Source organism: Notechis scutatus, chromosome Z, assembly GCF_049901735.1.
Source record: "Notechis scutatus isolate UNSWTSFEM ecotype Mainland chromosome Z, rNotScu1.2, whole genome shotgun sequence".
Taxonomy (NCBI): Eukaryota; Metazoa; Chordata; class Lepidosauria; order Squamata; family Elapidae; genus Notechis; species Notechis scutatus.
The window spans coordinates 48,375,383-48,490,859 of record NC_142025.1 but is presented as its reverse complement, the minus strand read 5'-3'; the positions used below and the strand labels follow the sequence as shown (position 1 = coordinate 48,490,859).

The following is a 115,477-nucleotide window of genomic DNA, read 5'->3' as shown; positions in this document are numbered from 1 at the left end:
TCACAAAACATGGACAGCCAGAAAGATGTGACTATACAAACAAGGTAGGGTAAACATGCAGGACATGTCTTCTGAAGTTCTTTCTAACCCCTTTGCCAACAAAATCTCTCTCTGTGTGTGTGTGTGTGTGTGTGTGTGTGTGAACTGGGAAGTCTGGAGTGAGTTGCACATACCCTGCTCTGGGTCACATAACTGGAAAAAAGGAAGCTGAGAATGGAGAGGTTGCCAATATTCTGCCCATAACTCCCTTTCTTCCATGGGAATACATGTCCAGGATTATTATTTTTCTCCAGTCCTGCCATGATGGTTGAGCTCATTTTCAAATTCAGGCCTTCTATAAACAGCTTCTTTGCCCATAAAACTGCTCCTGTTCTATAATGTTTTCATAGCCTGGTGATGCCCAGGGAATCATGAGCCTCTACATAAATGTTCCATTGGGCTGGAAAGAATACAAAACAAAAATCACCTTGACCATCCCAGAGTAAGGAAGTAAGCTCAGAAGCAAAGAATTTCTAAAGCATAGGCTTTTTTCTTTTTAAAAACTTGTTTTATGAATTGGAAGATGAGAAATCAGTACAGCATTGCTTTGTATATTTCAATTAATTCGATAATTTGAATAATCAAAAAACAAGTTGATGTTTCTGACATTAATAAAGTGCTGATTTTGTAACTTTGTTTTTTGTAATGTAGACTTTCCTCGATCCATCAGGATTTGTGCTAGTTATAAATAATGTTAATACCATAGGTACAGGCCATGACATACTAGGGACGTGGTGGCTCAGTGGCTAAAATGCTGAGTTTGTTGATCAGAAAGGTCAGCAGTTTGGTGGTTCAAATCCCTAGCACCCCATAACGGAGTGAACTCCTGTTACTTGTCCCAGCTTCTGCCAACCTAGCAGTTCGAAAGTATGTAAAAATGCAAGTAGAAAAATAGGGACCACTTTTGGTGGGAAGGTAACAGTGTTCCGTGCGCCTTCAGCATTTAGTCATGCTGGCCACATGACCACGGAGACGTCTTCGGACAGCACTGGCTCTTTGGCTTTGTAACGGAGATGAGCACTGCCTCCTAGAGCCGGAAATGACTAGCACGTATGTGCAAAAGGGAACCTGTGTAGGGGAACCTTTACATGACCTTAAGGCCATGACTGCTTATGTCCTTTTAGAGGTTTTGCTCAGATCTCCTATGTGTGACTAGATTCTGATGCAGATGTCAAAGTCTCCATACAGATTCTTAGCAGTGAAGATCTAAAGCTTAGCACCAAGTCGGCTAAGTAACCTTTCATATGTTAAATTTATGTTTTACTGACAAAGAAATAGAGACTTCTATAGATCTATTTCAAGCTATTTAGCTCTTATCAGCTAGCCATACACTTATGGACTTCGAACTCAGGCTGCTTACCTATTAGGTAGATGTATTAACCTCTAAACCATGGGTTCTTCATACTTTGTTGGCTATATATATTGTTTTTCTCTCTCCAGTGGGACCAGTCTATCAGGGCTGCCCAACTAACCTGGTCTGCCCAATTAAGGGAGGGAGCGTACTGCTTCCATTTTCACCTTTCAGCCCCAATCCAGGGCCTTCACAGGCAAACTATTTTTGTGTTAAATTTATGTTTTACCAACAAAGAAATAAAGGGAGACTACTCTGCCATGAAAGCGACTGCCAATGAAGGCCCCTGGATTGGGGCTGAAAGGCGAAAATGGAAGCAGTACGCTCCCTCCCTTAATTGGGTAGATCAGGTTGCCCTGATAGACCAGTCCCACTGGAGAAAAGATGCTTCCTTTTATATGTTATACTACTGCAATACTATAATGGTGCTGGCATGTCACTTTGGTGTCCTGAGAAATGAAGAAAAGCAATATTTTTTTGATTAAGAGAAACAGATGCCTTTAGAAGTATTTTTTGTGGACAAAATATAATTAATATGATAATCACAATAACATAAGCATTTAGACTTATACACCACTTCATAGTGCTTTACAGCCTCCTCTAAGCAGTTTACAGAGTCAGCCTATTGCCCCCAACAATCTGAGTCTTTATTTTACCCACCTCGGAAGGATGGAAGGCTGAGTCAACCTTGAGCCTGGTGGGATTCGATCTGTCAAATTGTAGGCAGCGGGCTGCAGAAGTAGCTTTCAGTACTGCACTCTAACCACTCCACCACAGGGGCTCAATATCATATTATATAATATCATATAATATGGTAATTCTCCTAATGATTTATCCTGATGATGGAACTTTGCCATTGTTTCTTCAAATACTGTATCAATGTAATGGATTAAGGATGTAAATAATGTAATCCACCACTAGATGTTGCTGTTACAAACATAAACCAAGACAGGCATGTTAACCAAGGATCAGGGGAAAGCATTTTATTTATTGTATTTGTTTAAGAGCTTTTCAAATAAATCCTCCTGGACAGTTCAATCAAAGTATTGTAATAACACCTTAATAAAGTTTCAGTAAAACCCTGAATAAATCAGTGCAGCATAACACCAAACAATAACTTGCCTGGATCAATGGTCCTAACAAATGGGAAAGCTGTTAATGGCACAGTTTTCATTGCTTTCAATGGATTTGTTCCAGATCAGTATCTTAGGATGCTCACATCCATGCCTGGGGAATGGTAAATGGCAGCCCAATTAGAAATGATCACTAGCTTTCTTAGAATGCAACTCTAAATCAATCCCTTATGGCTAGGATTATCATAGGGTAAATTAGAAGATGCTTGTGCCAAGAAGGTAAGATGTTTGGATAATCCAATTGATAACATTGCTGCAGAGGGAGCAACTTAACCCTCTCTTTCCCTTTCTGAGGCAAAATTGCCCCAGCAACCTTGGAAAAGGTTTATGTAGGAAGCCCTGGAAAGAAGAAAGGAGAGAAGGAAGGAGAGAAGGAAGGATTGATTCAAAGCCAGCTGGAGGGTGGATGGATAACCACAGGACTTCTATTTGCTTTTATAAAAGATTTAAAATCAGTGGTGGGATTCTACCTGGTCATCTCAGTTCTATAGAACCAGTTGTTATGATTCTGCACAGTTTGGAGAACTGGCAAATTGTGCCACTGGCTGGCCCTGCCCTGTCCCGCCCACTCACTCCTTACCTGGCATGCGTGCCATCCAACTTGCCTGTGTTGTGCCTTCGCCTAATTTTTGGTAAGTTGCTATTTTTTCCTCTTTTTTCCCCCCAACCATCAGCTGTTCTGACTATCAGCTGTGCCGTGAGATTTAGATTAGCTTGAAAGCAGGAAATCGTTGGATTTCTTGCTTTCTAGCTAATCTAACAGCAGAGCTGAACCTTCCTAGCTTCTATTTTTCAATGCAGATTCAGGTAGCAGATTGCAGAAAGATAGATCTCTGAGTGAATCTGTGATTCTGTGACCAACTCAATCTGCCTGCCTGCTTTGTCTGATTTTGCTCTTTTTTAAATAAAAAATTCAATATTTACATAAATATTTACAATATTTACATACAAGCACGCCCAGACAGTCACTTGACCACCAAGCCACACCCACAAATTAGGCCATGCCCACAGAACCGGTTGTTAAGAAATTTGAATCCCACCCTTTTTAAAACTTACTGTCAAAATGGCGGCCGACGGGCTGAATGTGTCACATGCAGGCCATGCCCACCTCAGCTTCGTAAATGGGAAAAACGTCACAAAACATCATGTGATGGAAATGTGACGCCGCAAGTTTGACACCTGTAGTTTAAAGGTTTCCACTCTCCAGTTATAACTGACACAAGGGGGCGGTGGTCATCTCTGAATCTCAGCCAGGACAGCCTGTGTTGTCTGAGAGATTTTCCATCATCATGTAGCCAGTATGAAAATATGGAATGCAGTAACCTTCCTACCAAAGTGGTACCTCTATATCTACCAGTATTTGCATGCTTTTGAACTGCTAGATTGGCAGGAGTGGGTAATGAGAGCTCACCCCATCATGTGGTACTTGGACTATCGTCTTTCCAGGTGATAACCCAGCATCTTAACCCTGGGCCGTTGTGCCATGGTTCTATATATTTTTATAGTGGTCCTTAAAGGTTTTCAGTGAGGATGTGGTGGTTTTGTAAAAAATAAGTTTGAGAATCATTAATTAATCCAAAACTTAGAGCAGGGGTGGCAAGACTTAAGACTTACGGACTTCAACTCTCAGAATTCCCCAACCAGAATTGATTCAAAGGAACAAGGCATCTAATGCTGATATACCCAAAATAAAGGTCAACATTACTGGACATAAATAATTACCAATAAATATAAATACTTTCACTAGTATGGTTGTTATCCCTATACTACTAAATGTCTTGTCTCTAATTTTTGTTTTCTGGAGATAAAACATAATTTCTACTGCTATGGCTAACCTTTTTTTAAAAATTGTTCTTTTAACTTCTTTTTAGAAATATTCAAAGTATAATTGTGCACTAAGTGGAACTAATTTAATGAACTCCCACCCTTCTGTTCCTATGATCTATAAATAATATTTAGTCTTGAGATAATGTTAACTGCAGTATTTCAAGAAATTCTTCAAAAAATTATTTAAGATACTTAGACAAGCGACACCTCTTTATTCATTTGTACTTTAAATTGAAGGAATTACCTTATACATAATCATGCCATTATATATTTTTTATAAGTCCTTACACCACAGATGGCTTCCTTTTCTGTCCTTCCAATTACCATTTTATTGCCTCCTAGTGAATTAGTCATGAATATTCAATTTTCCTTTTTTATGGATTATTTTAAATTACCAGGCAGAAATACTTCGTATGTCATATTACATTTGGAGCAATAAGCTTGTTGACCATGGTTACTTTAATTACCCTCAAGGTATCCTTCCAATAACATTTTTTTAACTGGCTGTTTCTCAGCACTTTTTTGATATCTTTCTTATTTATTTAGTTATTTGTTTGCCATCCATCTCATCACAAGATGACTCTGGGTAGCTTATAACATTAAAAGCAATAAAACCATAAAATATAAATATTTCTAATAACTAATATTTCTCCATGCCTGGCCTGGAAAGATTTTCATAAAGGATGTATCTTTCTAAGAGACATAAAAATTACACTTGGGCTCGATGCTTTCTGGGTTGTTTTTAATACAAGAGAGACTTCTACATGCTTTTAAAGAATCGGCATTGATGAAATAAAATAAATTGGCATTCCAAGCAATGACTGGAACAAGATACCAAAAGTGTGAAGAAGAAGGAAATATTCCAAATAAAGAAAAGTATGAAGAAATGAAGAAGCTGATTTGTTACTCCAACTGAAACCTTCCTTAACCATATCTACCAGATATTCTAGTTATGGATGATGCAACAATGGACTATGTGAGACAAAAGTTCCTAGTGTTAGAACACTAATTCCAGAGGTGGTATTCAGCAGGTTCTGACCAGTTCTGGAGAACCAGTAGTGGAAATTTTGAGTAGTTCGAAGAACTGGCAAATATCACCTTTGACTGGAGATTTCACAGTATCCTTCCCCTGCTATGCCCACCAAGCCACGCCCACAGAACCGGTAGTAAAAAAAATTGAATCCCACCACTGACTAATTTTCTAATTTTCTTTATGGTGGAGATGAATGCAGGGGAGGCAGGATTTTCTTTTAGTGCAATGTTTTGTTGGAATTTTGGGAGTTGAGTCTATCAGTTGCCAGGGTTGAAAAACACTGATTTAATGTATTCCCTAATGTAATTCCGACACACTTGGTAATATAAATGGTAATGTAATTCCCACACACTTATGCATAATGTATGTGTAAAATCCTGACATCTTCCTCTTGGAAAAGGGCTTCTGGAGATTGTGTTGTATTCATACCATAGTGGTTTGTCACAAGCAAAACATGACCTTTCCTCCCACTGAAACAGATATTAATTCTGCAGCTGCAGTCTGAAATGTGTCACAAGGCCCAATCATGTAAAATTGTGTGAGGTAGGGTTGCCATAGCAAAAAAAAAATCTTGGAAAGTTGTACTAAAGAAGGGAATTTCACAACATTGAAGGAGCACAAGCCCTTTGCTCAGCATAGCACTAACACCAAACTTGAACTATGATATCATTATGGATAAGGAGTGTAACTTTTATTCATGCACATACAATTAAAGGACTGATTTTTAAAATTAAGTCAAGCGCTACTGCATTTCACCTCTCATTTAGCTTTTTAAATGTTTATTTCAGCTTTTTGTGGAACATTTTTTCCCCAGTGGTCTGTGGTTTTGTCTATCAAACATCCTTTGATGACAGGCTCAAGAATACCTTTCTCCAGAGGAGAAGTATTTATAAGTGAATATTGCATAAGGTGGGTTGAATCAGATGGCTAGCTTTTGGCATTTGCAACAGGAAAAGTACTTTGCTTGTGATGCTTCTAGGCTCATATTCTGTATCAGTTCATGGTTTGTTAACAAGCCATAATGGGCTGTATTCATTCACAATAAAAGCTGGAAGAAAAACCAGAGATTGACTCCTTTTCTGATTTACACCACTTTAAATCAATATATATCTTGCATGCTTTTGGTATAGTTGACCCAGCCAACTAATTATATTCCAAAAGCCACAGATAATCAAAAAACATTGCTCAATGAGATTGTGAGTGAGGCCATTGCCTGATTAATTTTCATTTTATTTAGCAGTTTGATCCTTGGCCTACAGGTAGGGGTGGGATTCTACCAGTTCGCACCTATTCGCTAGAACTGGTTGTTAACATCTAAGCAGTTTGGAGAAACAGTTGTTAGAAGAAATTACTGGCCTAATCCTGCAAGGAAGGCAGGAAGGAAACATTCTGGGGTTGCTTACAGAAACTGCCTCTCTGTTAACCCTTATTACATTCTTGGCAGGACTAGACTTCTTGTCTCAGGAACCTCTCTGGAGTTTTTTTCCCCCCTCCTTTGCTGTTACTTTGCTTGTGTGGAGTGACCATTCAAAGTTACAATGGCACTGAAAAAAGTGACTTATGACCATTTTTCACACTTACAACTGTTGCAGCATCCCCACAGTCATGAGAGGCCAGGCGAGGAGATGCATCCCTCGATGTGAGTGATATTGAGTTGGCCACGCCCAGCCAATAACATGACCACCAAGCCACACCCACCAACTAAGCCATGGCCACAGAACTGGTTGTTAAAAAATTTGAATTCTACCCCTGGCTACATGTAGAGAGAAAAAAATTGATTTGAATTTCCAGACCAGGTGACCCAATTATTGCTTTCTAATCCTACTTTACCATATACAATTATTGTGTAGATTTACAAAAGAGCACACACACTGCTCCCACTCCCTTAAATAACTGTACATTAACAAACATTGATTCTGGAGCCAAGACTATGAAGCTTCCCCTCTTTTTTAGATTTCATGTCACAACAAAGCTATCAGAAAGGTGTTTCTTCTGCTTGCCTCTCAGTTGTGGGATTCAAACATTTTTACTACTGGTTCTGTGGGCGTGGTTTGGTGGGCATGGCATGGTAGCCATAGCAGGGGAAGGACACTGCAAAATCCCCGTTCCCTCCCTACCCCACCAACCTGCTTTCCAGTTCCATTCTCCTGTGCAGGGCAACCAAAGAAGATCCAGCCGATCAGCTGGGACTGGGGAGGAAGAGAATAGATGGGGGCAGGGCCAGTCAGAGATGGTATTTGCTAGTTCTCCGAACTACTCAAAATTTCCACTCCCAGTTCTCCAGAACTGGTCAGGACCTGCTGAATATCACCTCTGCTGCCACTTATTCAATGTATGTTTTCATCTTTCCAATGCCACTGTTTCCCAGCAATTACTGCAAAAGCAAGGAAACTAATATTTTCAACTTCTGAATATTTGGCTTGGTTTTTGAAAGTGAATGGCAAATTCCTTCAGGGAATCTTCCTAGTGCCCAAAAGATCTTCAGTCATCAAATTGCCTTCATCAAATAAACATTTCCAGTAATTGAAATTACACTGAAGTTCTTCTGTGATTTTTTTTTAAATGCAATTTACCAAAGCCATAGACTATAGAGTCCTACTTTTACAGATAAATGCTGCACATTAATTTTCTAGCTTGCAGCTTACCTATTTTTTCTACATATAGGAAATAATCAAATTATTTTTTAGTAAGAGAAGCCAATTATGTTCTGCTTAGTTTGAACTGAGGGGAGATTTTGCTCTTCCTTGAAGTTATTTCTTATTTATTAATCAAATATATATAGCTGCTCATCTCACTGATGTGACTATGGGAGGTACATAACAATAAATAAAGAAATCAACAAAGAATATAAAAACAGTGAATAAATATAAAAGACCCTGCTAATAAATATCTTTAAAAAACCAATTCAATCAAAGCGGAGGGAGAGCATCTCCTTGTGAACTAACTTTCCCAAGAAGCAGTGGATTCCGAATGAAAAACATTTATGAGGGACAGGAAGTGCCCGACACTTGTAGCAAATCCTCCAATGTAGCAAATTGGTTGCCCTGCTCTGGGATCAGCTGAGCTATCACTGGACACTTACCCATGACCTTTTGTCCCAGCTTCCTTCAATGAGCTGTCAGGTTTTGTGGAAACGAGTGTCTTCCATGTATGAGCAGTTAATGTTGTTGTAGAAATTGAAGCTGAAGAAAACATTGATATATAGGAAAATTGTTCTGGCCATTGGTGTGGAGATCTTTCTGTCCAGCCTCCAAATTCATGATACCCTACTAAGAAGACAGGGTTACATAATATAAAGAGATATTATCTATTTCTCCATTACGGAACTTACGTAATCAGAGCAGTCAGACAAAGTATTCATTTATTGTACTTACAAGATCACAAGGCTTACAATAGAAAGGATAATTTGTATGTTCAGAAAAAAGTACACCTAAATAATTCCTAGACCTAGAAAAATAGTTAGGGTCTTAAGCCAAAGTGTCACTCTGTTGTATTGCATAAAACATGTCTGATTGTATTTGGTTCACAATCTGGTATAAAGTCATCATTTAGAAACCATAAAGACTCAATTAATATAACACAACGAGTAAAAACCAAATAACCAGTTAAGTTCACTTCACAAATCCAACCAGTCTAGGGTCAATGTTATGCTTTAAAGTCTTGTGTTTGTGTGTATGTGTTTGTCCATTTTCCTATTTTATAATTCACTTTTTATGTGACTCATTTTTAGGGAAGGCAAGCCAGATATAAATTCTTATTTACAAAGAGACAGAGGAGTAGAGCGAAAACAAATAAACAACCCCATTCTAATTCTGTGGTTTATTGAAATAAACTTGACTACAGCCTCTTTCTTGTACGTGCAGTATAATAGTTATTGTGATAGTTCACAATTAATTTATATAAATCAATACCTTAAGATTTGATTACAATAGTCAGAAGGTTACATGGCTTTAAGAGATGGAAAGAGGACAACTTCTCATTTTCCAAGATTTTGTTATGTGTGCAAAGCATGTTAACAAAAGACCTAACAACCACTGCATACAGAAATCTTTTTGTTTCAGTAGAATGAGGTTTGGGGCCATCACTTAATTAAGCCATGCAAATGAGAATCTTCCAGCAGAGCTTAATCAGAGACATTGGTTATAAAAATACAGTACCAGTCTCTTGCCATGGTAAACAATTCATTTGCATGTCTTGATTCAGGTCATACTTAAAGAGAATTTTCTCAAAAACAGTTGGTTTTGGTAACTTTTCAACATAAAAAAACAACTATAATAAATGAAACTTTCTCCCTAAATGGAGGCAATATAAAACATATCTTACCTTGTTTATTCTTCAATTAATTTGTTAAATGTAGGATTACGGTTATTTGACTTGTTTATAAGCAAATGAGAAAATATGCTAACTGTCCCTGTTTCATTTTAATGGTGATCTTTCTAATTGTATGTTTCACCTGGGACATAAAATTTTCATGATCGTATGTGTAGAAAAACAAAACATACAACCTCAACTTAATCTTTATTTCAAACAAAAATATCTGAATCACATACACATTCAAAGAAACAATCTTAAGAAAACATGTTGAATGGTTGCAGTCTAGCTCTTTGGATGAATGCTTAGAGATGCATACATACACATGAAGCTGGGGAAGGCAGAAATTTCTGAGAAGCCACAGAGAATGTATGGAAGAACAAAATTATTTCACCAGCTTGCCTTCTGGCACATGGGTGTTTGGTTACTTGTACACTTATACACACCATGGTGCTTTTTTTCCCTGATGGTACCTATACAATCTTCAAAATTCCATGTTCTCCAACAATCCTAAAATACTTGGGGATCCTTCATTTTAATATGAGTATGCATTCATAATGATCTGAATGTAGGCATAAAATGAATTGATAGATGCAATAAATACCACAAAACTTTTTATTAGCACAAAAATATTTTAGTTCACCAACCAACATTATATCTATAAAAGCAAACATCTTTGGCACTGAGATACTTCATTAAAACAAAGCATCAACAATGTCTTTTGGCTGATGACAAAATATTACCTAAAAACAATAAACCGATACAGAAAGGCAGCAGAGTACAATTCCCAATACATTGCACAAAAAATGAAGGTATTGATACATAAATATAATCAGACACTTAGTAATAATTTCAAATAGATAACAATATTATAGTTGGACTGTACAGTATCAAGTGTTGTGACAAATTTACTGAAAAGAGACTAAAAGAAGAGGAAAATATTACGCAAGCATAAATAGTTTGGGATTCTATCTCCAATAGCTCAATCATTGTAGAAATTCAATAAACCAATAAATACTACAATGAAAAAGTATTTATTTAAAAGTTCAGGAGAAAAGCATAAGCTATCTTTCAATAGACATAAAAACCAAAAGGACATTCCCTGGTTTTATAAGCTGAAGCCATATTGATGTGTTTAATGAATTTTCAAATATAGCATGTTTTTAAGTCCAGTGCAAAATCCTAACATTGTGACAACATGGCACATATGTAGGAATTTCTCACATGGATCTTGTCAGCTACTGAGTTATGTGTCTCCACTTAGATTACATTTCTCTGAAATCAAGAATCAGGAGTGGAGTATAACAACAGTGGCATGTGCTTCAGGACTTCAGTAAGGCATTTGATAAAGTAGACCACAACCTACTTCTTACTAAAATAGAGCAATCTGAGACAGCATCACCACCAGATGGAATCGCATCTGGCTGACCAATCACACTCAATGTGTAGTCCTCAATAGAACTACATCTACATGGAAGGAAGTATTCGGTAGGATACCCAAGGTTCTGTCTTAGGTCCGGTACTCTTCAACATCTTCATAAATGATTTAGATGAGGGAATAAAAGAGAACTATTACAAATTCACAGACAGCACCAAGCTAGGGGTAATAGCCAACACTTTAGAAGTTCCAGAAAGAGTTTGATAGACTTGAACACTGGACCCTATCCAACAAAATGCAATACAGTGGTGAGAAAAGTAAAGTTTTACGCTTAGGAAAGAAAAATCAAATGCAGTTATAGAAAGGATAATATCTGGCTTAATGGTAGTAACTGTGAGTGGGATCTAGGAATCCTGCATCAAAAGAGGAACAGTCTATTCAAAAACACATACAATATTAGTGCTGCTATATCCTGTCTTGGTGAGACTACATGTGGAATACTGCATTCAGTTCTGGTCACCATGACATAAAAAAGCTGTTGAGCCTCTAGAAAAAGTGCAGAACGAAGTTACGAATAGAGGTCTAAAGTCTAAAACGTAAAGTGAATAGTTGCAGCAACTGAGTATGTCTAATGGGACTAATCCTCTCTCCATTAGATTAGACATAATCTAATGGAGGGAGGATTAGTCCCATTTTCAGAAAGAAGGAGTCAACCTATTCTCCAAAGCATCTAAGGGCAAGACAAGAAATAATGGATGGAAACTTATCAAGGAGAGATCCACCTAGAACTAAGGAAAATTTTGCTGAAAATTGAAAACAATTTTCCTTCAGAAATTGTGTGGGCTCCACTATTGGAGGGTTTTAAGAAATTAGACAGCCATTTGTCTGGAATGATATGGGACTTCCAAGGTCCCTTCCAATTCTGTTATTCTGTATTCTGATAGTGGTACCAATTGAGAACATATGTAAAAGGCAGCTGGATCTATGTAGTTTCTACATTTCTGCTGACTATGGAAAATCTGAGAGAGATTTAATTATCAAAACTAGATATGATTTTCACATATAGATTGACCCTGACAGAATTCCATCAGCTTTGTTCACTAAGTGGACAAAATTAAGCAGAATTTCAGTTTCTGAAAGTGCCTATGCTCAGTGGAATATTTGTTCTGACTTTCATCTCTAGAGAAAGTAATCCAAAAAGTTATTTATTTCTCCAATTTTTATAGACAAGTGCCTTATTTGGTTAATGGAATGCCATCAATGGTCTGAAAATGTTGCCCAAGAGGCAAATCCTAATTTTTATTGGAATGCATGATATAACTTGTTCTCCTTTGTTTCATGTTGTTAAGAAAAGAAAATTTAATCAAGACTTGTTAATAATTTAATTCTAATAGTATTTTAATGAAACGCATATTAAGAATTAAATATCAGAGTCCAGATGATTATCTGTAAAACATGCATGAATTAGAAATAGATTATCTGCCAATACAAGAAAAGTATTATGGGTGTGGAAAGCACATTGTCACTAATTCCCTGCAAAACATTTTTTTTCTTTTTCACATTACTCTGACCTCATGAATTCCATTCTTTAGTGTTACACTTAAAAAGTATACTTTCATCTTTTTTTATTTTATCAATATACAGGAATATGTAATTTTTGATATTATGACTGGAGAATGAAACGGATTTTAATTCTTGGAGTATTTGATTGTATAAGGCATGCTGGAATATTTTTTTAAAATCTCTTGCCTGCTCTCAATTACTATTAAGTATAACAGAAGATTCTGTAGAGGAGATGAACAAGACAAATATGCAGAAGATTCAGTACATGTTACCTGCACACTGGTGTGAAGAGATTGCAGAGGGTTTCACTTTTTGGCAATTTAATATTTCATAGAAATAAGTTGGATAATACATTGAGGTTCCACAAGTAACAAAAACAAAAAAGCAATGGCACAAGGCAGAGGAAGGCTTACATTCGGACATAAGTCCATGTATAACTCTTTGCACACTGGAAAAGGTTCAGTAATATTTCAAGATCTTAGACAGACAGTGTCTATCATTTTAGGTTGCATTAAGAAAACAATAAATACATTTATAAGAATAACAACTAAGCATGCAAAAGCTACATAAACACCACTTTCATCCTGAGATTGTGTCTTCTAGTGAATATTCTGAGCTTTGAAAATGTAATCTATGTAAAAAGGTAGATTACAACCATTTATAACGGCACACATTTACTTTTATTTGTATCGCCATACTTAAGTACAAAATGTTTTGTAGGTTATACTTGGAAAAATTAATCACTGATCAAGTCCAACAACAGATTGCAGTACATCTCCGTGTCATGACATTTTACCTTGGGATTCAATAAAGAGAAGGAGGCTGAATATCGATGGAGAAATAATTGTCCAGTGAAAGATAGGGTATCTTAAAATCCCCTTACATATAAAATAAATATAAAAAGTTCAGATCTCCTCCTTGAGAATATCATCAAACATTATTTTATCTGGAAAACTCAATAAAAAGTTATACAGCTTCTCTTTTAGGCTAAAAGTTAATGATTTAAAAAATGCAGAACATCATTCATTCTAAGCCAGCATTTCCCCTAGTATCAAATCTGTGTTTAGAAGTTCATACATAAGCCCATACATTATTGTTTTTTAAAATATCTTTGCATACATCATGAATGTTTTTAGATATATTATTTTGGATATTTTTAATTTACATTCTTGCTGATCTTTGTAGGGAACAAAGTTTGCACTGAATAGAATGATTTTGATCTAGCAAGACTCCATTTATTTCTCTCCCACGTTCCTTCTACAAGGAGGTATCATGTTCACATGGCACATGGCAAAATTAAAATTATAATTTTAGTTAAGGATATGCCCAGAAAAATTCACAGGTAATAACAGTCAGAGGCACTCTAAAGTGGCAAGTCAATTAACATTTCTGGAGCAGTTAAAAGCTTCAGGTTTATGGATGTACAATGATCACGTGGTGGCCCTATTTAACCCTAGGCAGGAGTAAGATCTATTTTTCCCTGGTTTTCAGATGGCAGTAAAAATCGTAAAGCTTCTTTTACAACTTTTATGCATCTCTAACTCCAACTAACAACAAACTATGCAGTCGATCTCAATTGTAGAGGTCTGGTTTTGAAGATAGTATGTGATTATGGGTTACAGATTTTCCTTCCCAGTTATAAGACATGAAGCCATTGCTGCTTAATTAATTACTATATTCTCAAATAAAATAAAGAATTCTTAGTGCTCTGCAAGCCTGGTTATTTGCATGCAAACATTTCATTACCTGCCTAGATAATATCATCAATGGGAGTCACCGATTATTTTATTTAGTTGGCTAATGAAATATCTATAAGAAAACAACCAGATTCAGAGAGCACCAAGTACTTCCCAGTTCAACCCTGAGCTATACATATTCTCTTTTATTGAAAGTAAAAATGGCAAACCTTTGATCCTAATGCTCCCTCTGGTTCTCACCATAATTCTGTGCAGGTGTCCTCATTCAAAAGCCCTTTATGGACAATAATTTTAGAAAATGTCAAGTGGATAAAATAGAATCAGAGAAGGGAATTCTATAAACAAATGGATTGTCACAAAGAAAAAAAAAGAGTTTCAGAAAGACAGAGAGAAAAGAGGTTTTACAACCCAGTTTGAGCTCCAGCATCCAACACTTCTAGCATCACCTATCATCTACTCTTCTCCCCTCTACCAGAATAGGAATGTATGGCCTTCACAGAAGTGTCCTCCATTCTGAAGCAAAAACATGGACTACTCTGTCAAACATTTGCCAAATTGCAACTTGAGGATACCTCTTCCATGGAGCTGGAGAATCTGGTTATACTCTTTAGGCATGGCATGGAAACCTGGCTTTGGAAGTTGGTTGTCATAGTAGTGATGACTTATGGGGATACCTGCTATGCTTTTGGAGAAAGGCCAAAAACCATACAGCTTCACATTCTCACAGAGTTCCACTGCTACACTGGTGATCATGAAGCCAGAAGACAGTCGGTAGGCTTTGACACCCTTAGTTCTCCAGAACTGGGCAAGACTTTTGAGATACCTTGGATAGAAAAATATGGCCTTCTGTTTTGCGCTGAACTCTCTCAGGGTGTGATGTACTTTGAAAGATGCTGCTGTGTTGCTTCTAAAGGAAAAAGCGGGTAGCAAGAGGAAAGCTTCTCCATAACTTGCAATGTTTTCCAGGAAGGTGGCCTTCTGATCATTCAGTTTGTTATATCTGGTCATAAGAGCAAAGACACTGGATGTGGATATGTGCTAAAAATGTAGGGCATATTCCTTAAGTAGCAGTATTTTAACTTTAGACAGGCAGACAGAATGAGCTTACAGTTTATTAACATTTACAAGTATTTAGTTTGTACACAAAGTGAGCCGTTTTTTTAAAAAAAATAACTATGCAGATTTTGTTTCATGGAGAATCTATTCCTCCCTTTCCTTTTGATTCTTTGCCATATGTTCAGTCAATGCATAATATAAAAGAAGCTGCAGCACTGAAGCAAAATCTTAAGGGGCACTGAGAGACAAGAAAGCCTATTGCCACTTTTTAGATAATGGTTTTCATTATTCCAATGCTTTCTTGATCTCAAAGCAATGGAGAAATTTGTGGAAGCAGAAACTATAGGACTCCACGGCTGCATTACTTTTTCAAAGGATGGAAAGGATAAGGATCTCTCTTTGCATTAGCCTGCCTTTTAAGAAGGAATTTGAGACATTAATGAAGCCAATAGAACTGAGAAGTCATGATGGTGTGGATAACACACCAATGAGTTTCTGGATGTTTAGCCTAATAATTAAACACAGATTGCAAATCATACTACAGGTATACTCACTTCTGAGCTATAATGCTTGGGTTAACAGTTACAAGGTTTGTCTTATTGCCAACATCTTGACTGACATTTCCGCTGGTTGGGGGAAGATTACACCTGTAATTTTACAAAAGGTGTTTAGATTCCACTCCTATTCTCCTATTGTAATAGTCAGATTTCTCTCAAGTATTAAAAGATACATTAATTTTACCAAATCAGGCTCTATCTAACCTCTAGCCAGCTGAATTCTGAGAATTGTAGTTTTATTACTTTTATAGCCTCGTCACTGTATCTGAAAGATTGGATTTCTAAGGCTTTTTCTAAATATGCCTTTAAGAAATAATGGAACCTATGTTTTGGCATAAATATATGCTGAAAATGTATCATATACATAATATTTGAAGCTCAAAATTAGGAATCATAACTAACTTACAGCATTCCTTCTTTACAATGGGAGGATATTTATCTAATTATGTAGATGGATTTGTGATACAAATTTATGTATCTTTTAGTTTAGTAGACACAAATTTATATAACTACAAAAAATATGTAACAGCCTTTCCATCTTGTCAGCCTTTCAAAAGGAGAATAGATGGATCAGAGGTAACTCTTCAGATGTGAGGTTGTTCTTAAGTCCAGTTACGTTTGCAACAAGCTACAATAGAAGTACTTCAATAGATCATTTGGGGAAAGAAAACTGGTGAGGTGGAAGTACCGTGCATTTATTTGATTCAGGTTGTCTTCATTTCAATAGAAAATCTCAGAGCTAAGCTCACCTCAACATATGTATGGATCTGATACAGCTGATTTCATTACAGAGCAATAAAAAAACCATACAGGCAAATATAGCAAATATAACTTAACCCTTTGCTTGCTATCCCCACTTAGAACTGACCATACTGTACTTGAACATCTAAATTCCGGCACAATCAGCTGGTATTGAAAGGTGGGGATAAACAATGTTATATTTGCAGTTAACGATCTTTATATTCTTCTACATCAGGGGTGTCAAACTCGCATCATCATGCTGTCATCACATGACATATCACAACCTTTTCTCCTTCATAAACTGGGGGTGGACCGTGGCCAGCGTCAAACATCTGGAGGGCCATGAATTTGACATCCCTGTTCTACAACATGTGCCTTCGTCTTCTAGATGTGTTAGGCTATAATTCCAGCCATCCATAGCCAATATCACCACATTGGGAAAGGCTGGCTGACTCTCTTTCTTATTAATGCAATGATTCTCTTTCTTATTAATGCAATGAGTGGATTATCATACTTAAAATCTCACCTGAACACAAAGTCAGATTTATCAATTTCAGCTCCACAATTGGAACTCTTAAGATTTCCTCCATTTCCAACAACTGCACACTGCTTGAAAGGAAAATCCAGAGGCTGAAACTGAAAACAAGAGACAGTGACAGAGTTGTCAGAGTTTAAAACAGGATGAGCATCCATTTCTTTTAATAAAGTACTTACTGAATGATTGCTAGTAAGTATAAGTCTCCTATCCTTAAACTCCCAGTGTTTTCCAGGGACCAAACAATAATTCTGGATACACATTTCATTAAGCCAATTTTCATTTAATCGTGGTTTGTTGAAATGCTGCTGTGCAAAACCATAAACATGGTCTACAACAGTGGTTCCCAAACTTTTTCAGTCCACCGTCCCCTTGGTGCTACAAACTCATCCTCAGTGACCCCCACCCAAGGGTGGGAATCAAATTTCTGTAGGCGTGGCCTAATTTGAGGGTGTGGCTTGCTGGTCACGTGACTGGGTGGGCATGGCTTGCTGGCTGGGCATGGCTTGCTGGTCACATGAGAGGGTAAGTGTAATCTGGTGGTCATGTGACTGGGTGGGCATGGCCAGGTGACTGGCAAACCAAATACACGTGGTCCTCACTTAATAGCCGGTTGTTTAGCAAGTGTTCTAATTTATGACTGGCCTCCCCAGAGATACTTGACCTGTTTTTGGAGTTTTGACAGCCATGCACACACATACACACACACTCCTTCTAACCCTGCTGAGCAGGTCATTGCACTAGAATCAGCAGCATCTCTGATTAGATTCTAGCAGAGAATAAAATCTAATCAGAGATGCTTTGCTGATTCTTGTTGTTTTATTTGTATCTCATTATTTTATGTTGCTGAATTGCATTGACGCATGTCCCTTCCTGTGCACAACCCAGAAGCTTTTGTGATTCTTTGCAGCAAAAATTACCGACCTCTGGCTTTGCTCGACTTTTCAAACATGCCGACACTGCCGCGTTCTAGGCGCCGGCCCCACAGGTCCACCCCATTGAGCCCACTGCACTGGAGGGACCTGCCCAAGCAAGTCAAGTCAATGAGGTGAGCCTGAGAGAGGGAAAGAGAGAGAAAGGAGAGAGAGAGAGAGAGAGAGAGAGAGAGAAAGAGAGAGAGAGAGAGAGAGAAGGAAGGAAGAAAAGAAAGAGAAAAGGGAAAGAAAAAAAAGGGACAAAGAAAGAGGGGGTGATGGAAGGAAGGGACAGAAAGAAAAAGAAATAAAGAAGGAGGGAGGGAGGGAGGGAGGGAGGAGAAAGATAATGAAATATCTTTTCTAGTCCAATCACCTGCTCCAGCAAGGTTAGAAGGGAGTGTGTGTGTGTGTGTGTGTGTGTGTGTGTGTGTGTGTCTCCTTGTAATTTACCAATACATTTTGGTTTTGCCTTCTTCAGAATTGGCACTGTAATACATTGGGGAAAAGTAATTTTTTAGGGTGTAGATCTGGTCCAATGGATCCTGTTTAAAGCCTCAACAAAATGTGAGAGAGCTTCCTGATAGTCTTGACCATGTTTTGTCCACAAAACCTTTAATTGAAGCCGAAGAGGTTTCAATGTGCTGGCAAAAATGTTTCAATGTGGAAAAGGGCCTCAGTTTAAACTAGGCCTCATTTCAATCTGATGCATCAGGTCTCTCTTTCTCTCTCTCTCTCTCTCTCTCTCTCTCTCTCTCTCCCTCCCTCCCACCCTCCCTCTCTCACTCTCTCTCCTCCCTCCCTTCCTCCCAGACTGGCTTTGCTCTACTTTCCCAATGTGCCTGTGGGGCCAGTGCTTCGAACATGGATGGATGGATGGATGGATAGATAGAGAGACAGACAGACAGACAGAGACAGGTAGGTAAGTAGGTAGATAGATTGGTAGATAGATAGGTAAATAGGCAGGCAGGCAGGCAGACCTTTTGGATGAATGTATGGATAGGTCGGTAGGTAAGTAGATTGGTAGATAGGTAGCTAGGTAGATCTATATTGTTAGATAGGTAAGTAGGTAGACAGACAGACAGAAAGACAGGCAGGTAGGCAAGGAGGGAGGCAGGCAGGCAGGCAGACAGACAGACATTTTGGATGGATGGATAGATAGATAGATAGATAGATAGATAGATAGATAGATAGATAGATAGATAGATAGATAGATAGATAGATAGATAGATAGATCTATATTAGTAGATAGGTAGGTAGGTAGGTAGGTAGACAGAAAGGCAGGCAGGCAGACAGGCAGGCCTTTGGATGGGTGGATGGATGGACGGACGGACAAACAGAAAGAAAGAATGAGACAGCAGTGGCACTTTGAGAAAGTTAGTAGAGCAAAGCCAGAGTGGGAATTGAAGTCCACACAAGTTGCCAAGGTTGAGAAACACGGGCTGAATGTATCAACCCAGCCATTCTGGTTTAGAGTTTAGCATGCTGTTTGATTCTGGCTTGGTCAATGAATAAACCATGGCTAAGATCTTCCTGCTCCTTAATGCAGCTGCCCCCTCTGCCCCTTCTCCAGCCCCCTGCAGCTGACCCTCTGTCCCTTCTCCAGCCCCCTGCAGCTGCCCCCTCTGCCCCTTCTCCAGCCCCCTGCAGCTGGCCCTCTGCCCCTTCTCCAGCCCCTGCAGCTGACCCCTCTGTCCCTTCTCCAGCCCCCTGCAGCTGCCCCCTCTGCCCCTTCTCCAGCCCCCTGCAGCTGGTCCTCTGCCCCTTCTCCAGCCCCCTTGGCATCCAATTTTGCAATGCCAACCTCCCCAGGACAGCGATGCAGCCGACCTCACCCTTTTGCTTCAACCCAAGGTCCACTTTTTTTTTTTTTTTTTTTTTTTTTTTTGCCCTAAATTTATTTATTTATTTATTTATTTATTTATTTGATTTGTCAATTGTTTACAAGATAATAAGTACAAGTGTATACATAGTTGTGAATATATGAAATGGGTACATATAAGAAAAATAAAAGAATAAGAGAAACAATAGGACAGGGACGGTAGGCACGTTGGTGCGCTTTATGCACGCCCCTACAGACCTCTTAGGAAAGGGGTGAGGTCAATAGTGACAGTCTAAGGTTAAAGTTTTTGGGGTTTGGGGAAGAGACTACAGAGTCGGGTAGAGTATTCCAGACATTGACCACTCTATTGCTGAAGTCGTATTTCCTGCAATCAAGTTTGGTGCGGTTTACTTTGAGTTTGTATCTGTTGTGTGCTCTTGTGTTGTTATGGTTAAAGCTGAAGTATTCATTGACAGGTAGGACACTGCAATGTATGATTTTATATACCATGCTTAAGTCGGACCGAAGACGGCGTAATTCGAGGTTTTCTAGTTTTAGAATTTCGAGTCTGGTGGCGTAAGGTATTCTATATAACGGGTAGAAGAGTGGAGAACTCTTCTTGTGAAATACTTCTGGACTTTCTCAATTGTGTTAATATCACATACGTGATAAGGATTCCAGACTGATGAACTGTATTCGAGTATTGGTCTAGCAAATGTTTTGTATGCTCTGGTTAGTAGTGAGATATTACCAGAGAAAAAGCAACGTAGGATTAGGTTAACAACTCTTAATGCTTTTTTTGGCTATGTAGTTGCAGTGAGCTCTAGCACTTAGATCATTAGAGGTGAGTATTCCCAGGTCCTTTACAGAGCTTGGGTCATCAACAAGATCTTGACTATTCAGCTTGTATTTTATTTTCTGATTTTTTTTACCAATATGTAAGACAGAGCATTTATTTGTTGAGATTTGGAGTTGCCATATGTTAGACCATTCAGATACATAGTCTAGATCTTTTGTAGGGTAGTAGTATTGTCTGTGGTATTGAACAGCTTTACATCATCAGCGAAGAGAACGAATTGCTCTTGATATGATCACAAAGGTCGCTTATGTAGATTATGAAGAGAGTTGGTCCTAGAACACTGCCTTGGGAACACCACTATTGACAGGTACTGGATTTGATAGGGCTGCTTCCCAATTTTGACCATTTGTTGTCTGTTTGACAGGAATGCTTCTATCCAGTTATTCAGTTGTCCAGAGATACCATAAGATTTTATTTTTAGGAGTAGTTTGTCGTGGTACCACTGAATCAAAGGCTTTGCAGAAGTCTATGTAGATTGCGCTCATTGCTTTGCCCTGGTCGAGTTGAGTAGTCCATATGTTTTTGCAGTGTAAGAGTTGCAGATTACAGGATAGTTTTTTTCTGAAACCAAATTGTTTATTGGAGAGTAGGTTGTTGGTCTCTAAATGGAGGATGATGGATTGGTTAATAATTGATTCCATGACTTTACAGGTGATGCAGCATAAGGAGATTGGTCTGTAATTTTCAACTAGGCTTGGGTCTCCCTTTTGAAGATGGGAATGACTGTGGCTTGTGACCATAGGTTGGGCAAGGAGCTGGTTCTGAAAGATCTTTCAAAGATTATGCTTAGAGGTTTGGCTATGGCAGCGGATAGTTTTCTTAAGAAGTAGGCACATATTCCATCCGGTCCAATAGATAGAGATGGTTTTAGGTTGCGTAGTGCTTTTTCAACGTTGTCTACTGTAAAATCGATATGTATTAGATCATTATTGTTGTCTGTGGTACGGCTAGAAACATTGGGCATGATCCATTACTGTTTACAAACACTGAGCCGAAGAATGTGTTAAAGATGTTGGCTTTAATGGTGTCGTCGCTGCAGTCTTTACCATCAGGTCCTATCAAGGGAGGGATGGACCTTGAGTCTTTTAGTTTGTTGTTTACAAAATTGTAAAAGCACGGGTGGAATTGGTGCTTAGAAGGTTTTCCTCTTGTTTAATGTGGTAATTGGTGCATTCGGTCTTTATCTGGTGGCATAAATTTTTATATCGGTTTTTGAAATTAGCAACGTGACCAGATTTGTTTTTCCGCCAGAGTGATCTCTTTTTGGATTGAAGTTTCCTTATTGATATGGGTAATCTGCTTTTTGTTTTGTTTTTGGAGTTGTTGTTGGAACATATAGTTTGATGACTCTTTTGACTTCAAGTAAAAATATGTTGTAATGGTCTTCAACAGTATTGCATCCAGTGAATAGAGATTGCCAATCGAGGGATGAGAGATCGTTATCTATAAGATCATAGTTGCCTTTTTGAAGTTACAACTAGGGATGACATCATTGTGGTGATTTTTGTGTGGACGTATGTTGAGGCAAAAGTCAATCATATTGTGATCACTACTGGAAAAGGGTTCTTTGGTTTGTATTCGTAAATTAAATTCAAACTATTGCAGAAGATGAGATCGAGGCAGTTGTTCAGTCTAGTGTTGTTGGTTACTAGTTGTTCAAGACCTAGATTTGTAATAGCATTGAAGAAGGTTGTGTGTATGATTTCAGTTGTACAATTATTTAGGGTCCAGTCAATATGAGGTAGATTGAAATCTCCAAGAAAGATAAAAGGGTATGGGCAGGATGTAGCCCATGTTAGTAGTGTATTTAGCTTGTTTACATGTTCGATGTCATAATCAGGTGCTCTGTAACATAGTAAGAATCGAATTGTGATATTTAAGGATAGTTCACAGATGATGGTTTCAGGAAGGGCAAGCTCCTGGGTAACTTGGATATTTTTTAGATGTAAGGATTTTTATAGAATATAGCAACACCACCTCCTCGACGATTTTCACGATCTGATCGGTAAACATGATAGTCTCTTACTGTGGTAATGGAGTCGGGGAGAGATGCATTGAGCCATGTTTCACAGACAAATATAATGTCGAAGTTAGCCATATTTAAGAGGATGAGAAATTCAGGTATTTTATTCACGAGGCTTCTTGCATTGAGTAGTTTGCATTTAAGTCCGGGAGCAGTTGGGATTGAGGTAGTTGGGGCGTGCGTGCCTAGTCTTGAGTGATCGTGGGTGGTGGGTAGTTTTGGGTGATGGTGGGTGGTGGTAGGTGGTTGAGGTAGGGTAGTGGTTGAGGGTAAAAGTTGGGTATTGGGTTGCGTGTCTTACTTTTGATGCAGTCAGCATGGTAGTCAATGTACAGGTCCTTCTCTCCGTTGTCTAGACGGGTTTTGAGTTCGATGCGGAGTGCACGGGAGCGGGCACGTTGCTGTATGGTTAAGCAAGGGGAAGTACTCTGCAAACGCTCAGAGACTCACAACTTCAGTGAAGCATTCCACCCATCTTTATGCTCCGCCCAGGGGGAGGAAGGCGTGCGGAAGCAGCCCAGACCGGCGGAGGTGGAGGGAACGATTGCTTGGAAACTAAGTAAGCAAGCAAGCAAGCGCAGGGCTCGGTCAGAAGAACCGGGCTGCAGAGGGAGGCTAGGTTCTAGGTCCAAGACGGCCATGAAGAGGCCAACCGAACCGAGCCACGCGCCTTGGAGAGCCGCAGCTGCACCCAGCTGCATCCTGTGCGCAAGCCCGGCTGGCTGGAAAGTCAATGGGCTGTGTAGCCAGCAGTCAGTGAGCCTGCGGGGCCAGCACCTCGAATGCCCCCGCCACCTCTTAGCGCCCCCTGCTGGTCCCCTTACCTCTTACCACCCCCTTAAAGCATTTCACTGCCCCCCACGGGGTGGTACCACCCACTTTGGGAACCACTGGTCTACAACCTATAATAGCAACATTTATATACAAATCAAGCCCATAGTATATAAGATGAAATGTGAATCCAGTCAATGAATGCATACCTTTCTATAGTGTATCTCCATAACTTCTTACCATATTTGCTTTCTAAAATGCTAGAGGTACATAGCAATGACCTTGCATACAATTATGGACCAAAACATGGATCAATTTTACATTTGAGTCTTTGTATTTGGCCTAATCATTTATTTCAAACTGACAAAACTTTCTCATGCAAAAGGCATTCTCCAGTTCTGGTGAGGTGAAATTGGACATCACATCTGACTAGAGCTGAGTTGAATAGAATTTATTTTTTTAATTATTATTGTCAAAACTAAACTCAAAATATATATTTTTCCACCTCTTATTGGTCCTATACTGCTTTGTTTATGATATATTATAAACATCATAGCTATTCTTACCTCTGGCAACATCTGGAATATGTCCTCTGTAATGTGGATGGTTTTTTTATTGTCCACTTCATAAGTCATGTTGCTTCCCAGTGGGGTATTATTTTGAGAAGCAATAAAATTATGCATAGCATCGCAGCATGAAGCAAGCTCTGCCCTGAAGTTCATAATAAAAATGAAAGACCAGTATAATGAGTAGAGATATTAATATGATGATAATCAGCACCAAATACAATAAAATTCTGATTCATATTGTTTATTATTATAAACATGCATTAAATTGGGGGTGTCAAACTCACATCACATTATCATTATGTGATGCATTGCAACTTTTTTTTATTAAAACGGGGGTGAGTGTGACAAGCATGTGAAGCATCCAGCCCCCAGGCCATGAATTTTGACATCCCTGCATTAAATGACCCCCAACAAGACATTCTTGAGATAAGTTGGATTTCAATTCATATAATTTATCAACCAGTTTGGCCAACAAAGGCTAGCTAAGGATTTTAAGAGTTGGAATGCAACATATTTTTGATAACATCATGTTGAAAAAGGGTTCAATAAGATTAATGACCTTAATTTCAAGCAATGAAATACCACAGTTATTTTGTCATTTGTTATTATGTAGGTCTATGTAGTTCTTTTTTTAGGAATGGATCTAGTCCTGATCAAATACCAGGACTACCAGATAATAATGAAAAAATGCTATCGCTGCAGACTTTGTTTTGGAATTCTTCAAAGCATCTGCCTGTCCAGTTAAGGAAAACACATGGCAAAATAAAGTTGATCAGATATAACTAGCACTTAACAGACAACATTAATTTCACACCCCAATTTTTATTAATGTCTATTAACATAAAGAGTATAGTGGATTAATAACTTATTAATAACTTCTGATTTAAAATACAAAGTACTCTTAAGACTCCCGGGCAAAATATCGTTATGTATCTATATTGGTAGCATCTGAGTTTTGCTCAGTGATATTCTTTATTTTTTGGTACTTAGAAGGCTTTTTGTTATTTTCAATATTCAAATACATTCAGCCATGATAGCAGACAGGTCCCAAAATACTTTTAAAAAACCACCTAATTTAATATTATCTATAGCTTTTAGATACATAAAAAAACCTACTTTTTTGCCTATGAGAATAATACTTGATAATATTCTTTAGTAATGTCCCTTCTGTGATGGAATGGATCTAAACTAAGCTTTATAATTATAATGTTATAGTGTTATCCTGCTTAAATTAAGCTCAGGATTTCAATGAATTGTTTCCAGGAAATTATGCATTTCTCCATTACTCTAGTGCAGGGGTGTCAAACTCAATTTCATAGAGGGCCTCATCAGAGTTGTGTTTGACCTCAGGGGGCCGGGGTGGGTGTGGCCAGCTCAATGTCACTCATGTCGGGGCCATCTGTGGCTCCCAAGCTCTGTTTTCAGCTGCAACAGCATCCTGCAACCCTCTGCCAGCAAAAACGGAGCTCGGGACAGCCCTCCTGAGCTGTTTCTACTGGCAGAGGCACCGCAGGCCAGTCCTTCGCCATTTCCAGCACGTCCTCATGGGTCAGATCTGGCCCCCGGGACTTGAGTTTGACATCCCTGCTCTAGTGAAAGGCTTTTAAAGTATAAAGGCACTGGATTGAATAATATTAAACTTAGTTGATCTAATCTGAGTGGATCCTAAGCTTTTGATGAAGCAATCCACTTTGCTGTTATAGGATGTAGAGGTGGAAGGTCTACTCGTACAAAATCCATTCTGAAGTACACACTTTAGTATTTCAGAATTATCCCATGGTAATTATTCCTGAGTAAATTTATATATAGGAATTATTGGTTGTTGCATTTTAACTTCACTGAAACTTCACTGAAAGCCCAAGGGAGCACCTTGTTCCAAAGGACTCGGGTGATGGAAAAGAGCCCAGTTAGCTGGGATTCCTTGATTGACGGTATCTGCAGCATGCTTCCTCTGTAAAATGGGTGGGGCAGGCCTGTCCCATATGGGTGAGATGGTTTTTCTAGTAACCAGGACTCATGTTATGCATGGCTTTATAGATAATAACCAACACCTTGACTGGCAGCCAAAATAGTGGCAGCCAATGCAGCTCATGGAACAGCAGTGAAACATTCTAGGGGCGCCAAAGATTCCTTGCACTGCTAACTATGCACAAGTTGAAATTTCCTAATGGTTTTCAAGGTTAGCCCCATTGCAGTAGTCCAGGCATTAGATGACCAGGGCTTGAATGATTGAGCACGGGACTCCTGGTCCAGAAAGGCCACAATTGGCACACTACTTGAAGTTCTCCTAGCTGCATCTGCTACCTGCTCTTTGAACAGGAATATCCAGGAGAATCTCCAAGTTGCAGGTTGGATCTGAGGAAGTGTCACCCCATCCAGAATTAAAGATGTCAAAGGCCTGGATCTAAGAGTTCCACAGACCTAAAACCATTCAGTCTTGCCAGGGTTCAGCCATAACCTCTGTCCCCCGCCCACGCATCCTCCAGGCACCTCAATAGGATCTTCCCTATCCGACTCCATCACTGTAATCATTGTACAGCAGCAGTTGCTACTTTAAAAAAAATTCTCCAAGGGATGAAACATAAAAAAACCGCACCAAACTTGATTGCAGGAAATACGACTTCAGCAACAGAGTGGTCAATGTTTGGAATACTCTACCTGACTCTGTGGTTTCTTCCCCAAACCCCAAAAACTTTAACCTTAGACTGTCTACTATTGACTTCACCCCTTTCCTAAGAGGTCTGTAGGGGGCGTGCATAAGCGCACCAATGTGCCTACCGTCCCTGTCCTATTGTTTCTTTTTATTTTTCTTATATGTATCCATTTCATGTTTATACTAATACCTGTTGTCTTATAATTGCTTGACAAAGTAAATAAAATAAAAATAAAAATAAAATGGGTGTACAATGTGTTACAAATTAGAAGAGAGATTTTTTATGAAATATTTTAATTCTGTAAGGCTTTACTTACCCTATTATTACCATGAATAGGATAGTTCGGAGGAGCCAATACAGATATGGAAAAATAATGATTTTTAAAAATTCATTGTTAATACTATTTTGTTTGTTTGTTTATTAAAACATTTATACAGTCACCTATATTCTTACCAACTCTGAGTGGCTCCTAATCAAAAGCTAAAATATCACATGAAACCATATTAAACCTATGACACTAAATACACTAAAATATTAAAAATAAAAATTTGGCATCAAGATAAACTGTTCAGTCATTTAATCTTATGCCAGTGCCTTGGGGAAAAAGTCAAATCTTCAAAGGCTTTATGAAAGGCCAATGGGATAGAGGAAGAGGGGGGCAGGGGCTGCCACAGAAGAGACACATTTCCTAGCTCCCCTCAGATGGAAATATTTAGGGAAAAGGAATAGAAGTATATACAGCCCATCTGGCCTGGTAGGATGCGTAGATTTAGAGACATAAAAGTTAATGATTTAGGGAAAGGTAGCCCCACATGTAACCTGGCTGTGTGCCATATAGGGCTTTTCCAGGTGATGACCAACATCTTAAACTGCACTCAGAAAAAAAATGGAAGCCAGTGCAGCTCATTCAACAAAGGTGTCACATGGGCAAATCTAGGGCCCAGTCGGCAAGCTTAGCATCTTAACTGCTGAGCTACTGCTTGGGTGTGCATTGCATTATTTTCATTTTAAATATGCATTTTACAAAGTACGTTTAAATAGAGAGTTGTGTATGCAAGTAGCTGCTTTAGCCAGGATGTGAATATCAGTTAAAATGTCTCTGTGATGGATAATATTCAGAAGCAAAGCTATTCCCAACGCAAGAGAGCATTATTGTAATATAATCAGAAATGGCCCAATGTTTTTTTTAAATGAAAAACTAATACAAAAAGGTTTCAGTTAATTTTATGCTTCGTCTAATGAGGTAAATGCAATCAAGCAGTATCATGTTAATACCATACATCAGTGGGACAAGAGACAACACAAGAATATTTCTTAAATTATTCCTTCCTCATTTCTTAAGATGAATACAATTATGCCAAAATAAATACTGGCAATGTTTTGATTTTAGCACCAGTAATTACACACACTTTCCTCTTTGAGAATCACTAAAAAATATTTGGTCTATACATCACCTTGGTTTAATCACACCTTGGTCTGTGAAATCTTACTATCTAGTGTTTATAAAATGTACATATTTTATGCAAATAGTTTCCTTTGATGTAAAATAAATTAGTAGCACAAAACAAAAATCCCTCTTTCATACAATGGAACATATAAATCCAAAGTTAAATCCAAAACATTTCATTAAAATAAATTCCAACTAATCATACTTATAAACTAAACATCAACCAATCTGTTTAAGTTGGTAGGAAAATCATCATAAAACAGCCCAGGAAGATGTTCATTAACTCTTGAAAAAACATGTATGGATAATGATTGTGTTTTTGTATTTATGTTATTTTATTTGTGTTCTGTTTTCTGTCTCAAGATGCTTAGAATAGCTCTGGAAAAAGGTGGTGCCAAAATCAAATCAGTTTGAGTCAAATCAAATCAGATTAGATCAAATAAAAATTATATAGGGGAATCACAGAACACACACACGTTTCCATATCAAAATATTATCAGAAATATAAAGACTTCCATAAGAGAGGCAACTGAAAATCATAATGACATCCTTCACCTACTAGAACTGAAATTCTGTACTTTTGCACTATTTGAGCACCTAAAATTGTTTTCAACTCACTTTTTGAGTCATAAATATTATTCTCAAGTTACTGTGCCTTAGACTTGCATTACAGCTTATACATGACTTATAGCCATGCAATAGTGGAAAATATTTGTAGCTCGGGTATAGGATGAGAATGGAGGTTCATTCTCTGAGCCTGTGGGTTGCTTTCCAAATGTTTTGTTACCAGGCTAGCTAACATTGTCAGCAAAATTTAGGGAATGTCAGTGTTGGTGTTCTTCTGCTTATACAGAAGAAGTAGATCTTGTGATGGGAGGGTCACATTCAGGTGAAGGTCTAGTAATGGGTCATGTCAGGTGTGGGTCATGTGAGGTGAAGGTCTTGTGATGGTCTTGTGGTGGGTAGATCATGTCAGGTGAGGGTCATCGGGAGGTAAAGTGCTGCTTGGGGGGATTGTGGATGCTGGTTGGTTGTGCAGTTGATTTGAATTCTCAGAGGTTCTTAGGCTGATTGTAGATTGAATTGCTTGTGGAGTGTTAGGCTTCAATGAACTAGCAAGTGCGGCGGGTGGTAGTGTGGCTGATGAATCTTGTATTGCTCCAATCACAATTGGGACTGTTTAGTGTCAGTGTACCTAGAGATTTGGGATCATGGTGATTGACTACCAGCTGGTGTTCATGGATCCTGTTTTTCAGTTGATGTGATGTTTGTCCCACATAGAATTGGTTGCAATTGTTACAGTTGTTTTTGTAAATTACATTGTTTCTTTCATCCTTATCATGTCTGTGATTCTGGATAATTTCTGGTGGAGTATGGCTGTGAATTTGTGGGTATGTGACCTATTGTTATTCCTAGAGGTTGAAATAAATAATTTAATTTACAAAATCAACTGTAACAATTTCAACCAATTCTATGGGGTGGGGTGGGGAACAAACATCACATCAACTGAAAACCAGAATCCATGAACACAAGCTGGCAGTCAATCACCATGATCCCAAATCCTTAATCCCTATTCACACTGACACTGAACAGCATCAATTTGATTGGAGCAATACAAGAGTCATCGGCCACTCTACCACCCACTATGCTCATGAGTTCATGAAAGCCTGTCACTCCACAAACAATTCCATCAACAGACACATTGGCCTATAACCAGCCTACAAGCCCCTGAGAATTCAAATCAACTGCACCACCAACCAGCGACAGTATCAATTTCAGCCCCTTCGACCAGCAATTCACCTCCCAATGACCCTCACCTGACATGATCTCCCCATCACAAGACGCATTGCAAGGACTTCACCTGACGGGACCCACACCTGACCTTCACCTAGTGTGACCCTTCCATTACAGGACCTACTGACAACTCGAACCACTTATAAGCAGAAGAACACCAGCACTGGCATTCCAGAAATTCCACTGTATATGTTACCTCACCTGGTAATGAAATGTTTGGGAACTACCTACAAGCTTGGAGAATGAATCTCTACATCCACTTATAGCCATATAAAATATTTTTTCCGGAGTGTACAACACTTCCGATTGCAGCGCTGCGGCGGGGTGGGGAGAGAAGAGCAAGCTCTGCTCTCTCATCCCCAATCTGCACGTTTGGAGGCCCCGGCGATGAAAGCAAGGAACTCTTAAGATAGAGATCAAAGCCGATTTAGTTGATTAAAGATTGACTGGTGTCTTGGACCTGTTCTGAAAAATTTGGAATTGATTGGACTGATTATCTAGGAATTTGGAGTTTAATCTGATGGATTTGTGACTTGTAAAAGAAGAACAGTGGAAAAAAAAGTAAGAGACAGGACTAAACCCAAGAACGGAAGTGACATTTTGAGATTATACAGAGAGGAGAAGCTGATGTAACAGACTGTGACTAAACAAAACGTGAACGGACAAGGAAAGGAAAGTGATTGAATATTACTGGACTTCTTTTTATAGAATATAATTAATGAAATAACATTTTGATTAAGGTTTGATTGAATTTATTAAGAATTTAAAAAGTTAAATGATATGAAACTGTGAAAACTGGTGAAATACTATTTTGATGATTATTGATTGATTGATTACTAACAACTAATGAAATAAGTAAGGTCATATATATAAGAAGTGGAATATAGAATTGTTTAAAGGAAACTGAACTGTACAGTTAAAGATAAAGAATACAGTTGATATACCATAATATAGTAATAGAAAATAGTTGTATAAGAACAAGTATATTTTAGGATATTATATTACACTCTTTCTCCCTTTTTTCTCTCATTTTGATGTTATCCTTCCTGTCATCCCTTTAGCTCTCTCCCCTCTTTATCTTCTTTAATTTTGGTTATTCAGTTAGTTTCAGATTCTATAAAAGATTGAATAAAATCTGAATAATTTAGAATATCATAAGTGGGAAAAGATATTTATATTCTAAGGGAAACTACTGAATAGAACTAATAACAAAAGAAAAATTAAACAGTGAATGGTAAAGTGGGAAGATATCTACAATAAAGTTAGGAATATGACCAGTACTACAACAGCAAACCTGAAAGGGAAAAAACCGATGTCTGGTTCATCAATGTCTATTGCATCTCCAGCGGGCCAAAAAACAATAGAAGGAATGTTGAATACGGAAAAGATGAGCAACGCGGCCAACATGCAGACGATGCAAGCAACATTAACAGCTATTCAGGAAACGATGCTTAAAATGCAGGAGACAATGGTTAATAACCATACAGATATGAAGACGGAAATGGGAGAAATGAAGGGTAAGATTCAAAATTTAGAGGAGAAGATGGGAACGATCCAACAGACACTGGAGAAGAATGAACAGAGAATAAAGAATATAGAAACTAAAGCTGAACAAACAGATAAGAGATTGGAAGGGATGGATAGGAAAGTAACAGAGATGAACAGAGACTTAGAAGATTCGATCATCCATCTCAGGAAGGTAGTTGTCCCATAAATTAAAAATAGAGAAAGAGAAAAGACTAATTCAGCAAGTCAAGGATGAGGAAGGGACAGTGTATTATCAGATGGAGGAGAAAAAGAGAATTGCGCAAAGATATTTTGGCGAGCTTTATAAGCAAGAAGATATTAGGGAAGAAAACATTAGATACTACTTGGAGGAAATGGTCTGAGCCCAATTTCAGAAGAAAACAGAGAAGTACTTAATAAAGAAGTAACATTAACAGAGTTACAAAAGGTGATACAAAAACAAAAAAAATAATAAAACATCAGGCCCAGATGGTCTACCAGGCGAATTATATAAAAATTTATCTGAAATATTTGAACCAATATTACTGGAACTATATAATGAGGCATTAATGCAAGCTAGACTTCCGAGGTCCTGGTCTGAGGCATACATCTCCTTAATTGCAAAAGATGGCACTGATCAACAACTAATTGCGAACTATAGGCTAATCTGCTAAATACGGATTATAAGATATTTATGACAATATTAGCAGAAAGAATGAAACCAATTTTGAGTGAACTTATACACACAGACCAGAATGGTTTCCTGTCAAATAGACAAATTAAAAACAATATTAGGACAGTACTAAATTTGATTAAATACTATGAAGCTCACCCAGAAAAACAGGCAGCTTTAATTTTTTTAGATGCACAAAAAGCATTCGACAATCTTAATTGGAAATTCATGCTATATCAAATTAAAAAGCTGAATTTTGGCACTAATATAGAAAAAACACTACAAGAAATATACTCAAATCAAAAAGCAAGTGTATTATTAAATGAAGATCGTGCTGAAGATTTTGAAATTGCAAAAGGAGTGAGACAAGGGTGTCCATTATCGCCTCTGTTATTTATCTTGTCTTTAGAAGTGTTGCTAGCTGCAACCAGACAAAATCCAGAGATTTATGGAATTAAGATTAGAAATGAGGAATATAAAGTTCAGGCATTTGCTGATGATTTGGTATATATAGTGGAAGATCCAATGAATTCGGGATCAATATTGTTGCAACAAATAGAAAAATTTGGGAAAGTAGCAGGATTTAAAATAAGTAAAAATAAAACTAAGATGATAGTCAAAAACTGTACAACAAAACAGAAAGTAGAATTAGAAAATACAATAGGACTCCCTCCAACTAGTAAAAAAGGTGAAATACCTGGGAATTTGGATATCACCTAGATGTTCATCATTAAAAGAGGACAATTATGTCAAACTGATTAAGCAAATCAGAAAAAAATTGGAATTATGGGCCAAATTGAAACTGTCTATATTAGGAAGAATAGCAACGTTGAAAATGAATACCTTACCAAAACTAATATATCTATTCCAAATGATTCCAATTAAATTAGGGAAAAATTTTTTTATAGAACTAAATAAAATGACATCCAAGTTTGTCTGGTTGGGCAAGCGGCCACGTATTAAAATGAAACTATTACAAGATAATAGGAGCAGAGGCGGTCTCGGACTACCAGAAAGGGAGCTTTATTATCAGGCAGTGGTGTTGAGTTGGATTAAGGATTGGATTAAATTAAGAGACAAGAGAATCTTAACATTAGAAGGACATGACCTCTTCATAGGTTGGCATGCATTTTTGTGGGAAAATAAAAGTAATATACATACCTATTTCAATCAACACCTAATAAGAGATTCATGGATTACAATTTGGAAAAAAATCAAAGGTAAACACGATACAGAAATCCCACAATGGCTGTCAACCATGGAAGCCATAATACATTCAAATAGATTAGACCTACGGAAAATGGTAAGCTACGAAGAACTATTAGATAGTCAAGGGAAATTAAAATCAAACCAAGAACTGAAAGAAAATGGAATTATAATCGATTGGTGGCCATATTTGCAAATTCAAAATAAATATAAAAAAGACTCAAAAGATTTTGGATTTGACAAAGGGCAGAACCAACTAGATAAAATATTAATGGGACCAGAACAAAAACTTATAACTAAAATATATAAATATTTATTAGATTTTAAAATGGAAGAGGAAATATTTAAAAGTACAATGATTGCATGGGCACAGAATTTTGGATACACTATAGAATTAGAGGAATGGGGAAAAATATGGAATATAAATTATAAATTAATGGTATCTGCTGCATACAAAGAAAACATATATAAAATGTTTTATAGATGGTATTTAGCCCCAACAAGATTGGCAAAAATATGAGTCCTAAATGTTGGAAGTGCAAAAAAGTTAATGGTACATTTTATCACATGTGGTGGATTGTGTCCCAAGGCCAGGACATACTGGATTCAAAATAAAAATTGGTTAAAAGAGATCACTGGCTATCAGATTGAGCTCAGACCAGAATCCTTCCTATTAGGAATCATTAAAGAAAGACTACCGAAAGAAGTAAAATACCTAGTGTTACATATTATAACAGCTGCCAGAATAGCCTTTGTGCAGGTATGGAAAACACCAAATACCCCTAATGAAGAACTAATAATACACAAAGTAACAGAAAGTGCTGAGATGAATATGCTAACAATGAAATTGAAAGAAAAAGACGACTCTGAATTCTTTACAATTTGGAAAATTGGTATAAATGGCTAACAAACAGAACCAAGAAGTGAGACAAAAATGTTAATTGAAATAACCCTTAAGAAAGTAAAATAAAATGTTGTAAACTATATAAAGATATAAGAATAGTAATTATAGCTAAAGATATTATTTAATAGTAGATAAATGCAATATAATGCAATATGATATTTAAATCAAAATCTTGTATAGATGCCAAGAACGTTGTTGATACCATGAAGTTTTACGATGTAAAAAAAAGAAAATTAATAAAAATTATTTATATATATTTTTCAAGTCAGAATCAGAAGCTTCTTGGGTATATTTATGTAGTTTTCTTAACAGCAATATGAAACTGCTTTGCAGCTGCCCTTTTCCAAGGTGTTTTTTATTTTTATTTTTTCTCAATTCCCAGAATTGAATTTTTCCCATTCAAATGCTATCAGGCTTGCTTAGCTTTTGCGGACCAGTCTAATGCTGCTTCTGATTAGATTGTTTTCCTACAAAGCTTTATTTTAAAAATACTTTATGGAGGTATTGAGGGTTAGTGTCTAAATGCAGATCACAAAAAGAGACCGGCTACATAATACAGACTTTCTGAACTGTAAAAATTAACAGTAGCATTCCCCAAAGGATCATGATTGAATTAACATACTTTTAAATACACGGATCATCTGGTTCCTGTTGTATAAATCAAACTCCAGAAACTACCATTGCAATTATGAATCTAGATATAAAGATACTATGATATATTACGCATATCTTTGATATTAACAGCCAAGTATTTAAAGGCAATTGAGAAGAGATAGGTTTTTTTCCCTGCAATTTGTTCCTTGAGGTGTAAACAGATTATTACAAGGCTGTTGGGAATCTATGCCTGAATCTAATGTAAACGTAATGTAAACAAATGTAAAATAGCTATGGATGATTATAATAAATTATAGTTACTTTTTTTGAAATGCTTATGAAATGTATGTATGTATGTATGTACATATGTATGTAATTCATATAGCCACCAATCTCCCAAGCAAATGACTCTAGACAGCATACAACAAAACTAAGCATATATGGAATTTTGATATATATTTATGTATATACAAATATTATGTTTGTATCTTTTAAAAAAAATTTCATTCCTTATAACTTTTTCTGGTATTTATTTTTTGTTTTATATTTAATTAATAAAAACATTTTAACTACCCTGAATGTTTAAAAATATGTGCATTCAAAAGTATATGTAGTATGAAGCTCTGGCTGCCCATATTTCTTGCGAATGAAGGCAAATGTATGTGTTCCAGGATAATATTGCAGGATTCAATCTGAGTTAGTCATTGTGCCCAAGGTTTATTCTTCCAAGGTTTTGGGCTGATGCTGGAAGTTTCCTGATGAGTAATTCCAACATGAGTCTGAAAGCTTGGAAGAATAAAATTTTGGTCCCGGTGACTGATTCATATTGGATCCTGAATCAATGGTGGGATTCTACCAGTTTCCCTACCGGTTGGGTGATAGCACACTTTGTGTGGGCATGCATGTGCATCTAAACCCATGTGTGCACGCACAGCTTTCCAAACACCAGCTGAGGTTCTGCCGCACCAATCAGCTGAGAGGATAAAGAACAGAAAAGCACAGGAATGGGTGGGAGGGCCGATCCTGCACTTTTCTTTCTCCTCTCAGCTGATCATCGGAGCTTTTTCCTAACAGGTAGCAATTTTTGCTACCAGTTCAGGTGAACCGGGTTGAACCGGTAGCATTTCACCACTGTCCTGTATATGCAGGAATTAGCAAGATTGCTAATGACAAAATAGGACATTATGCTTGCATTACATAAGTATTTATCAACCCATTTATTTCCAGTTCCACTTTTCTTGATTTGAGCCTACTATGTATTAAGAAATAGATCTTCCTATTTTGCATATTATTATTAGATTTTTATCCTGCCTTTATTACTTTATACATTACTCAAGGCAGCAAACACAAATAATACTCCTTTTTCGTCCTGTTTTCCCCAAATCAACCACCCTGTAAAGTAGGTTATGCTGATAGAGAATGACTAGCTCAAAGTCATTTAGCTGGCTTTCATGCCTAAGGCAGGTTAAAAGTAGACTTTGGTATGTTTTCATTCTTTCAGTCTTTCTAATATCAATATCTATTTATTTTTCATTGGAGCTTTTTAATAAATCTTATTTCCATTGTTTCAATTTTCTCCTATTTAACAAATATTTAAATCTGATACTAAATATGGTCTGGTAGTTATTAGGAATATGTATTTTCTGATTTGGGCCCATAATGTCAACAGATATAGGCTCATAAAGTGTTCTAGAAAAATATTTTCTTTTGAGGGACAATACAGAATCCCTTAACCAGGTACATTTAAATGTTTCTGGAACTGTGCAGCACATTTCAAATCACCTGTTCCTAAATCAAGTTTTTTTTAGCAATTGTTGTTCCATACACCTATTAACATATCATTCTGCCATAATAGTTTTCCACTTTTATTTCCATTGCAGATTTAGCCTAGAATTACAGCATTTATATTTAGGCCAACAACATAAACAAAAATGTAGGTTAATTATCAGGCTGTGTGTTTCAACTGGGAATTGATTTGTGACTGCAGATGGTGACAGACGTTCTTTCTGCTTCAAACTTTCTATTTAAAATGACCTGTCTTAGTTGGTGATTGATGTTAAGCTCTCTGCACACTAACTATTCCACGGTGTTCATTAATTAAATACTGTTTTTTCTTGAAAGTTATATCTGATGCCAAATCATTGACCACAATCATAGACCACTATATCGGTGTGCATGCATGTGAGTGCACGTGCATGTATAAACAGGTTGCTCAAAAAAATATTTTAGTCCTGATGGTACCCAACACTGATTCTGTACATCTCTGTCATCATATGCCATGCTTTATTTGATTTTTTTGAGGGGGGGAACTATGGTCTATCTATCTCAAGGGAGCCCCTGTGCATGTCAATTATTTTTTATAACTGTTATCCTATGAAGATGGATTACCACTGCATAAGAAGGACATAGACAAAAACATGCAACTAATTCCTTTGGGAGGTCAGTGGAAATCAGAAACTTCTCAATCAATCCCAATTTACCTACAGGGATCGACCTATCTTGTCTCTCATTAAATATTCAGTACACCTTTTTTTAAAGCATACAGTCTGTTTCTTCAACACTCTGAGATTTTCTGGACTCTGAATCCAAACTTCCCATAGGATTGTTTGGTTAGTTTTCATAATATATTTGGCCATTTGCCAGAAAAACACATATGAGCACACAGTATGTATTTGCACTAAAAATTTCCAGGACTGTAGTAAATTTTTTAACAGGAAAAGACTGTTTTCTCATGTTTATAAAAAGATTAGGATATTGCTATTCTTCGTTTGTTCAAAGCAAGATCCCAGTAAAAAATTAATGTGTAGTTTCTGAAAATTATAAAAAGGAAAAGCACTGAGAAAAGACAACTTCATGGAAGCAGATACTTGTAAGATATTTTCTCAAAGAATCATTGACAATTCAGTTGATTACACATGCAGAAATGAAAATACATGTCTATTTTATATTTCAATTCCCCTGTCACTGACAAAAAATAAAAGGCTCAGGTTTGGACTCTTTATATCATGTTTCAATTACAGGAAGTACTGCACAGAATATATTTTTAAATCTGCTTTTTAAATTATTTTCAATTTTGATCTGGACATTGTTTTCAAAATTAGTTACTTGCTAACCTCTTATGAAGAAAAAATTCTTTGTGTTATATATGAGTTATAAAGAAATCAAAAGGGTATATATAGAGGTAGGAATGACTTTAAGTCTTGGCAAGATGATTTGGAATTTGCTTTGTGTCTAAGATGGGACTAGAACTCAAGATCTCCCACTGTTCTAGTCTGCTGCCTTAACCACTACACCAAATTGATCTCATTGTATGCATGCCCTTTTTCACATTTTATACATTGCCCCTTTAAAATATTAGCTTCTACTGTTCATTGTCCACAACATAAAATGCAATGTAATATTCCCTACAGCTTCAGGCATCAGCAGGCTTGGATCCAGCCCAACCTGAAAATTTAGAGATCTCCATCTCTCAAAATTCCTAACCTACCTGGACAAAAACCATATTATCTAAAAATTACCTAATCTGTTTTCCAAATTCAACTGGATAATGTAACACTGAAGAAAGCTATTAACAGGAATCCTTTTCAAAAGACTGAAAAAGTGAACAAATGCTCGTCCATTCTAAGATACTTTTGCAATATTTTGAGTAGCAGGAAGCAGCCAAAGCACATGCACACTGAAATTAGTTTGACTTTCAAATTCTTAAGTTTGGTATGTTGAACAAAATATATCAGGGTCCCATCTATAACAGTTATCCCAGAACAAAAGTCTTTCTGGTTCAACATCTCACCTTCCACAGTATTAATTCAGAAACAGGACATTTTATTTTATTTTATTGATTGATTTGATTTGATTTGATCTGTCAATCGCTTACAAGATAATAGGAATGAGTAAGAATACAGGAAATAGCCAATCCATTTTCTTAATTCCCTAGCAGTTGATAAGAGCTTTTATTTAAAACTAGAAGGAGCATGTCAGACAAATATGATTACTCATTGTTGGCTGGTCTTTGCATGATGCAGTGAATACAAATTGTATTTGTTCAAATTACCCCATCTAATTAGTCCATGATTCAATGTGTTGTGCAAACCCAGAACAAGGGATTATTGACTAAGCAATATTTCTGTAACATATGGGTAAACATATCATACAAACTGAGCCACTGGTAGCTTTATTTTCATGATCTTTCTGTTCATTTTTAAAGGCACTTAAATGGTATCTTTTGGTGAAAGAAAAGTAAAGTAAGTGTAACAATCCCTTACTAGTTTATTTTAAAAACAAAACAAAGACAAAAAAGCAAGAAATCCTGTTGCTGAATATTTCAACCACATTGCTATGGTGCTGTAATTTCATTTCTCTAACAACAGAGTGTTGTTTGCAGCTAAAAAAAATCTGCCTGCCTCTGCTCTGCAAAGAAAAGTATTTGGGCAAAATAAATTTACTATCTAATATAAGACATAAGAATTTATTTGTCATTACACTCGCAAGCGGGTGCAACGAAATGAGGTGCTCTTCCACAAGTAAAACTGGACAAACACCACTAAAAAAGAAAAAAAAATTAAACTAAACACAACCAACCATACAATAATCTCTATACAATTTAAAAATGTAAATACCCCACTACTCTCAGCCATTAGACTCCACAAAATACATGTGTCAGAAGGGGGCGGGGAGTCAAGAAGTGAGGAGAGCCGAATGTCAACTCATAAAAACATTTTGTACACATGTTTTATAGTTGACAACAGAAAGAAGGGGGGGAGTTTCAAAGAGCAGGCGGCAGTGTGGAATCGAAAGTACATTCCATTCATATTTTCTTCAAACACTGATTAGATGACTGAAGCTTCTGCTGCACAGAAATCTAATTGGAGAGCATGATTGATGATTATGGATGTTTTTCGTTGGATGAGACACCCAGAGTGGTGTGGGGAAAAGCAGGATCAAGGGTGACAGTGAATTATGTATCTCAGAGTTGGCTACACCCAAGTAAATGCTGGACATAGAATGTTACCTTAGGAGTGTAGCTCAAGACTCATGATTTAATTGGAGTAACTGCCAGAATCCTGACAACGTGTTCATAGAAATGTAATATTACATTTATATTAGGAAAATCAATAGTACACATATAGACTGGGTGAAACTAGGCTTAATAGCAGTAACTGTGAGAAGGATCTTGGAGTCTTAGTGGACAACCAGCTAAATATGAGCCAGCAGTGTGCAGCATCAGCCAAAAAAGCCAATGCAATCCTAAGTTGCATTAACAGAGGGATACAATCAAGATCAAGTGAGGTACTAATACCACTCTATAAAGCCTTAGTAAGACCATACCTAGAGTACTGCATCTAGTTTTGGTCACCACACTATAAAAAAGATGTTGAGACTCTAGAAAAAATACAGAGAAGAGCAACCAGGATGATTAGGGGTGTCATGCCCTTGTTAGAGTCGGACTCTGAGGGAGAGGAGGAACAGCCGACAGGGAGTGAAGGTGTGGCTCCAGAGGTTGTGGAGGAGTCTGGGGAAAGGCAGAGGATGGCTGGGCAGTCAGAGGAAGAACCAGGCCCATCCCCTCTTCATCCTAGGACACACAGGGAAGAACGGAGAAGGAAACAACTTGGCTTACAAGAGAAAAAGCGGCTATGATCCCCCTAATTGGTTGTAGCTGGGGAGAATAGTATATAAGAGAGACGGTTACAACACAGCATTGCCAGAAGCAAAGTGTGTTTTATTTTGGGCTAGAGTTATCTTGGTTGGCATCCTTCCAACAGACTGTGCCTTGTTATTTCCTTGAAGTTGGTAATTATTTATCCTGTTCCATTGTGGAATTCCCTTCATTGTATAGTTTGTTTTAGGTTTTTTATTTCACCTCTATCCGCTCATTAAATTCAGACTGTATTGCTTTCTTTTAAAGACTATTTTTGAATAAGTTTTATCTTCAACTGAGAATTATTGAACAGTGCGGCCAAGTTGGAGGCATTAAAGGACATTTATTTATGTTTCGAATTTTGCTACGTTTGTCTTACACTCCAGGTCATCACAAGGGGACTGGAGGCTAAAACAGATGAACAGTTACAGGGACTGGGCATGGCTAGTCTAGTGAAGAGAAGGACCAGGGGAGATATGATAGCAGTGTTCCAATATTTGAGGGGCTGCCAGAGAGAGGAGTGGGTCAAGCTACTTTATAAAGCACCTGTAGGCCAGACGAGGAATAATGGATGGAAACTGAACAAGGAGAGATTTAACCTGGAAATAAGGAGAAACTTTCTGACAGTGAGAACAATCAACCAAAGGAACAGCTTGCCCTCAGAGGTTGTGGGAGCGCCATCACTTGAGACTTTCAAGAAGAGATTGGACTCCCATCTGTCAGAAATGTTGTAGGGTCTCCTGCTTGGGCAAGGGGTTGGACTAGATGATCCACAAAGTAATCCAACTCTGATTATCTGTTATCTATTATCTATTAATATAAGTACTTTTGTTGCCCATGTAAAAGCATACTATGTAATATATCTCGTAGAAGGAAGCATTATGTATATTGCTAAAATGCTGCAGCCACTAAGCTAAATCTGGTTAATTCTGCAATTCATCCACAAAAATGGAAAGAAAAAGTAGAATTACAGATCATTTCTCTAGTTTTCATTCCACTGAAAATTGCCCTGATATAGCACTGTACTCCCAAAGTAGTAGAAGAATTCAAACAGTAGTATGTTTCAAGTTAGAGAGTTAAAAATACAATTTTATTATTTTAGTATATCACTTTAGTATATAGTATATCACATTTTCATTTAAAGTTCTTCTGCAGATGATTTTGTAGAATTAAAAAATAACATACTAAGCTTATGTGTGGGGCTCATTTACAAATACCCTTACCTGAATTTGGCATATTCTTGTGGCCTTCTATTCCAGGTACAGTTCTGTAGTTTACCAACTATTTGTAAATAATAATCTTCAGAATATCTAAAAGAAAAAGAATTAAACACATAGCAATGAAGCAGATGGTTATATTAACATTTCTTTTTCAACATCTGATGAAATAGATATGTAGAATTGAAAAGACAAGCTTGCTAAGAAAACAACCTGGTTTCCATTATAAGAGAAAAAGTAACTTATTACAAAGTTTTACTTTCTTTGTGACTTGTATTTTATTTATTTACATTTATATAGCTGCCCATCTCATAAGCAGCTGACTCTTGACAGCATGGAACAAAATTAAAATATAACTAATTGTATCCACTATAGGATACACCTATAAAACAGGTGTATCCAACCTTTTGGCGTGCCTCGGCTGCATTAAATGAATTTTGTATATAATATAGTTAATGTATAAAACTGCCTCACCCCACTGGGATTGGCCCATATCACTCATGCCAGCAGAGAAGGTGTGCTGTGGCTCCCATCAGCCTGATTATTCCAGCTGGTGGGGTCCAGGAGGATGCACTTCTTTGCTGTGCTCCTGCCCTTTAGAACATCTTGTCTCTCAATGTGAGGTTGGCAGTAACCATCCGATGTTTTCGTAAGGGTCTAAAGCTGAGATAGGATTCAAATTTTTTTACTATTGGTTCTGTGGGTGTGGCTTGGTGGGAGTGGCAGGGGAAGGATATTGTAAAATCTCAGAGGTGGCATTTGGCGGTTCTCTGAACTACTCAAAATTTTCGCTACCAGTTCTCCAGAACTGGTCAGAATCTGCAGAATACCACCACTGGTCTAAAGACATGGCTTTGCCAGTTGGCTTGGGGACACAGTGGGAACAGTGCAATGGAAGTGGTTGATTAGTAATAATAGATCCCACCTCTGCTCCACTCCACCCCATCATTCCCATGTGTGTCTTTGGTTTTAAGATTTTTTAACATTCTATGTTTTAACTAAGATATAACTGTAAGCTTCCCAGAGTTACCCTATAGTAAGATGGATGGCCAATAAACAAACGAACAATCAAATGTGGCCCTTGGGCCAAGGGTTGGATCAAAGGTGTATTCAGCAGGTTCTGATCAGTTCTGGAGAACTGGTAGTGGAAATTTTGAGTAGTTCAGAATACCATCTCTGACTGGCCCCACCCCTATATATTTTCTGTCTCTCAAGTCCCAGCTGATCGGCTGGGTCTTCTTTTGTTGCCCTGCACAGGAGAGTGGAGCTGGAAAGCAGGTTAGTGGGATGGGGAGGGAATAGAGATTTTACAGTATCCTTCCCCTAGGAGAGGGGAGGGAATGAAGACTTTACAGTATCCTTCCCCTGCCACACCCACCAAGCCACACCCACCAAGCCATACCAGGCCCACCAAATCACACCCACAGAACCAGTAGTAAAAAATTTTGAATCCCACCACTGGGTTGGATATACCTGCTATAAAGGATACTAATTTTTTTTTTGAATGAAGGAATGTATGCTAATATTTTAAATTGATGAAATTCTACAAATTGAAATATTACAGCATAACATAGACACAGGGATTAGGGAATTAATGCATTTATCATATCTAGTAGGACATAATAAGAACTTCTAAAATAATTCAGCCAGTAGATTTCAAGTAATTATACAGGGCACATTGTGATGTACCTTGTGATGAGAGTTTGACCCTTTATTTATATATAGGCACATACAAAGTTTTAGATGCCACTTAACTGAAGTAGAAGGCCTTTACAAAAATACTATCCAAATAAAAATACTGAATTTCAAAAAAAAAAAAAACCACACACAACCAATTGAAGGCAGCTCTTTCACCATTCTCAATTGCTATTTATAGATTGCCCATGTCTTTCTCATCCACTTGCTATATTTGTTCAAAGTGCAGCCGAGGAAATAATTTATTTATCATGGGAATTTAAAATTATGCTTCCTGTTTCATATCCAGAATAAGAGGCCATGTATTCTACTTTACACATACATCACAATTCTTAATTTAAGAATGATCAACCTCTTATTCAGAAACAAGAAATATTTTTGAGCTAGGATTTAATATAAATAGAATTAACACTGAGTTGACTGCATATCTTAATATGATTATTCCCTTTGAACTGAATGATTTCTGTCTTCCATCAGGCACCCATGAACTTCATGGTTATGTGAAAGCTTTTCCAATGAATTCTGAATGGGATATACATTTCACTGCACCAGAGAACAGTCTAAATTTCTTCTAAAGAAAGATCTGGAAATCCTGCCTGAAACGGATTCTTAGACAGGGATCTTTTTCTATTTTTGTGGCAAAGATATCTTCTTGTTGTTGAATCAGGTCCTTAAAACATTAATGAGAAAGACAATCTCTGTGAAGGCAACATAGAATGGCACATTGCCTTGAATTTTCATTGATTTATTTCTTGGCGTCTTTCCACAAGCTTTTGTGTCCAAAGCTAGTGTTCTGAATACTTTTTTTAAAATGAACATTTATCTGCTGAGACACATTTTCACAGAACATCACATTCATATGCAATGAGCCATCTAAAGGTTAGAAAGATGGCGACAGAATAATTTGTTTTTCCTATAATAATGCATCTTGCACAGAGAGTTTGTTCAAATGGTTTGGGTTGAGAATTAGTTTTCTTTAGAGTAACTATGCTGAAATCCATGTAGCCTACGTATGCCATTAGTATTAATAACTTGAAAGTCCCATATAACATAGCTCAACTAAGAGGAATTTACAGTACAATCTTTCAAATATTTTTAAATTTCATTTGTTAGCATTTTAATACCATATTCTGTGGAATAACTAATATTTGTTTTACTGCAAAGCCTGGGTAGCCACAGATTCTCTATCTCTCTTCTATTTACCTACTCAGATTCTACTATAGATTTAAAAACGGGGCCTAGTGCAATTTACTACCAGCAATGGCTTGCAGCAGGCCCAATTAGCTAACCCCATAGATTTGTAATTATACTGTAATTCAATAGGGTTCCTATAAATTTGGGGGATGAGAAAAACCTAATCCTACCTGGAATAAATCATTATATGATTTAGCTTTCTTTATATAACCATTCATGCAAAGATCTCTATATTCTATAAATGAGAACTCTAAGCAGGGCAAGGCTCGAATCACTTGCAATGGGCAATTCTACCAGAGAAGGACTATAACTTCTCAAGCTCCAATCACAACTCCTATTCCCAAACAAAATTTGTAGCATGGATTAAAATACTGCCACATCTTTTAAGTCAGTAAAAAGCCAAAACAACAAATAGCAGTAATGTTTCTGATCAGCTTTTTTCTTTCTGTCTTCACAGCCATGTTGGAGCATGACAATCCAGTTATTCTGCAGCCAGTAATGGTTCATCTAAAATGCAAGGGTGGGATTCAAATTACTTAACAACCAGTTCTGTGGGCATGGCCTAATTTGTGGGTGTGGCTTAGTAGTCATGTGACTGGGTGGGTGTGGCTTGCTGACTGGGCATGGCTTGGTGGTCATGTGACTGGCTGGGTGTGGCTTGTATGTAAATATTATAAATATTTATGTAAATAATTGAATTTTTTTATTAAAAAAGCAACTTTTACCCAAGATCAGGCAAAGCAGGAAGGCAGTTGCTCACAGAATCACAGATTCAGAGATCTATCTTTCTGCCATTGGCTACCTGAGTCTGTCACATAAAATTTGCTTGCAAGCAAACTCATAAAATTAACTCACAACACACCATGTATGTAAATATTGAATTTTTTATTTTAAAAAAGAGCAACTTTTACCCGAAATCAGGCAAAGTAGGCAGGCAGACTGAATTACTCACAGAATCACATATTCACTTAGAGATCTACCATTCTGTAATCTATTGCCTGAGTCTGCACTGAAAAATAGAAGCTTCAGTCCTAAGGAAGGTTCAGCTCTGCTTTTACATTAATTACAAAACAAGAAACCCAATGATTTCCTGCTTTCTAGCTAATCTAAATCTCCCAGCACAGCAGAATAGCTGATGGTCGGGGGGGCGGGGGGGAGGAAAAATAGCAACTTACAAAGGCAGGCAAGTTGGAGTGAGTAGGTGTGGAGGGGAGGGTCCAGCTAGTGGCACGATTTGGCGGTTCTCTGAACTGGGCAGAATCATAACAACTGGTTCTATAGAACTGATCCAACCAGGTAGAATCCCACCCCTGCTAAAATGGCACACAGGTCCTATAAGTCTCCCTATAAATATCATGGCAAAGTATGTAACTTCATTTCTTTACACTTGATTCAAGGATCAACAGAGCATACATAAATGGGACTATAATTAAAGAGGCATTTGTTATGTATTGTATATAGTGTATAGTTGTCAGTTGAAGTTCTTATTCTGATCCTCTGTTGGAGCGGGAAAATCCTGTTTGGTTATTTGGCTGATCAGTTTCCTCTGAAAGGAGCTGTGTCAGCCAGGGAGTTCAGTTGCCTCACAGGCAGTATTGAATAAAGAGCTGTTAGAAATTACTCTGGCCTCACCTCCATTCTTTACCCAGAACTTAACAGCATTCACCATTAAAAAAGGGCTTAAAGTATTTGGCACACAACGGGCTTGCGGCTCCCTCTTAAGTCTGTCAGATACGTTTCAAATTTTTGGAAGCATGCTTTCGATGGCATGAGAATTGAGTGCCAATTCTTAAAATGATTATCAGTCCAACTAGATCTTCATGTCATCCTCTCATCTACAACTGTGCTGTAAGAACTAGATCAGTGTGTACTGAAAAAATAAGCAAACTATAACCATGTAGGACAAACATTAAGAAAACCACCCCTAACAGCATATAACGAATAAATGGATATGACAAGCAATCTGGTGAGTTTAAGAAGGAAAATACAGGCTGGGCAAATCTTATTTAAAGAAAATGTACATAATGTGAGATACTCAACTCATGGAAATAGAGGGGAATTTATTTTTATTAAGTTGTAATCTTTCATTATCTTATGCAATATTTCAATATATTATTTTATGTCATTCAAATTCCACATATCCTTCCTTTTCCTCCAATGAAATGTTAATATTCATATTTATTACACTTAATTATTATATATCTTAACTAATAATACACACATTTATGTTAAATAATAATCTTTTTTAACCATCACCTCTCACTCTTTAATTAATTAATTATTATTCATTTCTTAGCTTGTCTCCCATATTCCTCTCTTAAATCTTTGTCTCTATCTGCCACTTGCCCAATCCTCTTGAACATTTCTCCCTTCTCTACTATGTTCCATTGTCTCATTTTCAAGTTGTCTACTCTTAACCCTATCTTTCTCCCCCCCAAAATCTTCCTGCAATTCCAATTCCTGTTTAACTTCCCTTAAAGTACTCTCCCCTTGATTTATTACATCAATCATTGTCATTTTTATTTTTTCTCCTTTTTATCATTTCTTTTTTGTTTGTTGTTTTGTCTATTTTATTTTTCTGGCTAGTCTTTCAGTTGACTCCTCTTCCTAGACCTCCTGTTTTCTTTTTGTCATTTATGTTTCAATTTCCAGATCTATATCCATGGTCTGTATTTTATTCAAAATTGCCTTGCATCTTCTTGTCAAGGTGTCTTTTATATCCTGAATTTCCAATGCAATTTCTTTCCAGATTCCATTCATCTTTGTTTTTGTTTACTTTATTTCTTTTTGTCCAATAATCCAACAATCTTTTATTCAAATCAAAGCCACTTTTCAAACAGAAAATTCAATGTCCAATGTCCAGGAGTCTTTATATCCTAAAATTAATCGATCTGTTCTTTAAACTGATCCAAGGGTAAAGCCTTCATAAGTCCCGCTACCAGTTGAGTCTTATATTTAAGCTTTCAGGGGTCTTTTGATAATATTTACTTCTCACTTTTACTTCTCCATAAGCCAGGTCTTTCCAGGACTTTGGGAATATGTTATGTCTTCCTTTGACAGCAGGTGGTGCTCTTAAATCAGTTTTCACTTTGTCTTGTCTTTCTTATCAGACTTTACTGATATATTCTAAAAGTAAATATATTATTTTTTTGTGTAGATGATTTCAGCATTTAAAATGCCTATTCAAAGCTAATGTCTGTCCAACTTGAAAATCCAATATTCTGTATTTTTAACAAAATTTCTATTTTCTTCCTTGAATCCCTTTCCCTTCCATTTTTAAAATTTTACTCCCAGTGTCAGGTTGCTGCCACTTTAAGGATAATTATGAATCTCTCTTTTCTGAATATTCTTGTCGGGGTTGTACTTTAAATAAAAAGGATTGTTCTCACCCAGTTCCAGACACTGTCACTAAGTCTGCTCCAGCACTCTTCTTGGATGTTAAACTGTCTCCGGCTGTGGCAGCCATCTTGGCTGCCTCTTCTCCATGATGTGGCATAGAGGACAGAAATAGCCTTGGAGCTCTACAGGGGAGTTGCGTTCTCCCCTGGAACCTCACAGGGCACCCCTCCTTTGCTTCATCACCCCTCCAAGATGACTTTGGTTGCTTCTGGAGCCCACGAACAAGAAAAACCCAGTACAGTGACAGAGAGCTCCTTTCCCTCGCAACTGGTGTTGCCACGATGTTACCTCCGGTTTTACTTCAATGAATTTTTTATGCTGCAAACTTATACATAGTCCTGATTCTTTGCATCTGACAGATGCTATTCAAAAACATTTCCCCCTGTCTTTTGTTCTATACAGAGTGTAAGCATTTTCTCCATGTTTTCCATAGCTGGACTTCTAATACATATGGTTACTCTGGTTGTCAAAGAGATAGAAATCATCATCACAGCACTCTGAATTCTATTAGTATTCTCTATTCTGCCTCCCCCACCCCCAGTGTATTTATCCAGGTTAAAAATTTGTCCCAGGCATGATGATTCTTCACCACCTTTAGTGCGATGTAGTATGTCCAACTTTGTTTCAAGTGGGTTTTGTGTCTAAACTGGGATTAAGACTCTTGATCTGCTGGTGCCTTAACCACTATACCAAACTGGTTTTCTGATTCTAGTATAGGAGAGGCTTTTTTTCCTTCTCAGTAGGCTCAGTAGGCAGTAGGCTATTTTGAGTGCCATTTTTCCCTGTAGTAACAGTAAAAGTCATTGCAAGTATGAATGTAAGTGGGAGACTGTTTACACAGCTAGAATAGCATAACAGTTCTTTTTTTTAATAAAAGTTTTTTATTTTAATTTTTTACATATCTCTTCATATGAGCAACATGATTCCAGATTACAACATTTATACATAGTCATACTTACATTTTCAACTTTCTTATTTAATATCACATCAAATTATTATCCACGCCATTAATCTTCAAATAAATTTCCATTTCATAGGGAAGCTGTCCTGCCCTACATAAGAGGTACTACAGACAAAATCAGTAAGATACTACACAGGCATCACATCAAGACTGCCTTCAAAACAGACAGAAAAATAGCAGCCATCCTTAGAAACCACAAAGATAAAATTGACCTGGAAAACCAAGGCATATATGAAGTTCCCTGTGCATCATGCCCAGCCACATACATTGGACAGACCAATAGAAGAATAAGTACCCACCTGGATGAACACAAAAATGCAGTCAAAAAGCTGGAACACACTTTCTCACTAGTCCAACACATGAAAGCCACAGGTCATAGCATCAACTTCAATGGCACCAAAACCCTAGCCACTATAGAAAACCCCAGCCACAGAATTATCAGAAAAGCCAGAGAGATTGAAAAAAGACCTGAAAGCATGAATAGAAGAGATGATTCCACCAGACTGTCAATTATTTGGAAGCCTGCACTCACAAACAAAAAAAATCTCCACACCACTAGCCAGGCAAACACCTGGGCACAAACAGATCCCCCCTGATACCTCCAGCTCAAACACACCCCAACCAGGCATCCAGATGAAACCTAGCTTCCTAACAAATGATAGTCGTCCATTTACTCCATTTACTCAGAGCCAAGCTGCACTAAAAGCCTCCAATACAGGAACACAATGTTGCCAGCCAATCAAGACACAAAAAAAGCCACAAAACAGACAGAAGATATTAGAAACACCAATCAAGCAGAACACAGCAAATTCCAAACACAGACCAAGACTCCCAACCAATCAGGATGAAGAAAAAACCATTCTGGCACAGCAGTAGGCTAGCCCCAAAGTTAAAACTGAAACAACTGTAAAAGTCTGACTCACAGACGAACACAATACAGAAGCCTGATGATGGCAGATGAGATTCCGCGGAAATGTTGCTACAACTTTAAAAGCACAACTATAATGATGTGGGAAAATACCCGAACAAAGCTGAATACCATATATATATATGTCATCTGCCATCATCAGGCTTCTGTATTATGTTCGTCTGTGACACAGACTTCATCGAATCGTCGCCTAGATACTTCCAATTTTACGCGGGAGAAAACCTGAATAACCAAAGATCCACATACAAATACCCACAAAAACCTCAGAAAACAAATGTATGTATGTATGTATGTATGTATGTATGTACCGTGTTTCTCCAACAATACGGCCTCCACCAATAGGAAGGCCCAGCATGTGTTTTGGGCATAAAATCAAATTAAGCCCCTCCCCCCAAATTTAGGCCTATTTTAAAATATGCAAAATAAGGGGAAGGGTGGAGACTTGCCGTTAGGAGCGCCCGGCGGGCAATTCCTCACCACCAGCCGCTCCTAGCGGCGATCATGGCCAAAGCACAAAGACCTCCCTACTCCCACCTTTGCTGCAAACACCTTTGGCACCGCCGCTGTTGCTTTCCTTCTGCCCATTACGCCGCCACGTTTGGAGCTGCCGCTTCCGTGATTGGGCGCCAGAGTCGCCATTTGAGCTCAAACGCGGAAGTGGCAGCTCCAAACATGGCCTTGGGCGATCTTTTTATTTTGGTCATGCGCGAAGTTCAGAGCAAGCAAGAGAGGAGACCGCGATGCCTTGCTAAAAGAGCTTTTACGCCTTTCCCTCCTTGCAGCGGCGCATGCGTCGTCCCAAGCAACACTCCGCCCGAAGAGTGAGGTCCTACTGCCTTCACTCTGCGTCAATTACACGACTCTGCCCTGAGCTGAGCTCGCTCTGAACTTCGCGCGGACCAAAATAAAAAGATCGCCCACCGTCATGTTTGGAGGTTCCGCATTTGGAGCTTCCGCCGCCGTTTGGAGCTCCAAACAGCGGCAGTGCTCCAAACACGAAGCCGGTTGCTAAAGAGCCAGAAAGCAGCAAGGGTGCCAGGTGGAAAGGACAGGGTCGCGATCACACGGAGATGCCCAAAGCGCAGGAGGGTGAGACGGAGGGGAGGCGGAGTTGTGTAATTGACGCAGAGTGAAGGCAGTAGGACGACTCTTCGGGCGGAGTGTTGCTTGGGACGCATGCGCGCTGCAAGGAGGGAAAGGCGAAAGCTCTTTAGCAAGGCATCGCGGTCTCCCTCTTGCTTGCTCTGAACTCGCGCGGACCAAAATAAAAAGATCGCCCGCCGTCATGTTTGGAGCTGCCACTTCCGCATTTGGAGCTCCAAATGGCGACCGCGCCCAATCACGGGCGGCAGCTCCAAACGTGGCGGCGTAATGGGCAGAAGGGAAAGCAACAGTGGCGGGTGCCAAAGGTGTCTGCAGCAAAGGTGGGAGTAGGGAGCTCTCTGTGCTTGGCCATGATCGCCCGTTAGGAGCGGCTGGTGGCGAGGATGCAAGGGGGGGAATTAAGTCACCCCCCGAAAAGACGGCCTAGCTGTTTTTTCGGGGCTCAAAAAAAAATAAGGCCCGGCCTTATTATGTGAGAAACACGGTATGTATGTATATATGTGGATCTTTGGTTATTCGGGTTTTCTCCCACGTAAAATTGGAAGTATCTTGGCAACGTTTCGACGAAATCTCATCCGTCATCTTCAGGCTTGTGTCTTTGGCTTTGTGCTTCTCAGAGTAATGTGAGCTTGCAGCTGCTTCTTCCTTTTAACTGCTAGTGGGGTGTGTCACTTGATTGGGTGGGGGCTTGGTTGTCCCCCAGCAACTAAGACTAACCTGAGAACAACCAAGCCCCCACCTGAACAGAACACCCCCCCACCCAATCAGAACAAAGCCATGCCCCCACCCAATCAAGTCTGCTTGAGTCTGCTTTCTACATGGAAGTGTGGTGGTAGCATCTTGTGTGGCCCTCGTGGGTGTGGGTTCCATGTAGAAAGCAGACTCACACCCACACAGAAGATGAGACACGACCACGGACCAGAAGCCGCACTGCAGCTGCATCACTACCCGCTTCAAACCCCTCCGAGCCATACATGAAGCGAACTGACACCCACCATGAAGATGCGGCACGACCATGAACATGAAGCCAAACAGCAGGATCACAGCTCACCAGCTCAAATCCCCCCGCAACTAAGATTAACCTGAGTACAATCAAGCCCCCACCTGAACAGAACACACCTCCAGCCAATCAGAACACGGCCAACCCCCCAACCAATCAGAACACAACCAAACCCCCAACCAATGAGAACACACACACACCCAATCAGAACACAGCCAAGCCCCCACCCAATCAAGTCACACCCCCACTAGCAGTTAAAAGGAAGAAGAAGCTGCAAGCTCACATTACTCTGAGAAGCACAGAGCCGAAGACACAAGCCTGAAGATGATGAATGAGACTTCATCGAAACATTGCCTAGATACTTGCCTAGATACTTGCCTAGACAGTCATAGGCTCGATGCGGTGGTAACTGATCCGCCTCCTTCTCGCTGAAAACATCGGAGAAGTCCGATAGCTCCGAAGGTATGGAAACAGCAGGAGCAGCGATATCCTAGCCAGCGCAGATATGTCTCAGATGATCCACGCACTGGAGACTTGGGAAGGAAATGGCATTCTGCGCCCAAGCCACCAAAGGATCGTGCAATCGCAACCAGGATACACCGAGAACCAAAGGGAGATGAAGGTTCGAGGTGATATAGAAACTTATCGCCTCCTCGTGGTCCCCAATAACCATACGCAATGGCTGGGTGGCGAAACGAATGGGCTCAGACCGAAGCTCACGCCCATCCACGGTTTCCACCTTGATGGGTGGATCCACAGCAACCAATGGTACCTCAACGTGCGTTGCAAAGGCCCGGTCCATAAAACTAGAAGTAGCCCCAGAATCCACCAACGCCACCGCTGGAATCCCCTCCTTCTGGGACTGTAAGAAAACGTGGGTGTCCAACAATAAATGCCAAGGAGGGCCAGGGTTCACCTCAGCAACTTGGGGTGGTGGTGTGAGACGTGCCCGACCTAGGGTTTCCCCGAGATCGGGCCTACCCCATTTCCTGACAGGCCAGGAGTAGATTCGGGAACTGGTCTTCGTGTCCCTCTTCGTTTGCAGGAATTGGCAAAATGTCCCAGATCCCCACAATAAAGGCACAAGCCTTCCTGAAACCTTCACGCGCGTTCTTGCGCCATCAACCAAGGGCGGAGTGCACCCAACTCCATCGGCTGCTCAGTCCTGGCCGTAGTTTTATAAACTTCCAATGGCGTAGTTTGCGAATGCGAATGAGAAGGTAGTTCCACAACTGGCCATCTGCTCCTGCGCTGTTGTAAACGGGCTTCAATACGCAAGCACTGAACCACAAGCACATCCAAGGTTAAAGCCTGCTCCGCATGCACTAACTCGTCTTTGATGTTATCTGCCAAGCCCTCCTGAAAAGCATCCATGTGGGCTGACTCATTCCAAGTAGAGTCCATGCAGAGCAGACGAAACTCTGCAATATATTCTTGCAGAGGATGTTTCCCCTGGCAAATGTCCCACAAACGGCTAGCCACGGTTTGAGTTTTAATTGGGTTTTCAAACATTACCCGCAATTGCTGCTGAAAGCCTTGAAAATCATTCAACAAAGGGCTATCTTGGGTCAACAAAGGAGTAGCCCATTTGGCAGCCTGCCCAGATAAGAGGCTAATGATAAACCCCACCTTAGCCCGGTCATTTGGAAAGTCTTCAGGCCGCAAGGTAATAAATAATTGGCACTGTCCCATAAATGCTGGGAACATGTCAGTCTGTCCCGAGAATTTCTCCGGCATAGATACCGGGCTTTTTCTAACAGGAGGGGCTGGATGAGCAGCAGGAGTTTGCAAATGTGAAACATGGTTTACCAACTGTGTTACTTGGTTTTGGAGGACTGGTTACTTTGTAGCAGTTGGTCTATCTGTTGCTGTTGCTGCTCCACCAAACGCTGTAATTGAGTATGGTCCATCTTGGTATGAAGATGGTTTGTCAGGCCAGAAGCAAAAGTGTTATGCCTCACTTGTATCCACAGGTGAGCAATCACAATTCTGAAGTTCCAAAAATATAAGCAAACAAAAACAAACCCCAAACAAGATAACTGCTGAAGTTTTTCCAGTCCTCAGCAGTAATTCCGTTATCTGTTTGGCAAACCTGAAGTGCCTATAAATCACAATGCCTCAGAGAATCTTCACAAGACTTTCGCTCTAACAAGACACTTTGCTTCTGGCAAATTTCTCAAGCCAATCCGTTTCCTTTTGTCCCCTAAGGGGGCGTGTTAGTCTCATTAATTAATCATTGGCTCGACGCCTCTTTCCCAATTGAGATTGACATCTCAATCTCCGTCTATTTCTCACATCAAGCCAGGATCCCTCAAAGTTTTCCTCCTCTCCTGAAACCTCTCGCATGTTTTCCTGATTATCTGCCACCGGCTGCTGCGTAATCTGAGATGGAAACTCGGGGGAGGTAGAAGGTTCTGACAACTCTAATAAATTAGGTTCGTCTCTCATAGCCAAGTCCACTTCCTCATCCTGGCTACCCTCAAAATCACTCAGCAATGCAGGCTCAAATCTCACTGCCAGGTCCTCTTCACTTGAGCTCACATCTGCCAAAGGAACAGATTCAAATCCCAGAGTCACAACATATATATATATATATATATATATATATATATATATATATATATATATATATATATATATATATATATATATATATATATATATATATATATATATATATATATATATATATATATATATATATATATATATATATATATATATATATATATATATATATATATATATATATCGTAGATTAATAATAATAAAACCCTCTTAACATCTCTTAGTTCATCTTTACTTTTCTCATATATAATTATATAACACTCTTAGGGTAATTCCCAATACATTTTGAATTTCAAGTCTCCCCATTTTAAATTTCTAATAAAAAATACCCAAATACATTCCCATGTGGCATCCCCCTTTTATATCATATCTAACCCTTATCTCTAAATCTCTTGGCCTTGTCATTTCTCTTGGTTTTAGCTAGCTTTCTCTCTTCTAAATTTTCCTGATCTTTCATTTTTATTTCCATCTGCCAGTCACCCATCTTCTCCGCCACCCTTTCCTGTTGTCTTTTTTGAAGTTTCTTCTTGTAGAATTTCTTCTGTTGTTTAATCCTGGGAGTATTTTCTCTTTTCTTTATTAACTCTATCATCAGTGTCATGGTTTTAGTTCCTTTAATGTCTTTTGGCAATATCTCTTGATGTCCATGTTCATCTGAGTCACTTTCCTCTTCCTTTAACTCCTCCTCTGTGAGATTTTTTTGTTCTTCTAGGGATTGCATCACCATTCTTTTTTTTGCCAGTATGTCCAATAATTCCCTTCTTTCTTTCAGCATTCCTCTCACAGTTGAGTTATTAAAATTCAAAGCCTCTTGTTGCGATCCTTTTGTCTCTATTTCTCTTATTGTCTCCTTTTGTCACTATTTCCCTTATTAATCCTTCTGTCTCTTTATCACAATCAACACCCAACAGTCTCAGGAAATTGCATTCGTTTATCCTTTTCCTACAATTTCCCCCCCCCCCTTTTAAAGTTTCCGGGATTCTTGTTATTTTATTAGTCTTTTATCTCATAACTGTTATAAGATGGACTTCCAGTTTGAGCTTCTTCGGCGACAGACCGAAACCTTGTCTCTGTGAGGCTTTGATCCATGCTCGCTGCTGGAGCGCCCCGAGATGGCTGGTTTCGGGGCTAAGCCACCCCGCAGAGGTGGTGATGAAGGGGGAGACTGCCTGCAGGGTTGAGGTGAGCCGCATCTCTCCTCCCCAGCTGGCCATTACTCCCTTTCCTGAAGGTGGTTGTAGCGGAGGTCAGAAATGGCCACCACAAAGAAGAACTCAACTGGAAAAGAATATGCAGGAGGAAGATAAGAGGAGAAAGTTTTGGTTGACCGGGTCAAACAGCAAAAGCAACAAATAAGGTACCCAGGAATTGAAACTATTAAAAAAAAACAATAACATTGTTCCCTAAGAAGATTTTTAAGCTGCGAAGGAGAGAGAAAAGGGAAAAGAGTTGATTTTTTTTTCCTCCTTTTCCTATACTGACAGCTAAGAGACTTAAGCAAGAAATTGGAAAAAAAATCCACTTTGACATTAATAGGCATTTAATGCTGAAAATAAAAAGTCAAAGGGATAATAAAGATTTCTGGATAATCAAAAGCTTTTGAAAACAGGAAAGGAGAGAAAAAGAATAAAAGGGCAGGATCTGGAAGGGAGGAGACTGCCTGGAATTAAAAAGAACTTACAGCAAAATCTCAACAAGACTTCCAAAAGATACATTTTAACTGAAATATCGCAACAAAAACCCCAGGAAGAGAAAGTGGAAAAAGAAATAAGAAAAAATAACTTGGGACTATTTGGATTACTTGATGATTTCTGGATTTTTGGTTATTGTATTTGAATCAATCAGGTGGTTGTTTAAAACTGTTTAAAATGGCTCCACTTTTAGAAGAACTGAAAATGGAACTTAAAAAGTACAAAGAAGAGGCACAAGAAGAAAGAGGTTTTTTTGGCTTTGTATTTCAGTTTTTAGAAATGGAGATTTGTAATTATGAGAAACAACAAGAAATGCCTGCAGAACAAGAAGATTGCGACAAAGAAGAAGCCATCTTTAATGAACAAGTAATCTTAGGTGGGGGGGGGAAGGAAAGTGGGGAAAGAGAATGGAAAGTTTAAGATTGGGAAAAACAACTCAAAAAAAAAAGAGTGAAAAATAAGTATAAAATCAGAAAGCAACAGAAGAGGGAAATGTAGAAGAGAGAATAGAACTAGAGAGACGAGGGGGTAAAAAGGGGAGGGAGAAGATGAGAGGGAAGAAAGAAAGGAAAAGAAGTTATAAAGGACAGAAACAAAATATAGAGAAACAGGGCCTATTTAGAGATAATGGTGAAAATTTAATGGAAAAAGGGATTCTGCAAAGGTACATAAAATAGTATTGTTATATTAGAAACAGAAATAATTTTAAAAAATATGAAACAATGTATGATTAAAATGTTTGATAAAATAGCTATCATAATTCAGTGGAATGCCTGTCAATAAATAAATATAACAAAATGAATATTTAATGATTTACAAAACATATGTGAAGAGAAATAAGGGAAAAATTAATTATGGAGATTATATGTGTCTTTAAGGAAGTATGATATTCAATTGAAAAGAAGTGTTAAAGATGTTAAAATTTTAATGATTATTAATGATAGAACTGAATTGGAATGGAATGAGGGTTTATAATTACATATATTTATAATCTTTTTTTTTAAAAGAATATAGTGTGTGTTATAAGAATGTACCAAGCAGAATTCGATTGGAAGTTATGTATTATTTATTATATTGAAGGTCATAACCTTAAGGTATATATTGAAGTTTAAATAAGAGTTGAATGGATGTAATTAAAAGATATAAAGGAGTCATACTCCAATTAGTAACTACAGAAGAAAATTTGTTTAATGAGAAAAGATAATATGAAATTGAAACAGAACAGACAAAAGTATAAATATAATGATTTGAATTGAGATGAGATAATCGAAATAAAATTGAGAAAATTAAAAGAGGGGAAAAACTATAGAAAATGTAGAATAGTATAAGATATGGAATAGAACACAAAAAGGAGCATGAAATTGAGTTTTGTGTCTGTACAAAGAAGTTCAACCCGGGACCATGCTATTTTCAAAAAAGATATTTTACTTGTATTTTGTATGTGTGAAAACCCAAATAAAAATTTATTTAAAAAAAAAACTGTTATAAGACCAGTGATTTTCCATAAAATCACGAAGGAAAAAGTCTTCAACCATTAGATGGTGCTCTATATCACTTTCCACTTTTCAAAGTTCTTTTCTTTTCTCTTTTCAATTATATTAACGTTAATTTTCAACCATTTCCACTATTAGCTTTCTTAAGTATAGTCAATTCCAGGCAAGTCCAGCATTTTGTCCAATGCCTAATTGATGCCAAATTATATATATTATTCCAAATTTAGTCTCTAATTTCATTGTAGCTTTTTATAATCAAATTTTGTTTACCTTATATTTTCTTTTCGCTGCTGTCATACTCTTAACTGAGGGCTCTTTCTTTCTACTTCTCAGGGTTATTTTTTTTTAAAAAAATTCAAGTTCTTTTATCTGGTTACACATCGCTCACCACTTCACCGCTCCAACACATACTTAGGTCCCAGCAGCTTTCCGTCTTCAGGGCAGCCATTAAACTGCTGCTTCTCCCTGTCTTCCAGGGGAGTTAATACCTAGCCAGGGAGGGGAGATGCAGCTCCCCTCGACCCAGCTGGCAGTGTCCCCCACTTCCTCCACCCCCAGAAGGGACCCTTCCAACAAGGTAAACACAGATCAAAGCCGCGCAAAAACGTGGTCTCTGGTGCATCTTTGACGGAAACGTCACTGGAAGTCCCAAGTGTTCTAACTATGAGAAATGAGGGTACAAGGCAATTTTGGAAGGAAGAAGTCCTAACATATTTCAAGATATTTGGCACAAATAACATAACATGTTTTTCATTATGATCATAATATTTTATTATGATCAATATGATTATAGTGATAAGCTGATAAAGAAAATTTGCAAAAAGATTTCCCCCCCAAATTTTTACAATTTATAATTCATTATTCTTGCTTGTATACTTCAGAAATACAGAAAGTATTAATATTTTATTTTAAATGCTCTTAACATAAACATTTCAGTGTAATAAACACTGAGCATTCAATAAATGTTTCTGTAGAAACCAATTCTTTGATATTGTTAATTTTACTATTTAAGCTTTCTGTTTTATGGGAATCTTAGAGTCAGACTATCATTCAGCAGAGCAGAGAAAAAAGAAGGAATAAGAGTAACTATTCAGCCATTCCTTTAGTTATGCTGGTTATCATCATATGACAGAAAAATAATGTTACTTAGAAGCTTGAAGCTTAAGGGGAGAAATTTCTATAAATTAAGGAGTAGTCTATAAAGCTGATATAACAGAAGAGGAAAAAGTGACTTGGGGCAATGATTTCATTTAGAGAAATTCCTGTAAGTTTACAATGGGAAGTTGTTGCCTAAAGACATTCGTCACTAGGGATAAGAAAATGAGAATTTTCCAGCTCCGAAAGAAAAGTCATTAACTGGCAACATAATAAAAAATGGCAGCTGCAACATTCAATTCCAGAGAATTCCACAATCTGAACACCACTTTTACAATCATTAAGTAGGAACCTGATATTTCTACATATTCTCTACAAATCATGATAGATGCAAAAGGTTTATGAACAGCCTTAGGGATATGAGGCCCTGAAAAGATTTGTGTAGTCTTAAATAAACACTTTAGCTCAGAATATAATGGAAAGGAAAATGCTCTGAAGCTTGAAATTCAGAATCTAAACAGCTTGGACCTATGAAATAAGTATATGCTCTGGACAGTGCTTTCATTCATAGCAAGTACAGTTTCCAGAAGCAGTTATCTTATAGACTGGCCTAAGATATAACAAGATGATACTGCTCCCAATCCATTTCCAACTGCCAGCTGGACTGGCAATCGTTTCTCTGGTCCTAGCATTGGAAAAAAATTCCTTAGGTGTTTCTGGAAGTGGCACATAGGCTTCAGCGTCAGAATACAGTCTCAGTTGCCTTCTGATTCCTCCAGCTTCTTGAACTGAAAACTAATTCAATCTAATTGAACCATTGTCTAATCAATAACTTGTTAATAAATAATTATTGATAGAAATTACTTGAAAGAATGGTGGATAAGACACTAAATGTTCTTTGCTTCAAACTTATATAGTATATCGAAGTGTAGTAGATTTATTTCCAAAGCAGGAAGCCTAATTAGCCAAAAGCCAACTATCATGTAGTCCGTAGCGTGAGAAAGACAAGATAAAGGATCCATTAAGAGAGAGGAAAAAGTAGGGAAAGAAATTGGTAGATTTCTACTTTTGGGGGTAGAGGAAGGTATTGCATATACATGTTGATTCAAAATTGAAATACTGTATATAAAGACACTGCCATGCTGAGATGGAGAATGGAACAACCTGCCACAGCCACAACTCATTTCAGCCAACTCACCATAGCCAACTTGTCACAGAACAACTCACCATGGCCAACTTGCAGCAGGACAACTCAGTGCAGGACAATTTAACAATTCTATTCAATTATTTAAAATAAATAAAAATTATTTTAATTTTTGAAATTCACATTTCATTCTACCACTCTTTTCACATCCTTTCTTTAATGATTCTATTCCACCATTGCGTTGATAAAGCAAAGATAAAAATTAGTCTCATCCATAAAGTAGCTGTAGCTGTATCCAGAAAAGTATTATGGTAATGTTCAGAAATTCTTAATTCTTTATGCTTATGTAGAGATGGAATGGAATTCCCTTAATGATCTATAGATATTACAAAAGCACATGGAATATAAGTGGTTTAATTCTGGGGTATTAAAATGGATAACTAAGTGATAAAATAGAATTCTACCACTTCTGGTGAGATTATAGGTCAGTGATGGCGAACGTTTTTGTTGTGGTGTGCAGAAAGTGCGCGTGCACGTGATAGCACACATGCCAGCACCCACAATGCAATGCGCCCCCCGTGCATGCACCTGCAATACCCCACCCTGCCCCCTTACTTGTGCTATGCATGTGCGTACCTCCCAGCTGATCTTTGGCCTGTTTGAGTCATTTTCACCCTTCCAGAGGCTCGAGGGAACCCTCAGCTGCCTCAGGAGGCTCGAGGGAAGCTTCTTCAACCTCCAGAGGGTCTCTGGAGCCTGGGGAAGGCCGTTTTTGCACTCCCAGAGACTCGAAGGAAGCCTCTAGAACCTTGGGAGGCTGAAAACGGGCCTGTTTCGTCACCCCCAGTATTTCTGGAAGGCCCGTTTTTCGGCTTCCTGAGGCTGCAGAGGCTTCCCTCAAGTCTCCGGGAGGGTGAAAATCAGCTGGGAGGCACACGTATGCACAGTGCCGAGGCTTGCATGCCTGCACAAATGGCTCTGCATGCCATAGGTTCACCATAGGTTCACCATCACGGTTATAGGTGATCAAGAAAGATTTCTGGAATCAGAACAGACTATAGTATATTATTGGGGGGGAGGAAGTACTCCAGTTACTTATAATAAGCCTCTTCTCTATATTCTTAATACTTGAGTATGTCCTTTGTATGCCAGTCCCATCTGAGAATAGTCAGTTACAAGGGACCTAAGTAGCTATATCTCAAAAATTCTGAAAAGCACCAATTTGCCTAAAGATCATGCAAATACCAATCTGACTGTCATGTAAACAATCTCCAGCAAAATACTAAATCAATTGTATAAGTGACAGACAATAAATCCTATGCTCTATATAGACTGGTTTCCACAGTATATATGGTATTAAAGCAACCCCTGAAAATAATTCTGAAGGATACTATGGTTTCTGAAGAATGAGCAACAAGTTTTTCATAGTGAAGTTGCCAATTAAAATATTATAACTAATAATCCTTGTCCTATTTTAATTCTTTGACATTTTCTGTCATATTTTCTCTGTCCTCTTTGATGTGAGGTCTCAAAATTATATTAAAATGCAGTTTTCCCATCTATACATTTTGCCTTCAAACTAGTAGTATTATCTGAAGGAAATTCTTAGTTGGACATCACTGCTTGACTTCAGATAGCAGCACATGAGAAAGAAGATATCAGATTCTAATGTTCAGTGAGGAGATATTGTTAATTACTTATTGCTTTGAAAGTTTACTGTCAATTCATAAAAGACCTATAACTCTAAGAATAGAGTTTTCTGAAACTGCATTAGAATTATCAGCACGCTAGGGTGCATGAAACCAAAAGATGCAAGCGCTTAATCGTTGAATAAGAAATAGCTAAAGTTTGTCTGCTTTTCTATGTAAATAGGCTCCAAAAGCATTCCATTTTACAGCTATTTAAAATCTCCTGTAATGGCTGCCAAGGATTATGGCAATCAACAGCTTGACAGGCTGCTATTGACTCAACCTGACTTGTGTGCCTCAAAGCCTGACCCTGCTGAGTCAGTTGTTCTGACTTCTTCTGGCCTGGAGGTCCAGTCTCCATTACTGTATAGCTGGGTGGCTGTGATAATCAACTGTGTTGGGTTATTTGTTACAAAAATTCATTGAAATATTATGTATGAATGTTTTGACATGGAGATTCTTCAACAAAACACTGTTGATATTGAAACAGTATTTGTTAATCAAAATACCAAAAAAGTTTGAATGAAATTATGTTTTTCTTGGGGGTTTTTAACAAAAGCAATAACGTCAATAAAAGGCATCACACAAACATCACTTTTGTGTAGTTAAGGTGCTGACCTAGAAAACAGGAGACTGAGTCCCAACTTTGGCATGAAAGCCAACTGAGTGACACTGAGCCAGTTATCCTTCTTTCAGCCCAACTCATTTCATAAGGAGAAGGAATTGCTGTGGGGAAAACAGGAGGGGGAAGGGGTATTGGTATGTGTGCCTTGAATTGTTTATGGAAAAAAGGATGATAGATAGATAGATAGATAGATAGATAGATAGATAGATAGATAGATAGATAGATAGATATAAAATAAAATATTTTATATTTTAGATATAAAATAAAATATAAAAAAATAAAGCTATGGAAATTTGAGCTTGTTTAAACCAGTAATATAAAAATCAGTATGTAAGGAGGAAAACTCAACCATAGCAAAAAAAAAAAAAAAAAAAAAGGCTATTAGCTGATAGCTTGTTTGATGTTATGCATCACTGCATTAACACAAGTGAGTATTTTATATGAAATTACAGCATAAATATAGCTTCTAAAACTAAATAAACAGATGAAGTTCAATTATGCTTTTTCCTCAACTATAAGTAAAAGTCCCACAGTATCAGAAATATATAGACTGTTAAGGCAGAGAGCTGGTGAACTATCAGCTATGTATTCAGACTTCAGAGTAGCCATTTGTAATTTGGGAATATAGTGAACTTCAGTTCCCAGAATTTCTTTTAAAAAAAAAGTTTTAAAAACAATTTTATTTACAAATTTAAAAATGTACAATTTCAAAAATACAGAAACAATAATAACACATAATTTTTTACACGTGTTGTCAAATTTGGTAAGTCCTAAAAATCATTATTGGCTAGTACTAGTCACATATTCACACATTATTATATCCTAAGTGCTAAATAATTCACAATATACTCCATTTATTTTCACATTGGCTTATAACTACTCTTCTATCATGAATACATTCGTGTTTTTTAACTAATAAACACAAAAAATATTATAAATGGCTAATACTAATAATAGTAGTAACAAAGAAAAGGTTTAAAACCTTAAATTGTTTTTATGTACTTAATATATTATAAACCTCTGGATATAATTTGTATCTTAGGTTCATTTACATGTTTCCCCTTTTATTGTCTACCCTCTTATGCCATTTATCCCATATCCAGTAATAATCTGTATTCTCCTTCCCGTTAATTTTAAGCGTAAGCCTCTCCAGTTGGGCACACTCATATGTTTTCTGAATAACAACCTGTATCGGTGGTACATTTGGGTTTTTCCAATATTGAGATATTGAGATACGTGCCGCAGTTAATAAATGGATGGTCAGATATTTTACTTTAGTGGAGTAGTCCCCTTTGATCATTCCCAACAAAAATAATTCTGGTTTCCACTCCAGCCCACTCTCTATAATTTCTTTTATCCACGTTTTTATTTTTAGCCAATATTTCTTTATCTCAGGACAAGTCCACCAAGAATGGAAGTATGTACCAAATTTCCCTTTACATTTCCAACAGCAAGGATTGGCTGTCGGAAATATTTTGGCCAATCTAGAGGGCGCCAGATGCCATCTGTACATCATTTTGTATAAATTCTCCTTGTGCGCTACTGATTTGGTTAGTGTCAGGTTTTTCTGCCAGATTTCTTCCCAGTCATCCAGATCAATACTATAACCAAAGTTTTTTTCCCAAGCCAACATGGGACCTTTCACAATTTTCTCGGCCATTTCATATTCTAATAAATAATTATATAATTTGGAAATTGAACTTTTCTCAGGGTTTAAAAGTATTTTATCCAAATATGTATTTTTTACCTCAATTCCCTATTCCTTTATGTCTTTATTGTATCTCAATTTTATTTGAAAATATATCCAATTATCAATAGCTATCTCTTGTGATTTAGTTCCTGTTTCGTTTTAATTCTTCCCTCGCTATCTAATATTTGGTAATATTTAAGTTTTTTACTGATGTCCATCGTGTTTAAATGAAACATTGCCTCCATCGTTGAGAATCACCTCGGGATTTTAGTATAATGATTCTTTCTTATATCAGTCCAAACTTTAATTAAAGATTTTCGGAATACATGTCTAGTAAAATATAAATTGTTTTTACTATTCGGTTCCATAGAAATGCATGCCAGCCTAGCTGTAAATCATGTCCCTCCAATTGTAAAATCCTGTTATTCCTTAAATCAATCCAATCTTTTATCCACACTAATGCCGCTGCTCTATAGTATGTCTCCCAGGCAGGTAGTCCGAATCCACCCCTGCTTTTATTATCTTGTAAACAAGTTTTTTTAATCCTTGTTTTCTTCTTTGCCCAGATAAATTTCATCACAATTTTATCTAAATCTTTAAAAAAAAATTTGCCCAGTAATATTGGAATTGTCTGAAATAAATTCGTTTTGATTGTTGCTATTCTACCTAATAATGCAATTTGCATCTTATTCCAATTTTCCAAGTCCTTTTCAATCTGTTTCAGTAATTTAGTATAATTATCCTCTCGTAGATTTAATGTTCTAGCTCTTAACCAGATTCCTAAATATTTAATTTTATTTACAATTTGTAATCCCGTCTTTTCTTCCAATTTTTTTTGTTTATTATGTTTTAACTAGCATTTTGATTTTTTCCTTATTGATTTTTAATCCTGCTAATTTCCTTAATTTATCTATTTCATTTAGTAGAGCTGGTCCTGAGTCTATTGGATCTTCTATGACAAAAACCATATCATCTGCGAAGGCTTGTAATTTATATTCTTGATTTTTTATTTTAATTCCTTTAATTTCTTTACTTAATCTAATTCTGTCCAGCAAAGTTTCCAAAATTGTTATAAAAAGCAGAGGTGAAAGTGGACATCCCTGTCTGACCCCCTTCCTTATCTCCAATGATTTGGTAATTTCTCCATTTAATAATCCATTGGCCTTTTGTGTGGCATAGATTGCATTCAACATTTTTACAAAATTATCTCCAAAATCCATCAGATTAATATGCTTTTTCATAAAGTCCCAATTTAAGTTATCAAAGGCCTTTTGTGCATCCAGGAAGACCAAAGCCATTTGGCTTCCTGGATGTTTTTCATAATATTCCAATATATCTATTATTGTTCTTATGTTATGTCTGATCTGCCTTGTGGGAAGAAATCCATTTTGATCTGGGTGAATTTTATTACTGAGTATTTTCTTTAATCTTTCCACCATTGCTGCCATAAAAATTTTGTAATCTGAGTTTAAAAGGGATATTGGTCTATGAATCTTTGTTTGATTGGCATCTGTGCCCTCTTTCGGAATCAATGTTATGTATGCTTCCTTCCAAGATTCTGGTATTTTAGCATCCAGTAATACCCCATTGCAAACCTCTAATAACATTATCTCTAATATATCACCTATTTCTTTGTATAGCTCATTTGGTAACCCATCTGGGCCTGGCATTTTATTTCTTTTTTGTTTTTGAATCGCCACCTTTAGCTCATCTAAAGTTATTTCTTTATTCAACATCTCTTTTTTGTCCTCTGATATTGGATAGAGAGTTCCTTCTTTCAAATATTCTTCTATTTTATTTAAGTCAACTGCTTCTTGTTTGTAAAGATCTTCAAAGTATTCTCTTACAATTTCCTTTTTTTTCTCCTGATCTGTCTCTGTTATTCCATTTTTATCCTGTAATTGGTATATCATTCTTTTCTGTTTTTCTTTTCTTAATTTATATGCCAGCCACCTTCCAGGTTTATTTGCATGTTCAAAATAATTTTGTTTTGTAAATAATAATTTTTTAATTAGTTCCTCTTGATTTAAAATGTTCATCTCATGTTTAACTAATGCTAGTTCATTTCTGATATACTCATCTCCCGGGGTTTCCATTTGCTTATTTTCCAATTTCTCTATCCTTTTTGTTAGGGCTTTCTGCTTCCTCTCTCTTTCCTTGTTTCTATTTGCTATATAAGCTATCGATATTCCCCTTAAATATGCCTTCATCATATCCCACAGTTCCCAGAATTTCAAGCAGCATGTCCAAATCTTCATCTTCTGGATTCAGAAAAACAACATATTTGGAAGGCATCACACGGAACAAGGTTGTCTCAAAACATCACAGCCTCAGGCACATGAAAAGATAATCTGTAGCAACTAGACTTTTTCAACTTGCTGATAGATTCAAGCTCCTGGATTGGTTAGTCCTAAACCCAGCTTTTAGTACATGCATGTACTGGATGTAATATAGATAAAGTTTCCTTACAGACAAAGACTTAAAACCATGCAACCAACAATTAAACCCAAGACTTGGTTGGGTGAGGAAAAGCTGAAACTCCAGGCCTCCCTTGATTGCCCTGATTGGAATGTTTTTGAAGATGCTTCTGCAGACCTAGATGAGCTCACAGATACTGTAACATCATATGTCAGCTTCTGCGAAGACTTATGTGTACCAACAAGGAACCTGCAAATATACAGTAACAATAAACCTTGGTTCACAGCTAAACTTAAGCAGCTACGTCATTCCAAAGAGGGAGCCTACAGAAAAGGTGACAGAATGCTATACAACCAGGCCAGAAACATATTAACAAGAGAGATCAGAGCAGCAAAAAGAAGCTACTCTGAAAAGTCAAAGAATCAGTTCTCAACAAATGAACCAGCAAACATGTGGAAAACTCTTAAAAACATCACTGGCTGCAGCAAACCTCCTTCCCAGGCAGAAGGAAATCAACAATTAGCAGATGACCTGAATGTGTTTTACTGCAGGTTTGAAAAGAAATTACAGCCACCTATCTCCACAACCCACATCTCAAACACACCAATAACAGCCAAGCCTCCTACAACTGGCCCCAATCCATTGGGTTCACAACCTCTGGTGATCACAGAAAAAGAAGTGCAAGATCTATTACACAGACAGAAGCCAGGAAAAGCACCAGGGCCAGACAAGATAACTCCTTCTTGCTTAAAAGTCTGTGCTGACCAATTGGCTGCCATCTTCACCTGAATCTTCAATAGATTACTAGAGATGTACTATGTTCCTTCCTACTTCAAACGTTCTACCATCATCCCAGTGCCAAAGAAGCCCTCCATCACCAGTTGCTCTGACATCGGTTGTTATGAAAATCTTTGAAAGGCTTGTGCTGTCCCACCTGAAAACCATCACGGATCCGCTGTTAAATCCCATGCAGTTTGCATACCAAGCAAATAGATCGACAGATGATGCTGTTAACATGGCTCTGCATTACATCCTACAACACCTTGAATCTCCAAATACTTATGCAAGGGTTCTCTTTGTAGACTTCAGTTCAGCATTCAATACCATCATTCCAGACACTCTTCTAAGTAAATTAAACCAACTAGCGGTACCTGAACACACTTGTAAGTGGATCATAAGCTTCCTAACAGACAGGAAGCAGCAAGTGAAGCTAGGCAGAATCACATCTGATACCTGTACAATCAGCACAGGGCGCCCCAAGGCTGTGTGCTTTCTTCACTTCTCTTCTCCCTATATACCAATGACTGCAGCTCAAACGATCCATCTGTTAAAATACTGAAGTTTGCTGATGACACAACAGTGATTGGTCTTATTTGAGACAACGACGAATCTGCATACAGACAGGAGGTTGTACAACTTGCCTCATGGTGTAACCGGAACAATCAGGAACTGAACACACTCAAAACTGTAGAAATGGTGGTAGACTTTAGAAAAAACCCTCTCATACTACCACTTCTTACAACACTAGACAACAAAATATCAACAGTAGAGACCTTCAAATTTCTTGGTTCTACTATATCACATGACCTAAAATGGACACCTAACATCAAAAACGTCATCAAAAAAGCACAACAAAGATGTTCTTTCTGTGCCAACTCAGAAAGCTCAAATTGCCCAAGGAGCTGCTGATACAGTTCTATAGAGCAGGGGTCCCCAACCACCGGGCCGCGGACCAGTACCGGTCCGTGGAGCACTCTGTACCGGGCCGCAAAGGAAAAAAAAATTAAAAAAAATGGCGGCTTTATTCGCCTTCGGTGAATGTTGCTGGGATCGGGGATCAAGGACACAAATGAGAGAAGGGGAGGAGGAAGCAACCGAAGCCTGTCCTGCTCTCTGGCTCAGTGGCTTCGGCTTCCTCCCGCCTCATTCCTCTCTCAGTCGCTCTCTCGCTCCTCCACCAGCCCAGGAAGAAACTGCTTCAAAGAAGCCGGGGGTGGGGGTGGGAGTGGCTTTTCCTGTCGGCGCAGCTCCTCCGAAGCACCCGTTTCACCCCCCACCCTGCCGCCAATCAATCCAGGTTCAATCCAGTGCTCCATTCTGCCTGCCTGCCTGCCTTCGTTTCTGGTAGTTTCGAAGCAGCTTCGGCTGAGAATAATAACTATTCGCCTCTTTTCAGCCGAAGCTGCTTGAAACTACCAGAAAACAAGGCAGGCAGGCAGAACGGAGCACTGGATTGAACCGCTGGTGGCGGGGCGGGCGGGCGGGGCGGGCGGGGTGAACGGGCGCTTTGGAGGATCCGAAACCACCAGAAACGAAGGCAGGCAGGCAGAGCGGAGCACTGGATTGAACCGCAGGCGGCGGGGCGGGGCGGGGTGGGGGTGAACGGGCGCTTTGGAGAAGCTGCGCTCCGAAACCACCAGAAACGAAGGCAGGCAGGCAGAACGGAGGATTGAACTGTGGGCGGCGGGGTGGGGGTGAACGGGCGCTTTGGGGAAGCTGCACCGACAGGAAAAGCCACCCTGCCGGCTTCTTTGAAGCAGTTTCTTCCTGGGCTGGTGGAGGAGTGAGAGAGCGACTGAGAGAGGAACGAGGCAGACACCTGAGGGATGAGGCTGAGGGAGGGAGGGAGACACCTGAGGGATGGGGCTGATGAAGGCAGGGCCGAGAGGCGAGGCTTCTCCGTCCTGCAGGGACTATCTGTCACTCAGGGTTGCAATGAGGAGGCATTAGCGTTCCCTGAACTTGGTGGTTTGCTGGCAGACGTTTTATTACCCAACTAGGTAGCAACATCAGATGTTACCTAGTCAGATAATGAAACGTCTGCAAGCAAACCACCAAACTCGGACACCCCCCCCCCGTCCTTGAAAAAGTGTTTCTGAGTGAAACTGGTCCCTGGCACAAAAAAGGTTGGGGACCACTGCTATAGAGGAATTACTGAGTCTATCATCTGCACCTCTATAACTGTCTGGTTTGATTCTGCAACCCAACAGGACAGAGACAGACTTCAGAGGATAATTAGGACTGCAGAAAAAATAATTACTACCCACATGCCTTCAATCGAGGACCTGTATACTGCATGAGTCAAAAAGAGGGCTGTGAAAATATCTACAGACCCCTCACATCCTGGACATAAACTGTTTCAACTCCTTCCCTCAAAACGACGCTATAGAGCACTGCACACCAGAACAACTAGACACAACAGAACAGTTTTTCCCCAAAAACCATCACTCTGCTAAACAAATAATTCCCTCAACACTGTTCAACTATTACAAAGTCTACACTACTATTACTATTAACCTTCTCATCACTCCTTATCATCTATCCCCTCCCACTTGTGATTGTAGGACTGTAACTTTGTCGCTTGTATCCTTATGATTTATTTATATTGACTGTTTCCTAGTATTATTTGATTGCTGACTGTACCCTATGACTATCATTAAGTGTTGTATGTTGTGATTCTTGACTCTTGACAAATGTATCTTTTCTTTTATGTATACTGAGAATATTTACACTAAAACAAATTCCTTGTGTTTCTAATCACGCTTGGCCAATAAAGAATTCTATTCTATTCTATTCTATTCTATTCTATTCTATTCTATTCTATTCTATTCTATTCTGTTCTATTCTATTCTTATAATGGCATCAAGGCATTCGTTTTAGTGTCCACAATGCACCAGAATGATCTCAGTTAGTGCCATTGTGGGCAATCTAAGGCATATGATTTGATAGTCCAACATAACTTAGGCCCCCAAACTTTCCATGGAATGTCATTAGGGCAATTTCCATACCAATCTGGACTCTATCCTTGCTTGGCCAATAAGCAGTATTTTTGTACAAAGCATATTATCTCGATTCCAACCTCCATCTTTGTATCTACATATACAGTATAATTCACTAGTGGACATATCTCTGAATAGGAAAATACATATTCCATATCAGAATTCTGGTCATTTTATATACTTGATAGCATCAAATTTATAGAGCTACCCAAGTCAACCAACTCAGAGCAGATACAAAAAAACAGCTAATACAAAAACACTAAATTATAAGCAAGGCTGGATAAAAATGATAAAAGCAAACAACAAACAAAAAGCCAGTCTGATAACCAAAAGGCACCAAAAACAATTTCTTACCCCAGGGCCTGGGGAAAGAACCAGATAATTAAAATTAATTTGCTGAACAATGGAATTGGGGCCATGTGAAACTTTGGAGAGATGCCAGTCTAGACAGCAGGTGCCATGACAGTAAGGTATGACACTATAATAATTTCTTAATGTAACCATATTTATGTTAAACCAGATGTTGGTCAATTCAACGACTAAAAGATCTTGGCCAAATTCCTATAAGAGATGCCAATGGATTTTTCACACCTAAAATTGCAACACTATACACTTAGCTGTTCAGGATTGTAAAATTGCTGCTTGCCAGTCAAGTACGTTTATAACTGAATGCAGACACTTTACCTTTTTTTCTTGATCGATGATGACCAATTATTACTCCATATATCCTTGCATTTGGAGGCTTGCTCAGTTTTCTGCACTCTGGCTGTATTAAGAATTGCTCTGTTTATATAAAAAGGAAAATCCATTTGAAAGAAGAGAAAAAACTCTTTGCAAAAGCACAATGAATTGCTGAAAAGATAAGTAACTGCTCAAATTATAAAAGTAGCAAGAAATACCAATGAGATCTATTTCAGTTTGAAGAAGAATGACTTTGAAATTCCACCCAATGCAGAATTTATTTTTTAAACTTTATTTTTGATTGAATTATATAGTTCATTGTAAAGATGCTAATGTAAATCAGAAACACATTAAAAGAAATAGAATGCCCACTTTAACTCTAATAGAAATACATTTCAAAATTGTATTGACATATTTTACAATAAATATAAAATGTTTTTTAAAGTGTTCTCAAAATCCTATTTTTTAAAAACAAAATTACAGCATCTTATCTGTTTTTAATGGCAGCATTAAGTTTTTGCAATTCTAGTACAACTTCACTCCAGGGTAGCTTTAAGAAGGAAGCATTGATTTATAAGCAATTACATGCTGATACATTAATTCTGAATTTTTTATGCTGGACAACTTATGCTAGGCAGTTGTCCCTAGAACAGTTCTAAAGTAAAATAGTGAACCCTTATCTAGGTTAGGTTAAATAGTACAAACTGCCCAGCATAAAACATTCAGAATTAATGTGTCAGAATGCAATTGCTTATAAATCAATGGTTCCTTCTTACAGCTACCCTGAAGTGAAGTTGCACTAGAATTGCAAAAGCTTGATGCTGCCATTAAAAACAGATAATTCAAGTTGTATTTGGAGGAATAGTAAAAGGCAGAAAACTTTAGTAAAACAAAGCAACTTCAGGTACCACCATCCTAACCATTAATTTGTCCTAATAATTGGAGCAGTTATTAGAACGAATTAATTTACCCAAAATCAGTGATTATTTATAGTTAAAGCAAATATTTAGACACCCTGCTTTGCTCTAATCTTTGTATCAGCTGATTCTTTTTCCCTGTAATTTGGGTATCCAGCTAATTGTATGTGGCACTGTGACCCTGGGTTTAAGTTTTTTATTCTAAATATTTTTTCTTTCTCCAAATATTCTCATTTTCATTCTCTCTCTCTCCCTCTCTCTCCTTTTCTCTCCCCCTCCTTCTTCCAATCTCTCCATTTATTCTTCATTCATTCTGCTTCTATAAAAAAAGCCAAATAAATAACGATTTAGTTATTCTACACAGCAACAAATGAGCTCATATATGCTGGCTTGGGAACTCTGAGAGTTGAAGCTCTTGAAAATTAAAATTGCCAAGCTGAAAAACAACTCCTTATGATATTTGTTGCCTCAGCAAGAGGGTTGCAATGCAGTAGAGAGAAACCATTACAATGGCTGTAAGCCCTGGGTCTCTGGTAGGCAACTTAAATACAGCCTGGCAAAAAGCTTCATACCCCAGGGATGTTATGTTCTTTGAGGTAAAGGTGAAATGCAGCTCACATAGTCCATCTTCTTCAACTCTTCCATAAGTGATCTATGTGTAACACAGAAGCTTCCGTCCAACTGCTGGGATAATTATAGGTGTCTTTTCTGTAGATGTTGCACTCCACAGAAATCTCTATAGCTTTTCTAACCTCTGTGGAGTCTGCTTCTGGCCACAGGAGGGCATAAAGAAAGGAAGCAAAGCAGAAGAAGCAAACCCATGTGGCCATTTCATTTTGCACTTCTCCAAAGCATGGAAAGGACGCACATTATCCTACGAAGCAGCTTGGAATGTTTTGCTAAAAATTTGTCAAAGTGACATCTTCCCACTTCCTCCCAGGATTTGCACGTCAATACTGAATTCTGTAGGGGAGCTACCAAGAATAAACACGGAAACTCACAAAGCACTTGGAAGAAGAGATATCTCTAAACCCTTTGAGAAATAAGGGCTGAATTGCACACAACCTTTTACAATAATCAGCCATGAATTTTAGTTGAACATAGCCCAATATATTGATGTAATCTGTTTCATCCCTGAAAACAGCTTCCTTTCCACCTCCCTTCAGCTAATACTGTATCTCACTACCACTTGGCTGAGAGTAGGCTCCTACAACATTAAAGAAACTGGCATTGAAAAATAATGTTTGAATAATCACAGTAAGGAATGTTTGGCTGTTGATGTGGTCTAAAAGTCGGCCCTTGACTTGGTAAAAGTTGATAACGAAGGCAGCTGTTGTGGCTTGAGAAAAGTGTTTTCCTGACAAGAAGTGACAGATAGAAGGTTATTAAAGAGACATCCAACCTAGAATTAAGGAGAAATTTCCTGACAATGAGAACAATTAATCAGTAAAACAGTTTGCCTCCTGGTATTGTGGTTGTTCCATCACTGGAAGTTTTTAAGAAGAGATTGGATAGCCATTTGTCCTGAATAATACAGGAGCTTCAATTCTGTTATTCTATTATTCTGCTTCCAATTCTGTTATTCTATTTTTCTGCTTCCTAATATTGTGACCAGAGTTAAAAGCCAAGCAAAAGGACAAGAAAACAACAATTAAGAGATGGTAGTCAAATCTATAAAGTAATTAGCACTGTTCAGCCATGGTGTGAACCCTAATCACTGCATTCCACAATGAAACAGAGAGACAGTCAGACAGTTTATAAAAATATCAGTGCTCTGGATCATAAAAATACTTTGGCAGAACAAAACAGTATCAGGCAAGCACAGAGGCACAGACAAAAAACTGTTTTCTCATATAAGTAGTTTTAGCAAAGTGAAATATACTTTTGTGTTTTTACCTAATTGTCCTAAGCCAGAATGTAAATTATTGTTATTTTTTTACTGCTTAAGTATGGTTTTAATTTTGAAACACGTAAGTACAGTATCATTAACATTTAAAAATTTCTAGACAGTACAAATCAAAGCAGTTAAAATTTAAATTCCTATCCTTTAACATTTTAAACAAAAATCTTAAAAATAATTTGAAAAGCTATTTACAAAATATTTGCATCAGATATTATCAATGTAAATTATTTTGTGTGGGCTTAATTCCATGTTTTGAGTTAATCATTTCGTTCAATAAGCAACTGAAGATAAATTAAAGACATTGTGATTTATCACAACATGAGAATTCAGTACTTCCTTCTTACTTTCTTAAAGGCTTTTTTCTTTTGTTTTTTTATCTCTGCAAGCCTTCATGAATGAAAACTTGAAATAATATAAATATTATTTGATGTAAGTAATATCTGAAGCTTCCATTTGTCTTTGTAATTTCTCAAAATCATAATGGAAATATCTACTCTAACCATTGCTGTGTTTAGAGTAAGCATATTAAAATCAACATCTTAAATTGATTTAAGTTAGCAATAACTAACTTGTCTCATTTCAGTATTTTCAGCAAACTTCCTCTAAGCATTACTAAATTTGGGTCCATACCATGACTCCTTACAAAAATTCTAGTTATTCTAGTTATAGCTCTATAATTTTTTCTCAGACATCTGCAGAGTTGGATGCAGTTGGTTGCTGGGTCAATCGGGATGTGCAGTCAATGGAACACACACACACACAGAGAGAGAGAGAGAGAGAGAGAGAGACAGAGACAGAGACAGAGACAGAGACAGAGACAGAGAGACAGAGAGCCTCATAGCTCCCCATTTTGCAGACCAAGCCTAACTTCAGAACTCTCACTACCAATGTTTGAGAAATCCAAACTAAGCTAAATCAATTATCAATGCTATGCTGTGTTGGTATATTTGTTTCTTTTGCTTGGTTTTTGCTTTGTCTGTTAACCTCTAATTTTATTATTTATCTCAACCTTCCACCAAACTCAAAATCTTCTTTCTTTATGATGTTGGAGATGCAGCTTGCAATCCTCTGCAGCTTATTGTATAGCACTGTTCTACTTAGGGCTACCACATCTGCACTGCAATGTATATATTTATATCTGTACATCTTTTCTGGCATCTAGAGGCTGTCAGGATTTTTGCAAATTAAATATAGTTAAGCTATTGTTCCCTCTTTAGATCTTATTTTGCAATTTCTTGGAATCAAGGAATGGAGCACATCCTCTTAGACAAGATAATTTCTATTGAACCATCCATAGCAGTGGTTTAACATTTATAAATCTACCAGGAAAATGTCTGTATGAACAATATTTCATGTGTGTGTGTGTGTGTGTGTGTGTGTGTGTGTGTGTGTGTGTGTGTGTGAAATGTAGGGCTACCAAATCTGGACTACAAAAATCCAGACGACTGTTAGATAATAATAAAATGTTATAAATTTTCTGTATGCCTTTGTGGGCTTCTTGGAGCATCTCAATTTTTTTGGCTCAGCTTGGTAGCTATAGTAAATGTTTATATTACATGTTTAAATTTATATTTGTAAAGCATTGCAATACAACAAGCAATAAATGATCTTAAAATAATATGTGCTTCCTAAGAGACAATTGATTTCATATAGGTACATCACACAACAGTAGAACAGGATACATTTGATACACTGGGAGCAGATGTGGGCTGCTCCATTCCCAAAGGGTTACCATGGAAATGTGCCTATTTAAAATGGGAAGGGCCAAAGAACTGTCAAATTGAAGCTGCAAACTCAGATAACTTCGACATGAAAACAGCAAAGAGTTAAATTTTATACATCTTCTTGGAGCTCTCTGCAGATATGTAACCAGATCTATTATCCTGAACAAAAACATTAAATTTTCAAGAGGTAAATGAACTTATTAGGATGCACTATCTTTCCAGGGGATAAAAAGAGATCTTTTAAGAGTCTAAAGGCATTCCAATAAATAAATGGAAAAGACCAGTGGTTTGCATTATAATATTGATTGGCTGATTTGATCGATGCCCCACTTTTCATGAAAGAGCTCAAGGATGCATAGTGTTCTGTCCTACTTTTCCTCTTACCACAATAAACCTCTGAGGTGTTGAACTGAAAGAGACCAAGAGCCAACAGATGATCATCCATAATTGAGGGGATGGACTTGAACTGAGGTGTCTCATTCCTAGTCCCTACCCCATACTTACCTGCTTCCTAAAATAATCTATTTTCAAATGCAGTGGAATGAAAAACCTGGTAAACATAAGAAAGGCATTGGTGCTTACTGTTTTTCACTGGCATCAACCAATCTGTCAACTCAAAGAGATTTTCTGAAAGTAAATTAGAGGAGCACTTTTTCCAGAGGTATCCTTTTGTTTACAGAGAACAGAAAATAAACAGGAAGCTTGCTTTCTACTTCCCATTCTCTCTGTCTCTGTAAACCATCTCATTTGGCCATTGCTTTGGCTGAACACAACAGTCATTGTTTTTTTAAAGCACAGTAATTGCAAACTTTATTCAACCGACATTTGATTTGAATTCCAACTTAGTTTTTTTTGTGCTGCATGCTTATTGTGTGAATATAATGATATATTTCAATAATTCTCTGTGAGAATCTGAGGTTTATAAGAAGCTAGTGTAACAAATGATAGATGTGCACTAGTAAATATGATGCCAAAGAGCTTAACTATGAATTTCTTTTCTTTTGAAAAATTTTCATCTCTTTAAATAATGATGGTATTAATCACAGGAAAAACTTACTACACACACACACACACACTAAAAAAACATCTAGTAGCTCATAAAAGAAAGGACTGGAGACAAAATAAGAGATAAATTTCAAGAAACCTAGAAAGAAACAGAAATGGGTGTGAAGTAAATAATTTTCCAAACTATTTCTGAAATATTATTATTCTATTAGCTTTAATGTGGAACTAAGACAGGTCTAAGGCAAGGCATACTATTTTTCCAGTTTTACAAATTAGTGTTGTTTTTTTGCTGTTGCATAAAGATAACATTTACTGAAACTCTGGGATTTATTTCAAGAGATTTGAAATATATGTTCTGTATATAGTCTCACACACTTACACAAAGTTTTAAAAGTACTGTAAGTGGAGCATGAGACACGTTTGCCCAACTATTAGTGAAATGAAAGATTATTGCACTAATAGACAACTGAACTTTAGGAAATAATTGAATCAGCCATTTAGAAGAAGGGTGAGGGAGGCATCTTAGCTTCCTGTGGACTAATTCCTTACATTACTGCCCAACCCAAAGTGACAAACTGCTGAGAGCTTTTGAGATGCTCCGCAGACTCAGCGCAGTTTGATGTATGCAGTGACCCTTTCTGGTCCAAGATAACGCAGAGATGTATTCCCAACATAGCAACCCCCTCACCATCTTTACCTGTTGGGAGCCACCGGAGCGACCAGGTGGACATTCGTGGGGGACCGGAGGTACCTCATCACTCTGGGGGTGTAGTCCGTCGCAGCCCTGCTCTCCATGTCCCAGGTACTGGCAAGCAAGAAGCAAGCAAAAGAGACCAAAGTTATCCTACAGTATCCAGCGAGAGGAGCGGTCAGCAAGAGCCCCAGCACGCGCTTACCCATCGGCTAATCCTTCTTGTAGTCCCCGCGGGACCTTGTCCTACGTACACCCGATCCAGGATAGCGGCTCCCCCATTTGCCATCTGTGCCCCCCGAACTCTGTTCCCCCTTCCTAAGCCACGCCTCCCCCGTGGAAGGTCCGGGTCTCCTCCGCCTACCTTGCGCCCCCGGCGCCCCCGGCCGGGAGCCGCGCCAAGCACAGGAAGAGGAGCAGGCTACCGATCAGAGCAAGCAGGGCAAGGACCGCCCGCATCGTGCGCTCGCCCGCCTGCAGCTGCCGGGGCAGCTGGACGGCGACGCGACCCGAGAGCTCCAGAAAGAGCGAGGAACGGAGGATGAAGAAGCGATGGCGATGGCAGCCCCCTGCTGCAGTGATGGCAACCCAGTCAGGTCGGCGGCAGTGTCGGTGGTGGGTAAAGGAGGGGCGGCGATCGCCCGCCCAGGGTCGTCTCCTCCTCTTTGGCCGCGCCGCCTCCCCAGCTGCTTCAACTCACGAGGAGCGACCACCGCCAGTCCCGCTCGGTGGCACGAGATTCGCTTCCTTCTGGGTCTGACGAAGCCGAGGGGAGGGGAGCACCTTGTCCCAGCCCTGCGTGCATCCCTTGGCAGCCCGCCTCCATTTCTCTCCCCCGCGGTCTCTCGCTCGCTCTTCTGTTGACACCAGCGCCTGGAGGAATAGAAACGGGGTGGGGGTGGGTGGGAGGGAGGGAAGGGTGACGCGGGGAGGAGATGGTGGGAGTAATCGGGTGATGTGAAAGAGAAAAGTGGAGCGAAACCAAATATTTTCCAGCACCCATTTTCGAGCAGCAACTGGTGTAAAACGATAGGAAAAGAGTGCCTCTGAGCATGTGAGGAATGATAGAGCTTTAAGGACAATAACTGGATTTTAATCTTTTCCTGAAGATCAAGCAAGCATAATGTGAAAAGGACACCAGAACCCTTTCTGAATTTAATGATAGCATGCAGGGAGTAAGATTTCAACTCAAGCTTTGATAGGCTTGTAAAAACCCTCTATGTAGGAAAGGCTAAGGCTACTAGTAGAGTGGAGGAATGCCAAGCCCTCTCATGTGAGCAATTTTTTGCTCACTTTTCCTTGACAGGTAATAGTGAGAAAAGAAAAATAGAAGAGGGCCAGCCTTGCCCCTCTCTATCTCTTGTCACTAGTTACTTTTGTTACCAACAATGACACAATTTGCTTGAGAAGATCACTTCTATATCTAGCACCTGTTTAGCTGCAACTTTTTCCTTGACTGAGTTTTTATTTATTTATTTATTGGTCATGTGAATGTACAAGTTAGTTACTCATAGAATAATACAAGCAAACTCATTGGCTGCATTCACTGCATTAACCTGGTTAAGAATGAATATATTTCTTGAGTCCATAGCTTGTGGAATATCAGGCTGTCAAAGAGTAGATCTAATGTATTATCTCCAGTATCAGGCCACAGGTCCTATTTGTACTTTTTCCAAGGCTTGCCTAAACAGCTATTTCTGGAAAGGACTGAAAACGCTGGACTGGAAGAGTGTATACTCTAATTCAGCTATACATTGTCTTCACTCTTTGTCTTTTTAATGTGGAATAGGCCATATTGTTTTATTGTGGGAGGGTTACATTCCTTTCCGAACCAACTGTAGGGACCCAAATGTAGTGGGTGGATGAGGATATCTGTGGGGCATGTGCCCAGGCCTGACTCAAGCATGAAAGCTGGCTGGATGACTTTAGGCCAGTTACTTTTCTTTCAGACCAGAATACCCCACAAGGTTGTTATTGTGGGGACAATAGAAGAAGGAAAGTATTATGTATGTTTGTCAGCTTGAATTGGTCATGAAAATAATGTGGGATAGAAATCTGATATACCAGACAAGTAGTAGGCTGGACAAAACCAAATAAATATATTTGTTTTCTGCCATCTTATTCACTGCTCTTTCCCCCCCCCACTTCTCTTTGACTCTCTGTCCTCTCTGTTTCTTTGGCCTCGCATATCCAAAAGACTAACAGAGATTATCCTCCAAAAGTCTCAACTGTTTGCCTATGGAGATGAAATATAATCACATGAAATATAATCAAGGGCACATTGAAGAGGGCCCATGCCCAGTTCTAATAGTTATTCACCCCTTTAATCTTAATAAAAGGACGTATGTTTACTCTTGGATTTGGCCCTTGATGATCATGGTTTCCTCATTGGATTTGTCATGGACTTTGGAAGATCAAATACCTATTCTTTGTCTTTTGCTTATTGTTTTAACTGATCTGAAATTTACAAGCATAGGAAGGTTAATCTCAATAAATCTCAGTCAGGCAGACAAGTCAAGAGACTTGTGCAAAGCTTCTCTTTAAATTTCAGTGCTTTGTTTTTACAGAAAAGTCCTTCTGGAAATTCTGTTTGGAAGTTACAGCCAACCTAGTATAGTCTATCACCCACCAACATGGCAAGAATTTTTCCTCAATAATTGTATTAAATATTGTATTATGCAAGCAAAACTTCTACAGCTACAAAATGGCAAGTCTTTTTCATTTATGGATAATTTAAACAAACTCATAGAAGATTATTGAATTGGTTAGAAAAAGAGAAAATAAAATCAGCTTTCTGAATCCCTGTAGGGTTTCCAAAAGCTGTTTTGCCTCAGATAGATGTTGACAGAAACATGTCATATGTGCAGGCACATCTAATACAAAGTTATTAGTGTCAAATTTTTGTCTTCCTGGGGATTTTGCACACAACAAGTTATAAAGATAGTCACTTGATATGCAAAATACTTGTGTGCCTATGTCAGTGTAATTTTTACAGTAAGAAACATTGGGAAGGGGGAAGTTCTTATACTTGAACTCCAAAAAAGAGGGAATCATATTCCAGTTAACTTAACTCTTTTTATTTCTGTCCTTCAGAGATGCTATTTCAATACATGAAGAGGCTTTTGATGCTCTGAAGAACATTTATTTTTAGTGTGCCATAAATTTGGTACCTGTTCTCCCTCCCCTGCCATCCCTCCCAAAAATTGTACCACCAATTGTATCAAAGTGTTGAGTCAACATTTTTGTGTGCAAAAGGGTGAAGTTCTTTATGATCTGTTTCATAATGAAATGCATTCATAGTATTGAACTTTAAAACACTTAAATGTACTTCAAAATAAATTCTTTTTTAAGTGTGGGCAATACTGAATATCTAAAAAGTGAAAATTCTTTTCATGACAAATTAGAGGACATTTGACAAAACAGAAATGAAGTCAAGGATGATACTCAGATCCAGTAAAAATTCTACAGAATCAAGACATTCCCTAATTAATGTGTCATGCTGTCTCCACCTGTGGTCAGCCAGATGTTTCTGGTAAATTTATAAACAGGACCTGCAATTTTTAGTGAACAGCTGTCCCCTAATGTCAGTATCTGGGTTTCAGAGATCTATCTTCTCTAAACATAAGTATTCCACTTAAGTAACTACATGACTACATGATTTCCAATATAGACCCACTTGAATGTTTCTTTCATGCCTGCTAACATGCAAATTAAGGTAATAATGCTTAATGGTAGTTTAAGTCAAGGGCACAGAATATTGTACAAGCATTTGAATATAATAGGTCACTTTATGCAAAGCAAAAGAAACTCAGATCACATTCAGACAACACATCAAATGGAGCCAAGGATCGACAGAGCATGTGATTCATTGTTTCTTCCTGTCATCCCCCAGGCCTTGCCTACAGCCACTGCCAGTTTGCTTCAGACTTTTCACATTATCTATCTAGGATCAGTTCCTTTTTCACTGCTTCCTTCCTCTATCATCTGCCATGGCTTCTTCATGCTGCCAGACCAAATAAAAAAATAAAAAATACCTGAAATAAACCATGTATCGTTTGTGGCTTTTTTCCCCTCCCTGCCCCCCCCCCCCATTTGTTTAAACATCTATGCAACCTTGGCTGGTTTTTGAATAGCTATGCAGAGATAAATGTGGATACTAGGGTCACCATGATATTTCAGAGCTGTAAAATATTTCAAAACCATATCCCAGAAGGAGATAGTGGGAAAGATAGTCTAAACTGGAGACGGGAAAGAGCCAAGTTAGTTTATGAACAAAGTGGAATCTGGTAGTACATTCAAGATTAAATTTATTAGGATGTAAGCTGCTCTCAAAATCTTATGCTCTAATAAATTTGATTAGTCTTGAAAGTGCTGCTAGACTCCGTGTTTATTATTTTTTTGTAGTTTTGCCAAGAAACGTACAAGAAAGTATTCATGTATTTATCAGGTGTTCTGCTTGAGTCTTATCTCCCAAGTTAATAAGAGAAGAAGCTTTGGAAAACAGCATAGTAAACCCTAAACAATCAAGAAATGTGCAGGGCCTGTGGCTTATTGTTAGAATGGACAGTGTAAAGACTGTTCTCATCACAAGATAAGATGTAGTCACAATGTCAATCACAATCCTTTTTTAAGAAGAAAATATTTTTTAAAAAGACATTTTGCTTGGTTATCGTCATTCTTAAGATGCAGTCATAGAGAACTGAAATGGCTTGCATATTATTGAAGTAACCACATTGCCTTAATATATATATTTGAGATTCTTTTTTTATGGCCAAAACAACCTTGGTTTTTCATCCTGCAGCTTGATTATAATCAAGGAGAACTACAATAAATTTCTCTATGTTTATCTATGCAGCCAACAAAAAAGGAAAGTTGCAAACAAGTCCCTTTTGCAAAATTTTAGGGATTTATTGGTTATCCAGACAAGCAAGACCAATATGATAAAGGTAGGCGGTGCCTGAGGGTTCTATCTGTACATGTATTTTCCTTGTGTTCAATCACGTCTGATTCTCAGAGTCTGCCTGGACAATTCCCTGTGGTTTTCCTGGCAAGGTTCTTCACAAGTATTTCCCTCCCCCCCCCCCAACTAGAGCTGAGAGAGTGACTAGCCCAAGGTCATTCAGCTGGCTTTGTGCCTGGGGTGGGAGCAGAACTTACGGTCTTTCAGTCTCTATAGCCTAATCCCTTAACAATTTTTTAAATTTACTTTACTTTAATTTTAAAATTAACATGTTGATGTTACAAATATCAACATGGCAGAAATGCCCCTGCAACTAAAGTTACATTTCTTTTAAAAGTGCAATGCGTGTGCCTGAAACATATAAAAAAGGCGGTTGGACTTCAATTACATGAGCAATCCTGATCTTTATGATCTCTTGTTTCCTTGTCCTGGTTCTTTTGTAACGAATATCCACTCATTAGTGTTCTTGAAACAAATTCTAGTTGCCTCATTCCCTTAGTAAGACTCTCTAGTTATATAAATTAGTTACTATGGCAAAACTGAGAAGGAAAACATTGCCTCGGATATTCAAAGGTATGTGATGTGTACCTAAAGTTTTGCCATCCACATCCTGCTGCTAGTTTTGCAAGCTATTTCTATTTCTATCTGGTCTCTTGATTCAGAAAAAAACTCCAAAGGGATTTATATACAAAATAGAAATAATAATAGTGTTCTAATATCAATTATGGTATTATTGGAAGAAATATCCTTCTGGGTTCAATTCCAAATGGGGAAAAAGACACTGGAAACATGGAAGCTGTTTGGAAGGTTTAATAGTGGACAGGACCACATGGCCTGAAGCTCCAAAGAAGGAAGGATGATCACATGCTTCAAGGCGAAGGAAGAGATCAAGAAGGAAGGGCTGATATGCTGAGAGTGCCTGGGTTTTATAACTTTTTTGGGAATTTGAATTGGAACTTGTATTCCGATTGGTTGTCAGACTTCCATGCAGGGGCAACTGTAGGCTGTCCTGAGTTCCAGGCTTGGTTGAGTCTTGCTGGATGATGATGCATTGAAAAGGGCTTTTGGCAATAGCTTTACCTGGAGATCTTTGTAATGTAAAGTATTCTGGCCCAGGCCTTAATGGCCCACCCATTAACAAAGGTGGGGGTGAGCTTCTACTTCTGAGGTGAGTTTCTACTTCTGAGTTTCTACTCTTTTTAGGGGAAATATTCTGCCTTTTAAATATTTCCTAGGATATTTCAATTTTCTAGGAGAAGTGTGGGTGCTAACTTCCTACAGCATCATATTATTATGGAACAGTCATTCCAAATAACAGTTACAGTCCATCAATTAAAACAAGTTTCATTCCAAATGCAGTCCAGCATTGAGTGTTTGTTTTCTGTTCATGAAACATAAGATTCTTTCCCCTTTATTGATATGATGTAAGCTGCTCCTGAGGACAATTCCAAACTGAAGGGCTCCTATAGGAATTTTAATTTTAGCAAGAGAAATGAACTTGGTGCCCATAGGAATTGATATGCTTGCAGACATCTCCCTTGGCACCAACAAACCCTCATTTTCCAATTTACTTAATTCTTCTAAATATATTTTAAAGTAAAAATAAAAATAAATGGTAAATAAATGCTATAGAGCAGGGGTGTCAAACCTAAGGCCCACGGGCCAGATCTGACCCACAGGGTGCTTAAATGCAGCCTGCAGAGCCGGCCTGGAAATATCAAAGGAGCTCCCCGCAGTGCCTCTGGCAGCTAAAATGCGCGGCTCCCTGCACCTCTTTTTCACCTTCCATGGCCTTCTGCAGCATTCTGCCTGCTGAAACTGGTCCAAAAAATGGGCCCAAAACAGGCTGAAAACAGACTGACAAACGGGCTGAAAATGGGCCAGGCAGGCCGTTTTCAGCCAGCAGAGTGCTTCAGGAGCCATGGATGGTGAAAATGGGGTGCGGGGGGGGCATGTGTGGACCTACCATGCCCCGTTTTGGCTGGCAGGGTGCTGCAGGAGGCATCCGTCCTGCCGTCCCCCCGTCCCTCCCCCACTGGCCTGTAAAGGAGAACTACAGTGCTGATCTGGCCCTCGAAGAAATGCAGTTTGACACTCCTGCTATAGAGCAAAGCATCAGCCTCTATAACCAACTTTATTTAAAGAATGCTTTAGGGTGCCAGACATACATTTATATTCTTTCCAACTAAGAGGGAATTATTTCACATGGTGCTCACTTGTTCAAGTAAAGGATGAAGATTCATTGGAGAAGTAGAGAAAAACTGGGACTCACCTAGTTGCTTTCTGAGAAATGAGAATTTTACACATGGGAACCACTGTGGGAAAGCTCTCAAAATATATCCCCCAATCAGAGGTGGTATTCAGCAGGTTCTGACCAGTTCTGGAGAACCGGTAGTGAAATTTTTAGTAGTTCAGAGAACCAGCAAATACCACCTCTGACTGGAGATTTTACAGTATCCTTCCCCTGCCATGCCCCGCAAGCCACACCCACAGAACCGGTAGTAAAAAAAAATTGAATCCCACCACTGCCCCCAATCCTAAATGAGTCCACCAATGTAAAACAATGTGTGGCATCTCAAAAATTGCAGACATGATCCCTTAAGTTCAATTGTCGGTTGAGTAAATTCAGGAAAATATTTTGAAACATTTTCCTACTTGTGGAATGAGATTTTCCATCAAGAGAAGTTAATTGCTGGTCAAAGTTTGAAGGACACAAGAGCATCATAGAAAATGACATAGGAAGATCATGTGGCTGGACTGAGAAGCATGATCCATGATAAATAACAGATCCTGTACTTAATGTTCTTCCAAAATTCCTCTTTAAATAACTGTACATGTGTATCATTCCTTTTCCAAAAGGCAGAAATTAATTGCCTTCTTGCACTTCCTGCCCCATTGTGAAAAATCAATTTGCTCTGATAAATTTTAGAGTGAAAAGCAAAGTAAAAATGCTGGGGGGGGGGGGGAATAGGCAACTTTTTCCAATCTTTAGAGAAGGCCAAAATATTGGACTGATTTACCAAACACAGTGCTTGGGGGAAAGGGACTTTAACTATATCTTGTAGGATATAACTGGGCTGAATTCTTCTAGAACTGAGGATATGATAAGTAATCCTTGGTGAAACTATTGATTATATAAGGACTTAAAATTGTTACTCGAAGCATTTGCATTGATTCACATTTGTGCAAGCTCACCAGTGTGGAAAGTAGTTCTTAAGGAACCACATTAGAACAGATCACATACAGAGGCACATGAAGATCTGCAATAAAGAATTCAAAAGCAGTGTAAAGCTATCAAGTTCAATTTTATTCTTTGTCCCTGCAGGAGATATCAATGCATCATCAGCTACCTCATGCATCCTCCATACAAACAAACAAATGAAGCAGGAAATAAAATTGATTATTACTAGAAGATTCTTGATATCCTAAATTAGCCTGGCTAGCAGAAAGCAATTGTCTTCATAATCACTGCATATAAGCACTTTCCACAGAAACGTAGAATTTACTCTGTTGTTCACACAAGCTCACAATGTGAATTCTCCAGGAACTATTATGAAGCACATTGTGATTGCAAATAAAGTTGTGCAGACTTTTCCAATTGACCTGCAGGCATGTGGCTTGCTGGAGAATTAAAAGTCAGCATGATAAAATCAGCTCTAACATTGTCCTCATCCAATTAAAATAGTTTTACTAATCCTACTCATTATTTCAATTAATCCATAGATGTTAGATTACCATCCATGTCAAGATCCAATCAGATGGTTTTTTAAAAAGGTTACACTTCAATCTGGGCATACTGGTCTTGTCAAGGTGCCAACAAACAAGTAAACAAACCAATCCCAGAATGTAAAAACAGTGTAGAGTAGTGTGGATTCACCGTTCAATCTTAGCCTGCTTTTTCTTTACCTGTGGAAGCCAGTGAATTTCTGCAAACAAAGAGTAAATTTAAATGGCTAAACTTGTATTGTTCTTTTGATAAAATTTAAGTCAACTTTGTGCAAGGCTTGGAAAAAAATACTGAAATCTCCATTCCCTGGCTTTGCCTGCAGGGACCTGTTGATAACAGAAACACCAGATGATCTTGATGATGATAATAATGATGATTGTTGTTATCATTTTAAATTAAGCATTTCCAGTCTGGTGTTCAGTTTGGTACATATGTGCCAGTGGGATTGGCAGCTGCTTAATGAACCGTCTTCCCCAACTGCATGTTTTCTTAAAAAATCTCGTCTTTATTATTATTTTAAATAATAGTGAATAAGGGATGAAAGCATCAAACATTCAATATATGTAGTAAAAAAGTCAAATAATTCCAATGCTTGTAACACTAACATTTGGAATTGTAACTAATATTTATGTAGGTTTGATATATCCCCTCTCATTAGGTCTACTGTTGTAGTATATTCCATCAATTTCAGATTCTCTTGTCTCATTCACATATGGTTTGTTCTAGTGGCCCACCTATCATCAGATTGTCTTGCTTCCTTAACAGCTGGTGTGGATCTGATCCAAGCCATTATGAGTCCTCTAAGTTCATGTCACTCTCATATTTTGACAGAGAGAGGTCTCTGGTGGGTGTCTTTGCCCACCAAACTGTTGATTAGGTATGATCCAGAATTTGAACCCTGCTCTCCTGCACAAAGGCTGTGCTCTAAACCAGGGCTCCCCAACCTCAGGGCTACAGCCTTGGCCCATTCAGGCTGTGGAAGCAGTGGGTGAGCACACAGCTACACTTGCACAAGAGGCAGGCCCACTGCAGTGGTGGGATTAAAGTTTCTTTTACTACCGGTTCTGTGGGCATGGCAGGAGAAGGATACTATAAAATCTCCAGTCAGAGGTGGTATTTGCCTGTCCTCCGAACTACTCAAAATTTCCACTACTGTTTCTCCAGAACTGGTCGGAACCTGCTGAATACCACCTCTGGCCCACTGTTTGTGCAAATGGAGCGCCACGTGTGCATGCTTGCCTGCTGCTCCCATGGAACAATGCCCTCTGCCCTCCCCCCTTTGCTGGTCCACAGAGCCAGAAAAGTTGGGGAAAAGCTTCTTGAACCACTACACTATCCCAGCCATGTGGAGATACAGACATACATACACACACATACACAAACATACATTTATATACATATAGTTTTTGATACTATAAACTTAGCCAATGCATTAAATGAGGACCTGAGTGTGCCCTCACCCATTGGCTTTGGTGTTGCAATTTTTTGGCAGTTACTGAGCAATTACCATTATTGAAAGCATACATTATCTAACTTGGAACACACTGCACAACAAAAAAAGGAAGGGTTGCGATGTCTATTGGTACTGAGCAATGAACATGGAACATGATTTCAATGGGAAAAAAAGGTTGGCTAAAAAAAGTTACAGACCAAAACATTCCTAAAGGCAAACAGCTGCAAGGCTGAATTAAAGTTGCAAAATATTGGAATATGCCTGTTCCTGAAAAGCTTATGCAGAGCTCACAAATTCCTTATGCTTTTAAAATATCCAATGTAAGCATTAAATGCTTATGAAGTGGCTAATATGCTAGGGGAGATCTACAATTATTTCAGTGAAACTCAGCTTCTATGAAAAAGCTGTTCCTGCTGCCTGTATTTGATTAAACTTCAGCAGTTTTGAATAAGTTGGATTCCTCCCCCCACCTCCAAATATTCTGCCTCTTTTCCTTTTGAATGTAATAAATTTATACCAGTGATCTCAGTATAAAACATTGAAATTAATTTAAATATAGGGCTCAGAGTAAACCAAAGTCATCCAACAGGGTCCTTGATACTTGTATATGCCTGTATATGTGTGTAAGTGTATATGTCACTTATATAAGTGTACACTTATATAAGTGTAAGTGTATATGTGCGCTTGCATGTGCATGCAGCGCACACATATCTGCATACCATACACACAAGTGACACACACACACACACACACACACATATTATCTTGTGAGGGATGTGGTTGCTTGCAATTCAGACCAATGATCATGAAAGCTGAGTGTCTTAGTCTGGTCAATATTTTCTTATGCCAATTTGAAAACATGATTGGGAGCATAGGATAGAGTAGTGCAAATATTTTTTCATCAGTCGAATCCAGGCATTCTGTAAAAGATTTTAAAATTCCTGATCTTCTCAGGGCTTCAGAAATCTTATGTGGCCTGCTTTAGATATGGACACTGATCAAATTATCGTTGTGCCTTGGGAAAAGTTTATTTAAGACTTTTCAGATCTTCACCTAGAAAGGTCAGTGGTGATGAAGTCGTGGCCTCAAAATTAATTTTGTAATGATAAAGCAAGCTAAAAGAAAATAGAGAAATAAATACCAAAGGAACACCAGAGCCTGCTGAAGAAAAACAAATTTCAAAAGAAATAGGATGAAAATACAGAAGAATAAAATGAAAACTAGCAATTGAAGAAGGCTACTGTTCCTAAGAAGTTCCCAAAAATAAAAAGAATTAAAATATTTCACTTCACCAACCACTGCAGAAGTAATTGAAGGAGAGATTATAGATAATTATCTTACCATTTGCAATAAAACCCCAATAAATTCATAATTATGAAGATTTGTCTTAATAAGCCCCATTATTCAGCGTGCAGTAGCTTGCATCATTTCTAGAGTTTAATTGCTTGTATCTGATGGGTCACATGAATATGTCTACTGACTTAAATTAATTAGAATCAGATATTAACCTGTTGTGCATTTTCTAAGTTCTAAAACTCAACATTTGTTCTGGAAATGAAAATTTATTATTGAAGTTCTGGGTTTAGGAAGTTAAAGGTTATGTGGTTGAATCTTTGACCTTGGAGAGCTAAATGGATAACCAAAAATAACTAATATTAAGACCATATATCATATCACTCCAGGTTGGTTTTTACCATGAATTGTTGAATAAGTCACAACTCAATGAATTCAACCCCAATTACTATAGTTTTGTTCTTTGATTATGAGAGATGAAGAGGCATACTGGTTATGGGCAAGATATATAAATAAATGAAATCATGTGAACCGTGCTCTACAAAACACACTGAATAAATGATATGCCTATTTCTTATCCTGACATATCTGCAGATATGAAGCTGTGGAAGCATGTTGAATTAGTTAATATACAGGTGAAACTTGAAAAATTAGAATATCATGCAAAAGTTCATTTATTTCAGTAATATATGAGATAGACTCATTACATGCGAAGCAAGATAGTTCAAGCCATGATTTGTCATAATTGTGATGGTTATGGCTTACAGCTGATGAAAACCCCAAATCAACAATCTCAGAAAATTAGAATGTTACATGCAATCAAGAAAACAAGGATTGTACATAGAAAAATATCAGACCTCTGAAAAGTATAAGCATGCATATGTACTCAGTATTTGGTTTGGACCCCTTTTGCAGCAATTACTGCCTCAGTGCAGCATGGCATGGAAGCTATCAGCCTGTGGCACTGCTGAGGTGTTATGGAAGATCAGGATGCTTCAATAGCGGCCTGCAGCTCTTCTGCATTGTTCAGTCTCATGTCTCTCATCTTTCTCTTGGCAATGCCCCATAGATTCTCTATGGGGTTCAGGTCAGGCGAGTTTGCTGGCCAACCAAGCACAGTAATCCCACAGTCATTGAACCAGGTTTTGGTGCTTTTGGCAGTTTGAGCAGGTGCCAAGTCCTGCTGGAAAATGAAGTCAGCATCCCCATAAAGCTTATCTGCAGAAGGAAGCATGAAGTGCTCCAAAATCTCCTGGTAGACGGCTGCATTGACCCTGGACTTAATGAAGCACAGTGGACCAACACCAGCAGATGACATGACTCCCCAAATCAACACAGACTGTGGAAACTTCACACTGGACTTCAAGCATCTTGCAGTGTGTGCCTCTCCACTCTTCCTCCAGACTCTAGGTCCTTGGTTTCCAAATGAGATGCAAAAGTTGCATCAGAAAAGAGGACCACTGAGCAACAAACCAGGTCTGTTTTTCTTTAGCCCAGGTAAGACGCTTCTGATGTTGTTTGTTGTTCAGGAGCGGCTTGACAAGAGGAATATGACATTTGAAGCCCATGTCCAGGATCTGTCTGTGTGTGGTGGCTCTTGATGCACTGACTCCAGCCTCAGTCCTTGCTGAAAGTCCCTAACACTTTTGAATGGCCTTTTTCTGACAATCCTCTCCAGGGTGTGGTCATCCCTGCTGCTTGTGCACTTTTCCCCCCCACACTTTTCCCTTCCACATAACTTTCTATTAATGTGCTTTGATACAGCACTTTGGGAACATCCAACTTCTTTTGCAATTACCTTTTGAGGCTTTCCCTCCTTATAGAGGGTGTCAATGATGGTTTTCTGCACAACTGTTAGGTCAGCAGTCTTTCCCATGATTGTGATTCCTACTGAACCAGACTGAGAAACCATTTAAAGGCTCAGGAACCCTTTGCAGGTGTTATGCTTAATTATCTGATTAGAGTGGGACAGGTTGAGCCTACAATATTGAACCTTTTCACAATATTCTAATTTTCTGAGATTGTGGATTTGGGGTTTTCATGAGCTGTAAGCCATAATCATCTCAATTATGACACATCACGGCTTGAACTATCTTGCTTTGCATGTAATGAGTCTATCTCATATATTAGTTTCACCTTTTAAGTTGCATTATTGAAATAAATGAACTTTTGCATGATATTCTAATTTTTCGAGTTTCACCAGTACTATATTGTTAGTTCCAGTAACGGGAAACAGATAACAGATAATCAGAGTTGGAAGGGACCTTGTAGGTCTTCTAGTCCAAGCCTGCCCAAGCCTACACCATTTCTGACAGATGGGAGTCCAATCTCTTCTTGAAAGTCTCAAGTGATGGCGCTCCCACAACTTCTGAGGGCAAGCTGTTCCTTTGGTTGATTGTTCTCACTGTCAGAAAGTTTCTCCTTATTTCCAGGTTAAATCTCTCCTTGTTCAGTTTTCGTCCATTATTCCTTGTCTGGCCTTCGGGTGCTTTAGAAAATAGCTTGATCCTTTCCTCTCTGTGGCAGCCCCTCAAATATTGGAACACTGTTATCATGTTTCCCTGGTCCTTCTCTTCACCAGATTAGTCATGCCCAGTTCCTGTAACCATTCTTCATATGTTTTAGTCTCCAGTCCAATGGTGGGATTCAATTTTTTTTATTTCTGGTTCTGGGGGTGTGGCTTGGTGGGCATGGTGTGGCTTGGTGGGCGTGGCTTGGTGGGCATGGCGCAGGAAGGATACTGTAAAATCTCCATTCCCACCCCACTCCAGAGGAAGGATACTGTAAAATCCCATTCCTTCCCCACCCCTCTAACCTGCTTTCCAGCTCCGTTCTCCTGTGCAGGGCAACAAAAGAAGACCTAGCTGATCTGCTGGGACTCAGGAGGCAGAAAATAGATGGGGGTGGGACCAGTTAGAGATGGTATTCCAAACTACTCAAAATTTCCACTACCAGTTCTCCAGAACTGGTCAGAACCTGCTGAATACCACCTCTGCTCCAGTCCCCTAATCATCCTGGTTGCTCTTCTCTGCATTCTTTCTAGAGTCTCAACATCTTTTTTTATAGTGTGGTGACCAAAACTGGATGCAGTACTCTAGGTGTGGTCTTACTAAGGCTTTATAGGGTGGTATTAGTACCTCACAATATCTTGATTGTATCCCTCTGTTAATGCAACATTAACTTATTTAACATTTATTATGGGATGGCAAATTAAGAGTAAGAGATGTAGAACCACCTGAAAAATGCTATAACTCTATTCTTGAATCTTCGAGGTTGCTGTCCGTACTTTGCTTGTAGAGCTGAATAGTATTTGTATCACCACTTTTAATGCACACATAAGCCAGCTTATGGAAAGTCCACATATCAAACAATCATATTTGTAGCACAGCTGATTGTGTGCATCTGATTTTCTGCATGATATCTTGCTGACACTTAGGAATTTATGCTATTATTAATGTATAATACATTGATTATTAGGGGTGAAACTGAGAAACAAAATCTGAATAAAACTGGAGGCATTAAGGATTGCTCATCCCAAATTGCCCTACTTAAAAAAAAACTTTCTGCTCTTTGTAAGCATTCTGAAATAACCAAGTTAAAATCTAGCCATGAAGAATAGTATATGATTGAGGTCGCACATTGTTTTCAGCCTTAATTTGAATAAACTACAGTACTGATTTTTGGGGACCCCAACACTGAATAAATTATAGTTGGTGGGGTCCATGCAACATGTTGTCCAAAATTATGCTTTAGACACCACAACTGTTGGATTTATCCAACATGTAAAGTCCCAAAGTCCCAAAGAAAGAAGAATAGCATAAAAAGAAAACATACCAAGCATTTTGTGCAAGTGCAACATCACTGGCCTCCAATCCAGAGGCCTCACCTTTTTTGAAGACAGGTACCCAAGGAGGGGGGACATGTATTAAGCAATGAAGATGGCAATCACAAGCAAAACAATTGAAGCCCCCCCTTTATCTTTGTTGCATGTGTGATGCATATAAAATGGTATGAAGTTTGTAGGTACCATCTTAACACTTTTTGACCAACCCTGCCACACCGTCATTTTTGCACTGTGAAGTCTAGGTTGAGATAACATTCCAAGCAAAACGTCTGAAACCAGCCTTTGATTCTTTATGTTAATTAATTCTACTGAATGACTAATTATGAGCCAGATAAATAATAACACTGATGCACAAGTGCTTTGAAAAGCCATTATTACAGATAATACCCTCTTGCATGTGTATGTGTGTGTGTGTGCATGCGTGCATGCACCAGAATTCTTTATATGCCAGTATGTCAGAGAGAAACAGCAAAGAGAAAAATAGAATGTGTAGTAATGAAACGATCTTCATATTACTTTTCTCCTTCTGCAGGGTAAATAATAAGCTGAAATGAGACATGCAAGAAAGCAGCTTTGTTCTATGGTATATGAAATTCCATTCAGATGCTCATTAAAAAAAAGTAACTTGTGTTCACAGCATCTTTCAGATGGTTTTTAGTTTATGAGGATTTTATGATACTACAGTATATATTGCTGCATCTGAAAATATTTAATCTTTTTCTTGGATTTTGGGATGGTTTTTATAGGAGGTTTAGGTTGTATTACCTATATTAACTCTTTTTTTTATTGGAGAAGTGATTTTAAATGTTTTGTATAGTCTCCGTAAAGTCTCAGCTAACACACTAAGAGGCTTGGATTAATTTTTCATATTTATTTGCCATCATGCAGCTGCTTACACATAATTATCTCCAATGCATTTCCTATCTCACACATAACTCATCAATAAGATAAAACACTAGATGGCACAGTAACTATTCCAAACAAGAAGCAAGCTAGATGATTACTAAACCACTAACAGCACAAAAACAATGAAAATACAATACATCTTGGTTAGGAGAAAGAAAATAACAACATTTAATAATAATATTCCATAGACATGTTGAACCTAAATTGGAATTTTTGCAGATGTTCACCTTTTTGAGTCTTCATTACAGTAACAGCATATGCTATCTGGTAAAAGGAAAAGGTTTAAAATGTTATTTTAATAAAATTAATAGTGGTTCTAATAATATTGAATAAAATAAAGAACAAAATAAATCCATAGCTTATTCAATGTATACTTCCAGAATTAGATATTTCACATGTTAATATTTGCATGTTTCCATTTTTGTAATTTATCTGACGTTTAATTTTAAAAAGTCTAGATTTTCAGAAAAAAATATACACAGTTGCCTGCACAAATAGCAGGCTTCAAAAAAGTAATAATGTAATGCACAAATCAGATAATTTTATTTGCAGCATAAAGTTAGGGAAACGTTAAAATAAGTTTATTGAATATACAGCATCTGCTTTATAACATTTATAAAATTGGATGTTACAGAGAGCATTTTAAAACAGTAGTTGGTCTGTTATAGTTTTGATGGTTGCAGGTCATCTAAATTGCGGGGGTGCTAGGGGCAAAACAATTCTTCTCTATCATGTATAGGCAGGAAACAATACTTTTCCTCTTTCTGGCATTAGAATGTGAAAACTCTGTGAATTCTGCTTATCCAAAATTTTGCAATTTAAACATGAATGTAAAAAATATTGCCATTCTATTACAGTGAACAATAATGGGGGTAGACTGAGAGAGATTAATATCTAAATAAGTGTATTTCAAGGAAGCTCATTATCACCACTACTGTTTGTTATTGCAGTGATTCCTTGGTCAAAAATACAAAACAATTCAATCCATGACATCAAACATCAAAAACAGGGTATTCTGTTATGTATATATAAATAGCGTAGTTGGGTTGACAATATATAAACTACAAATATATATGTTTGCAGCTTTAAGGAAAAATACTGTAATGTATTATGCTGTGTTCTGGTTGGTTAATTATGCTACAAGTTGCCATAAGAGGGAGCTATAGATCATGGTTTAATTCTCTTTCTCTTTTTCACTGATGATCTCTCTTGATACTGATTCTGACTGACTACCCTGATACTGACTAACCCTGTTTATTTTGATATTCTGTTGATATTGAAGGTTATTTGTTATTCTTGTACATTTCATAAAGACAGTTGCATATAATTTGTTTCTAGGGTTCATTTATGTGTTTTCCCTTTATTTGTCTGCTGTAAAAGACATGGAACCAGTAAGAAGACTTTATAACTAGATGTAAGAAGACTTTATAACTGGATATTTCTGGACTGTTAAAAATGTGTATGACATGGACTGTTTATTGGACTGTGCTATTTCTTCAAGTAAGCATTAATACAACTTGTTCAACTCTGTGTGGCTGTATATTTCTTCATAACTGTTCTCATAAAAACATTTTCCGTGTGCATATCCTTTTTATACAAGGGTTACTCTGCACATATCCTAACATATCCAATTCCTTTACATGGATAATATTGAAGCTATAAGGGGAAAAAAAGATCTGAAAAAGAATCACTGCTCAGCACTGTCCATATATATAACCTAGATAGTGCAATGAAATTTGGATTGGACAAAAGTAACTTGCTGTCAATTGGGGAAAAATAGTGAAAACTGAAGGAATTAAGGTGCATAAGAAAATAATATCAGGTGTCTGGATGAAGACAACTGAAGTCAAGGAGAAGCTTAGATGTGAATACATCATGAGAGTGAAGGGGAACTTAAAGTCCAAATTCCTTTCAGGAAATACCATCAAGGCAATCAACATCTGAGCAATTTCAGTCATTAGATACACAGCTGGAATAGTGGACTGGACTCAACCAGAATTAAAAGCCCTGGATGGAGACTTCTGGTGATGTCGCGACATGCCAAGGTAAGAGAACTCTACTGAGCTCTCCTACATCAGGGTTTTTGTCTGTGGGCAACCATTCGAGGTGGGATCAGATCCTGACGGGATCACCCAAGTGAGGGAGAACTCTCGGAGCCTAACCAGGAACTGCAACCACAGAGGTAAAGAAGGGAGCCCAAAGCTCAGGGCAAAAGAAGCCAGCCTGTTGAGGCTAGCCCAAAGACGCGACAGACAAACTTAAGAAGGAAGCGGAGAGAAGATATCGAATTTAAGTCTGGGAAAAATATTGGAGGCAAAATTGTTGTTGAATTATAACTTGTGGATAATTTGGGAAAACGAGTGGTGAGTGTCTGAAATTCCGATGTGAAAGGGGGAAAGCTGAAAGTGGCGGCAGGATTGGGTTGCTTACCCCCAGCTCTGGATAAAGTAAAACTTATCGCTAAATAGGAAATTGCAAAGGAGAGAAGAGCGATTATAGTTGGTGAATTTTTTTTCTACTTCTAGCCATATGAACAAATCACGGAGAGCACCTTGTGGGCGGACAAAAACTCTTAAATCTTTGAAATTGAATGGAGGAGTGATAGTGCAAATTGCAGTGGTGGCCATTGAGACTGGCAATTCTGGGAAAGCGGAAGAAGGCAGTGGAAGTGGTTGTTAGAATTGAGAACTGAGAACTGAGACCTCAATTTATTATTGGATATAACCGGAATATCAAGGCAATGACAGGAAAATAGGAGACTGTAAAGCCGCCTCTCGTCCAGTGGTCCCTTTTCTTTTCTTTTTTCTTACTTTCTCTTGGAACTGATTGAAGTGGCATAGATTCATTTTATATTTATTTATAGTATATATTCAAGCAACAAGAAAATAAGATTGATTTAACTTGAGTAAGTGGTATTCAATCCCCTTGTATTATATTCTATAGTTTTTTTTCTCTCTATTTTACATATATATTGATTGAATATAGATTAATGAATTTAATATATTGATTAATATAATGATGAGTTAATTGATTGTTTCCTCCCTCTCCCTCTCATATCCCCCTTGTATTGGATATTGTGATTTACTGGAACATAAAAAGTATTAATTTGAATTTTGAACTTTCTTTATATGTTTAGGGTAATATTAGCTGAAATACAGTAATTAATTAAAGAAGTGATTGAGGTTATATCATTGCTGTATGTTTAAGTACAGCTGAGTGTTTTTCTTTTTTCTTTTTCTCTTTTTTCCATTATCTGTTAGACGATTTAAGAACTGATGAGTTATTGAACATATTAAGACTAGGTACTGTATGAATACAAGGTGAAGGGAATATTTAGAGTAAGAGGTGGGTTTGGTAGTTTGAATACATAATTATTAATTGATGATAACTCCCTAAATCTAATGGTGTTAGGAAATTAGACTAAGCAGACAAACAGTAATCTGAAATAAAATATTAGATAACTGAGAAAATTTAATTGTAAAATATGGATAAGATTGATGGTAGTTGGCAATACAATCTGGGAAAATATATTTAGGATACTGAAGGAGCAACAAAGAATTATCAAAGATATGACTAGTACAACTACCGCTATTATGAAAACAGGATGAAAAATGGCATCAACAGTAACACCATCTACCCCCACAGTAACATCGACCCAAAAAATGATTGAAGGGATGTTGGCGTCAGAAAAAAATGATTGAAGGGATGTTAGCGTCAGAAAAATCCACGACCCAAACCAATACGCAGTCGGTTCAAACTACATTATTAACTATTCAAAGCACGATATTGGCAATGCAGGAGAATTCAAAAATGAGCTAGGAGAAATGAGAAGTGAAGTGAAGAATCTGGATGGAAAGATAGGCCAGATACAGGAATTGATTAAAATAAATGAAGAGAAGACTAAAGAGATTGAAAAATTAGCTGACCAAATGGAAAAGAAGTTGGAAGGCGTGGAACAAAAAATTATGAAACAGGACAAAGAGACAAATGAGACCCTGATTCATCTTGAGATGGATAAGACCTCCTACTATCTAAGGTTCCAGAATGTAGAGAAAGAGAGGGGTGAGAATTTACTGTTGGTGATGGCGAAGATATTGGCAGAGCTTTTGAATAGAGATGAGAACGAGATGGTGAATGAGCTGGACGACGTATATAGAGTGTATATGAATTACGCAAGATGGCACAGATTACCCCGAGAAGTGCATATTAGATTCGCAAGGAGGCAAGTGAAAGATATAATTTATAGAATTACAAGAGATGAAGGAATAAAATATAAAGACAGAGAAGTGATTGTTCTAAAGCAGATTCCGAGAAGAGTTCGCGAGCAGAGGAGAGATTATCAATTTCTCACAAATTATCTAAATAAAAAAGTATACCTTTTAGATGGATCATTCCAGAGGGCATCTTAGTAATATGGAAGGAGAAAAGGGTGAGAATAGATAGTCTGACTAAAGCTCAAGAATTTTTTTATCAAATAGGAGGAATAGAAGAAGAATCGAGTAACAGAGATGATCACGAGGCTTCAAGTCAAGAAGAGTTACAACTTAGAAGCAGGGGGAGAGATATGGAAAAGGAGAGGGAAGGAGGTGAAGAGATACTTGGAAGAGAAGAAATAGGGGTGAGGACTAGAAGTCAAATGACAAATAAAAATACGGAGGGATATAAGTAAGAAGGGAAATGGATAAAGGAGTGAATTTAATATCTATAAATATTAATGAGTTAAATGATCCAGTTAAGAGGAAAAGAGTATTTTTTAAGTTAGAAAAACAAAGAGCTGATATGATTTGTATTCAAGAGGTTCATATTAAGACACGTGATCAAGGATATTTAGTGAATAAAAAACTGGGGAAAATGTATTCAGCATTGGCGGAAGAGAAAAAAAGAGGGGTAGTACTATATATAAAAGAGGACATAGACTCAAAATTGATTTATAAAGATGAATTGGGAAGAATAGTAATGATAGAGGTGGTAATACAAAATAAAAAGACATTATTAGTGAGGATATATGCCCCCAATAAAAATCAAAGTGAATTTTACAAAATTTTATGTGAGAAATTAATAGAATTTGGTAACTCAAGAATTTGTATCATAGGAGATTACAATGCAATAACAAATAATAGTCAAGATTATGCCTGCGAACAAAGACAATATAAAAAATGGAATACATTGCCTAAGAAATTTCTAGAGATTGTTGAAGAATTAGAACTTGTGGATGTGTGGAGGAAGAGAAACCCAGGAACATCACAGTTCACTTTCTACACAAATTGTGGTCCAGGATAGATATGGTTTGGGTAAATAGTGAGTTATGCAAGGAGATTCAGGATATAAAGATTTTGGCTAATACATGGGCAGATCATAATCTGGTACAGATAATATGGAAAAATAGTCTCTATAAAAAAGGTAGATGGACACTCAATTCACAACTATTGAAGGAGGAAGAATATATTCAAAAAGTTAGGGAGGAACTGACCAGTTTTTTTAAATTTAATTAGAAACAGGATACCTCATTGCAGAATCTATGGGATACTATAAAGGCATATTTAAGGGGAATATCGATAGCTTTTACAGCAAATACAAATATGGAAAGAGAGGGAAAGTGGAAAGCTTTAATAAAAAGAATAGAGAAAATGGAAAATAAGCAAATGGAAACCCCGGGGAATGAGCAAATTAGAAATGAATTAGCGCTAATTAAACACGAAATGAATATTTTAGACCAAGAGGAATTAATTAAAAAACTATTATATACAAAACAAAATTATTTTGAACATGCAGATAAATCCGGTAGGTGGCTGGCATATAAATTAAGAAAAGAAAACCAGAAAAGAATGATATATCAACTAGAGGATAAAAATGGAATAATATAGATGGACCTGGAGGAAAAAAAGGAAATCGCAAGATAATATTTTAGGATAATACTTGAGGATCTTTATAAACAAGAGGAAGTTGACTTAAATAAAATAGAAGAATATTTGAAAGAAGGAATTTTGTACCCTTTATCGGATGATAAAAAAGAGCTGCTTAATAAAGTAATAACTTTAAATGAATTAAAGGCAGCAATTCAAAAACAAAAAAGAAACAAAACACCAGGGCCAGATGGGTTACCAAATGAATTATATAAAGAGATAGATGCCACACTAGAGAATATGCTATTAGAGGTTTGCAATGTGGTATTACTGGAAGCAAAAATTCCAGAATCATGGAAGGAAGCTTACATAGCATTGATTCTGAAAGAGGGTGCAGATGCCAACCAAATAAAGAATTATAGACCAATATCTCTTTAAATTCAGATTATAAAATTTTTATGACGATAATGGTGGAAAGATTAAAGAAAGTACTTAGCAACAAAATTCATTCGGATCAAAATGGCTTTCTTCCCATGAGGCAGATTAGCTATAACACAAGAATAATAATAGACATATTAGAACAGTGGTTCCCAAACTTTTTTAGTCCACTGCCCCCTTGGTGCTACAAACTCATCCTCGGTGCCCCCCACCCAGGGGTGGGATTCAAATTTCTGTGGGCGTGGCATAATTTGAGGGCGTGGCTTGCTGGTCATGTGACTGGGTGGGCGTGGCTTGCTGGTCACGTAACTGGCTGGCGTGGCTTGCTGGCTGGGCATGGCTTGCTGGTCACATGACAGGGTAGGTGTGATTTGGTGGTCATGTGACTTGGTGGGCATGGCCAGGTGACTGGCAAGCAAAATACAAGTGGTCCTCACTTAATAGCCGGTTGTTTAGCAAGTGTTCTAATTTATGACTGGCCTCCCCAGAGATACTTGACCTGTTTTTGGAGTTTTGACAGCCATGCACACACATACACGCACACTCCCTTCTAACCCTGCTGGAACAAGTCATTGCACTAGAGCCGGCAAAGCATCTCTGATTAGATTCTAGCAGTGAATAAAATCTAATCAGAGATGCTTTGTTGATTTGTTTTATTTGTATCTCATTATTTTATGTTGCTGAATTGCATTGACATGTGTGTCCCTTCTTGTGCACAACCCAGAAGCTTTTGTGATTCTTTGCAGCAAAAATTACTGACCTCTGGCTTTGTTCTACTTTTCAAACATGCCGACACTGCCGCGTTCTAGGTGCTGGCCCCACAGGTCCACCCCATTGAGCCCACTGCACTGGAGGGACCTGCCCAAGCAGGTCAAGTCAATGGGGTGAGCCTGAGAGAGAGAGAGAAGGGAGAAGAGAGAAGAGAGAGAGAGAGAGAAGAAAGGGAAAAGGGAAAGAAAGAAAAAGGGACAAAGAAAGAGGGGGGATGAAAGGAAGGGACAGAAAGAAAAAGAAATAAAGGAGGGAGGGAGGGAGGGAGGAGAAAAATAATGAGATATCTATTCTAGTCCAATCACCTGCTCCAGCAGGGTTAGAAGGGAGTGTGTGTGTGTGTTCTCCTTGTAATTTACCCGTACATTTTGGTTTTGCCTTCTTCAGAACTGGCACTGTAATACATTGGGGAAAAGTAATTTTTTAGGGTGGAGATCTGGTCCAATGAATCCTGTTCAAAGCCTCAACAAAATGTGAGAGCTTCCTGATAGTCTTGACCATGTTTTGTCCGCAAAACCTTTAATAGAAGCCAAAGATGTTTCAATGTGCTGGCAAAGATGTTTCAATGTGGAAAAGGGCCTCAGTCTAAACTAGGCCTCATTTCAATCTGATGCATCAGTTCTCTCTCTCTCTCTCTCTCTCTCTCTCTCTCTCTCTCCCTCTCCCTCCCTTCCTCCCTCCCTCCCAGACTTGCTTTGCTCTAGACATTTTGGATGGATGGATAGATAGATAGATAGATAGATAGATAGATAGATAGATAGATAGATAGATAGATAGATAGATAGATAGATAGATAGATAGATAGATAGATAGATAGATAGATAGATAGATAGATAGACAGACAGATAGATCTATATTGGTAAATAGATAGGTAGGTAGGTAGGTAGGTAGGTAGGTAGGTAGGAGGTAGGTAGGTAGGTAGGTAGACAGAAGGGCAGACAGACAGACAGACAGACAGGCAGACCTTTTGGAGGTACAGATGTATGGATGGATGGATGTATGGATGGATGGACGGATGGACGGATGGACGGATGGACAGACAGACAGACAGAAAGAAAGAATGAGACAGCGGTGGCACTTTGAGAAAGTAGAGCAAAGCCAGAGTGGGAATTGAAGTCCACACAAGTTGCCAAGGTTGAGAAACATGGCTGAATATATCAACCCAGCCATTCTGGTTAGAGTTTAGCATGCTGTTTGATTCCGGCTTGGTCAATGAATAAACCATGGCTAAGATCTTCCTGCTCCTTAATGCAGCTGCCCTTCTGCCCCTTCTGCAGCCCCCTGCAGCTGACCTCTGCCCCTTCTGCAGCCCCCTGCAGCTGACCTCTGCCCCTTCTGCAGCCCCCTGCAGCTGCTCCTCTGCCCCTTCTGCAGCTCCTTGCAGCTGCCCCTCTGCCCCTTCTGCAGCCCCCTGCAGCTGCCCCTCTGCCCCTTCTGCAGCCCCCTGCAGCTGCCCCTGAGACCCTTCTCCAGCCCCCTGCAGCTGCCCTCTGACCCTTCTCCAGCCCCCTTTGGCATCCAATTTTGCAATGCCAACCTCCCCGGGGCAGCGATGCAACCGACCTCACCCTCTTTGCTTCAACCCAAGGTCCACTTCCATCGGGCCAAGCAAGGGGAGGCACTCTGCACACGCTCAGAGACTCCCAACTTAAGTGAAGCATTCCGCCCATCTTTATACTTCGCCCGGGAGGTGGAAAGTGTGCGGAAGCAGCCCAGAGAGGGAACGATCGCTTGGAAACTAAGCAAGCAAGCAAGCAAGCACAGGGCTCAGTCGGAAAAACCGGGCTGCAGAGGGAGGCTAGGTTCTAGATCTGGGACAGCCACATAAAGACGAACCAAACTGAGCTACGCGCCTTGGAGAGCCGCAGCTACACCCATCCGCATCCTATGCGCAAGCCTGGCTGGCTGGAGAGGCAGAGGCTGGGCGGGTGCTTCATGCTCCCTTGTTCTCCGGGGAAGGGGGCCCTAACGCTGGACCATCCACCCCTTCCACTGCGTGCCTTGGGAGGGTTTTCCTTTCGGGCCTTCTGGCGCACCTCCACCACTTCCACCAGAGAGGACAGCCTGCAAGCTAAGGTGCCCTCTTTCCACCTCCCACCTCTCCCCGCCCAGGCTTGGCAAGGCTCACCGCGCGCAGGTTCCGCATTCGAGGCGCCGGCCACAAAGCGATGAAACAGTCAATAGGCTGCGTGGCCAGCAGACAGTGAGTCTGCGGGGCCGGCACCTCGAATGCCCCCTGCCACATCTTAGCGCCCCCCTGCGGTCCCCCTTGCCTCTTACCACCCCCCCGAAGTATCCCACCACCTCCCAGGGGGCAGTACCACCCACTTTGGGAACCACTGTATTAGAAGATTATTAAAAACATCCAGGAAACCAGGTGGCCTTGGTTTTCCTGGACGCGCAACAGACTTTTGATAACTTAAATTGGGACTTTATGAAGAAGCAGATTAACTTGATGGACTTTGGAGGTAATTTTGTAAAAATGTTAAACACAATTTATGCTGCGCAAAAGGCTAACATATTATTAAATGGAGAAATTACTAAATCATTAAAGATAAGGAAGGGTGTCAGACAGGGATGCCCTCTTTCACTTCTGCTTTTCATAACAATTCTATCCTTGTTGGATAGAATTAGATCAAATAAAGAAATCAAAGGAACCAAAATTAAAAGTCAAAAGTATAAATTACAGACCTTCGCAGATGATATTGTTTTTGTTATAGAAGATCCAATAGACTCAGGACCAGCTTTACTAAATGAAATAGATAAATTCAGTAAACTAGCAGGATTAAAAATTAATAAGGAAAAAACTAAAATGCTAGTTAAAAATTTACCAAATAGCAAACAAAAAAATTGGAAGAAAAGATTACAAATTGTAAATAAGATCAAATACTTAGGCATCTGGTTAAGAGCTAGAACATTAAATCTGCGGGAGGACAACTACTCCCAATTACTGAAAAAGATTGAAAAGGATTTGGAAAATTGGAATAAGATGCAAATTTCACTATTAGGCAGAATAGCAACAATCAAAATGAATGTTTTACCTAAAATATTATATCTATTTCAAACAATTCCGACATTATTGGATAAAAAATTCTTTAAAGAATTAGATAAAATTGTGATGAAATTTATTTGAGCAAACAAAAAAAAACGAGAATAAAAAATATATATTTACAAGATAACAAAAGCAGAGGTGGATTTGGACTCCCTGCCTGGGAGATCTATTACAAAGCGGCGGCATTAGTATGGATAAAAGATTGGATCAATTTGAGGAATAATAGAATTCTAAAATTGGAGGGCCACGACTTACAAATTGGGTGGCACACATTTTTGTGGAACCTGAATAGCCAAAACAATCTATACTTCACTAGACATGTATTCCAAAAGTCACTAATTAAAATTTGAGCTGACATTAGAAGAAACCATTATACCAAAATCTCGAGGTGGTTTTCAACGATGGAGGCAATGTTCCACTTAAATGCAATGAATATTAGTAAAAAAACTGAAGTAGCACCAAATATTAGATAAAGAGGGAAGAATTAAAACGATACAGGAACTTGAAGCACTAGGGATAGTCATTGATAATTAATTGGTCATACTTCCAAGTAAAATTGAGATGTAAAGGAATACAGAATTGAGGCAAAAGATACGCATTTAGACAAAATACTCTCAAGTCCTGAGAAAGTGTTGATTTCCAAACTATATAATTATATATTAGAACATCAAATGGCTGAGAGAATTGTGAAAGGACCTATGTTAGCCTGGGAAAAAATTTTTGGTCATAATATAGATCTGGATGACTGGGAAGAAATCTGGCAAAAAAATCTCGTATTAACTAAATCAGTGGCACATAAGGAGAATTTGTACAAAATAATGTATAGATGGCATCTGACACTCTCTAGACTGGCCAAAATATTTCCGACAGCAAACCCATGTTGTTGGAAATGCAAAGGGAAATGTGGCACTTATTTCCATCTTTGGTGGACCTGCCCCGAGACAAAGAAATATTGAAAATAAAAGAGTGGATTAAAGAAATTATAGAGTGTGGGCTGGAGTGGAAACCTGAACTGTTCTTGTTGGGAATGATTAAAGGGGATTATATCCCTAATGTAAGATATCTGACCATCCACTTATTGATAGCGGCACGGATTTCATTAGCACAATATTGGAAGAATCCAAATGTACCACCGATATATATTACTATTCAAAAAACGTATCAGTGTGCCCAACTGGAGAGGCTCACACTCAAAATCAATGGGAAGGAGGACACAGATTATTATAGGGTATGGGACAAATGGGACAACTGGGTAGACCGTAAAGGGAAAACACATAAATGAACCCTAGAAACAAATTATATGCAACTGTCTTTATGAAATGTACAAGAATAACAAAGGTGTTAAATATTCTTTTTTTCTACATTATTATTACTAGTATTTTATATTCACTATATTTTATTATTTATTATTTAAAAAGTATGAATATATTTTTATTATGAATTAATAAATAGTTATACTTCAACAAGAAGATTAGTAAAGTATTGCAAGTTATGTAGTGATTAAGATTTGATAGTTAATGGAAATGTGAGAAGTATTAGTAATGATTATCAGGACGTATCAAATTCGATATCAAATGTAAAGAGGAATGTGCTATGTATACATTATTGGTTTTGTATTTTCAAATTTGTATGTTTTCAATTCTTGCAAATAAAGTTTATTTAAAAAAAAAATTTTTTTTAAAAATTTTAATGGATGGAAGACCAGAAAAATAGTGACAATGAATCACGCCTTTCATCCACCCAGCGATGTTGATAGACTCTATTTGCAAAGGAACATACAGTATGTGGAGTGGAATATTTCAAGTACACCAGGCAGTTGAGGAATATCTAAAGAATATAGTTAAGAAGATGCCTGAATACTGGAAATACCAAATTGACCTATAAGAAAGATCAAATGAAGAACAGAAAAGAGGCAAGGCAAACTATTATATGGCCAGTACACACCTACACACACACACACACAGAGAGAGAGAGAGAGAGAGAGAGAGAATTTGAAGAAAGAGACAGCAATAGCAAAAGCACTTAGACTTACATACCACTTCACAGTGCTCTAAGTGGTTTACAGAGTCAGCCTATTGCCCCCAACAATCTGGCTCCTCATTTTACCCACCTTGGAAGGATGGAAGGCTGAGTCAGCCTTGAGCCTGGTGGGATTCGATCTGCCAAATTGCAGGCAGCCGGCAGTCAGCAGAAGTAGCCTGTAGAACTGCACTCTAACCACTGTGCCACTGTGGCTCATCAGAGGGGCTAATCCTGGCTGCATAAGACCGAATCTTAAGAATAAATGCATATAAAGTCAGAATTAAGAAGATAGCAAAAGAGAGGTAATGTTGTTGTCTCTGCAGAGAAACTGAAGAAACAGTGGACCACCTAATTAGGTGCTGCAAGAAGATCACACAAACTGACTACAAACAACAGCATGACAATGCAACAAAAGTATTGCTACATTGGATGTGTATAGCATCTGCAAGCAATACCCTTTGCCTGCAAGCAAAAATTGATGGGGGTCACAAAATAAACAAAGTAATAGAAATTGAAGAAGCTAAAGTTCCTGGGATTTTAGAACAGACAAGCATCTGCAATACAATACCCAGACTTAACAATAAAAACAGACATAAAAGTCTGGATAGTGGATGTGATAGTACCTGGAGTCAGCAGAAAAGAAGAAAAAAAAATATGTAGAAAACCACAAAATATAAAAGGCTACAAATAGAATGACTATGGCAAGAAAAAGTCAAGGTGCCTTGGGTGTAATCCCAAAACATCTGCAGCATTGCTTGAATACATTGGCATTGACAAAAATCAGTTGCAATGAGTCAATTGTAAAAGGCAGCTTTATTGCAACAGCTTATATCCTACAACAAGACCTTTGACACCATCAAATAACAACATCTGTCTGTCTCATCTTCTTGGGAAGGACTTGATAGGTGGATAAAAATGCCAAATCTTGTCTAAAATCTAGATGACTCTGCAACCAGGGGTGGGATTCTACCAATTTGCACCTATTCACTAGAAGGGGTTGTTAACATTCTAAGCAGTTCGGAGAATCAGTTGCTAGAAGAAATTACTGGCCTAATCCTATAAGGAAGGCATTTATTTAGGGCAGTAATGGAGGAAGGTTCCTACTTTTTTAAAAAATAATGAGTTAGCTTAGGAGTTTATTGAGGGCCAGATCAGGGGCTGGGGGAAGGAGGGGAGAGGCCAGGTTTGTCACGGCCGACTGGGCATGCCAGGGGTGTGGCCAGTTTGATGTCATTCATGTGGGTGGTGCCAGTGGCAGCCGAGTGGGCTTGGGTAGGGAATTCAGGAGTCTCTGGTGGGTGAAGTGGGAGTGGGAGTGGGAGGCTCATCCCATACGATGAGGTGAGGCGAGGCAAGGATGAGGTGGGCAACTGCAGCCATTATACATTCAGCGGCTTTTGGCGCTGCTCTGTTTTCCTCCCTATCCTTGCCAAGTTGGTCTAGTGAAGGAGATTGTTTTCTGCCTTCTCCACCATGCTGTGAAGGGGGATTGACCATCCCTCAAGCCCCACCACTGTCAAAGTAAATCCCTGGCACTGCACTGCAATGAACAGATGAAAAAATCAGCTTTTGTCTGAGAGAGGGAGAGAGAGGTAGGGCGGCGGGGAGAGAAAGACATCAATCCAATCCAACTTGTGTGAGTATGTGTATGTGAGAGAGAGAAAGAGAGGGAGGGAGGAGGGAGGAGAGAGAGAGAGAGAGAGAGCAATCTGATCCAACCTCAGAGAGTTATACCAGGGCTGGCAGAGATGTGCTCTCTCTCTCTCTCTCTCTCTCTCTCTCTCTCACACACACACACACACACACACACACACACACACAGGTTTGATCTGTCTCTCTCTCTCTCTCTCTCATCCCACTTCATGGTGGCAGCACTAGCCATACTCTTCACTGTGGCCTGCACTGCTTCATGCTCCACACACACACACACACACACACACTGCCTTGCTTTGTTCGTCTTCATTCTTCACCACTTCTTCTCCTTGCTCGCTGCCATAATGGGGCAGGAGGATGAATGACGCACCAGTCTGGTGGCCACAAAGTGAGGGGGGATGGAAGATGAAGCAAGGCAAAAGTTTACCTGAGGACCCTGCAGCCAGGCCATCAGCATACTGACAACTGCCTGACCTCACAGCAGTGGCTCCAAAAACCGCTTCCAGGACCCCTTGTGGCCGCTGGTCTTCTTCTTTTAGCTCGCTGCTGCAACAGAGCAAGAGGCCAAATGGCGCACGTGGGGTCCTGAAGCAGGCTGCTGGAGCCACCACAAGACGAGGCAGTTGTCAGGATGTTTGATGGCCTGGTTGCAGGGTGCTCAGATAAGCTGATGCGGGGCTCTGCACCCCCCTGCCTTGCTTCATCCTCCACTCCTCCACTGCCTTGTTTTGTGGCCACCACAACAGTGCATTGCTCAGCCTCCTGTTTCATTATGGCAGCCAGCAAGGAGTAGAAATGGCAAAGAATAAAGAATGAAGCAAGGTGGTTGTGGTAGGTGGAGGATGAAGCAAGGCAGGGGGTATGGAGCTGCCCCACCCACCCCACCTGAGGGCCCTTCAGCCAGGCCACCCAAGCCAAACCCTCATCCCTCCCATCCCCTATAGGGCAGGCACATTCTTTCACTAACCTGCTTTCCAGCTCCGTTCGCCACACCGCATGCAAGGCAACAAAATAGTCTGTGGGACTATGGTAAAAAAAATAGTTTAGACCTTCCAACTTCTCATAGAAAAAAAAAAGATCTAATGAGTTTGGAAGGTCTGGGCTATTTTTTTTTGTTTTACTGTAGCCACACAGACTTCTTTTTGTTGCCTTGCATGCTGACCTGGGCCTGTGCATACATTACAATTTCCCAGCCCCTTACAGATTCCAGGATGGCCGCTCATTGTGGCCAGGATAGGGCCCATGGCCCTTGAGTTTGACACTCCTGAGTTATCTTGTTTTGGGGTTTTCAACAGTTTTGTAAAACGTTGCAGTTCAAAAACTGTAAAGATCACTGAGGTACAGAGTTGAATATTTAACAGAGAGATCCTGCTGTAAAAGGAAACAGCTGAGGGGAAAGAGACAGTAAGAACCAGATGGAGTTAAAGAAGCATCTTGGTATTGTTCTGCTCAACTTGATCTACTTTATCATTATTTCCTGTTAAGTCCTGAGCATGGGCGCAAGGAATGGAGACGAGGCATTGAACTGTGACTTCAACTCTTTATTAGTGACTTCAGAACAGAGCAAAATACTTGGGCAGCAGCAGCTCTTTTATAGAGCTGGCTGCTGTCAAAACAACCAATGATTTGAGTTTACCGCTCTAAGAAGCGTCCAATCAGAGGCGACCCGCTGTCAGCCAATCAGATCAGCCAGAAACGACCAATCACGACTCGCTATTCGCGGGCCAATCAGAAGTGCAGGATTACGAGCCTGCTGTTGAAGTAAAACTATTAGGGTTGTTAATGAACGCGTTAGCTTAGTTCTTAACATTTCCATGTCAAATAAAAGACCCTCCTGTTACTTCTGCTGGAATTTGGGCAAACTCTGGGGACTGTGGAGGATTGGAAGCCTATCCTGCTGTGGCCATGGGTTTGCAAAAAGTTGGACATGACTTATTGATTGAACAAGTGTGTCATTGTATTTAGTTATTTGAGATTCCGCGAAGCTAATGAAATCCTTCTTTTTCTTTGTGAGTTGATTTTGTTAGTGATTTTTAATCACAAAGAACAGTTAGCAAAGATAAACCTGTTCTAAACAAACAAATAAAGTCTATAGCTGCATTCTAATAGTTGTCAAAAAAGTTCTTCTATTGCTTCCTACTTCTGCAGCTTCCAGATGTACCTCTTATTTACATCCAAAGCACGGCAAATATTGTACTGAGCTGTTTGTCAGATGTTTATTAAGTGCCAAATGTGTTTTGCAAAGCTGCTATTATTACCATAACTCATAACTGAAATTGCAAATCTGCCATCAAGCTGGTCTAGAAAATAAAGCAAAAAAGTAATTGCAGGGATATTAGTAGTGTGGAGGAATCGCATATTCTCTTGCACCATCATATGTTTCTTCTTTTTAAGGCTTGCACTGAAAACCAAAGCTCATAGAAACTCTAAATCTTTTCATGCTGTTCAAACTAAGTTTAATGGTTCCAATTTCCATATAAATATCTAGAAGATCCTGGCTCTGATCTCTATGAAAAGCAAAACTTGAATAACTCAGTATAACTAAATGCAAGTTGCATATGCAAGTCCTGTTACCAATAATCTAACAAGTTTGGGACATATTAAAAAAGGATCTGAATGTATCTATGTCCCCCAAAGCCTTGAGTGAGGCTACAACAACTCCAAAGTTAGCTTTAAATTATTATTTTTGTGTAGAAAGAAGGGGAACATCATCCAATACAGAATAATCATATTTTTTGCCATTTAATTAAACTGAATTGAAAGTAAATTAAATAACCTCCCTACTGCTTGTCTCAATTTACCATGCTTTTGGGGAGTTCCCAGAGATGCCATTCGTGAAGCCTGGGGCAGTGCCCAGTTTGAAGAATAATTCATAGGACAAACAGTGATTTATTTTAGTCTCTTCTCTTTTACTTTCTGTTCCCTTTGAATTACATGCTGCTGATGTATTTAAGAGAGACCAGACAGCACCTGCTATTTTAAAAAAGATTACATCATACCTGAATCTAGAAAGATGGTTCCATTCAAATTAGCATTATGATTGAATACATTCAGGTTTCTTCAGATACAGCAACAGAGTGCTGCTGGCTTTGCTCTTATCATTAAATTGGACTAAATCTTCTATCATCTTATAATATTGCTACTTCTGTTTTTTACACCTGAGGCAGCTGCTGCCTTGCCAAAAGAGAAATTTTTCATTTTGCAGTGTGACAATAATTCAAAGTAGCAGTAAAGTCTTAATTAATGGGTTGAAATGGAATGAGTTCTTTAACAGTCCTTAGATTTCCCTGGCTGAATTGTCAGCTTTTTTTTTTTTTTTTTTGAACAATTGCACAAATCCCTAATTTGCATTAATAGCTGAGGACAGACTTGTGTAACGATTAGAAAAATGTGTTTTAATTTTAAAAACCACAGAATAGCCATCCTTTGTGAAACTTTTTGTACCATTTTTAAAGGAAAAAAGAATATATCCAAATAATCTACAGATTTAAAGTGATAGCACAGTCATTTTTCTTTGGTAATAAATTCAGTGGGACTTACTACTAACAAAAACACATCATATTGTTTCTTTATAGTGCTATGTTTGTTTTGGACAGTACAAGGACAATTGTTTTAAAAAAAATTCCAATAAATTGCAGTGGTTTCACACTTAAACTGATTCTTATTTATTTTATTTATTTGTTTGTTTGTCAAGCATATATGAGAAAACAAGTATAAGTATGAACATAACATATAAATATATAAGTATAAACTGGTATATACATAATAAATGAGTATGAATAAATGGATAAATGGGAACAGTAGGATAGGGACGGTAGGCACACTGATGTGCTTACAGGCCTCTTAGGAATGGAGTGAGGTCCATGGTAGACAGTTTAAAGTTAAAGTTTTAGGGGTTTGGAGATGTAACAACAGAGTCAGGTACTGAGTTCCAGGCATTGACCATTCTGTTGCTGAAGTCGTATTTTCTACAATTGAGTTTGAAGTGGTTTACTTTGAATTTGTATCTATTGTTTGCCCATGTATTATTGTGGTTGAAGCTGAAGTAGTCATTGACAGGTAGAACACTGTAGCAGACAATTTTGTGTACTAAACTTAGATCAGATCATAGGCAGTGCAGTTCTAGGTTATCCAGGTCCAAAATTTCCAGCCTGGTAGCATAAGGTATGTTCCCTATAATTTCTCTTTGAATAATGTATTCTAGTACCCGAGAGACAACTTTAGTATAGGTCATTGTCCATTTTTCCAGTTGGGTTCTTAGTCACAGAAATCATCAGGATGAGTTTGGGCCAATTATACTCATTCAGCACAGTATTTTTGTTATGAGGAAAATAGTTGGAGATACTGTGCCTTGAGGAGTACCAAGTAAAGGTGATGTGTCAATCAATCAAAAAAGAAAGAAAATATATTGGGATCAAATCTAGGAATTGAGAATTATGTCTGTTTAAGATTCTCATTCATGAAATAGTGTTCTTTTGGCTTTCAATATGAGATAAAGTGTTCCCAATGTGATCCACCTCCGTGTGGAAATCAAGGTATCATGATCCAGCTGAGCCAAGAGGAAGGCTTCTATGGGAGATCTCATAGACTACAAGGAAGCAGGCACAGCTTCACGGTCAAGTCCTCCATCTTTGATACATACATTTGTAATTTTGAAGCCCCAGATGCCCCAATCTGGCTGGAACGGTTTTCCTTAATGCAAAAAGCAAACAATAAGAAAAATTACACAGAAGCCAGGTTAAGAATCAGAAGCAGAATTTTTAGATTCATCTCTTGCTGTTATTCAACTGAGTAGCCTTAGAGATCTAAATGATAAATAAATGAGTTTTCTTTTGGCATGGAAAACCTACCACAATCATTTTATAGTTAATGTTATTTGTTCTCTAGTGCAATAGTGAATGATTGGCAGAACATTATAAGAACATGCCTGATACAGTGGAGTTTGGCAGCTGTGATTTTTTTCTAAAAATCAATGGGTTCAGAAATCTAAGGACTATTGACAATGTTACCTTCTATTAGTTTAGCTAATGCTTTTAAAAAGCTAACTAAAGTAATGTGAATACCAAGGTCCCTTGTGGCAGTAAACATCTTAAATCACTTCTACTTTGAAGAAGTACAGATGTTACTAAGTGAAAAACAATAAGCAAAATTCCAATGGAGTTTAACCCAATTAATGCATGAACAATCCCTCAGCACAGCTCTAAAATGAAGTTGTTTCATTTGCAGCATTAGCTGTGAGGATGGTGATTATTATATTCCCCTTCAGCAACAAAATAACTATCCTTTCATGAAGAAAACAAGCATATAATGCTGGAAAACTGGCATTTTAGATGCCTATGGAATCAGTTTTGTTGTATGAACATAGGATTTTAATACAATCTTTTTTAATTCAGACTTCATTTCCTGAGAGTAAGATTCATTGCAAAATCATAATGCTTCTATTAAACTTTTTTTAATGGCTCCAACAACAGCTGTCAGGGTTGTCTTATCTGGATGATGAAGTTCAGATCTTTATTTCTGAGAAAGTCAATGTTAAAATCTATTGCTTAGTACAAAGGACTGCAGGTTCACAAACTGTCTCTGCAATACAGAATCTGTAAGTTGATAACCTCAAGGAAGCAAGAAAGTAGCAATGAAAGGAATGAAATCAATTTCAATGCTAGGCCAGCCAACCATTTTTCCTGGCAAGAGATATGGGCAGATCATGATGTCAGAGTCAAATGAGAGGCTGACAGGTTTTTTTTCATATTTTTTTCAGTACACCAGTACACAAGAAGTCATCTTTGATCCCTCTCAGTGATATACTTGGATCCTTCCCCTCATTCTAAAATTTATATTTTCAGGGTTCTTTTTTTTTTTAAAAAAAAAGTTCTGCTTAGGAGAAATTACCCACTCAGAAGGCATAAATCCACTTCGGTCTTTCAGCAAGTATCTTTAAACAAATGTAACACCATACTGTACTATGATTTTATATTACACAAGGGGTATTTGGGTTCTTGCACAGTCATCTCTTTTCTTCTTTCTAATATACTCTTTCTGAGCTCTCTCTCTCTCTTTTGAAACAAATCATGGGTTATCATATTTTGGACTGGACAAATTGTGGAAGGTAATAGCCATATAAACTAGTACAATAATGAAATCATGATCAACTCATATTCCTTTTGTTCTGGCTTTTATTTGGCTATTTTGAAGGAAAAAGGATCTATGGAAAATGAGACAGTCATGTAAAACATTGTTGCTCTTGGCTAAATCATTTCAGTGGTGGGTTCCCACAATAAACCATGAATTGTAGGCCATTGTTTTATGAGTAAGCCATAATTGTCTGGGCTCATATGCTGTACGATGGTAGAAAAATGCAGGTGACAAACAGAACATATCTGAATCTCCAGTAAGATTCTATAAATAAGGCACAGTGATTGCACAATACAATATTTAACTTAACCTTATCTTCCTTTTCATTTGCATTAATTTATGACACTACCACAAATCTTGAGGCTAAATAGTGCAATAAATGTTATTTTCACTTGTTTGTTGAAAGAAAGAATAATGTGCTGGTTCACATAGTATTAAATCACATATAATGGTTAATAAGTCATAATGGTTGAATTCACACGTTTTACTTATGCTAATAAATGTGATTATATTTGGGTTTGATGTGAAAACCAAGTCAGTATTACTTCTATTTTGTTGAACTGCATCATATTTAGGTAAATCCTTGCTAGTCTGTTAAGCTAGCAATTTCATTACTTCAGCTATCCAGTATGACTTCTGAAAGTCTTTGAACCTGTTAACATGTCTGGCACAGTTCCCTCAGATAGCATGTTTAAAGGATATTAATTCTTGCTTCCCACAATGACGTCTGTAACATTCCATTTTACATTTGTGGATTTTTGTTACATGCTTGTTCTTCGCAAATGGTCATTAAACTTCCATTCTTTAATCTCATTTCTGCTATAGATTGCATTTTCATTCCAAATAAATTGCTTTCCTATGCCAGTAGCAAGAAGGAAGTTGCAAAATTTTTGAGCAGCTACTACTCATTTAAAAACCTGTAATTTGCCCTTCAAATGCTTATTTTCTGATGTGCTGGAGAACAGGATTAAATAAAAAGATTTCAAATAGGTGGGGTGTATACATAAAAGATAAGATTCACATTATCAAAGCCCTCTTATATCCATAATTAAAGTTATGTTTACATTCTGGCAACTTTAAAAAAGGCTATTTAGGCTATTTAGTGTATTGTGTGAATCTATCATATCTTTGTCTGCTCTATTGTCAAGCAAACCATAGCTAATGAGCTTTATGAATCAACAGGGAGACGTGAGAGGCATGGATTCAGGGAGAGTATTCCAAATTTACCATTCCTATTTAGTAATTAGCCCATATCCAGTGATATTAGTTTCTATAGTAGTTTCCCTGATACATAGCAAGGTGGCAGCACCAAGCTGACTTGGAAAAACTAATGGTCAGTTTTGGTTAATTTTATATATATCAAACTTATTAACTGCCTATCTCCCTTACAGAGGGACACATCATTGGACACTATAAGAGAATTTCAGGATAATTGGGTTTTTCAAACTTAGCAACTTTAAGATGGGTGGACTTCAACATCCAGAATGTCTGCTGTGATGCTTATCACTCTGATGAAGTCATTGGATTCTGCAGATGCTGTTGGGAAAAGGCTGAGAAAAACATAAGACCATGCTATAATTTACTTGATGCTTACTTAGATAACTCCTCCCTCATAAACCTAATTATGTTTAAATAAATGTAAGATGTCTGCTGATTAGAGGTCCCACTACATTGTGAAGTTGTCAGATTACAAAAGATTAATGCAAGAAATCATTGTAATGTAACTATTAATGGAAGAAACACAGACTAAATGGGTCAGAAAAGGAGAAGTATATCTCCATCAATCTGTTGCATCATAGCAATTTCATGCAAGACCTGATATAGCGTTTGGAAATTTGTCACAAAAATACAATTTGGGATACAGATGTTGAACATGCCAAATTAAAAAGCAGATCTCTAACAGAAATTATGAAAGCCTTTCCCACCAGCACTAGTGATTTGCCAATTGTGACTACCACCCATGGAACACGAGAAATGATACTGAGTTAGAACAATAGAAATGTCAACAAGAGAATAATGTTCACTTGGTTTAACAAATTTAACAGATAATCAGAGTTGGAAGGGACCTTGTAGGTCATCTAGTCCAATCCCCCACCCAAGGGACCCTACACCATTTCTGACAAATGGCAGTCCAATCTCTTCTTGAAAGTCTCAAGTGATGGCGCTCCCACAACTTCC

The 115,477-nt window shown here is 38.2% G+C and overlaps 1 protein-coding gene across 3 annotated transcripts; it reads right to left on the bottom strand.

Moving 5' to 3' along the window:
* Positions 1-10,890: 10,890 nt before the first annotated feature.
* On the bottom strand, positions 10,891-78,039 carry ST8SIA6 (ST8 alpha-N-acetyl-neuraminide alpha-2,8-sialyltransferase 6). Of its 3 annotated transcripts, XM_087948104.1 has the most exons (8): positions 77,570-78,036; positions 77,212-77,319; positions 70,969-71,067; positions 41,819-41,905; positions 24,177-24,321; positions 17,213-17,322; positions 15,943-16,035; positions 10,891-15,332 (listed from the first exon to the last, which is right to left on the bottom strand). In XM_087948104.1, exons 1-8 carry the CDS (start codon positions 77,662-77,664, stop codon positions 14,864-14,866), a joined length of 1,206 nt encoding a protein of 401 aa, XP_087804230.1. In that variant the 5' UTR covers positions 77,665-78,036; the 3' UTR covers positions 10,891-14,863. The 3 variants fall into 3 exon arrangements, with proteins under 3 accessions (XP_087804230.1, XP_087804231.1, XP_087804232.1); XM_087948105.1 differs by lacking the exon at positions 15,943-16,035 and having other exon boundaries at positions 77,570-78,039; XM_087948106.1 differs by lacking the exon at positions 70,969-71,067 and having other exon boundaries at positions 77,570-78,037.
* Positions 78,040-115,477: the final 37,438 nt, after the last annotated feature.

What these genes read in the sequence shown, in the direction of transcription:
- ST8SIA6 (XM_087948104.1), bottom strand. Translation starts at nt 77,664, where the DNA reads ATGCGGGCGGTCCTTGCCCTGCTTGCTCTGATCGGTAGCCTGCTCCTC. An exon ending in GGGGGCGCCGGGGGCGCAAG is followed by an intron (nt 77,320 to 77,569) that starts GTAGGCGGAGGA and finishes CTTGCTTGCCAG; the next exon opens with TACCTGGGACATGGAGAGCA. An exon ending in GCTCCGGTGGCTCCCAACAG is followed by an intron (nt 71,068 to 77,211) that starts GTAAAGATGGTG and finishes TTATATAAACAG; the next exon opens with AGCAATTCTTAATACAGCCA.